Source organism: Eublepharis macularius, chromosome 7 (assembly GCF_028583425.1).
Source record: "Eublepharis macularius isolate TG4126 chromosome 7, MPM_Emac_v1.0, whole genome shotgun sequence".
Taxonomy (NCBI): Eukaryota; Metazoa; Chordata; class Lepidosauria; order Squamata; family Eublepharidae; genus Eublepharis; species Eublepharis macularius.
Window position 1 is genome coordinate 122,066,788 of NC_072796.1, and position 144,179 is coordinate 122,210,966.

The 144,179-nt window shown below is 43.4% G+C and overlaps 4 protein-coding genes across 5 annotated transcripts; 2 read left to right on the forward strand and 2 right to left on the reverse strand.

The window, feature by feature from the left end:
• Nucleotides 1-4,267: 4,267 nt before the first annotated feature.
• On the reverse strand, nt 4,268-79,619 carry EIF3H (eukaryotic translation initiation factor 3 subunit H). The gene is made up of 8 exons (XM_054986066.1): nt 79,465-79,619; nt 61,719-61,875; nt 19,897-20,064; nt 17,375-17,474; nt 14,920-15,069; nt 11,595-11,715; nt 9,928-10,060; nt 4,268-4,545 (listed from the first exon to the last, which is right to left on the reverse strand). Exons 1-8 carry the CDS (start codon nt 79,579-79,581, stop codon nt 4,448-4,450), a joined length of 1,044 nt encoding a protein of 347 aa, XP_054842041.1. The 5' UTR covers nt 79,582-79,619; the 3' UTR covers nt 4,268-4,447.
• Nucleotides 79,620-80,583: 964 nt separating this feature from the next.
• On the forward strand, nt 80,584-86,172 carry UTP23 (UTP23 small subunit processome component). The gene is made up of 3 exons (XM_054985493.1): nt 80,584-80,814; nt 84,299-84,473; nt 85,521-86,172. Exons 1-3 carry the CDS (start codon nt 80,627-80,629, stop codon nt 85,935-85,937), a joined length of 780 nt encoding a protein of 259 aa, XP_054841468.1. The 5' UTR covers nt 80,584-80,626; the 3' UTR covers nt 85,938-86,172.
• A 9,446-nt stretch (nt 86,173-95,618) lies between these two features.
• Nucleotides 95,619-116,357, reverse strand: RAD21 (RAD21 cohesin complex component). Of its 2 annotated transcripts, XM_054985358.1 has the most exons (15): nt 116,221-116,357; nt 112,619-112,731; nt 111,508-111,675; nt 110,294-110,423; nt 109,547-109,646; nt 108,751-108,857; nt 107,775-107,978; nt 106,178-106,303; nt 105,222-105,344; nt 102,606-102,829; nt 102,263-102,410; nt 101,841-101,992; nt 100,640-100,789; nt 98,350-98,433; nt 95,619-97,370 (listed from the first exon to the last, which is right to left on the reverse strand). In XM_054985358.1, exons 3-15 carry the CDS (start codon nt 111,649-111,651, stop codon nt 97,179-97,181), a joined length of 1,884 nt encoding a protein of 627 aa, XP_054841333.1. In that variant the 5' UTR covers nt 111,652-111,675; nt 112,619-112,731; nt 116,221-116,357; the 3' UTR covers nt 95,619-97,178. The 2 variants fall into 2 exon arrangements, with proteins under 2 accessions (XP_054841333.1, XP_054841332.1); XM_054985357.1 differs by lacking the exon at nt 112,619-112,731.
• Nucleotides 116,358-137,000: 20,643 nt separating this feature from the next.
• On the forward strand, nt 137,001-140,094 carry AARD (alanine and arginine rich domain containing protein). The gene is made up of 2 exons (XM_054984471.1): nt 137,001-137,222; nt 139,928-140,094. The coding sequence occupies exons 1-2, from the start codon at nt 137,001-137,003 to the stop codon at nt 140,066-140,068; spliced, it is 363 nt and encodes a 120-aa protein (XP_054840446.1). The 3' UTR covers nt 140,069-140,094.
• The last annotated feature ends 4,085 nt before the right edge of the window (nt 140,095-144,179 follow it).

Consider the following 144,179-nt stretch of genomic DNA (forward strand, 5'->3'; position numbering starts at 1 on the left):
GAGCTGTGTTGCCTGTTCCTTTCCTTGTTTTCTGTAGCTAAATAAAGTCAGGGTAATATGGTTGCTGCCCTGACTTGGATAGGCCAGGCAAGCCCAATCTCATCAGATCTCGGAAACTAAGTCGGGTCTGCCTTGGTTAGTAATCAGATGGGAGACCTCCAATGAAGACCAGAGTTGAAGAGGCAGGCTACAACAAACCACTTCTTGTTAGCCTTCTGCCATGAAAACCCCACTAAGGGTCGCCATAAATCACTATGACTTGATGGCACTCTCCACCACCAATATCAGCGATGGGGCAGCACCACCCTGCATTCATTGGGTACTTCCATATATGGTGGGCACAGAGGGGGTGGGGCAATGTCAGCACGCTTCTTTGTGATTTGTGGGTGAAGGCAGTGTTGCTATGAATCCCAGCGCAGTTGCCATGCTGTCAGCTCCTTGGAGTTGTGCCTTTTCTAGCCTCTTTCTCTGCTGAGCAAAGAAAGCCACTGCCTAGCTATGCTGGTGCCATGCCGGTTTGGGAGCTGTGCTGGCGTCCAGGGCTTATGGCTGAGCTGTTAAGGCCTCCACAGACTGCAGCCACATTCTGACAATGCATTTTCCCCGCTCACATTTGAGATATGCACATTTCTGACACCAGGATGCCTTCTACAAGGAGCAAAGTTTTCTGAATAGAAGCTCTTCCTGCTTGTTGAAAGCTTTAATTTGACCCAAATCAAAAAGAGTCCAGTAGCACCTTTAAGACTAACCAACTTTATTGTAGCATAAGCTTTCGAGAATCACAGTTCTCTTCGCCAGAGTTAGTCTTAAAGGTGCTACTGGACTCTTTTTGATTTTGCTACTAAAGACTAACACGGCTAACTCCTCTGGATCCTCTTAATTTGACCAGAAATTTGTGGAGTTAAAAGTATTTTAAGGGTGTAGTTCGAACCAGTTCCCTCCATTTAAACTTCTTCTTTACATGCGCAATGCTGCTTTGTTTTTATAGTAAGAAATAAATCGATAGGGTATTTTTTTAAATTGCTTTGGAAACTCTTAAAGCTAAAAAGGCAGCGCATAAATCTGGCCAATACAATTAAAAAGCCATTGAAAATGTTGCAGCTATCATGTGTGTCCGATTTTCTTTTGTTTCCTCGCTGCCTAAAGCTGTAATGTTGCAATGAAGGCAAAGAAAAGAATCCAAAGGTTTTAAAATTATTGTAATTAAGGGCCTGCAGGCAAGATGATTTTGAAATAAATATGCTCACCCTGGCTGTCCAGTCCACGGCCCTCTCAAGATCCTTTAACAGATTTACACACATTACAAAACAGATGGGCCATTGCTGTACAAAGCTATGCTCCCCTCCCCTGCTGGGTGGCTTTAGACAAAGGTCTTCTCCAGCTCTGTTGCTGCAGATACTTCAAGTGGAGACAGTAGGAAATGAACTCAAAACGTTGGGGTACTCCATCTCCATGTTCTAAATATTGCAGTCCCTCTGTTCTCTATATCCATTTTCGTGCAAGAGATTCCCCCCTCCCCATCTTTTTGACTTCTGCACTCTCTGGTTCCTAGTCCTGTATGTCCATGAAAACATATTAAATGTCATGCCGGTTGGTAAACACATGGGCTTAGATCCTATGAACGAAAAGGTGTGTGTGCGCGCTCTGTGCCAAAGAGCATGCTGCTGCTTCTACTCAAAACTTTTGCTTGCACAAGATCAATAGTTTTCAGTGGGCTCCTGTGCAAATGTAATCTTCAGCAGCAGAAGTGAAGTCTGAGGCAGAGGCTGCCTCGTGTGCGCAGGACTCACTCATAGAACTCGAGCCTATGTTAGCTTCATGATCCGCAATGCTAAGCAAACTCATCTTCCTCTGCAAGTTGAACTTAAAGAGATTTCGGCTCACTTGCTTGAAACTCCAAGTCAATGAACAGTGCTTCAGGGTTCCATGTCTAAAAGTAGCTTGAAATTCCACATTGTGCTAGACCCAAAAAATATGTTATTAAATATTTTACCAAGTAATATTGCAAAAGAGCACAGTGAATTCTTTAAAATATATGATGGCAGTGAGAGTAGTATATGCAACAAAATAGAAGGCAGAACTTTGTGCAGACGTGACTGAATGGATGACTAAATTGTATGTTTACATGATAATGGCTAAATTAACTTCTTATATGCATAACAGGCCAATTTCAGAATGCCAGGACAAATGGAAAGTCTTTTTGGACTATGGTTGAAATATAAGGTTTTTTTTTAATATGCTGAATATAAAATTCTAACAGTCCAATGCTATTTTCTGTTTTAATAAAATAATTTAAAAAATAGGATTCCAAGTGAGGGTAAGCTCATACCATAAGAAGCAGTGTGGTGTAGTGGTCAGAGGGCCAGACTAGGAGCTGGGAGGCCCAGGTTCAAATCCCCACTCTGCCATGGACGCTCACTGGGTGACCTTGGGCCAGTCGTAGACTCTCAGTGTAATCTACCTCACAGGGTCGTTGTGAGGATAAAATGGAGACGAATGCTGGTGTATTCAATTTGATTCTTCAGAGTAATCAATTCTGCCCCAGCCAACACTGGCTTATATGGATGCTATTGTGAAACAGACCATGCTTAGCCAGCAAAGGCACTGTGGACAGATACCAACTACAATATATTAGAAGATACAAGATCTTGGAAGTAGTCCCATTTCTTTTGGAGAACATTCACAGGCATAGTTTGTATTGCAGTACTGCTACATAACCTGTGCGCCAGCCTTGAATCAATCCGTTTGCCCACAGATTAGATCTGCTTGCTTATCCTTCTGTCCCTTATGACTTTCTACCCGCTTCAGATGTTACTTTGCACTGAGATGGATTGCAAGGTCAAGCCATCATGCACCCAGCCATTCACAATTTCACATTGATTTCCCAAGGCACGTCACAGGCGAGATGCAGGTTTTCTGAAGGAGAGTCTCGGGACTGAAATCGATATACCGTTAAACCATCAAACAGCTCTGATGTAGATCTTGAGGCACAAATCTTTACATTAGGGCTGGATTTTAAGAACTTACATAAAAGCAAATCTCTGGCTCTGTAGGGATGGTGGCCCCCACTCTGCCATTTCCAGCAAACCTATAGACCACTTTCAACACTCTGCCTTCACAAGAGATTTTGTAGTGCATTACACCTCTTGTCTATGTCTTTGGTTTTCTACCATCAAAGCTTTAATTCCTTGCCAAATATGTAATAGTTGAGCTCAAGGCTTCTGGACATGATTTCTGCAGAACGTGGTACTCAGAATAGTGGTGCCTTGTGCAGTGTAACAGGATATTCCGACAGATTCAAGACTTCAGATAAGCATAGCGTAGAAACAATTCACGCAAGAGTACACCGGCCTTGCAAGTACCGGGGCCTGTTTTGAATCTCTGCCAAGTGCCTGAGGTTTGCAAACAATTTGCATACACGTTTACATAATGTGAACAATCTCGGAGGGTTTGGGAGGGGGTACCCTGGCAAGTTTTACGACTAATGGATTTTACACTCTCATCACTTTTCTATGCCTCCAGCCCTACCCCGCTCCCAACCTGTAAAGCTGTTCCATCCAGGAATAGTTGAATGAACCCCCTTCAACCTTTGGGGCTGAGAGTCAAGGCTTTATTAAGCTTCCTGATGTAAAGCAAGTGCATCCTCCTCCAAAATAACTTGGGGGGGGGAATTAACATTGAAGAGCACTGAATAATTCTCTCCCCCCCCCCAGCTTCGTTTTTTCAGGGGCGCTCCTTTGGGGATGACTCTCCCTAACCACATAGCGGGCTCTTAGGCCTCAACAAGTACAGACGATGGCGTCTGCTTAAGTGCTCCGTCATTATTAGCTTAACTATTGATGTCTGAAATCCAAGTGTGAAAAAGCCAGAAAACGGCCAAAGGCATGAGCCTCTGTAGCACCAGAAGGATCCGTTGCTAGTGGTAATCCCACAAGCCAATACTTGGTTCTTCTGATCAAATGTGCATGCTTGTTTCATCATTCTAACGGGTTTTTTTACGGGGGGGGGAGTTTAAATGCAAGGAGGGGAATTAACTTTGGAAGCAGCCTCGGTTGAGCAATCCCCCCTCCCCAATGCTATTTCCCCTGCACTGCACACTGGAAGCTTTTCTTCTTTACCCAGAAAAAACTTTGAAACTGCTGGTTTTAAAATCTTCAAATAAAGTGAGCCGTAAGATCAAGCAGACTTTGGCACGAGCCAAAGTCCGCAATATTTTTTTAAAAAACCCTGAAGATACCAGTCCAAGAGTCAATAAGCACATGCTAAAAAGTTTAAAATTGGTCTTTTATTTTCACCCCTGCCTTCAGAATTCTCCTCAGACATCTGAGAGTCTAGTTCATGGTTCATTTTGCAGCAAGCGATGGAAAAACCTCTTAAGCCCAAATGAGCTGAGATCTCGAACCCCTCCACCTTGGGCAGGAGATGGCAAGCACTTCATTTTCCATCTCTAGTTATTGTGCTCCTGAAGTGCCTGCGCCATGAAGAGTTTGCCCAGGTTCTGCGCGGTGAATTCCTTGATGTTCTGGGCATAAGTATTAATTTGACCTGCAATGGGGAAAGGGGTGGAAGGAGAGAGAGAATGGAAACAAACACTCTGAATTCTTTGTTCTGCAGAACACGGCAAAGCTTTCTGCACAACGCCTATTATTTAGAGATTCGTAAGCCAGTTTCTAACACTGTAGCATTACACTGTAGAGTGACCAAGGACTCAAAGCAGAGTTATGTAGGTCAGTGGATACATCCCAGTGATCTCTATGAAACAAAAGAGCAGAAGTAGAGCCCTGACAGTTCAAGCTGATGGTTCATATAGTTTGCATCCTATTTCATACAGAGGCCAACCAGCTGCTCCGGGCAGACAGGCCAAAACCTCCCCCTGATATGACTTCCTAGCACTGGGACTCTGAGGCATGAACTGAAATATGAACTGGAGTTCGACACGAACTGGGCCAGTTCGTGGTAGCTCATTTCTCACAAACCATGATGAATTTTAGCTTGGTTCGTATTTTGGTTTGTCACTGCAGACGGCCTGGTGCCGATCAATCAGTTTCCTAGGCAGCGGGGGGTGGGGGAGAATGGGCTCTCTGCAGATGATCTGCTGATCCGGAAGTGACCTTTTCACAAACTGAATGAACTGGTTCGAGAACTGGGGCAAGTGTGTGAAAGTTCATGGTTCGTGAAACGCGACAAACCACGAACTGCACAGTTCAGAATTTTCCCGGTTCATGCCCATCTCTAGTTGTCATCGCTAGTAGTCAATGATGGGCTTCTCCGCCAATCTGTCTAATCCCCTTTTAAAACTAATCACCATCACTACAACCAAAAGCAGTGAGTCAGGCAACTGAATTTCTCTCTTTTTGTATGTTCTTCATCTATTTTCAATCAACTTCACTGGTTGCTCCTGAATTCTAAGACAATGGGGAAGGGAGGGAAAGGTCTGCCTACTTTCTCCATCCTGTGCATAATTTTGTAAGCCTCTATGTTCCTTCATAGTAGATTTTGCTCAGTTAGACTCTTTAGCCTTTTTCAATAGGGAATGTGCTCCAACACCTCAATCATCAGGTCACCCTCTAGCTTTCTGGGATACAGCAAAAGGGGCAAAGTCTGCTCCTTAATATATTGTAATCTCTGGGGAAAGGCTCTCCCTCCCTTTTTCCATCAGCTTCTGGTATGAGAGAGGAAGAGGAAGCATTCCTTGAAGCACTGAGCTGGAGCCAAGACTACGTTTGGTGATGGTGGGTGGAGTAGGGGCAAGGAAAAGACCAAGTTCTGTAAGGCTGCCATTTCCCCTTCCATCAGTCTGCTAGAGCCAGTGACTTCAGTGGAGGAGTAGGAGAAACTGCGGAGTAGGATTGGGGAAAGGAGAGGGACTTTCTAATCCTTTTCTACCATATAGGATGAGATCGGAATACATGAAAGAGAACAGGGATGATAGCAATCAGAGGCCAGCCACAACTAGCCTATTGGCTAGAATTTCAGACTAAGACCAAGAAGACCCACTCAAAATCACAGCTGCACAATCACTGACTTGCTGGATAACTTCAGGCCCATTTCAGTTTTCCATCTGAAAATAAGCACCAAGGCTGCTGCAGGTATACATAAAACCCCGAAGTTATTCTGCAATTTCAATGGCTATTAGTAACACACTTTCTTTTAGAGTGTTTTTTAAAGCTAAAACTATACTTAAAAATTGAGGCTATGGATTAAAGTTATCTTGTGATAGAAGAATCCTAATTGAGTTTGTTTCTCTGTCTTTCCTTGCTTGAAATGGGTAGGTATGGGTTAAAGAGCATTCAGGTTTGGGGGAAGATGAATGATGTTTCTGTTAAGAACGTAAGAGCAGCCCTTCCGGATCAAACCAGAGGTACATCCAGTCCGGCATCCTGTCTCACGCAGTGGCAAGTCAGCTACAGTTCCATTATCCCACACCGCCTGGGAATTTGGGGAGGAGGCCCATCCTATAAATGCCTACTGAATTGTAAGCCCCATTGAATTCCACAAGATTTACTTCCTGGTATGCACTCTTAGGACTGAAGCTGTAATGGGTTACCCACCGTTGAAAACTTCTGATAGAAAAAAAAAGGTGACAGGTGCTGTGCAGATCAGACCAGTGATCGATCTAGTCCAGCGCCCTGTTTCACACAGCGACCAACCAGTGGCCCTGAATGGCCAACGAACAAGATACAGAGGCCAACCACCCAGGGTTGCCTCCTGCTATTCAGATGTGTTCTCCCTCTGAACATGAAGGTTCCCTTTAGTCACCATGGCTAGCAGTCACTGGTGGACCTATCCTCCGTGAATTTGTCCAGTTTCCTTTCAATTTAGTGGAATTGGTCTTTTTGTTAGATCCTGGCTTAGCAAATTGCTCAGAATCAATACAAAAACTGTGAGTAAGAATACCAAAGCTATGCCAGACGGAACCTAAAAGAGGGAAAACTGAAGGCCACGCAGTGAGAGACACGACTTTACGGGACGCTAGATTGTATTACCTTTGGAATACTGACATATAGTGTTGGGTACAACCGTAAAATGGCTGCTGCAGGAGGCAGAGTCAACCACAAAATGTCAGGGAGTTAGGCTATGCATAACTCGGGCTGCCTGACCTCCTGCTATGGCGAGTGGTCTTCCACTGGTGGCCCCAGTTGCCTGCGGCTGCTCCAAACAGCGGCAGGAGAACTTTTCAATAAAAAACCTTTGGTATCATCTGCATCGCTATGTCACTTCCAGGAAAACCCCAGATGTGATTTAGCGGAACAGATGTTGTTGCGGCTACCCCCAACCCTCTCAATGGTTGTAAGACCCAGCCTGGCAACCCTATACATAACTAATAGTAACTCCTCAACATTTCAGGCAGAATCTCTGTTTAACAGGATGCCTTCCTAAACAAACATACTGTTTAAAAACATTCTCTTGCATATATATGCAGCTTAACTTCAGTAACATGGTGAAAGGGCAGCTGCTGCTGAAGCAAGTATTTAAACAGCTGCACAGCCAATCAGATCTCCAATGGCCAAACAAGGCCCTGCTGGGCAAAAGAGCCACCTGGCCTTGCTCACTTTCTAAAAACACTTGGTAGGCCCTGGGAAAGGCGCTCTCCAGTGCCATGGCACCAGGGCTGGCTCCAGCGTTGCTGGCGCCTGAGGCAGCTTAAGGCTGCTGCTGTGTGTGTGTGTGTGCACGCGTGACAGACTGCGTGATGACGTCACTGCACGTGACATCATCACGCAGGGCTGGACGCGCGCACAGGGGGCCTTCCAGCCCTCCCATTCAGTTGCTCTGCAGGCCGGGCGCAGCTGGCCACCCTGGCCGCAGAGCAACTGAACGGGAGGCTGCCTGCTCAGCTGCCCTACGCTGCCGCCACCAGCACACGCTCCTGGCCGGGCGCGGCAGCTGCAGGCCAGGGGCAGCAGGCAGCCGCGGTGGCGTGCATCCTCCCAGCCCTCCGGCTCAGACGCTCCGTGTGCCACCCCAGCCGCCTGCCGCGCCTGGCCTGCCCTGCATGGCACCCATGGGCTCCACTCTGGGGATCCCTGTTATATCACGTGTGACAGCAACACATGAAAAGCTGTAAGAGAAGCCTTCGCTCTGCATCTCATCAACTTTGACCCTAGCAACCTTGCGTGCCTCCCCTTGCTGATATTGTATGGATCATGGTTCCGTTTTCTACTTCACATTGTTACCAATTTCTCAAATCAGCAGACTAGGAAACGCTTTTTTCTCATGTACTGCACAAATCAAAAAAGTGTCTCTGTCATCCCAGTTTTGTACACATTCTGTTACTACAAATTTATGTCCCTTGCTAGCCAAGAAGAGCAAAGAAAGACAAAGCCAGATTATCAAAATTAAAACTGCTTAGGCAGACCAATACCCTTTCAATTTAATGCTCTACTTAGGAAAAAAAAATTAATGCCTCAGAGACAAAACCAGCCAAGTTGCAGCTTTGATCGCCAACTCAGTTGTGCATGAATTAAAATCCTGAATGCTTTTCAGTTCTTTTTCCTGACTCTGCTAAAAAGGAAAAAAAAAACATTTTGGCTGAAGGCTGCTGAAGTGTAATCAGTTCTTGCTTCTCCTAATTCTAGTAGGTGGCTGAACTGTAATGTCCAGAACTGAAAAAGTGAAAATGCATCACCAGGGTGCCCCTCCCCAACCACTTTAACAAGGGCTGCATTGCTAGGAAAAAATTCACACCTAGAATTCACACCTGTTCGGCAGTCCAACAAGATAATGATATAATGAGTCAAGTCCCACTGATCAAATTCTACTAGCAGAGGTACTATCCTTGGATAGGAGAACCTTTGCTAGTAGAACAAATCCATGGGATGTGTTTATTTATGAAATGGTTATGGTGCAACGTGTTGGTGCAGACCAAATGAGTAGCAACATTGGCTGTGCAAATTAAATTTCATTTCAAATGTTATTAATTACTAAAACATTAAGCTTCAGCCTCTTCTCTTAAACAAACTTAGGACAAAGCTGCAGAAAACATCCTATGGGGATCCTTTGGGCAGATGATACCATTTACTGGTGACAGCTCACTTCCAAAGGAAACGGTAAGCCAGTCTTAGGGAAGGCTCCCTACACTTGCCTGTCCCATATGTTTATATTGGGATTTTTGTGGTACTTCCATCAGTAAAATATTAAGAAAAAATGTGTACTAAATTTGCCTCTCATTCTTTTGGTTACCTTAGAATTATTTTTCATCTTGAAAGCTTCAAAATCAAATAACTGGCTCGGGAGGAGTGGGAAGGAAGCGGGTAACCCAAAGAACATATATGCAATGGGAATCTATCAAACCGAAAAGCTTCTTGGTTGCGGAAAGAACCAGGTTTGAACAGGGCCGAATTGACGGGGGGTGGGGGTGGGGGGTAGATTGCCCCCGGTGCCACCAAAGAGGTGTCCTGCAGGGCAGGTGAAAGGCAGCGTGGGTGGCTGGGAGGCAAGCTGGCTGCTCCCTGTCCTGCAGGGCAGGCAAATGGCGTGGGTGGCCTCTCAGCCACTCGCACTGCCGCCGCCAGCTCCATGGCGCGCCAGGACAGCCGGCTTGCCACTGGGCGGCATGCACCACCCTGTGTGATGACGTCACAGAAGTGGCCAGTCTTCGGTTGCCCTGGGCACCAGCAACCATAGATCTGGCCCTGGGTTTGAAGGTGGTATGTGGATTCTCCAGTCTGCAATTAACGCGCAAACGCATATTCTGTTAGGGTTCTAAAGAACGGACCCTACAATCAAGAACATTTTCTAATGTTCCATCAGTGGTGAGAATTTTCCTTGAAGTTCATGGAAGAAAAAAAAACCTCACAAAGCTTCCAATGACAAAACCAGAGCAATTATATAAAGTCATTGTGCAAAACTTTCTTCCTTCCAAAATCACATTGGAATAAAGGAGCATAGCCACGAAAAAAGGAAAAGCTTTTTGGCAAAGATTACCTGCAATCAACAACGATTCCATCCTGGGAGGAGGCTGTGGGGGCTTGAACAATTTATTCATGTCCTCTTCAGGGAGAGGTGCCTCTCCTCTACTTTGACGCTGCAAATTCTCTTGTTGACGCCTCTGCTGGTACTGGAAAGTAGAGAAACAAACATCATCTCAGGCTGATCCAAGGGGACTCCTCAGAATTCATTTTTTTTTAAAAAAGTGTTTATGCGGTTTAGATTATTCCATGACATTTGCGTAATCTTCAAAGGCAACTCTACCGTCTTGTTCATCAGGCTTTATATATAAATTACTGTTTAGTTTCAACCTGGGATGTTTATTGTAGCCAGAAATCTTTAATGACCCCCTCCCCAATCAGATGATGACTCTTTGCCACCAAAATCAACAAAGCAGTCCATGAGTCTTCAGTAGTCTAAAGGACAATAAACGGCTTATGATCTAAAAACAACCAACCATCAAGATTTACCCACATTTTAAAGTTAAATCGGTTGCTGCCCTTGGAATTTGCAGCAATTTGGCACAGTTTCCTTGATCTCTAGAACCCCTTATAGGTGGCTGTATGTTTGAAGGAAGACCTAGAATCTCATGAGTTCAAAGGAGATTTTTGATGGTTTAGCAAGCACTTGGAATAAAAATCCAAACTTTTCTGGAATTAAAGTACTTTATGGCCTTCTGGTATTTTTTAAAGTAGTTCAATCACAGCTGCTGACTGGGTAGGAAGTACAAGGCGACAAATTTCCAAGGCTCCCATCACCCTGGGGAATCTAGAGGGAATCTTTGGGGAGGGGAGTGTCTCATGCTAAATCTTAACAGCCCTGGGTTCAATTCAGTCCTTCAAGAGTGTGGGGAGAGGCGAGCTATGCCTCAGAGGATAGTTAGGATCAAAAGGTCAAGATCCACACTGGTATTTAGGAATGACAAAAGAAAGAGACACCAGGAAAAAGCGACCAGTAGCCCTGCTGACAAGTTACTAGGAACACATATACAATCCTTGTCTGCCTTTTTTTTAAAAAAATAGTTTTTTAATGATTTTTGCCAACGGAAGGGGTCGTCCCTGATGTGAGGCACTCTTCCAAGTGCCTCTTGCCGGGGGTGGGGGATAGGCACACTCTGCTGGAGGAAAAAGTCTCCCCTAGCACAAGCCGCAAGATCCAACACAGTGAATAAGAGGCTGAATTTTCACATCATGGACAATGTGAAAGCCAATAGGGAAGTTGGGGGGACGGTGGAGACAGAGGATCAGATTGGGGTGGGGGGCTTGCATACCCAGTGCAAGTAGTGCTCTGGTACACAGCTGTTCAATATCTAAACAATGAACAAGCCAACTGATGCAACGAGCCACTCTGACAGCAATTATAAGGTAAAGCAAGGAACAAAGGCGAAGAGCCCTGGATTTTCCTTCAAATCAGTCTTCCTATCTCTGAAACGACTTATAATAAATTTGCCCTTGCAAATTCAACCCTGGCACGTGCCGTGCCCATCGCTCAGTAGCAAAGACCGAGCTCAGTGTCTCTGATATAGGTATTAGCTTTCTGAGCAGGTTTTTATGTTTAGCTGATCCAATATAAAGACCCTGCAATTTGCATCTGATTATGGAAGCCGCATAACGGGAAGTTTTTACCCCTGAGCTGACCCGATCCAGCCTGCCTCCCAAACCAACCTGATGTTTTTGCTGCTGCTGCTTGCTGGTGTTCCTCAGATAGGTGTTGTACTTCACAATGTCCTGGCTCATCTCGTCCACTCGGTCCATCAAGAGCTGCAGGCTTTTCCCCAGGTGATTACTGAAAAAAGCACAAAGAGCTGATCGGTTGAAAATTCGCCACGGTGGCGGCTGGTGGACATTTCTATTGCGTAAAGACAGTAAGCTTGCATCTAGTAGCCTTAATTTAAACATTCTCTGTGAGTTCACACTAAGTTTAAGCAGACTTAAAGGGTCTTCAAGAGCTTCTTTGTCTAAACAGGAAAGGGTTACGCGTTCTATTTTTATTATATGCGTTACATTTTTCAAAATGTCCCGTTTCAAGTTTACACTGCATAGCTTCTCAGGATCAGGCAGAGAGGCCACCAGAAATGCTAACAGCTCCTTCCTGAGCAGCGTTACACCTTTCTAAGCCAACTGCCTTCAAAGGAAGAGAATAATTCTGTTTAGGATGGCACTATAAATCAGATCCTTTAAGTACGCATGTCACTAATGTTATAGATCCCGACAGCTATCAAACAAACACCACTCTGCATCTACTTCCAAGGTAGCACGGGATCGGGTGGAGCCCTGGACAGCCTGGTGTAATTTATGCCCAATAATGGACCCTATATGCTTGCCCAGTGTTAATTCTGGTGCTTTGAATCATGGCTGATTGCAATGGGGTACGATGTCCCTACTACAACCATCTAAGACCAAAAAAGCAATCCTGCCAGATCATAACAAGGGACCATATAGTCCACCGTCCTGTTTCCCTGGAAGGAAGACGTGCAAAGCTTAAAGGAAATATCCCTCCTTTATTATTTGCATTGGATCCAGCCAGTTTTTTTCTGCTGGTGAAAAAGGTGGATTGTGCCCCTAGGGCTCGCACGCAGCGCTGAGTGGAAAGCTGTGCGCATTCTGAAACGTAGCCAGGTATACGCGGAGAAAGCAGTCAAGAATGTCCGTCACTGTCTCTTACTACTGGATATTTCCATTTAAAAATAATTTCCTGTTCAGCCCCCTGGGAACTGTGACATTACCTAAGCCAACAACTCAATTTCTAGCAAGGCTTTTACTCCCTAGGAGAAAGCCTCAAACAAACAGCAAAACTCCTGAAAAAGATTCTCAAGACTTGGGAGCTTGCAACTCTATTAGAAACTCAGCACCCTGTTGTTTTTTTTACCTCTAATCAACTTTTTTTAAAAATGCAATTCAATGGGTAAGATCTGCTGTTTGTGATCTAATTTACTGCATAACCCCGATGCTGAGGCACTTCATTAATAAAATATTATTAGCAAGAATTGTCTTACGTCACAGGTGCACTTAAGAATTTGCATTACAATGCCAACCTCGTACATGGATGGACTGGAAGGGAACTAACGTCCTTGCAATATATGGGGTGTCTGTTATTTTTGCAGACAGCATCGATTAGAGAGAGGTTTGGGTAAGGAAGATTGCTTTAGGTGCATGTTTCTAGGGACGCTTTGGCAGAGTGGGTTTTTTTCCTATTGTTAGAAGTTGCAGTGCTCCAATGTTGTCCTGGCAAAGAGGGCCCATATCGATTGCGAAAAGACAGCATTAACAATGTCAACAGCGACAGAGCGACACGCATGTGCGCTAACGGCAGGAGCTCTTTTCCACAGTTCTCAGCCCACGGCTGATATTTTCTCCATCCCTCTAACAGAAACAGGATGACAAGAACTGATCTGTGTGTGTGTGTGTGTATACACATGCGCAACTCTCTCTCGTCTTGTGTATGCTATCAACTTTTGGTGTAAGGCATTCTATAATCCCATTTCTAATTTTAAAAAACTGTTTTAAAAAAACCTCCACCATCCCAGAGATTTATATTGGGAAGACCTATGATCTAGCAGACAAGTTCTCCTAACCAGAAGCTGTGAGCAGGAAAGAAGAAAACATAAGATCCCGCTGCCCCCCATTCTGCAGAAAAGTTGGCCAGAGCACCACAATTGAGGGTATGTGGTGCTAACACAATCAGCAAGGCTTTAGAAAACCTAGAAACAAAGAGCGCCAAGGTTAAAAGCTGCATTTTAGCATCCCTGGGCTGTTACAGTAGGAGGAAGTAATCAAAATATGCATTAATGACATTCTGAAGGGGGGGGAAATATATAGTGTGCATGAGAAAAATACACAAGAAACTTTAAGAAATGCAGTTTCATTCTGTATCATTCTCTGCTGCATTTAAAATTTATATGCATTTACTAGATGTGTGCCTGCTCATGATATTTGACCGTAGTTTGCATACTGAATGAGCAGCTCCGCTTAGAGTTGCTATCCTCCAGGTAGGGTCTGAAGGTCTCCTGGAATTATAACTGATCTCTATACTGCAGCCATCAGTTCCCCTGGAGAAAATGGCTCCTTTGGAGGGTGGACTCAATGGCGCTACACGCCACTGAAGTCTCTCTCCTCCCCAAACCCTGCCCTTCCTAGGCTCTAAGCCCAAATCTCCAGGCATTTCCCATTTCCAACCGGGGGCTGACACCCTCGATCTCTGCCTTCTAACAAAATAGTTGCAGTAATACTGGATGAAACAACAGCCTCAGAGATCATCCTTTCCTGGCAAACTGTTAGCAGAACTAGATTAATAAGAAGTGTCAAACCCCGCATTTCTTCCCAGTGGGGACCCAAAGTAGCTTGCATCATTCTCTCCTCCATTGTACTCTCACAACAACCCTGTAAGGTTGTCCCTACCTTTAGTTTCACATGGGTTAGGCCTGCCACAGAGAACCCTAAGCTTCCGATCCAAAAAGCAGGAGGGATAGGGGTATCTGGAAACTACGTGGACAAGGAGGTTCAGTTTTCTTCCAATTTTTGGCGCTTGAACTCCAATGAAGCAAGCGGCAAATTTTGAGGCAACAGCTTTATTTTCTGCAGCAGTTGCCGCCTGCTGTGATAAATGAGCAGACCCTTTCATTATCACAGAGCCAGTTCTTTATACCCTGCTTTTCTTGACAAAGGGGACAGTTCAAAGTTACCCACCAAGCTTCTACGGCAAAGTGTGGGCTAGAACATGGACCTCCCCAGATCCTAGTCCAACACCCTCTCCGCTATCCCACGCTGGCTGTCCAAGCTGCAAAATGCAAGTACCAATGATTAAACTTATTAGCTTCTTTGTTAAGCAAACTCGCCTTTCCCACCTTTCCCCGACCCTCTCCCTTCCCACTTTCCCGTCTCCCATATCCAACAAATGGGTGCAGCTATCTTCAGCGCTTACAGACTTTACATCAAAACTCAACGTGGAGTGCCAGAAGAGATGGCAGCGGACCACCATGTTTTTACTTACTTGCTCGCAAGGCTGAGCAACTCGTGCCTGTCTGCTACTGCCGACTTCTTCTCAAGCTCCCACAGAAGAACGTTGATCAGATAGGAATTCTTGATGATGATGGGTACTTCTTCAAACATGTTTTCAAAGGCAATGGTTGCTTTTTTCAACCTGGCAAAGAGAGGCCTTTATAACCAACTAACACAGAGATATTTCTGTCCTTGCATGGACTTCAACTGAATCTAACAAACTATTCAGTGGGTGCTTCTGGAAAGCCTCGACTGCCGTACTCTTTCAATACGTAACACCTACCCCCTATAATGCTGCGCTGCGACCTCCTCCCTTCGCAGATCGAGAGCTGAGACACAAAACCATACTAAGGCATGTACGGACTGCACATACACTGCAGTGGACACTTGAGTGACATTCACTCCTAACATGAGACTGGATTTACGGCACGCTTGCCCGGAAGGTTGGCCCCTGCTGGTCAAAGAATAAGCACAAGGGGCTCAAGCTATGTGCCACAAGGACAAACATCAAGTTCTAGATCAGTGACCCCCCCAACATGGTACCTGTGGGCACCACAGCACACACACATACACCGGTGTGTTTTCTGGTGCACACTTCCTTCTAGCTCAAAACACCTCTTCCCTAAAGCAGAGACAATCCTGGCTTTTCTCCACCTCAGCGAGGAGAAGGTAATTCAGAAGACTTCAGACAGCATCATCTCTAGATCTGAAGATAGGGACCATTCGGAAACACCCACCCCACGATAGGAGGATAATTGGTTAGGGACCTCCAAACATTTTTACATTGCCCCCAGGGCAGCCGTTTTGTGGTAGTGCTCACTACTCTCCCCCCAAACTCCAGAAGTGCTTGCAGGCCCAACAAGGTCTGGGACTCTTGTTTCAAATTCACCAAACCACATGGCTAGGAGCAGAAGCCCTGCCGAGACAGAAATATACACTGCAGTGCAGCAGACAACTGAGCATGCTCAAATCCCATTGGATTCTATGGGCCTTAAGCACCACTGGTTTGCCTCTGGATTGCAGTCACACCAACCAGTTAAAATATGATTGAATAAATAATGTGTCTTGGTTTGTTTTATCCCAACCTTCCCATAATGAGTGATTCCGCACACGTTGGATAATGCACTTCCAATCCCCTTTATAGATCATTTGGAACTGATTTTTTTTGTGAGCAGAACAAAAAATCCACCTCAAACAATTGATAAAGCGCACTGAAAGTGTATTATCCAACGTGTGCGGAATCAGCCACTATCTCATCTCAAGATGAAACTTGGGCTCAATTTAAAATGGGATCGCAGCAAGGGAAAAGCAGTTCCTCGTGGCCTTTTCACTTGCACAGAGTCTTGTTTAAACTGGACTGCTAGCTGAGCAAAACAGCTACAGCTTAGAAGAGACGCCGTGCAAGTGCAAAGTCTCCTAGAGGAAGAGCTCTTACATCAACCAGCATTATGTTTAAAATTAGGCTTAATATCTTATCCGTATGAGAGAAGACAGAATGGTTTGGGGTGGGGAGAAAGGAAGAAGTCTTTTCTAAGAATTCAAAGCAAACCGCCCTTCCCTCCCACTGAAGTGTTCAGTTTTTTTTTTCTTTTATTATCTTTTAGTTTTAAGGTGTTTTTTTTTTTAAAAAGAAAAAATCCCAGTGGTGGGCAAGGTGCTGTGTAAATATTTGTTTCACATACAGAAGAGCAAAGTGCCGGTACCATCTTTAAGGCTGAAAGAAGCATCACTTTCTCTCTGAACAGGGGAAAAGACGTATTTAGATGCTGAGAAGCAGAAGCAGTAATTACGTTTCCCTAAAAAAATTCTTTTCAGAGTCTGAACTCAAGCTGGCATGTTTGTGTATGCTAGGTGCGCGTGGGTGTGTGGGTGTGTGTGGGGGGTGTCACTTAAAGAGGTTTTTTTTTTAAGGCTCTTCTTTAGTTTAGCCTAACTCTTTCTTTATAAAGCTGGACGGCCAACTACTTTGACCACAATCCAGAGAACTCTATAAACACACCCAAGTCTCTTGTGCCCCCAGCTGGCACTGAACAGCACTCCCAGGCATTTCATGTTTCAAAAAAGGTTTGCCATACAGCACGGGGGGGGGGGGGGGCGGGGGAGCATGTTTAGATGGGAGGACAACTGAAAGAAGCTGGATAGGAGCCAGTCAGCTTTTCCCACTTGCTCTCACCTAATTCCCCTTCTGTATTACAACCACCATATGCCATATACGCTCAACCCTACGCCACGAGCGACAGAGTCCAGCACATTCTTCAAGCGGGAAGGAAATGGAGCTCCCCTCAGCCCGTCAACTGTGAACGAGTCTTGTATTTGCATCTACACAGGCCGGTGGGGGGTGGGGGAACAGGCTTCCCTGTAACCCCAAATCAGACTTATGCAGAGGCTTTTTGAAAGTGCTCCCCTCTTCCTGCCACCCACATTCTGGAAGGTTTCCTCCCACTTACGCTTCTGGAGAGAAATCTTTCTCTTTGCAAACTTCCATCAATTTAGGTGTCAGTCTGTACGCTTTTAGTGAGAGGTATCCTTGGGCAGTTTTTATAGGGTCTGAGAAAGAACAGGAGGAAAGCACAAAAATATATCAATGTTTATAAACATGCTTCTACCCAAGCCCTTCAGACTCTGCAATTTTTTTTTAGCTCTGTAAAATATCATCATTTAGTATAACAAGAGAAGCCCGGTGGTTCTCTGAAAACTAACAACATTTACTCCGGCATGAGCTCATGCTGGAATAACAGAATAAGGGTTTGCCAGTGAACTACTGTTTTGTTTTGCGACAACAGACCGACGCGGCTACCCCTTTGGAACCATCACTTAATGTAACAGCAACTTAGAGAAGTGAAATAATTCAAACTGTGCACGAATATATTACTAAAAAACTGTATAATCTGTTCCCCCCCACCCCCCAAGGCTCAAAGCAGCATAACATACAGAGAAGATAAACACCCGGTCAACAAAACAACAAAGTCACAAAAACAGAACACGAACCCTATCTGCCCAGATAACAAAGGTTTAAAACACTCAGCAACAACTCGTTGGACGCTATTTGAAATGAGATGTGGGACTAGGTGGAGCATTGGCTTGGTACAGCGGCGCTCTTCTTACGTACTTAAAGCTGAAGATTTTGGCTAAAATGAAAAAAAAGTGACTTGGCATTTGAAATTCAGTAAAGATGTTGCCATAGAAGCTTGCCCGGGGCAGAATCCCACTGGAATGTGTCTAACTTCCCCTGGTCCGGGACCTGGATCAAGGTTTAGCTGAAAGATGCTGGGAAACCCATACGAAAGGGAAGAGCCTTGAGATATGCTCGGTCCAGGTCATTCAAGGCTTTAAAAGCATTTAGAATTAGGTTAGGAGCAAACTAGTACCCAAAGCAAGCTAGCCAAAGTTGGTGTAATATGATATTCGTGCCAAATACTGTTGGCAGGAGGGATGCTGAACACCTATTATGTATAGTCAGGGCTGAAGTCAGGGGGAGGGAATTAATTTTTTTATATCCTAGCCAAGACTGTAACAAAGGTAGGCCTAGAAAATGTGTAGGTTTGCATGGTCTGCATGTATGAGCTTCTGGGCTCCTCCATGTGATCAAAAGCAGAAGTTCAAGGTATGACATGATGCCTCATTGTTTTTGACCTAATAGTACAAGAGCCGTATTAAACCATTTTCATGTTTTTCATCATGATCTGTGGTCTTCTGCCACATGCAGTCACAAAAGAGGTACAGCCCACTTATACAGGTTTAGGGCCTTCTTCTTAATAACGCCGCAAGTGGATCATTTTTTGGTGCTGTTCTCTGATTTGCCAAGCTCCCGGTATTTTATTAGAAAAAAATATTTAGGTGAACGTTTCAAGTTACTGCATCGTCGTCGTCATTATCATTATCTATTTTTAAGGGGGGGAAATACAGTTTTCAAACTGGCATGCTATCCTTAACAGAAATTCTTCTGAACAAAAATACCTATTTCACCTCAAAGACAAGGGGGAGTCTCACGTTTGCAGCAAAGATAACCTGCTGAGTAATTAGGCTTGCCAATAGCAAACTTTTTTTTTAAAAAAAAGTTACCATTTGTGTTGTCTGAAACTCAACACAGTAAAACCTTTAGCAATCAGTGATAAAATGAAAACCAAAATAGACTGAAACAAGTGGAAAATTCATCAGGATCAGATGATGCAATGTTTCCAGCCAGTATAAGTATACTTTAACAACTTGTTCTTTACTGTAATCCAATTGTTAACATACTGAAACAATTTTGGGGCAGCTCATAAGATTGATCGTATTCATTAGTATTTTTTCTGACAGATACTCAGGACGTTACATTTACTTCTCAGCTGGAAACTATACGCAAGCCTGCCAGATATGGCAAAACTGTGAGTGTTTGGGGAGGGGGGAGGGCGGGAGGCTATAAAGCTGTTAAATTGCCTACGGTTCTGATACAGCACAGAACATCTGGTCTGGAGAGCTTGAGGAAACGCCATTAAAAATATATATATATATCGGCAGAAAAGAAAAAAATCTTTGTGCTACGAAACAGGCCAGGTTTTGTATGCTTCTGTCAGATGCATAAAGAGTGGGGGGGGGGGGGAGACTTGGCAAGCCGCATGATGATTGGTCAGTCACGTACAGAGCCAGACGCTCTAGCAAGCAGGGTTTGTTAAGACATCTGGTCGAGTTCCACCAGCCCCTTTCCACGAGGGAGGGGAGCCGGAGGAATAAAAATGAAGCAGCTACTCTGGCATTCCAAAACGTACACATCAGGGCTCTGATAGCAAGAAAAATAAACAGAGAGAAGGAAACCCTGTCTAGACTTCGCTGCTGCTGAGGCTGCTGCAGACACAGGATTGGTATTTACTTGGAAAAGGCCTGCCAGGGTTGCTCTTACAGGCGAGAGAGATGGAAGACAAAAATAGCCGTAATAATATTGGGGTGGAGAGGGAGGGAGGAAGAGAAATATAGGAAGCAGTGTACTCACCGTAAATGAGAACGACAGACTCTTCAATGGCGTGTTGGTAACTGAACTGGGAGTCCAGCAGGGCGCGGGTGACAAAAGAGCCGTAGTAGGTAGACTGGTACCAGCCGACATGAAGGTGATCGATGTTGACGTGGCGAAGGCTCCTCATCATCTCCATCTGATATTGAACTGGGAAAGGAAAAGAGGGGGGAAACACACTCTGAGAGGCTAAAACTTGCGGAACAGTCCGGCCACCACTGAACAATGGCCATGGTTAACTATAGGTTGTCTAGTAATGCTTCCCTCTGGATCAAGGGGCTGTCCGTGGATGCAAGACACTCTTGCAGTGGCGCAAGGCTCCTTGGGTTGCAGAAAGATACGACTGATCCTCCTCCCAAACTGGGAATTCAGAAACTGAGTCGCTCGAGGTTGCAGAACTAAGGAAGAAGGAGCCTTTCTTCCAGACACGTTTGGGTTTGCTGTTATTTTTTAACTTTTTTTGGCCTTCTGTACTGAGGGTGAGCGAATCCAACTGGCCTTACTCAACTCTCAAAAGGCAGTCCCTTGAGAAAGAGTCTCGCTCTAAGTGAATAAAGGATAATGGCCTTTTCCCACACAGCTGCTGCTTCTCCCCCCTCCTCCCTGTTTACTGCAGCTGTTGATCCTCTTCTAGTTATGCAGCCGTGTACTCTCAGGCCCCAGCGTGGCTCCATCCAGATTCCCACCTCTTTGCCTGCCCCTTCTACCCCAACCCCGGCAGCCCATTATTTCTCCAGATCTGGCCTAACAATGAGCATTCCCAGGATGACTGTTGACTTTGTCTGGGCAATGAACAGATTCGAGATCGGCTAGGAACAGTCTTTAGGTTGCGTTCAGATTCTCTTTCCTGCCTACTTCTTCTCGATCTCCCTCCCCGCCTTCCTGCTTGCCCATTTGCTACCTGAATTCTCATTTCACCTTACCTACAACTTCCAACCTCAGCTTCTGACGTGTAATTAATTCTGCCCTCAGAATGCCGTTTTGGCAGATCTACCCAAGGGCTCTACTGAACTTTGGCCCTCATCCTGACAAGTCACGCACTTCTGCCCCCTTTGCACTGAGCTGCCTATTGCCTGTTGCTGCTGTCAGACTTGTCCACCACCATTATAAAACCACCTCTGTTTGATTCGGTGGATATCGAACAAGCATCTAACTGCGGAAGTGGTTTTCTTGTCAAGTGCATCACATACACTTTGGGTCTTGAGCAAGTTACACAGCCTAATGTTATTACTGATATACTGCACTGTTCCATTTGAGCAAAGACCTAATGGGCACACTTCTCCTGAAAATAAATATTTTTTTATTTAGAGCTGGGATGAAAGGGCCAGGGTCGATACCCCCCTCCTTCCAATAGCAAACTTAATGGTCCAGGGGGAGGGGCCCAGCTCAGCAACAGAGCATCTTTTTGGGATACAGAAGATTCCCAGGATCAATCTCAGGTTAAAAGGATCAAGTAGTAGGTGATGTGAGAGACCTCAACCTGAGACCCTGGAGAGCTGCTGCCAGTCAGAGTAGACAGTGCCAACCTTGATGGACTAGTGGTATAAAGGTAGCTTCGTATGTTTCTGTGACAAGGGTTTCCACACACTTGAAGTCTGAATTAACAGAATGGTAACAGAGAGGCACCCCTCTCTAACTGGTGAAGTTAAACTTTTTAAAAGTCTGATTTTCTTTTTTTTTTATAATTTTTTTTTATTTTTCATAACTACAAAACACTACACAGCACTACACAAGACTATCACAAGGAAAGGGGAGAGGGAAGGGACAAAGGGGGGTGGAAAAAGAAAAAAAGAAAAAGAAAAAAGGGGGGGAATGAACTACAAACACTAAACACTACACTTCAATGTTTTCCCTTCATACTGTCATAATACAAAAATAGCTCCATAGGATAATGATGGAGTGGTTAATCATACAGAGAATAAACATTTCAAATTCTGATTAAACTTTCCTCCCCCTTCTAGGTCCCGGACGCAGTTCTCTCTGTGCAACCGCTGTTGCGGTGCTCTCCTCCTCCTCCTCCCCCCCCTCCGGCTCCTCCTTTTCTTCGTTCTCGGTGCAGCAGAGTTCTGGGTTTTTATTCTCAAAATCCTTTAGTTGATCTTCTGATAATAACTTATAGGCCTGATCTTTATATCTGAACCATATTCCTTCCGGGAATAACCATTTGTACTTTATTCCATGGTCCCTCAGAAGAGCTGCAAACTTTTTATATTTAAAACGCCGTTTCCGGACTAGAAATGGAACGTCCTTCAAAATCTTGACTTTCAAACCCATAAAGTCCAAATCCACATTGTATGAGTTATATAGGATGGTGTCCCGAATCTTTTTAAATGAAAAGTCAATAATGATCTCACGAGGCAACTGTCGCTTTGTTGCATATTTTGAAGAAGCCCGACGGACCTCCAAAATGGCGCTTTTAACCTCTTCTTTAGTCGTCCTCGCGGGTATCGCCAATAGTTCCGAGACCACCTCCCACAGATCCTCTTTTTCCTCCTCTTTCACGTTTTGGAGACGCAAAATTGTCTGCGTTCGTTCCATCTGTAGCCCGATCAGCTGGTTCTCAACCAGCTTCAGCTCCTTTTTTGTAGCCTTCACAAGTGACGCACTTTCCAGAGCAGACTTCTCTGCCCCCCCCCCCGCTGCTGCCTTAATGGTTTTCACTTCGCTTTCAATTAAGCCCACCCTTTGATCAGTTTCGTTCAGCTTGTCAACAAAGGGTTTTATGGCTTCCACCACCGCCCTGCGCACCAACTCTTCGAGCGACTCCCCCTTCAAGGTAGCCAAGATTGACTTACCGAGAGCGGGACTTTGCTTCTTTGCTGCCATTTGGGGGGGGGGGGGCAACAAAATTCTGGAACTCAGCGAAGGGGAAGAACGAGTCTTCTTCAGATCAACCTCTCCTTCACAAACGCTTGTAGAACAGAAGGGATTCGCTTGTTTACGGGCTTCCGCCTGTTTCTTTTATTTGCCGTTTCTCGTTGCCCGGCGGCACTCGAGACGCCGCGCACGTCTGCCGGCCTCCATAGGGACAAACGGGCAATTCCCCCCCCCGCATTGATTTCGGGGAGTTCTTCCCGCCGCGTCCCGGACCCTGGCTCCCTCCCTGGGAGTCCTGGGGGCTAATCCTTGCGGATCAGCCGCCCGGTCAGGCTGCCCGGTCGTTTCCTCCCGGACCAGCCGAGAGGAGCGTCCAGCATGGCTGAGAAAACGAAACCGAATCTAAAAGTCTGATTTTCAACATGCCCAAAGAATTTCCCAACACATGAGGCAAAACATTCAAGTTAGCAAAACTCATAACGGGTTATCGTTTGAATCACTATCTAGGCACCTGAAAGTGGTAACAAACTGGATGTTTTAACTAACCTTTTAAAATTTCAATAAGATGCTTCCGTTAGCCATTACTAAAAGGTGGAGAGAAGAGAAACGACCTTTAAAAATCTATACAGACAGATGCACACACTATCTTGTTGTTTCTCCGATATATATCCTACCACAGAGCCGTGATAACACATATTTCCTTGGATGCTTTGGGTGAATCTCTGGAAGGACCTTAGCTATAAAGCCAATCAGTAGTTAGATGAGCAAAGCAATTCCTGGCAAGCAGGCCTCTCATTCCAGACAGAGAACTGTATTTTCATAATTTATCATGGACTAAAAACACAATTAAAATATTCTCTGCATTATACACATTTCAACTGCTGCTGTTCTCCCATAACTGCAGAATTGTCAGCACTGTGCAAAAATAGATTGCATTTATGAAGCACTTTGACTACTCGTCCTATGCCTCGCAGAATCATGCAGGTCAATATTATCCTCACATCACAGAAAGGCTGAGGCTGAGAAAGAATGGCTTGCTCTTAAGGTCGTCTCATTTACAGCAGAGGAGAGATGTGATTCTTCTTCGTAGCTCAGAGGGTGAGCTACCAATCCATCTCTGGTTCTCAGAACTGGCGAGAGTCCTACCCACATTGTGTGCAGTATGGCATTGTCTTAGGGCTAAGCTACAAGTGACGAATGACACAGGTTGGACACTTGTCAGCTTCCCTCAAGTTTTGATGGGAAATGTAGGTGTCCTGGTCTTGCAGCTTGGCTCTTCGACTGCTGTCCAACGGACTTTTCAACAGTCACTTGTCCAACATTCTGCCAAGCTGCTTACATTTCCCATCAAAACTTGAGGGAAGCTGACAAGTGTCCAACCTGTGTCACTCATCACTTATAGTTTGGCCCTTAGAACCCTAAAACTTTGATACAGGCCTGCCTTTAGGCTTTATCTGCCCCACCTTAATTTGCCAAACTCCACAATGTTCAAGAACCTAGGAGGATTCTCTTCACGGCAACCACTCTCTGCCAAATACACAGAGCTGGTGTCTTTTCCAGCAAGGATTCTGACTACTGGAGGAGGGGGGGAGCCCTCTTGATGAAATTGAAAAGATTAAAGCAACACCTGGGGCCCAGCAGCAAACAGAACCACCAGTCCATCTTTAGACCAGTGTCCCTTATTCATCTCTCAGAGATCTATCTTGCACTCAACTGGTGGCTGTGGAGGTCTGGGAGACGATGACAGGCATGAGCCACGCCTGTTGCCTTCTCCCATACTCCTGAGTCCTGACCCCAGCAATGTGGCCGTGCTTCAGCTGCATGCTTTGGTTCTGGTTCTCAGTGCCAAGCAAAGTGCTGCTGTCACGGTTTAGCGGTAAAGGCAGGATACCCATAACAAGCCTGAGGAAAGGTTATTAATTTGGGGAGATAGTTGCCACAAGACAGGGTTATATACTAATTTTAGCAGCCTGCACCAACGCATGATCTGAATGATGTCAGGCAAGCACAAACAGTGAGATGGTTCAAAACAGTTAAGTCGGAACAGTAACATGCTGCTCACCTGTGAAGAGCAAAAATTCTTTCCAGGCAACCAAGAATGGAAGCTCAACACAAAGCTTTTATGTTTAAATCACAAAATGACAGACGCCAGGTATCTGAAGGACCGTCTTCTCCCATACATTCTTGCCTACATGTTGAGATCACAGGGAGAGGCCCTCCTGACTATCAACCGAAGAAGCTAGTTGGTGGATACATGGGAGAGGGCCTTTTGGGTGCCAGTCCCACAACTACGGAACAATCTCCCTGGGGGGTGCACCAGGCCCCTCCTTCTCTTGTCCTCAGGAGGCAACAGAAGACTCTATTTATTCAGCATGGCATTTGTTGAGACGCTTTTTAATGTACCGGTAGTTTTTAAATTATGATTTTAAGCTACGTTTTTGTTGTATTTTTATATTTGTATTGTAAGCCACCACCTTGAGTTCCATAAGGTGGAAAGGTGGCTAATAAATGTGTTAAATAAATAAAATAAAAGTCGGGCTAACGGCATTTTTGTATTTACCTACTGAAGAGAAGTACTGTAGAAGAACTGACAATGCTTTTCTCATTTATTTATCCGTATGAGCTTGAGTCGAATCGAGCGGAATTGCAGTAAACCGTCACAGGCTACCACGGGTAAGCAGAGGTGGAACCCACAGTCGGGCCCACGCTGCTCACCAGGTTTTTTTTTTAAAAAAGAAGATTTTGGGTCAAGACTGTTGTCCTTTTTCCAGCAAGCATGTTTATTAGTAATGTGACTACTTTAATACCTTGTAACACGCCCATAAATAAAAGGCGCTAATCTCGTTGTTTCTGAACACCGACAATATGGGACTCTCTTTTCTCCAACAGCTGAATCTTCCCTCAAACTGGAACGTATTATTCAACTCAAACAATGATGTTTACAACAGAAACGACAATGTGTGGTAAAGGCCTACAGTTTCTTGCTTGCATAAACAGCATCCAGACAGAGAATTGGGACAATTAATATGTTTGAATATAATCTTTGAACACACATTTCCAAAAGGCTAATTAAATTACTATTAACTATTTCCAGAGGACAAACGAAGGCAGTGCTTGGGCACTAGACCAGTGTGATCTTTCTATTGTTAAGTAAGTAAAAACTGAGCCACGTTAAATATAGATCTATAATTGAGAAAATGTTTCAAAGCAGCAAAACAGTCTGCAATGTTCAGACCATAGTGCTCATTCATCTTTCATTTTGCTTTCATTAAAAATTCACATTAAAAAGGCACTCAGAAAAGAATGTTTGGGGTTTTTTTATTATTGTTATTACTATTATTGGGCCTTTGATTAAATTTGAAACTGGCCCACCAAGACAAACTAGCCCAGACCACCCTGGATGAGAAAAAACATTCCTTTGATTTTCATAATTTAGAACTATGACAAGCACACAGTGGCATCCAGGACAGCTATAACGAGCGAGCCAGGACCAAGATCTAGTTTTAGGATTATACACACCATTTTTTGTCCTGTGTGTGAATCCCCTCCTGGTTACCCCACACTGGTCTGATATTCGAGGCTTGACTTCAGCTCCCACTCAACTCTATGGTTTACTGAGGAATTAGGGATACCAGTGCATGACTCAGAAAGAGTCAAAATGATTCCAGGTCAGAACCCATTGTAGGTCCTCCTCTGTTACAGAGGTAACAAAAGAAGTTCCCTGCTACCATTGGGCTCACTCCTTGTTGTCCCGGTGGAGTTCTTTTGAGTAGCTTGTTCTGCCATGCAACACAAAGATCCCCCTGCAATAATTAATACTGTGCAACTTGCTTTTCCTGAAGCCTAGTCACTGTGGCTGGAGCTCTTTCAATGTTAGAAGAAACCTTACAACAAAATTACTGAATTGATAAAAAACAGACTGATGGTTGGCCTATACAATGGTTCAAACACTGGAAAGAATCTACAACGTTATTCTTCTACCCAAACATCCAGAGCAAAAAAAGTAGATTGTTGTAGTATTTTATGTACAGGCATAGCTGATTAGGACATGAGACGGAACCAAAGTTCTGTGAGCAGAGCTCAGGAATGAACCTGCTCAAACCATCCACTTTCTGCAGCCTTCTCCCCACCCCAAGCTATACCTGAGCATTTAAATAATGGTGTCAGGTATCCAATGGGAAGCTGCAGCTGAAGAGCAAAATCCACAGCAACCGCCCCACACATAGACCCTATTATTAATGAGAAAGCTTCTTTGGATATGCCGAGCCACGTATCATGTAGACTTAGGTTCAGATAGGTCGGAACATAGTTACCAGTCCAAATGTTAGAATTTTAGCAGAATACCGAATCTGTCAAATGGCTATCTGCAATTTCATATGGGTCTTGTAGGACCTCTCATGAAGGATACAATACAGACGACAAAACCCATGCATGTGTGTGTTAGAAGTTAATTTGAAGTGCATGAAATATCTTGCTGCAAGTAGCATTATTCAACAGGACACCACATTATGAACCCTTATTCACTGGGCTATATTATCAAAAGCACGAAACACCTGCATGCAACTGGGACGGCTGAAGATACCATCTCAAGGATAAATAACCTGAAGAAGAATCTAACAATGGGCAGGATGTGCCCCCTCCCAATTTGAAAATCTACTCACTACTATGTATTGTTCTACATGAGACACACACACTACACAGACAGCAGAATGTACAGAGTGCTACAGTGGAGCCTGAGATCTAGGCTGGAATCCTGGCTAATCCAGGAAGTCTTCAGTCTACTTAAATTAAAGGGCCTGCTGTGAGACTAGAGAACATATTAACCTAATACAGGCCAACCTGACCTTGGAGGAAGGACCGGACACCAATGTGACAAAAATAAAAATAACAGGTGATATTCAACAGGGATGAGAAGGTTCTTGATCATCAGTTGACTGATCACTATTAGTGCCCATGTGCAATTTGGCTAACTAAGAAGCTTAGGAATATTAATAATAACAATAACATTTGATTTATATACCGCCCTTCAGGACAACTTAATGCCCACTCAGAGCGGTTTACAAAGTATGTTATTATTATCCCCACAACAAACACCCTGTGTGGTGGGAGGGGCTGAGAGAGCTCCTGGAAGCTGTGACTAACCCAAGGCCACCCAGCTGGCTTCAAGCGGAGGAGTGGGGAATCAAACCCGGCTCTCCAGATTAGAGTCCCATACTCTTAACCACTACATTAAAATGGCTCTCCTACACCACGCTGGCTCAAACTTGATCAAGAGGTGACAGGGTTAGCTTGGCTTGATATTCTGGAGAGATTGCATCTGTGTGTGGAGGCGGTCTCTGAAAGGATTTGGCAAAGAACATTTTGAACGCAGACATGTGCCAATAGGACAGAGGGAAACGCAGACATTTTAAGATGTTGTGCAAGTAATGGCTGTTTACAAAGTCAATTAGGGGGGGAGGGGAAACACCCTCTAACTGTACTAGAGTAACACAAACAGCTTTTGTTCAAATACTATTTTATTCAACAGATGTTGAAGCATGACAGCAAGGCGGCTCATTGTGCGCGTTTAAGAGATGGCTCTCCACCAGGATGGCAGAAATCCACTATGCTGACTGGTGCAGAAATTATGAAGGACAAGAGAAAATTGTTAAAAGCCATTAATAGTATAACGGCAGACTTGAGTATTGGCACAATGGCCAGAAAGATGCAGATTAAAAAATGATCAAGTTGACCACGGCTGCATGCAAAGCGATGACTAAAGTGGTTTCCTGGAAAGGGAATCGTAAACCATAGTGGAAGTAATTGCATATCACAAACATAAAAAATTTGACAGGTTCTCAAATTTAGCGCCCTTGCCTTGGTTCTACTATGTTGCCCTTCCTAACTAACATCCCTGCCTCCCTTATTGCTGTGCCTCCCTTCCCTCAAACACAATATGGAAACAGAGCATGGTTTCCAGTTCTGAAAAACACCAGGCTAACAAAACACTCTATACTCGACAATAGCCCTGCAGAGAAGATTAGCACATCAAGCACCAATCCATATGCAAAAGAACCTCCTCAGGATACAGTGAAGGCTCCCGCCATTAGCATTCCACACCCTGGGAAACTCTTACAGGATGACTCAGCTCAACCCCACCCCTCCTGAGTAGATACAAATGACCTGCCAACATCTTTTCCACACTGTGACACTGAGAAATCTCTGTCTTTTGGTGCTACACCTCTGAAGATGCCAGCCACAGCTGCTGGCAAAACGTCAGGAACTACAATGCCAAGACCACGGCAATACAGCCCGGAAAACCCACAACAACCATCAATATGGTCCTCTCCTGGTTTTCCTCTGGATGGTCCTCCATACCCACCGCCATTTTGGGTTTTTCTTTGGTTCCCTGCCTTCTTGCCCTTCTCCATTAGGATGCTTTAAGCACCTATTGCTCAGGTTCTTGCTTCTATAGTCAGCATCTGTTCTGTCTCCTTTTCAATTCTTCAGCCTCAAAAGTCTCTTTCCATTCCCTGAGGCACTCATTTCTCTTTTCTTATCATAACCTTCAGCCTCACACCGGGTCTCTTTTCCTGCCATTTCCTAGTCTCTGTTTAAGGCTTTCCCTCCAGCCTAAACTAACCTCTCGCTTTCCTCACACACTTTTGTCAACACTACACCTCCCTCAGAGGTATCACCGGCCGTTCTTCACACAAAGACAGCAACATAACTTAGACAATTGTAAACAGCTCATTGCAGATCTACCACCAGAGACAGAACTTTGGAACACCACATATCAGTTTTCAATGGAGTCCATTCACAGTCAGCGACCAAGTGTAGAAAAATCAAATGACTACTTGTATATGCAAATAACTCCATAAGTATGGCTCCGCAGTACGTTAGAAGGAGGTTCTCCCTCACACATTTCCATGAAATTTCATAGTTTTCCATTTGTCACTTAGTCTGAAAGTCTTTAAGAAATAAAAGGACAACCATTTCGAGGTAGTCATGCAGACGAGTTAAAACATTTAAAAAAGTGATCGTGTTTATTTTGAATATGTCTCAATACTTCTAACCCCCCCTCCTAGTCTTTACAGAAAGAATCTATCAATTTTAGGGCAGCATCACCTCAAAATGGGCAGTTCCTCCAGTATCACAAGACAGTAGACGTCTTCTAAACAGACTTCAAAAACTGCATTCAATGTTTGTGATATTATCACTGCTGAAGAAGAAACCTTTTCAAAGTAAAATTAAAGATTTAAATTTTCAATGTACTTTTTAAGCAGTTAAATTTAGCATACCCCTTTTAAAAAAAGCAGCAACAACTAAACTTGCTTGAATTACAATGTCTCTGAACAAATTTTGCTCTGGGTTTGAGAAACACCAACAGTTTCATTTAATTAAAACATTATAAGCATGGCAAATTTTCAAGATCGTCTTTGATGCTAAAAGGGGCCTTATGCTTTTTTATTTCTATGCAACATTAATATCTACTTTATGTTGAATTCTGATTTTCCTCCCTCAGAAACAAACCAGGATACTACCTAAATAAAATATCTGGTGGAACGGGTTCCACGGCTGCTACTAAATTTAATTTCTTTGTGCTATATCTGCCAGATTTGTGGAAAAACACAAGAAATGAGGAAAACCTCTCACACATCCCTTAATCTAAAGTTCCTCATATCAGATCAAGCAACTGTGCATTCACATATGGAATATAATAAAAAGTCCCTTCTTTATGTTTAGATTTTCTATTTAGTTGTTCAGATTTAAAGAGAAAGGTACCATGTACAAGACTGCATGTTCCACATATACAAATGAATAAATAACCTTATTCTGTATGTTACTTGAGCCTTTTAGAGGTTAATTTTAAAATTAGAGTATTAGGTCCCATACACAAATTTCAAAAATTGGATAAAGAAATAAAACACCTTTCCCATTAACATTATATTTTAAAAAATGCATATTCGAAACAATGTTGTAAACCAAACTGTTGCCAAGTTAACACAAAGTAATCCAAGTTATTACTTAAGGAAGTGTTATATGCTCTTTTGAGAGAACAGTTTCGTTTTTAACAACTCATTGCTGAATTTTTAATTTTCACTGTAAGCTTGTAACAAGGAGCGTACTCCAAGTTTAACAGTGACAGGCTGCTGGGAATTTTGCAATATTAATAAGGCCCTGTAGAGTTATAAGGAGAAGTTAAAAAATATGCAAATAACCCAAGAGGAAGGAAGCAAGCTTGCACTTTCAAACATTGTGAAAGATCACTCCGATGGAATAAAAATCTACTGTAATCAAAACACACACAAACAATACAAAATATTCCTTTGTCTCTGTTCTCAAGCACTTAAGGCAGTACTGATGATGTGGGCGTGAGTTGTTGTTTTTTTAAGTCATTTTTTAGGATATTAACGGAAGGTCGACAAGTTTGATGGACGGGCTTAGAAAAGTGTGGAAAACTATCAAGGAATAAACTTTAGTAGCAAGATTGTAGGTATAAGGGTAAGATGATTGTCTTACAAAGATTAAAATCTGTACTTTCGTACAGTTACGTTTTGAAAATACTAATTGTGTGGTGTTACAAAAATCATCAGTGTTCGTTTGAGAGCTTACAGCATGTTACAGCTTTGTGACTAGCTCTTTCTTAGGAGTATGTCCGTAACAGCTACCTGCTGCAGCAGAACTTGAGCCACGTGGCACCCACTAAACAGTACAGACCCATGTGTCATTATTACCCAAATTTTTACAGCCTGCTTCAGCTATACAGTATTGATCTGGCAATGAAGCACCTCTGCCCCTCTCCCTTGAAACTTAACATGTACTGCAACAGATACAAGCAGGAAAGAGCAAGGACAACACGACAGCTCAAAAACAGGTACAAAAACCTCACAAGATTGCTTACTGGTGGAGCGTAATGGTTGGTGCGTCAGGCAGATTTGAAAGACCCAGGGAAAAACCCCTACTCTGCCACGGAAGGCTGCTGGGTGACCTTGGGCCTGTCACTCTCAACCTAACCTACCTCACAGGGTGGTTTGTTGTGATGATAAAATGGAAGAGGGGAGAACAATGTTACAAGTACATTGGTTTCCCACTGGGGAGAAAAGTGAAGTACAAGTATCTAAATAAATAATACACAAACTCCATCCCCTTCAGCTGCATGAAGGTCTACTGCTCCCTCATGGATTCAGTTCCTCTTTGTATGTTGTAGGCAGAAATGTGGAGGCGGCCATCTATGATTCCGTGTATATGATTTTAAGTGGTGATTTTTTTTGTTTTATTATATTGTATTTTATCCCATTATGGAATTGTATTTTAAGACTGCTGTACCCCATCCTGAGCCCGCTTGCGGGGAGGGCAGGCTAAACACTGAATAACCTAAACTAAACTTGGTGCCCCTCAGGCCTAGAGCTCCCTCCCTGAATATGAACACCATGTATTTTTTTTTCATGTCCCAACACCAAATGCAGTTCCTCTAAGAAGCCTTGGGTTTAATCCAATGATTTTTACGGAGGGGGCATTTAGGCTTTCAGATACCTTCTCCCCTTTTGCAATGGCTTCTGGCAGCCAGAAGAAGAAATTTTTGTGCTGTTTTATACTGCTCACCTGAAATCCCTTCCCCACCCTAGATTCTTTTTTAAAAAATGATATACTGACCACTGTTGTAGCATAGTGGTTAAGAGGCTAGGATGCACATCAGTATTCTACGGGTTCAAATCCCAGTACTGCCATGAGCTCAGTAGTTGGCCTTGGGTAAGCCTGAGCTCCCCAGCTGTATTGTGAGGATAATGATAACATGGACTTTGTTCACTGCTCCGAGTGGAACATTAATCTTTCTAGAAGAGTGGTATATGACTGCAACTGTGATTATTATACAGGAATCAACCAGGAATGTCCACTTGGGGCACAACAACAGCAAAATATTATGGGATGGAACAGGCCAGCATTTTCACCCGCTCTCACTTAATTATTTTCTTCACTACAACCCACACCCCACTTGGTTTTTTCCCCATACAGGTCTCCTGATTTCCAGCACAGCCCTTCTGGTGGTCAAATGGGATTTCCTCTTCCCCCTTTTTACCAGAGGAAAAGGTAGCTGGATCCAGCCTACTGCTCCTCCCCATCCCCAGCATTCAGTATACAAAACTCTGTATATGTGCTGAGCTTCTGGAAAGAAAAAGACCAAGGGAGAAACAAGTTCTCCAAAAAGTGGCAGTCGGATGACTCAAATAAAAATTGGTGTATTCTGGAAAACCTGCGTCTCCTTTGTTTGTACATATCATATCCATACCTGTATCAGTGCAGTTGCTGACTACCTGGTCCTTTTAACTGGAGACACCAGAGACTGAATGTGGAATCTGCTGTGCATAAGGCATGTGCTCTAACATTGTGCCATAGCTCCACCATAAGAACTAGGCAGATTAATTGCCACAATAAAGCAAAAGTCCATTGCCACTTTGAAGACTATTTATTTCAATAGGAGCTTTTGAGAGTCACAGCTCACTTCACCATATAATCGCCACAATGCATACGCACATGACTAGAGACAGCATTTTTTGTGGTGCCATCTCACCTTTGGAATGCCCTCCCCCTTGAGGCACTAGGCTAAAACACCAGAGGACACTCAAATCAGGGGACAAACCGCTGTTGGTGGTCCCTGGCCCCAATGAGGCCCACCTAGCCTCAACTAGAGCCAGGGCCTTTTCGGTCCTGGCTCCCACTTGGTGGAAAGCTCTGTCTTCTGAAATCAGGGCCCGGCAGGACCTACTATCTTTTTGCCGGGCCTGCAAGACAGAGTTGTTCTGCCAGGCATATGGCTGAGGCTGGGCCTTCGCCATCCTGGAAAAAGGGGTGTATAAATCTTAACTCTCTCTGTGAAGGCTGTCCACTATCCTGTTTTAAATTTGTTGTTTTTAACGTACATGAACTTTTAAATTGTATTTTTAATATGTTGTTATCCGCCCCGAGCCAGCTTGCGGGGGGGGGGGGGAAGAATACAAATCTGAAATAAATAAATAAAATAAATAAAATCTTTCAAATCAGGCTTTTAATTAGGGGTTTATCTTATCAGCTTTTTAATGTTCTGCTCTATTTTATGGATATTTTATGCTGCTTGCGTTTTATTTACTGGCTTGTGTTTTATTTATTTATTTATTTCCAATGTATATTCCGCCCTCCCTGCAACAGCAGGCTTTTATACTGCGGTTTTTAATTGTAAACCATCTCAAGCATTTCAAGAAGTGGCACAGAAACATTTTAAGTAAGTAAATAAATATACCAATGAATAAAACACTATGTATGCAGGCAAAACATACCAGGGAAAAAACAAAGTGTTTTTAAAACCTGCACACACTACCGGCACTTAAAACTGCACCAGGAGAAGATGTACGGACAGGCATGCTAGGTGACTACTGCACTTATCACATGCCCTGGCCCTTTAGACGGGAAGGTCTCTGAGACAGGAGTCTTGTCTTTTTGGTTTATTGTAACCTGGATTTTGATGTGGTTATACAGGCAATGAAAAAAAACTACCTAACAGATGAGCTCCACAACAAATCCTTTTACTTAATTTAAAAAATGTAGGCCAACATGATGTTCTTTTACCTTCGGGAATTTTTTCAAAGTGAATTCTTGAGAAAAGTGTATATATGGACCCCATAAACAAAATGGGACATTAGGTTAGTATACCACCTTTCACAATCAGTATGCTGACCATGGGTGTATACAGCTATATGTTTAATTCCCACAGTATTTACCTCTTTTAGTGTGTGTGTGTGTGTGTGTGGCTTGAAAACATACCCATGAAACTGCCTTACACCAAGTCAAGCCATTGGCCTATTGAGAACACTAGTCTACTCTTGACTGGCAAAAGCTCTCCCAGGCAGAAGTCTTTCACCTCAAAACAGAAATGTTCAGGAGTGTATTCTTTTGAAGGGATTAGAGCTGCAGTACAGAGAAACGGCTCAAGAAGTTGCTTTTATAAGGGAACAGGATTGTAGTCCGATTGTATGTGTCACCTTACTTTGATCGCATCATCTTCTACCACCTGCATTATGATATGTCATGCCTTAGACTGGTTTGTTGGTTTGCATTTTTTCTAATTCTGTAAATCCTAGTTCTACTGCATTGTTGATTAGGTGTCTTATGAAGCCTGACGGAATTGTTTTTTTTATGATTTGTAATCTACCTGGAGTCTCAGAGAGAAAGGCAGCCTATCAATGAAGGGAATAATCAAATAAATCACTGGATACTTTTTAGAAAGTAAGATGCCAAGGACTGAATACAGAAACTTCTGCACACAAAGCAGATGTTCTACTAACAAGCTACGGCCCCACCCCTACTGATAGATTTAGGATCTGAGAAAATGGCTCAACTCTCACACAGATATGTAAGCATAGGTCAGGGTCCAGGATCATGCCATCTCTGAGCTGCTGCAAACAAAGGACTATTAGTCTGGAAAGCATATGAGCTTTCAGTGTCCTTCAATCCGTCCACTGATACAGAATTAATGCACGACCTATGGACTCAACATCCCGATCAGTGCTTACAAGCTAAACTATCTTAGCCCATTTAAAGTGTCATAGCTTTCCCCCAAAGAATGCTGGGAAGGTGCTCAGACTTCTGTTAGTGATCATTTGCCCTTCACAAAAGACTACAGTTCCCAGGGAAAGAGAATGGCTAGTAAAGGGATTGACTACTGTGTAGATACACCACTGGAAACAGAATTGAACAAAAATGGGTATTACGGTTTTATTTTTATTCATTAATTTGACTTTTAGCCCACCCTCTCTACAAGCGGAGGGAGGTATGCCTAACAAGCAGAGGAAGAAAAATTCCTCACAGTTGAACAGTTGGACTGTTGTTTTGTTTGATACTGGGACAGTGTGAATACAAGCTTTTCAAGACACCCAATTTAAAAAGAAAAACTAAACATTTTTCCACTTTGTTCTATAGCACTTCACCAAGGGGGAACGCACATTCTTAGCTCCTGCTGGAAAGTGGAACCTAAACAGCTCCCCAATCTGTTTGCTAGTAATGTGGCTGAACTGAGAACTGTAAACCTGGTTTTTTTTAATCGCAGCTTTTTTCAGAACACCCTACAGTTTCCAAATCTCTCTTAAAAACCTCTTACGGGATCTGCAAAAACTGTTTCACCAGTTTGCTCTAGTATGCTTTTTTTACATTAGTCTTTAACATATTTTGGTTTTGTAAAATTATCTGTGTTTTCCCTCAAGTCAAATTAAGGGTTACTGGTCTATTTTTCTTAGCACATTTCTTCTCGGGAGATTACAATACAAGCTACCATTTTTCAGTGCTCTGGCACAGTGGCTCGCTCAGTAATAAATTACACATTGTTCACAATTCAGCTACTTTTACTTCTTTTGTTCCTTATTAACTTGGATCAATGCCACCTGGTTCTCCTGATTTATTGCTAGTTACCTTCATTTCCACCTGTAGGCCTCCTATATCAACCTGTCTGGCAGCTGAGCTTCTGCTTACATTCCTACAAAAACACACACACTAACCACCCAACCTGGGCTTATTACCTAAATCATTACTTTTAAGAGTCTGGGTTTTGCCAGCTGGAACTGGTGCGCCAAACTCACCACAGACCTTTGAACAACAAAGCCTAGGCCCCCCCCCTCAAAAAGATTGCTTAAGATGCAAACACTGGCACAGTGTTCCTAGAAGGTGGATGCAAACTGTCTTATAGTACTTAAAACTTTAGAATAAATCGCTCTCCATCCAGAAAGAGGAGATTTCAATGCGTGAGAACGGAAGGGTTCTGAAACCCTGAAACGGAGAGTCTGGAATGAAAACCAAGAATCTTTTCTAGAAACTATTTCTGGGCAAGATGACCAAAATTCAGACATTAAGGTGTCTCCAGGCCCAGAATAATTCAATATTCAAAGTTCATTTCCAGAAACATGTGTGGGTGCACATGCATACACACACACACACACACAATCATTTTCAGTTCATCCACCTCAATGTTAAAGCCTTCCATGAGAACAGAAGGAGTCTGTTTTGAGCTTCCTTCAGGGCTCATCCACCTTCTCAAAATAGGTGCAGAGTAAATACATTTGACCTTCAAAACTAGTTTTCTAAGCCTATTCGCTGAGCTATCATGAAACGTACAAAGGCTTTGACTGTCATGCGAGTTTTTTTTGGGGGGGGGGGGCGGGTTGATAAGAGCACAAAAGTATGTTAGGTGCTACCACAAGGCAGATAAATAATCTACACACAAGCATTGCAACTCAAAAGCAAAAATATGGAATCTGATACAGAGGCATGCATCTTGAGAATCTTTTGTTTTTTAAACACAGTTTCTTGTCCTCTGAATGGCTGGGAATACAGGGGGCAACATCTGGCTAAGGCTTCAATGAGAGTGTGCATGGGCAGAACTTCAAGTCGGTTGCTTAATTTCCTGAACACTTTCTATGGCAACCAATATACATATAACTATACATTTTACTTACAACCAATCCTTCCAATTAAACTCCCTTTCATTCTAGTCAAAAAAGTTATGAAAACCTTATTAACATCAAAGGCATAATACAGTACAGGTAAATATGACTCTATTTAGTTTTCCTAAAATAGGTAGTCAGCATCCAGAGAGTTTACAGCACTGACGAATCTTCCCTTCTAGATATAATGCCACGTACCTTGCCAGTCTACTGAGCAAAGTCTGAAGCGTTCCAACGGACTAAAGTAGGACAGATGGCATTATCTCATGTTGAGAGTCAGATTCTGATCTAAAAGATCTCCCAATCTTCATTAGCAGTTTTTGGGGAGAGCGGGGATCCATCAAAAGCCTTAGTGTGTGGCTGTCAGCTGTGTTAATTGGCATGCCAAGAGTCCAATCCTTGATAGGGCAGCTCACAAGGAACAGAATAAACAAAAGTACCCTTCTTAACTTCACCGGAGTATACAATCAGTAACCTTGCAACATTCTTCCAGCTTCTCTTGGAAAACTATTACTGAATTTTACCCCTCAAGTGTTAAACACTTAAAAAAAAAAAAGACTGTCCCATCACTCAGCTCTGCGATTCTTGGGGCAGGGCTCTGAACAAAATACAAAGCCATATCAAAACCCCGCCTCCAAACATACAGCAGAAACAATGTTAAAGCAGCACTAAACTAACAATTAAAACTGAAATAAACACAAATCCATCAACCCAACTGAGTGATTAAAAAAAAAAGCATGCAGGGCAGCAGCTAAAATATAAATGAAGTAATTAATTTTAGCTAACAGCTAAAATATAAATGAAGTAACTAATCAATAAAATGAAGCAAATAATGACTAACAATGAATGATGAAACAATAGCTTAACAAAAAGTTCCGACAAACAAATACGCATTTCACCTGACTGTCAGATGCAGTGCCAGTTGGTCACCAAAGGGAAAGGGCAGTCCACAACTGAGATGCCACAGCTAAAAAGGCCATGCTTCTTATTCACAATCTTGCTGACGCATTATGGATTGTATCATCTTTGACGAAGACATTAGCTGACCAGCAGGAATATAAGGAAGCAGGCAGTCCTGTCCCCAGGTCATTCAGGGCTTTCAAGATCAACATCAGCACCTTGATTTGGGCTCAAAAACAAATTGATAGCCAGTGCAATGTCTTAGGATACCTGTTCACAAACTGCCTTCTGCATTCCACACTAACTGCAACCTTGTTCAAAAGACAGACAGCCCCCTTTGTTATCTGTGCAACACATATACACAACCCAACGTTGTTGGCAATTTATATTCTTTATTTTCATAAATTTTGTGTGTGTTTCCCACCACAAAGTTGAAAAAAGTCTTCATTAGCACAGCACCCAGTTCATCTTCAGCAGTGCAGTTAACAGTAACCTTGTAAGCATAGTAACCTTCCTTGTACGTATCCAGTTACACACACACACACACAGACTGATTGAAAAACTTCTATCTATAGCCTTTCCCTCCTAGCCTCACTTGGTGCCTATAGACAGAGGTATACCTAAGGAATCACTAAGGCCGCCCTCCTAGATAAGCATTTAATACATCCGTGGAAATTGGAAACAGCTCACCTTTACTCAGCATAGCATTTGCAGGCATGAAATTCAATAAAATGACCTCAATAAAAGTTAATCAGAAGTCTTTAAATGTATCGGCAATAAAGCAAATTTTATGGCCAGCAGAGTCAGTTATCTTCTGTGACAAATTAACAGAGCACTAAAAATGAGAAGCATCAGTACTATTTTAATAATGAAAAATGAATGCGAGTCAAAACCGGCAGCGAAGGCCCGAGCGCCGTTTCCGAAATGGAAAGCCTCACATGAAAATGAGTTTTCTAATCACAGTACTTTAGATTCCAGGGTAAACCAGTTCTCTTTGCATTCTGTTCTGATAGTGCCATTCTCTGAACCTCAACTGAAAACTCCCCAGTGCTTAGGGGAACATTTCTCTACATTTACCCCATGCTGCTGAACTAGGCAACACACAGAGTGAAATTGGAGACACGGCTTTTATACCTGGAGGGGAACGAAAGATGGAGTTTGTAAGAATTGTTGTCCCCAGAGGATCCCATCTGAGTCTGTGCATTTCCCAAATGGAAGCTGTGGCAAGTACAGAGTGGTGTTTAATGCAAAGGTGAAAACAGGCAGCCTTGCTACTACCCGTATTGGGAATGACTAAATGATCGAATCACAGCTGATGCAGATACTTTAGAGTTATCCCCCCCAACACACACACACAAGGCTAGAGCAACAAGCCATACAGTGACCCACCATGCTTGACAGATGGATAAATGGGCTCACAGAAGACCTTAGCAAGGCTCTCACAGCCCATCAGCTCTTTGGGAATGACCAGCCTAGAAGATGTGTGCGTCTTTCCCAGCATGCGGTATGAACTCTTCAAACGGAAGGAAAGCAGGTCACTAAATCAGACTTCCTTTTTCTGAGGGAGGTAAAGTGGGATCCTGAAAGTGCTACCAGCTAAGGCAGCACACAGCACGACTCCACTGTAAAATACAACACACAGAGCGGAAGGTGTTCTGCCAACAGCAGCCATGATGGTTTTACTCATCTGGTTTTACCAAAGGTCAGACAAAACTACTCGGAGTTTGAACTGACATAATGACAACTTGCCACTGACAGCTAATTTGCCACTTCCATGAAGGTAACATCCTCTATGAAAACTTGAGGATGACGATCATGTTTAACTGAGCTTTTGGCTCTCTGGCATGCTTCTGCTGGTATCACCTGTGTGGTATTACAAGAACTTTCCCCCGGCACACGTTATGAACCTCCCTGCTTCTCTTCCCCCACGGATCTCCGTTCGGACTACTGCTTAGACAAGAAGTAGCAGGTGCACAGCGTGCTTCATTACTGCTTGCGCCTTCCACACTGCATACTCTGATCTGCAGCACACAACTGGGCCGAGTAGCAGCTGCTCTTCCCCCTTTTGGATTATTCCCTGCCCAGGCAATTGGTAGCTATAAGCCCCTACCTTCATCTTCTTGTTGTTCTATTTTGGCTTCTTGCCTCCCATCCATGAGCGACGTTCATTGCATTGTGTAGAATATTCATCTCTGAATGTGGGCATTCTAATATTTGGTACCCTCGTTGTACTTCCAACACATTATTAACCTGAATCCAGCAACGAACAAAACTTAGCGCTTTTGCTTGTGCAAAACCTAGCGCTTTCCTTCCTATATATTATAGTGCCCAGAAATTGTTTGTAGAAGATGTTGTACAAACAAAAACACTAGTGGGGATGCAGTAAGTTTGACTTAGGGCAAGGGGCTACTGCCCTCTTTTTCTTGTGTTTACACAACAGCTCTAGCGCAAGCAAGAATTTTGTGCTGGATCCAGCCCGTTATGATTGCTTGAGGGCATTCATTAGTCCCCTCAATATAACAATCTGATTTCACCATATTTGAGGTCTCAGTTTGCCTTCCAAATTTGTACCTTGTCATTGATCCCTTGTGCTGTTTGTGTTAATCATTGTCCTGCAGATTGCAGGCATTCTCTTAAACAAGGTATACAACTTGTGCCAGCAGTTTCTTTAGCAAAGGAGTGAGAGGCAGTGAAGGAGTTTCTTTTAAACTCAGTCAATAGGGCTGTGCTGTAAGGAAGTGGTGCAAAGAGAAGGTTTGGTAAAGGGTCAGGGACTGTAGATTATACTACTGGAAACTTATACATGGATGCAGTTATGATTTAAGTGGCTAGTTTCTGTGCCGTTAATAGGTCACATCAAATTCTTATGTTTTGTTCCAGTAGTGTTTCATGCTGCATTCCTGTATTTGAACTGTGTACTTTTCATATTTCTGCCATGCATACCCTATTATATCATTTATTGATTGTCCCACCTGTTGAACACATGGACTTAATGCTGTGTAATGTGCCTTTGGTGGACTATAAATATAAACAAACAAACAAAAAGGAGAAGAGATGATTTCAAGAGCAGAACCACCAATAGAAGATTCCACATAAAAGGTGCATAAAATTACAAGAACCTGAGCATTCATGCTTGACAGATACGCTTATTAGTCTGAACCGCAGTACTGCCTATCACGAAATGGGGTGAGTGGGAACCCCCTCTGTTCTGTGAGGAGGCAGCAACAGCCAAACTGAAAGAATAAACTCAGCTATCAGTCTAGTCAATTCAGCAGGATCTTAAGGAAAATTTCCATTCAAGCCCCCCTACCCCACTCCACCCCCACTTTCAACTTATCAAAGCTAAAGTTCAAAAACAGGTTTGGGTTATTTCGCATAGACTACACACTCCCAAGAATCTTTTGGGGAATCCTCTCTTTGCTTGTCTGTTATTAGGAAAAACCCAAAGGCAAGAACTGGCATGCTTAACAGATTTCAAAGACTTTAGAAATTGGAGAGGGTTCATTTATATTCAGATTATACAGTTCATCAAATTAAAAGATACAGCATGTTTAACTCTTTTTTAAAACTTTGGTTATTGGTGCCTAAAATTCTCATAAATGGTAGCCTCTATCAAAATACCACGACCAGTATTAAGCACAAATATTGTCCAAAAATATTGGCTTGGCTTACTAACCAACCTGTGATGACTACCATCAGTTCTGCCTCCCAAATCCTCTGGCCTGCGTCAAGTTCTGGGCGGATGGGAGTGGGTGGAGTAGGGATTTTTCTTTAGTTTGGGCTACAGAGAAAGCAAAACTCAATGGCCAAAAAAAAAAATCCTGCTGTTTCTTACTACTCTAAAAGACAGTTTATGGAAGAAAATGTTAGTTCCAAGCTTTAGTCCTTTCTCACAAAATCCTCCTCCAGGAATCAAGAGGCATCCAAGCTAATGCTAGCAGGAAAGGTGACACTTTAGGAAAGGGTTGGCTCAGTGACTTGTCTGTGATAACCAGAGGTCCAGAAATTTGGCACAGCTTATTAGGCAGCTATTATTTTAGGTATCAACTAATCCTGAGGGGTGAGGGAGAGAAGAGAACTGGCTCTTGTTTAGGGGTTTTGCAGAAGACATGCAAATCTATTAAATAGAGGTGAGGTCTCATTTTGTCTCTTCCAGGCCTTTGAGAAGGCAAGATAGGAAGTATATCTCTTGTTGGCCTTCCTTGACGCCTGTAGAGATCTCCAATTGTAGATGTTAAGGAAGACATGTCTCTGTCCAAGACCTAGAGAGCCACAGTCAGAGTTAACAATACCAAGCTAGAGAGACCAATGGCCTGTCTCAGTCTAAGGTATCATCATGTATATCATCACATCATGTTCCTATGACAGAGCACGGCCTCAGCCAAAGTCATACAAGAATGGGTATGTTCCGCAGAGAGACGACCCTTACGTTATCCTGGTTCTTGGCCAATGACAGCTCTAAAAGGCAGCTCTGGTGCTTTCAACTGGGTCTGGAAACCAATTTCAAAGGCACTCAAGATGGTGCACAGCAGGTCCCTGTTAGGTCTCTCACCACCACATTCTAGTAAATTATTTTTAACCACTGGCCAGATGTAGGCTTGTAGCTTGATATAGATCCCAATCTGCGATGGCAAAGAATAAAAGCCTCATGTATAAACGTATCCTTAGATCTGTAGTTTCACTGCAAACACAAAGCATCCCAGCAAGGTGTCAGTAATCAGCATTCTCTTTTGGATGGAAGACATTTGTTGCTCTCATCAAATCTACTGAGTCAAGTGTTCAGTTAACAAGTACTCTGCTACAGAACAAATTTAAGGGATCCATAAATCAGAGAAAGGGAAGAGTCCCAACAACTACAGTTGGAAAAATTAGAGAATATTAAGTATCGCACCATAAGTACAAATAATCAGCCGATAGGAAAGGTCTGGCCACTGTGGTACATCTAGATTAGATTGCTGCAATGCACTGTATGTGGTGCTGCTTTGGAAACGTGTTTGGAAACTTCAGCTGGTGAGGAATGCGGCAGTCAGGATACTGACCGGAGCAGGTTGCAGGGAACGTATCCCTCTAGTCTTGCCTCATCCACACTAACTTCCAGTCTGTTCTCAGACACAATTCAACATGCTGGTGCTGACATCTGAAGTGGTTTGGAGCCAACATGCCTGAAGGATTGCCTACTCATTTATGAAACCCACCTAAACACCATGGTCCTCTTCAGAGGCCCTGCTTTGCATGCCCTCGCCTTCCAAGACGAGGTGGATGACAACCCAAGAGATGGCCTTGTCAGCAGCGGCACCAAAACTCTGGCACTCATTCCCCAGGGAGAGTCTCCTGTCTCCTTCTGTTGTTGTCTTCTGCCACCGGGTGAAGACTTTTTTGTTTCACTCGGTGTTCCCTCAATGATCCCTCCTCCTTCTCCAATGTTTTAACTGTTGGCTTTAATCTTTTGTACTCATTTTAAGCTCTGGTTTTAATTTGTTTTTATGATGTATTTGTTTGTTGTTTTTGACGGCTTTTAAGTTTGTTATGTTTTAAGTTTGTTAGCCACTTTGGTGGCCCTATGGGGGGAAGAAAGGTAGGGAAGTAATCTTCTTCAACAAATGAACAAAAGGAAGTGCCAGAACTCACAACTCACTCATGACAACCGCATCCATGAGGCACTCCAGGCAAGAGATGAGTGGAGGTGGTTTGCCACTGCCTGCCTCCATGTAGCAACCCTGGCCTTCCTTGTTGGTCTCCCATACAAGTACCCTGCTTGGCTCCCAAGCTCTGATGAGTCCTGACTGTTAAAAGCTGACCTGGGTTTACAGAACTTCATCAAGAAAGCAGAAAAACTGACAACTGCAAACCATGGGACCAGGCCCAGAATTAAGATTCCCAAGAATGTTAGTTTTCTTCCTTTTTTACATCTTTTTTTTAGCCCTTATGGTGATGAAGCCATAAACAAGGACAATATGCGGACTGAAACATCAAAGGAGACAAAAGTTGAGCAAGACTGCCAGTCCTAAGCACCCTGCGTGCTGTCAAGCCACTTCCCTTGACTAGCAAACAAAATTAAACAGGCCAAGAAAACAAGTAAAATTAATGAGCGTGTACAAATGTGTTGAATCCGTATAATTCATAGTGCCATCCTAAGCAGAGATGCACCCTTCTAAGCCTTGGGTGTAACTTCATTTAGGATTGCACTGTTATCAGGAGCATATTAGGGGGAGAATACAAACAGTCCTACTTAAGAGTAACAACATATCAAGACCAGAGTAAGAGAGAAGCATTATGGGGATCTATGCCCAGCACTATGTGTATACTGTAGTCTTAAAAATAAAACCAGGGTTCTGCCTAGAGAAATCAGATTCTGCAACATAGAATCAAAATGTGGGAAATGTGCATTTTGCATAAGTTCTTGTTCTGTTTATCACTGACCAATACCAAGGACTTGTCTCTCAAGAAATCCTACTAAACATGCTTGTGCACATGCACACAAATGCACATACTCACCTCAAGTTGGGACTTCTGGGATTTTTCCAATTCCCAATAGGACTGATACAAGACACCTAAGAGTGGTGGTTGTCCTGACTGGACAAACAGGTGGGATACAAATATTGTAAAATAAATATATATAATATATAATATATAATATATAATATATAATATATAATATATAATATATATGTGGCGGCACGGGTCCTGACTGGTATACCTTACCAGTCACACATCACACCTGTCCTGCGCCAGCTGCACTGGCTTCCGGTTGAATTCCGAATCAGGTTCAAAGTGTTGGTTCTTACCTTTAAAACCCTGAGTGGGTTGGGACCGGCATATCTTCGGGACCGCCTCTCCCTGTACGTTCCCCGGAGATCGCTCCGATCAGCGAATAAATATTTACTTGTGGTCCCCGGCCCTAAGGAAGCCTGCCTCGCTTCAACCAGGGCCAGGGCCTTTTCAGTCCTGGCCCCAGCCTGGTGGAACGCTCTGTCAATGGAAACCCGGGCCCAGCGGGACATATTATCGTTCCGCCGGGCCTGTAAGACAGAGCTGTTCCGCCAGGCGTTTGGTGATTGAAGGGGGCGGTGCCATGTCGGCCTCCCACCTTTGGGGTGGGGAAGGTTCTCCCCACCACTGCACCTTGTTAATTTGTTTTATTATTTGTATATTGATTTTAGTTTTTGTTTTTATCGATTTTAACTGTTCACCACCCAGAGCCCCTGGGGATGGGCGGTATATAAATTGAATAAATAAATAAAATAAATAAAAGCCTTGCTAGATCATTTTAGTTCAGCATCCCATTTCACAACGGCAGCTAAACAGGTGCCTTGAGAAAACCCACAAACAAGGAAAGAAGACAACCTTGGACAGTCAAGAATAAGCAAAACTGAGCTTGACAGACCAATGGTTCATGTAGCCTTGACCCCAAGGCTAATGAGGGAGAGAAGGGCAGGCAGGGAGCCCTAATTCATCCACAGCTTGCATAATTTTTAAACCTCTATCATGCCCCCCTTCTCTGTTTTTCCTTTCTAAACCAAAACCAAAAAGTCTTACAGGAAAAGTGCTCTAACACCTTGATCATTCAGGGTGCCTTCTTTTTTTTTGCACCTTTACAAGAACATTAATATTTCTTTCCTTCTCGAAGGGGCATAAGGCACACAGAGGCAAGGAAGAACAGAAACTAGAAAAGAATGCAGAACTCAGCTAGGTGACTCCACCAGAATGAGCACATGCAAGTTTTCCTGTGCTAGTAAGTTTCTTTGTCCTATGGTTAGGCACACTGTTGAATCTGCGCCTCTTCAGAACGGAACTTTGGAATTTCTTTTTAAAAAATCCATCTTCATTTTCACAAGCCTCCGTTGTATTATATCAAACTGAGGTCTAAATCACGAAGATGACAAGGAATCATAGCGGTTTAACGCAGACAAGTCTTGAAATAATATTGTGATCAAAGTAGAAGGCAGCCTAATAAAACCCAGGTGGCTGTAGCTTATCATACATGGTACTCATTACTTCAATTGCTCTGTTTAATAGATTGCCTGGTGTCAGCAGAAGGAGATTTCTGCTATTAATTCCTCTAGTTATAACCCTACATGTGTTTTCTGGAGCTCTCTGATAAATCGGCTTTGTCCAGGAAAAACTTAAGGGGGAGAAAAATCTATTTTAGAAGTCAGACCTTTTGCCACTGCTGGCAAAACCACAGAAACCACTCTGAATTTGCTTTATTCACTATTAACAAACGTCTAAAACTAGTTTCTCGGGAGGTTCCAGATGATTCAAGCTTGCCAGGAGTTTTGTGTGAGGTGACGTGTCTCTTCCCCTCCCCCTTCCAAAGCCGCACAAAAAATGCTAACTTTGTTGCAAGACCTGTTCTATAAATTCCACATAAAGGTGGTCTGTTATTTCCCTTCCCCCCCACACACACCTTTCGTTGGGCTTGCAGTTTTAGATAGCCACCGGATGATAAAAGAAAAATATAGGAGAGCAGGCCTGGCCTTCAGTTTTCAGCTGTATTTTAAATGAGCTTGCTTGCTCACACTTTTCCTTTAGCCAAACAAATGAAAAAACGACTCAGAAAATCAAACTCGCTCAAACAAACTGTTTACAGACATCAATAATCACAACTTTTGAGTCAATCACAGACGCTTCTGTGTAAAATATGACCATCACACAGGTGAGAGAAATTTTTCAGTGTTAGCGGATGCACAGATAGGAGCATGCCATGTTCAACACTAGGAGATCCATAATGGTCCAGGGATTTTTGAGAAATGCAGTCTTTCCTCCATTCTAGGTGGCAGCATCTCTGCCAGAGGATGTCTACATACACTTTAAAAGGGATTAGACAGATTCACACAGGACAGGTCTCTCAACAGCTACCAGCCATGGTGACCAAAGAGAATCTCCACGTTCGGAGGCAGGTAACCTCCGAGTATCAGTGCCAGAAGGCAACGTCAGGGAATGGCCTCAGTCTCTTTGCCCTGTAGTTGGCCCTTCAGAGTGACAGGCTGGCTACTGTGTAAGACAGGAAGCTGGACCAGATGGACCACTGGTCTGATCCAGTAGGTCTCTCCTTATCTTGAAATCATGGTACGAGAGCATGCACAAGCAGGGTGTGATAGCCATGCAAACAAGCAAGGAGACCAGTGTGACTATGGGCAGACCAGAACAGTCCAGTAGAACACAAATGCCTTGCCCAGCGATGGCTTCTGCACATTGCAACACAGGAAATGAGGGTCCACGGAGGAAAGTAGCTTCATCAAGCTTATTCCTACACAAAAGTCCTTATGACCAGGGCTTCTTTTGACAAGGGAAACTTCAACGGATCAAGCAGCGCTTGAATCTTTGCATAATTTACTCAGCCCTACCCGTATATGATTTCTGAGATACCAGATTTGAAAGGGTGGGTGGACAGAGAGTGTTCAAGTTTCACTGTGGGTTGGGGATTATTTTGTCAACAAGCCCTGTAAGGCAACACCCTTAATTGTATCCTGTTCCTAGCACAGCAGTCTGCAACTTTTGGCTCTAGAGTAAAATCTGGCTCGGTATAGAATCAAATATGGCCTGAGGGAGAAAGGGAGAGAAAATGAGAGAAAGGGAGAGAAATTTGCTGAACTATTTTGGAAGGGTAGGTGGGGGTGTTAGAACAGCCAATAAGTGAAGGGAATGGCAGGAACAATGGGACTAAAGGACTTCTTCGAGATGACTTTACAGAAATGAACAGCTGCCAGTAATCCAAGTGGGAACGGTGCGCAGATTTATGCCAGTACACTGAAACAACCACACAGGGTGCCCCTGTGAAAATGTGTTATTTACTGTGCGACCACATGGGTGCCACTTCCTAATAAAGGACATGCAACCACCAATGGAAGCTTTATCATTAATCAACATGTCAACTATCAACAATGTTAAACTATATAGTTTCCATTTCGCAAATGAACTCTTATACTGGCTGTTTGTTAAATCTCTTGCTCTGAGTGAGGATGTAGTCGGCTCTTTTTTTTATAAAAGATTGCAGAATGCAGACGCCTGTTCTAGCTATTGGAAATTAATTTCTCAACCATCTCCATAATCTGTCACCACCATCACTTTCAGAGATCCAGAGGAGTTAGCCGTGTTAGTCTGTAGTAGCAAAACAGAAAAGAGTCCAGTAGGACCTTTAAGACTAACCAACTTTAATGTAGCATAAGCTTTCGAGAACCACAGTTCTCTTCATCAGATGCATCTGACGAAGAGAACTGTGGTTCTCGAAAGCTTATGCCACAGTAAAGTTGGTTAGTCTTAAAGGTGCTACTGGACTCTTTTCTGTTTTATTACTTTCAGAGAGCTTCCTAAATCCCAAAATAACGTGACATTTAATAATTCCCGTGTTTGTCTGAAGAGTTACACATGCACTGTTGGCATTATATATGTGATCAACAAGTTTTATTTTTTAAGTGTGGAGAACAAGGCAAAAACTGGAAACCAAGAAGAAGAAAAAATGAAAGAAGCAGCCAAGAAATGCCAGGTTTACTGATTCAGCTTCTCCTTGCTGGGATTTTTGTGGTTTATTTTTTTCCTTCAACCAAGCATGGTGCTACACCCAAGGACGAACCATCTTCAAAACTCTACAAATAACAAGACCTCCATTTTCAAGACTGTTTCTTGAGAGGGTAATCTTGAGGCGGTACACAGAGTTTCGGGAGCGGCATCCAGCGTTCAGAAGGAATCTTTATAACTGATTTACTTGACTCCCAACTATTATTTCAGTCAGGTTTAGCACCTCTCACTAACAGCCCCAGCCGGAAAAGATTACACACACACAGGGGGAGGGGGAGCTACAATGTTCATTTACATATATGGTACTCAAATACCATTGAGGGTACCACTGTGTGGGGGGTGTGTGTGTTAAACTCTCTCTCTAGTCTTTTTCTTTTTAAAACTGTGCTTAGTCTTGCAGATTTAAAAAATAACCAAATGGGGAAGGCCGGCATGATGCCATTTGACAGATGAAGAACTAAGGCTGAATAACTTGCAGAACACTGAAGATAATTTTCCCAGTATTTTCCCAAAACTTATACCCTCTTACCAATTTCTTCCAGCGGTTCCTTTAGCAAGAGAGGTGAGGTGAGTACACTCACCCCATTTCCAAGCATTCTACGTAACTGCTCCAGTATTCTAGAAGAAGCTCCCAGTAGAAGTATAGACTGCCCCCTTGGTGGGATAGATCCTACCCGTGACCTACCACTCCACTGACCAAAGTTCCCAAGTCTTTCTCCAATCTAAGGAGAATTCCCTCCAACTTCAGTGGCTCCAATGGAAAAGCCACTTAAATTGGAGGTCTCCTTTGGCTTGAGGAAAGTTGAATTTAGTGAGGGACTGCAAAAATGAGGAAATTTAAATGGCATTTCTCCAGAGTCCTGTTCTGTTTAAGAAAATAGTTGAGGGGGCCCTGAATGTTTCGGCTAGGCTATAACTGCTTGAGATTTTGATGATTTTATTGCCTTGAACCCCCATGGGAAGTGGGAGTTACAGCTATTTTAGTAATAAATGCAAATTTTATTGTTTGGGCTGTATTACAATTTGCCTTCTGAGTATCTTCTGAGAAAGGTGGGTTATCAGTATTTTAAACAAACACACAACTGACCAAGATCAGCCAAGTTTTCATGGTTCATTTCCCTTGAAAGTCGCCTGCATCTTGGGAGGCCACAGATAAGCATCTCAGAATGGACAGTCAGCCCTCTCCCATATCAACCAAATTTACTCTATTTGCAGACGTTAAAACAACAGGAACAACTATTCAGAAAATTTGAAAGCATTAATAATTCTCCTGAAGTGCTTCAAGGCTGGACATCTCAGGCTCGTTTACACAACTGTGTTCCATACTTTTAACACCTTCTGGTGTAAAACTGCTGTCTCGGTAACAGCTGGCATCCGAGTCAAGAGACCAAAATCTTGTGCAGTGAGCGTGGGTCCCATAACGTAATATTCCCAGCTTGAACCGCCATAAACACTAATAAATATTAAAGCCCCAAATAAATCTGTCCTACAAGCAAGCCTCTCGAGTACTTCGAATGAAGCACGATGCTGTGCTGATCCCTCCGATTAAACCTGCTAGAGACCCAAGTGTCAAATGTGGTGGTGGCCTTTACAACAGCATATATTTTAACATCAGCCTTCCTAAAATTTTTTACTTCTGCTACATCTCTAGACTCCAAAGGTTTACTAGTAATTCCTAAAGAGTGTTGGGGGAAGGAAAAGAGATAGAAAATAGCAGCTACAAAGTGCAGGCACCCAATAAAACAGGCAATGTCAAAACACTGTTTTCAGACTGTATGAAAGGACTAGTTTATGCTCCAAATGATACACATGCTGCAATTTAAGGAATTATTATTATTTTTTAGGATGAAAGCATCTTAGTAAACTCTGAAATAGATCCCCTCCTTTTTTTAAAATACGAGCCAGGTGCACCTTTCATCTTCCTATACTATACTGCAATCTCTCACTGCTAGGTATGGTAACATCACCTTGACATAGAAGCCCCTTGCACAATAAGAAATGCGGCAGACGAAAAGGAGGCTCACAGCCCACAAAGCTTTTTAGTTCCTCTTGAAAAACAACATCTTCTGAATTTCATCCCTACAGCTTACTGAGATAAAGTTCACATTTTCAAATTCTGCCAAAATTAAAGTTCTTAAATATATTGTGGATAGGATCTAAAGCATTCCCATGTGTGGCCCGAGAGCATCCACTTCTAATTTTGAGTCCCCGCAAAGTATCAAAAGCAGTTTGTGACGGCCCGCACAACTTTCAAAAGCAGTTTTTTGACGGTGTACAAAGACTGACATCAGAAGTGCCAGTGGGTTTATAAGATTTAGTAGACTGTAAATATGTTTAAATATAATAAAAGCTTCAAATAATGACTCTGTTGTAAATGTTTACTGCCCGAATGTTATTCCTATATCTAACACTTGAAGGCACTTTATGCTAATCATACCACTGGTCTCTCAAGGTCATTTCAGTCTATTCTGACCAGCATTGGCCATCCAGGGTCTGAGGTAGAGGCCTTTCACATCAGCTGTCACTTGCTCTTTTTAACCAGGGATTGAACCTAGGAAGTCACGTATGCAAAGTCAGTGCTTTACTGCTCACGCCACTGCCCTACCCATCTCTAAGCCTCAAGTCTTCACCTTATGGGGCCTTTTCCAAGGTGGCACTGGCCCACAATGGTGATTTAAGGTTGAATAGGTGTTTCAATTCTTATTAAAGCAACAGAATAAGGCGGCAACATCCAGCTACCCATCCATCCATCCATCCATCCATCCATCCATCCATCCATCCATCCATCTAATCTATCTATCTATCTATAGTCCACCTTTCTCACTGAGACTCAAGGTGGATTACCCAGTATGAGATTAGTACAATCAGTATCAAGTACATTTCAATCCAGTATCAAGGACATTTCCACAAACAATGCCATAGGGTAAACAGACACAAGTTTAAAATACATAGCATTAGCAAGAATCCAATATACAGTAGAAAAAATACTGAAACAGAACATAATGAATTCTAGGACTGACATTAGACAACATGGAGCACAGGTGGTACATAGGAGTACATATTTAAAGCAACAGATAATATGTAAGGCAATATAGTGATGAAGTCTATGATCCCTAACTCAATAGTGAAGCATCTGAGACCCCATTCCTACCATACAGCCCTCCCATTTGAGTAAAAAGCCTTTTTGAATAGTTTGGTTTTGCATTGTTTGTGGAAAGGCAGAAGAATGGGGGCTCTCCTGACCTCCTCAGGCAGGTCAGGTCGTTCTACAGGGTAAGGGCCACCACAGAGAAAGCCCATGTATGGGCTGCTGTTGATTTCACCCGTTGATTTAAACAAACATGCATTCTTCTCCTTGCCTTTACTAATAAGCTCCTTTACCCAAAGATCTTGAATAAATTCAATAAACCAACATGTAGCTGGCTGTGCACAGGCAACTAGGAATGTGATAAAAATGGTCAAGAATTAAGAGGATTTTTAAAGCCCTGGTTCAAAGCACTTTAATACCAATGTCATGGCATATAATTATAACATGTATAAATCGTGCTGTGTTGAGCAAAAGGAAAGGAAATTGTTATCTAATATAAACATGGTAACATCAAAAATCGTGCAATGAAAGCCATTAGCAGGCATAAGGGATTTCATAGCCAAGCTGTCCGACTAACCATTTTGCACAATCAAGGCAGACGTCATAAGCTGATGTTTGATTTACCTCTGACATACTGCTAACTATATTAAATGCTGGCATTTACCTGCCTCCATAATCTGATTGTATGAACTATCCAAATATATTCAATTACAATTTAATTCATTCGTTCACAGACATCCATTTGTTGGTCTCAATTTAGTCATAATTATTGACCATTATCGTGGTGGGCATGAGAAGGAGCAGTACAAAATTCTCTCTTCTATACAACAGTTAAAAATGAGGAGGTCTGCCCCTACTGAATGAAGCAACTTCAGGCAAAACAGAGATTTTCTAGGAGGAGAGGGAGCTCACAAATTCCCAGGCACAATTTGTTGCATAGAACTACTTTGTTGATTTACGGCTGTCATCGGGAACACTAAAATGAAGACAATGTCACATGGAAGGCAACCAAATACTCTTGGATAATTCCGTTTCCTAAAAAGAGAGGAAACTACAGAGTTAAAGGATCGCTCCCTTGCTGCTCCCACAAAATGTGTTCCAAAAAAGTTAAAACCCTAGCCTTTTTTAAACAACATCGGAATTCTTTTCCCTAATACACTCTTTGTTCATTAATTTCTCTTTCCAATTCAACTGGGATTTTTCCCTTACCGACAACCTAAAGCGTCGAGCCCTTTACTGAGTAGTTTTATAACTTACATTTCCTTTCACCTATAACTTGTTAGCCAGGCCATAACTATTTACCTCCTATATTTCCTCAAATTATTTTTCCTGGGACCGAGTCCGTTTTGCTCTCTTCTGCACTCAAATCCATTAGCCATCATCATTTAAATCTTTGTTCCTCATAAAGGAAGAGCTGATCTTTACACAAAAGTCTACAACCCTGGCAGCTTCCAAAGAAACCTTGAAGATTTAACTTTAATGGACATGATGCATTTTAAATTATAAGTATATTAATATAATATATTAAACATTAATATTAATTATTAATAATATTAATATGAATGACAACAACAACAATGGGAATGTTTTGCTTTTATAAATTTTAACTTTCTTCTGGGCATAAAGTAATATTGTATTCAAACTCAATAAGCCAAACAAAAGTCAATTGACAACAGGTTCAGCACAATAAGTAAATGGAAAATGTTTAACCCAATATGGAAGCTCTCCGCTCTGCCTAACCCCGCCACCCACACCCCCAACCAGCAAGCCACCCCCCACAGGGTGTAGATTACTTCATTTCAGCAATTAAATCTTCAGTCAAAGCCAACATGTGTATAAAAATGCAAAAGGGGGGGGGACCAGGCTGAGAAGGATGTGAAACAAAAATGGGAAGGCTAACACCCGCAACTTTTATAAACCAGAAATAGAGATTATGGCATGGAAGAAATAAAGAAAACCTGCTCCGCTCCCCACCACCACCATAGCATTAAGCCTAATGAAACTGCCAGCCTTTCCAAATAAATAAAAACTATGAAATAATAAACTGGCAGAAATGAATGGGCACAAGCAAGGAGCGTTTTCAAAAGAAGAAAACTAAGCAGATCATCTAATTTAGGCTCTTTATTTGTTGACCCTAGAGAAATTCATCATTTCAGTTTAGTTCATACTAAACCTAGCATTTTGTAGAGTTAAAAAAGGATCTATATCTTAGGAGTTCAACCTTGAAATTCGCTGATATGCACAGAGGACCTATGATTTCAGAATCATTCTAGAAAGGTATTTCTAGATGCTTTGTTTTTAAATTACCATGAGTTTTAAAGGAGGGATTCTGATGGAACCAAAAGATGGCATACAAAATCAACTAAATGAAATGTCATTGCTCAAGTTGTAAGATCCATATCATCCACTGGGAAGAAAACTAGCATTTCAGAATTTCATCTTTGCATTTTAAACTGTGCATTAGAAATGTTAAATCTGAAAATATGTTAGATCAGCATATTAGCTAAACACTTCATAAATCCCAACTCCTATAAAACAGCTTAAGTTTGAAAAATCAAATACTTTTTAGAATTTCCCTCATGTGGCGATGTATAATATATCAGAGTACACTTCTACTCTGTTTTACTATGAAAGTGATATTTTAATGTTCCTAACTTTTAAATAAATACAACCATATAAAATGTGTGGTTCTTTCCTTTTAACATTTCCACAGTTTAAATAAAAAGGGATGTAAGAGCAAAGTTATTAATATTAGTCTGATACATCATATTTTAATTTTAACCCTCATATTTCAACTTAAAAGCTATCTCAGCTGCCCTAAACGAAAAAAGTTGTATTTTGCTAAAACACTATACATTTTAAATTTTGGGTTAACCAGAGCCAAGTTCTTTTCCACAACTTATCAGAATAAATTATGAATGGAACATTTACCACATTTGTTGCCATAAATGTTCATTAAATCAACATGCCATAATAAGTTAACATTTTCAAAATGCTGATACGCACAGGCAATTCCCATGCAAGACCCAAAATGTTAAAATAAATAATTTCACAACTAGATTATCTCTAGTTACAGGACTGTATAACTTTCCTAAAAAGTGTTAAATTCCCTCGATGGTCTTTTCTCTCTCTCTCCAGAACTTCATTCTATCAATTCAGCAAAGACTTTTTAAAAAACATGTTCAGAAGATTAATCGCACGTTATTTTTTAACGCACACCCACAGCCATCGAAAGGTGTTGATGTTGTGCATTAACATTTTAGGCCACAGGAAATAAAAAAAAGAATCTCAAACAGCTGTTTGTCATGTAAGCTATACAGTGTGTGTTTGCAGAGGGGGGATACTCATGGAATACAACGGCAGGCTCATATGTCATATAATTATAACTAATGGGTAGGAATTTAACTTAGCTGGGACAAGCATGCTACGAAAGGAGGACCTGCAGGCTGTTATTAGATGAAAACGTACATATACTGTGATGGAACCTAACCGCAGACGCAAAAGCTCTAGGAGGTCAGGAGTGAATGGGTTAATTCTACAGGTGTGTGACAATTTACAACTTCTGTTTTCAACAGACGACATCAGGTATGTGAAGAAGGGAGCTTTACTCTTGAAAGCTTATATCCCTGGAAATCTTCTGGGTCTTTAAGATAGAAAAATCTTGTTCTTCTACTGCAGACCAACACAGCTACCCATCTGAAACTCTCTTCAACAGACAAAGGCTCTCCCATTTTTGCTACAAGAATGACAGAACATAACACAGGCTGGAGTGGGTGTCACTTGTCAAAAATGAGTCACAACCCAGGAATTATCTTCCTCTATGCAACTGGCATCAGGGAACAAACCTAGGAAGAGCTGTTTTATGTAACGTATGATGGCTTAGGTAGGTCCAGCTGATCTATAGTGTAATCCCATCACTCTACTGACTTCAATGTACTTACAAGGAGGCTAACTCTGTTTAGAATTGCACTGCAGCCCCTATGCCATCTTACAACCTGCTTGTGTAATCCCCCCTTTTCCCAAGAAACACAAGCGCAACGTTCCACAGAACAAGTGGAGCTAAGTCACTCTCTGTTCTGGATTGTGGTCCCTATCTGGGCCATACTGCGGTCTTCTAGCCGTAGAAACACCACTGCCAACTGTAAACCATCATTTGATACCAAAACCACACAAGAATGGCTCCGAACGATCAGCAGTCAGTTCGTGACATTTCATCTCTCTCTACTGGTACAGTTATTCACTTCCACCACCTGTCATACATACCTACTCTGTAGAACTCATAGGGAAAAGGAAAACTGATGCAACCAGACAGGATTCCCCACTCCGTCTAAAAATAAGAATTAGGTAGCACATCGCAGACTCTAAATGAGAACAATGGTGAAGAAGTATTAGCGGATCACTTTAAGGATATCTCAGAGAGAGGTTCTACAACAAAAAATCATCTCTGACAGAGCCACCTGACAATCCGTACAAGTCAAATGTCTCCATTTTTGTATAATTTAAGTTCTTGGGATAAAGATCTGTCTACTTTTGAATGCTACGTGGCCAACTAATTTGAAATGTAAAAAAAGGGGGGGAGGGGGCACCATCCTTTTACAAAGGGCATGCATCTCCTCCTAGTAAAAATGTAACTTTTGCCAGCACTACAGCACTCTGTTTTCATACACTATGCATTACACTAATTATATGCTAATTGCTTCTATTCTGCCCCCTGCAAGTGGTAGCCAACAAGAGGAGCAAAGACACAGAAAACTCCGAGAGAGCTGATACCACACCCATTTGTAAACGATGCTACCAGACAGCCGCACGGCATTCAGTGACCGTCACGTGTCCCCTGAAAGATCTAGTTTGGCCCTGCAAAAAGTTTACACACCGCTCAGAGATGAGCCGTATTACAAGTTACATTCTTCTCCCTACTCATGAAAAAGGTTCAGTTCAGCTGAAAAGGTGCTGAGTGTAGCAGAGTGGCAGAAATTGTTCACTGGGTTCTGAGCAGAAGATCTTGGAGGTAAAAGTATAAATGGCCTGTACAGGATTCTTCAGCACCTGCAGCTGTAAAGCCAATAAAGAATGTGCTGGAAAAGACAGACAGAGAACTACTGGATCCTATTTAATCAGTGAACTTTATTATATTTACTGAATGTGCTTGTATTAAACAGTATCTGAACTTTTGCTGATGAAAATGTGATCCCCCGCCACCCCGCAACGTGCACACACAAGCCTGGTTACATGGCAAAAAGAAAAGTGATTGTTTTTTAAGCTGGGTAACAGTGCCCTCTAATGGGGATTTTCATAAGTAGCCCATTTTTAAAACCCATCTCAAGTTCCATGATGATGCTCTCACAGCTTCGCTTCCTTGCCCGAAATAGGTTTGTTTTGTGGCTTGAGATTCAGATATGTAGCAGGTAAACCCTATTGGGGGGGGGGGGGCGGCGCACTCTAAAAGGAGCATATGAGACAATAACTTAATTTTTTTTTTTTGAAATCAGCATTTCATTCATGCCCTACAGAGAAATCTCACCTACCTGTATCTTGTTAAAGGATTTGCTATCAATTCAGTCGGAAGAAACTGAGAGCAGATTTTTTAAAATAAATTCCAAGAATTTTAAATCCTTACGCATGAAGGGATCAGTATTACTGTGAGTCTTCTACCACCCGTTTCTGTGTTTTGCACCTGTCCTTCCACCCGATGCTCCAACCCCCAACCTGGCTGGTGGCCATCCTCTCATTACTCGGCCATCACTAGCCACCCCTCTACTCTCCCTGCCTCAAATGCACACAGGAAATAAACTGAGTATATGAGAGAAGGTACTAAGAACATGGCCTACCAACTGCTGCCAACATAGTTCTTGAAGAACATGCCAGCTGTGCATTACAAGGAAATGGAGGATCAGAAAAATCATTCCTGCATAGCACACACACCACGAAATAAATGCCTTGCAGCGGAACCAAACTGGCACGCAGCATTATTTTCCTTTGATAAACACGGTTTTCTTGGTGTGCAATATTTAATAGCTTGCCTTCCCCCCATCCCACAGAAACACAGAGAAAAATGGAAGGAAAAATGGAATAGGCGCCATTATCATAAAAACATCGTTTCCAAAGTGATCAGTCAGAAGCCTCCAGAAGTTCACTATCAGGCACCAAGACAACAGCTGTTCCCTCTCCTGTTATTTCCAGCCCCCAGGTATAACCCCTGAAGGACTGGATCCTTTGGATCTGTGCTGCTAACAGTGGTTCTTTCCTCTGGTTCAAAAAGACTATGACAGTACAACAGGCTCTTCCATCAGCCTTTTGCATCAAGGTAGGTAGCTTGAGCTGGAGGAATCCACCACCACTGGCAGAACAGATCCATGGATCCAGACTGAAAAATACATTCAAGCTACTGAGAGGTCTACCTTCACTAATACAGTCTACTGCAATTTACAAGAACTTGTAGAAGTTGGTGAGCAACCACTTGGGTCACTGAAGACAAAATCCAGGAGCAAGTTTCCTGAATTACTGATCGGAGGTTCTGTCCCACCCATAGGCCCAGCTAAGTAGCGGAAGACCCTCCCCCCCCCCCCCGCCCTCTCTCGTTCACTCACACACACTTTGTTGAGTGGAGTCATGGAACGCAACCCAGCTTCATAAAAAAACATCTCTTAATAATCTGAATGCATGTAACTGAGAGCATCACAAAAGCTTTGAGATCAGGGGAGCAACGGCCTGCTCTAGGTTGCAAATTGACACAGACTACTGTTTAGTGGAGCACTTTCAGTTGTGTCACAACAACAGGATTGCTTTCCTGAGAGGTTCTGCCAGAGTTTTGCCCTTTCTATTTATAGAAATAATTTTAGAGTCTGCTGCAGCAAAAATTAATGAGCGCCTCATGGCACCTTAAGGACAAACAAGACTTTTTTTATCACAGCATAAACTGATGTGGACTGCAGCCTGCTACATTAGATACACAGGCTGTAGTCCACACAAGCTTAAGCTAGGATAAAACATCGTTAGTCTTTAAGATGCTACACATTTCCTGTTTATAGTAAGGTGGTAATGGCCACACTCATTTAGGAACGTTTTCAAAAATGTTGGTACTGGTTGATTCATTTGGAGGAGTCAGTCTGCTATTTTGTCCCATTACACACATGTGGATGTTACAGTAATCTGCTCTGACGTCCATCACACACAGATGCAAAAGCAAGATATAAACACAAGAGCTAATTTTAAATTGCCCTACTGTATACCATTGTCTAATGAACCTCAGGCGACTGTTGCAAAAGAAGAGAAAATCAAAAGGCATTGGTCATGTGACCACCAAGGCTACCGAACCAACTGGGTCAACTCACCTAACCTGACATTTTTCCAACCCGATGCCTTCCCCCTTTGTCCCCCAAATTTCATGTTAGAAGAGGAAAGGGACATATACCTTACCACCAAGGGTCATTTAGCGCCAGAGGAACTCATTAGCATAACTCATTAGCATATGCCATGCCCCTTGACAGCACCAGAAGTGTTTCATTGGCATAACTGATTTGCATATGCCACACCCCCTGACATCACCTATCCTGGCTGTTTTGGACCTAATCTTGGCCATTCAGGGCCAAAATTGGGCCCAAAATGACAAAAAGGGGCTGAAAATGGCTGAAAAGGGGCCCAAAATGGTCAGGATTGGGCCGCTGAGCAGGAGAGTGATCCACCACCTGTCAGAGGCCCGGTCCGGGCCGTTCTGGCCCCAATCCAGGCCGAAACGGACCCAAAATGGCTGAGTCGGGTGGGCGGGGCCACCTGTCATGTGACCTCTTTGGGGAACTGCCAGAAATGAGTTCCTGCACGTTCCCCCTCAAAATGAGCCCTGCTTGCCGCTAAGAATTATAGATAAAGGCCTTCGTGGCCTTCAAACTTTTCCACAAAAACCTAGGTAGTAGAACTGCAAAGTTAGGAGAATTCTCTCATTCCATCTGAAGAGCCCAACAGCTTCTCTGGGCTAGATGCTGCAGCATGTTCCACAGCAAATGCTTCAAGGCTGGAATAACATCTGACGGAGAAAGAACGGCATTCTATTCCAAGACAGTGACGAACTTATTCAGAAAAGCTGACGCTCTGCTCTGTTCATAACGTGCTGTTCATAAACGGGGGGCCCTTTACGACAGCGTGACAGAAAGACGGTGTTAAGCGACTGGCACAACGTGGTAACTGTTGAACAAGAATACACTTAACTTTTTCCATCAGAGAAATGCCATTTACAGGTTGACAGTCCATTGTCTAGTTGACAGTAGCACATCTCATGTAGAATTTGAAGAGAAGATGAACTATTTTCCCTTTGAGTTGTGGCCTCTTGTGCGGGAGGAGGAAAGGGAAGGGCGTGCTTTCAGGCCGACTCGTTTCTACTAGCAATTTTCCAAAGCTTTGAACCTATTAAATATTCCCTTAATAACCAAAAATTGGCTCAGAGACTTGGACTGCGTTGCCCATGTCCTGATTAACCAAGAACTAGTAGCCGATTCATTTCTCACAGATATTAGTTATGACAGTACAGTTCCTTAAAAAAAGTATCAAATTGAACAGAAGGATTTTGTTCCCGTGAACATTAATCTCAATTTATGCCCAAACCTCGCTGCTCACTCTCTCAGAAGGGCAGTACGAATAACATGCACAAAAATTCCATCATAAAAATTGGCATCTTCTTTACAGTTTGTATTCTTGAGCATCCTTGCTTACTTCCCTTACACATACACACACAAGCATTAGGTCGTTGCTGCATTATACACCACCTCTTCCCCTGCCTCTGCAACTGACAAGTGCTGTGAAAGTCTGAAGAAACGTCAGCAATTCAGCTGCTACCTCGTCGGCATAATCCAGTATTGTAAATAACTAGATGACGAAGAATCCAACATCAAGAACCCCGATTGCTTTAAGCCTTTCCTGTGTGGACATCAATTCTGCTATAGCTATGCAAATATCATTATTTTAAGGAGGTAGCCGTGTTGGTCTGGAGTAGAACAGCAGGATTTCAGTCCAGGGGCACCTTACGAGACCGACAAGATTTTCAGGGTATAAGCTACCTGAAAAAGAGAGCTCTGGCTCTCAAAAGCTTACACCCTGAAAATGCTTTTGGTCTCTAAGATGTCCCTGGATGCAAATCCTGCTATGCAAAGATCAGTTTGACAAAGTTACAACTTATCAAGCAGTCTGAACATTACCCAGACCATTTGGATAAAGGCCAGGATACAAAGCAAGGATGTGCATGTACTGGAGAGAGAACCATGCATACAACCAGAGCTTTGCTGGCTGTTTTCCCCCACAGCAGTTCCCTCTTGTTGTCCCATTTCTTTCATCCCTTGCCAGGCACACTGGTCTTCTCAGAGCGTAAGCATGCACACAAACCATCCCCAATGCTAGATGTCATCCTTAACCATTTAGTAATGGGAAGAAGACATAACCCCGAAACCTTTGAACTGTGAAAGAAACGTGGACTTTTCAGAAATTAGACTTCAGAAATCTCAAAATAGTTACTTTCACACAAACTAACTCCCTGCTGTAAATGGGAGCAGCAATGGATGACCCCTTTGGCTCTTTTGTGATTCTTGCATGACCAATTTAGAATCTTCAATACATTCTGAAGCAGTCAAAAACACTTCCAATTGCAGAGGTATGCTTTAGATTTTTACATACGTACTCAATCCAGTAACAATTAAGGCATAATTAAACCTAAGTTCCCAAGTGTGCCTAAGAAGTGTTTTTCTGGGTCCAACCATGGACCACCTCATTCTTTGCCAAAATCCCAAGCACCCGACAGAATAAGTCCAGCAGAAGTGGGCCAGTGGTCCACGGTGGTCTAGCTTTTAGCTATCACCCCTTGCATCACGAGACCCCAGCTCTCAACAGTAAGCTCTAGATAATATACTGGAGTCTCCTCCCAAGGAGAACCTCACCTCCTACTACAGGTTAGTGACATTTCCACATAGACTTTATTTTATGATAGTTTCTACAGACGTGTCCTTTTGAGAAGGATGCAAGAGAGACTTTAGGAAGGGACTGTAACAGATTACCTTCATCAAAGTCAGCGTCGTCCTCCGTATGCTGAGGGAACGGAAAACAGTTGGTGATTTCGAGCCTGTCATCTACCACCAGCCCAAGCAGCACGCCCTGGACCACTTCATTTCCTTGGCCTTCTTCTTGATAATGCTTGATGATCTTCAGCACCACCTAAGAGAGCAGCTCTTGATTAGGACAGCCTCATTTCGCATATAACATTCAGTTACATTCATGGGTGGTTTTCCCCAAGAGTAACATTGCAAACCAAGGCAAATATAACCAACTGAAGCAAAGATGAGGGAATAATCATTATCATTAGCAATGTTCATAACAACAACAACAACAACAGTGTGTTTATAGACCACCCTTTTGGACAGATTATACAGAGCGGTCCGTGTTTAAAGTATCTCACATACAGTATAATGCTGAAAACCTTACGGCAATTCTGAAAGTTAAGTCAGTGCCATCCCCATAGAGTAGACAGGGGACAGAGAGAGGTCAACAGCTACTTGCTTAAGGCCTCCTACTGTGTTTGTAACAAAGGTGAGATTTAAACTAGGAACAATCCAGATCACCTTTCATTCCCCAGATCACCTTTCATTCTCTATGCTATGCCAGTAGGATTCAGTGATCCACAGGCAAAAAGAGGTTGGCTCCAGCAATTTGGCAGCAGAGACTGCTGATGGTCACGGGTCTTCCCTGAATTCCCCTGCCCTTAGCGGTGCCTTCTGGCCCTGGGAAAGTTCCTGGGATCATGCGACTCACATACCCATGAAGGTGCCTTATATTGAATCAGACGACAGGTCCACCCAAACCAGCCTGCTCAGACTGACTGTGGCTCTCCAGACTCTCCGGCAGAGGTCTTTCATATGACCTCCTACTTGAACTTTTTCACCAGAGATGCCAGGGATTGAACCAGAGACCTTTTGTAGGCCAAGCAGATGCTGTACCACTGAGCGACAACCCTGCCCCACATGAACTAACAACCGTGCAAGTTGGAAGACTTCAGTAGAGGGGGGGGGGATTATGAAAACACCCTTCCTGCCTCTGTTTTCAGCAGAGCTCCACTGATGGAAGAAGCAGCAAAGAGGTACATTTTCACTCCCTTCCTCCTCCTCCCCTCTGCAGCCTCCCAACTCATACAATCCATGCCTGGCGCGCCTCTCTGGGAATAAATTTTCCTGGCATCAGAAAAGACTGCTCAGGGAAGTGGAGCATGAGAAAGATCTGGAATTCTTGGGTTGGATCCTGCAGGGAAAAAAACTTGTGGAAGAGAATGGTGGAGCAGATCCCCCGCCCCCCGTCTTCCCAGAAGCCTGTTGCTTGTCCAGAAACCCTTCACTGAGGGCCAAGGGATCATTGTGAGTACAATGCATCAAAGGAGACACAGCGAGGAGCCGTGACTCGGGCCAAACCATCTCCTTCTTCCTCTAATGCTGGCAGTTTGCACTGGTGGACAGTGAGGAGATACCCTTATTTGTTCTCCTCCTTGCAGTTCTGTGTACCATACTGCAGCTGACCAGATCAGCTGAACTTCAAAGAGGATTGTTTGGGACAAGCAGCAGGCTGCCTGGGAAAGGGAAAGGCAGGAAAGATCCACTCTGCCGACTCTTTCCATGAGCTTTTCCCCAGAATCCAGCCATAGGGATGTGATCCAAGAATACAGGTCCATTAAGGGTCTGGAATGAAGCCGATAAATATTTGATAGAACAGTTTCTATTGCATTACTTATCAGATGTCTCGTGCTCTTTCATCGCACCGTTTTACATCAGCTGTAAACAAAGTTATTTCATTAATTACACTCTCTTCCAACTTGCCTACTGCTCTAACTCTCAGCAATGTCCACCGCTCTCTGACTTTCAGCAGATACTAAACGTCCTTAAATCCACTCATGAGATACCCAAGTATGTCCGCTTCTCATCATTTCTGTATCCTTGTCTCTCTCCAACAAACCGGCCCAGCCAAGCTTCTGCTTCCCAATGGCATGGCATTGCCTCTCAAAGACTATATTCCACTCAGCCTCTATCAAAGCCTCTCCCCTCCACCCTGAAAGTGAGTACAAAATGTGTGTGCAGGGGTGGGGAGGCATGATCACCATTTGCTAGTGATTATGTATTAGTGACCCAGAGATAGAATCCAAGCAAAATGGGCCAGCTATGCAGTTATTTCTTATCAACCATGCAAAACACAACTTTGTACTTAGGCTAATCACTCTAGAATATACTAGAGACTCACCCATGGATCCCAGCCCACAATCATTAATATAAAGAAGAACCTGTAAACACACAATGAAATCCATAACCATACAATGGAAAACATGGACTTTTTTTTTTACTTGCCTCATCCTTTCACAAATGTGACTGTGAAAGGGTTTTAAAATTCATGATCTCACACAAGATGGGTCTGCGATGAAGACTGAAGGAGATGTTAAAAGAAAGAAAAGGCTGTTGGTACAGATCCCTAAACAGGATAGGTGGGGAAACAAGCTACAGCTGGGATTCTTACATGTAAGCAAGCTACACTGACCTCAGGGCAACCCGATGCCAAGTCAACACGCATTAAAAAGAAACACCTTGATGGTTGCTGCTAACAAGCTATTATTGATTTTGGTGTCTGCAGGTTAAGCAATGAACAGATTTGGGTTCAACCATCAGGAAACATATGTCACTTAACGAGTACATTTAAACTCAGCAAGCATATGCTTAATAGTCTTCCGAATGGCGGAATACGAACCACTTAGCAGTATACCCTCTCCCAGCCCAACCAACAATCACCGCTCTCAATTACAGGGCGGCCGACAATTCCGAGCGTTCCAAACAGAACTGCAATTTTTTTTCCACAGTCTCCAATTCAGCAATACCACAGCAGAATGGTACATCAAAGCCAAAGGGGGTAAAGACTTGGTTTCAACCCAAAAAGGTAGAAAAAGATGATTTAAAAAAGAATTATAGATTCCTATTATTGCCTGAGAATTAAGAAGTTCCTCCTCCTGATACCTGTCTTCATAGTCTTCTCCCCCATGGTATGAACTGACCTGTACAAGTTCCTGATCCAGATCAGCAAATCATGTAAATGAATAATTCCCCTCCCACACACTGAAAGAAAACTTAGATACCAGGTAAAAGGTTCATAGCCTGTCATCTCCCCAACATTTAAAAAAAAAATTCAAACAGATTATTCAACCATGCCACCCTCATCACCACCTACACGCTAAAATGGCACAGTCCCAGAACAATTTTACCACTTCGCCTACTGTATCCGCAGTCTAAGCCAGCGGTTCTAGGTAGGATTCTGCTCTCCCTCAATCCCAATAATAGTATTACTGCTTATTTTAATTATCGAAGTGCTTTCCAATTACCGTATTAAAATTTACACTCAATAGTATTAAAAATTTCAGCTACCTACGGAATTATTCTTTTTTGTTTGTGTTTTAAAGCCACAGCAATAAAATTTACTGGCAACAATACTACTGCAATTTTTAACGTCCTTAAAGCTTAACCGTAAATGATAAATACAGAAACAGAATGCCTGTAAACATATAAATGCCCTTCTTGAAAAAAGAAAAACGGGCTGTTTGTATCCTGGTGGGACACTGGTACATTGACCGAGCATTTGGTGGGACATCAGATCTGAAAGGGTGAGAGCCACTGATCTAAACCCCTTGATTATGGGGGCGGGGGCGCCTCTCTCGCGTATGAGATCTTCAAGCTGAGCTGCAGAACCCTAGGTCAAGGATGCTCTGGCTTTTGACTTCCTGCTCTAAGAGAAGGGTTGGACATGGAAATCTCTAAGGCTCCTTCCAGTTCGAGAACTTCCAATGAAACAACTTGCCGGCCTTTCAACCCTTTTGCTTAAAAACAATCTTCCGCCACTACCAGCCTGGCCCAAAGCTCAGACGAAATCTCTTTCAATGTGGCTCAAGGGGCTGCTGTTCACAGAAAGCAGAGAAAATCCTTGCACTCACATACGGGGGTTCCTTGGAGGATTGTGGCCCAAGAATGAAAAGAAGCGTTAAGCAACTGGTCTCTGCCAGGGTTAAGAAACCGAGCGAAGGTAATCATAGGCAGAGCTTCCAAAATAATCAAGAGAGCTCAGAGTTAAATGTTCTGCTGAGGCCAAACTCATTGCCAAACAGAAGAGAAGGTTTTGTGAAGATTAACCTTCTGCTCAAATACCTTGGCATTCCTTCTATTAATTTGGATATGCAAGAGATATGTAATGTAACCCTATTATTGGATGCACCCATGTGTTCCTGAAGAAGCAATGCAGGGATTCCACAGACCCTGGCACGGAGTGCTGAAGAGCTCCAGATGCTAGCGTGTCGTATTCTAGTGAACTCAACTGGTAAACAGGACGCAAAACAACTTTTTAAATCTATACTAAAAGTCAGCCTTCAAGCTGCAGTCCCCACTTTTCTTTTAAAAGGGAGAGAAATTAGCTATTACAGCCCCTCCTACCACACATGCTAATGGACCAAGTTAGAATGGGCAGAGAGAAGGACAGGTAGCCAGGAGAGAGAGCAATGCGGGGAAATCCTGAGTTTGCCTAGGGAGCTTATTCCGACACCCACAAAGGGTGAGGGATGCACATGCAAGCTGCCAGTAAACACTGAAAACAGAAAGGGGCAACTCTGTGGTCAGAGGCAGAAGGGAAGCAAGTACCCTGCTGCTTGCCGTCCTCTAGCCAGAGGTCCAAAGGATCCTTTAAATTGTGCATGGGAAGAGTTGCCCTTTTGTTGTTTATAGGACAGGGGTGTGTGGACATCAGAGGATACAAGCCTATCCTCCCCCCATTCAACCACAATAGCACAATTCACCTTGAAGGATTAAGAGGCTGAACAGGAGAGGTAACCCATTTCTCCCTCTCCCCCAGTGCCATTGCTCAATTTCCAGAAATTGCCACATTCATCTCTTAAACCCAAAGCAACACCAACACGATAGCTTTGGGGTCAAAGGGAGAGAACAGAAGAAACTCACACCCTTACTTCATTCAATGAAACCATTCAGGGGATACACAACTAAAAAGTTTGGAGAGAAGGCCAGCATGTGGTCTTCCAAGCACAGGGGTCTGTGAAGCCAGCCGTGTCATTGCTCACACCAGAAAAAAACCAAGGAAGACCCAACATCTCCATTTGACATGAGGCAGATTCTTCCAGGCAGTGTCAAAATATCGATCTACACAGTCAGCTCAAGGAAACTGGCCACAGCCTCTCTGCTCAACTGGGTGTTCCTCATTTTGAGCAGGGGGGAAAGGAAGCAGTGACTATCCCCATACATGAAGTTCAGGGGAGCCACCACAGCCTCTCTCAAGCCAGTGTCTGCACCCAGCTAGCTAGCTGACCAGCTCCAAGGAGCAGAGCCAGGGAAGGTCAACTACAACCTCTCTACTTGAGCTGGGCACTTCCCAACCTTACACGCCAGCCTCAAGAACGGGCTTCTCAGAACCAGGAAGAGCGGAGGTGAAGAAAGGAGAATCACAGTTGAGAAGAAAAAAATCCTCCTTTTTACCCTGCTCTTCTTCTCCCTCCTCCATTAAAGTTTTTATCAGGTCCCCACTTCTTAGATAGCAACATGACAGCAGCAAGACATTTCTACACTCTCACAGCCGCATCGCCATCAATCACTTTTACACGTCCTTTTGTAAGTGACTGGAGTCTACAGGAAATAAAGCCATTCCGCTTGTACCTTTACAACACTTGCTATTAATCTTGTGTAAGCAGCGGTGAAGTCTTATTGATCTGTCAGAGAAACCAGGAACACGGGCAGAAGGCCTGAAGGGATTATTTAAAAAAAAACTAAGAGAGGGCATGCATCCATGCCACACACCGTCTTACTCTCTGGCCCATTAGATCACAATGCGACATACACAGGATATTAGAACTGGAAGGATGGTTAAAGTGAAATCAAGTTTTAAGATTCAGATAAGCGATGCAGAAAAATGAATGATCTAAACATGAGGAAAGTAGGCAGTGTCACAGCACCCATTCCACAAGTCAAGTTTATCTCCATGGAAACTGTGGAATGGCTCTTTTGTAGAAGTGGCTTTTTTGCAACAGAGTCCTGGGATTCCAACTGTTTGATCTGCAGAGAAGCTGGGCACTTAAAGTCACCATCACACTGCTTCTTGGCAACCATCAAGAAGATCATAAAGAAGAGCTTCCTAATTTAGGAGACCTTGGCATACACTCGTCTGGCGGAGGGTTCCCCTTCTACTCCGTTCCTACAAGACGCAGGAATAAGATTAGGCATTGGGAGGGAATCTTATAAAAGAAAAAAGATGGCAAAATGGCAAAAGAAAGAGTCTCTCTTTCATAAGGGCTTCTCAACCCCCTTTGAAACCCTCCATAATCTAAGGCCTTTTAAAATTATTACTACTGTTACGTTTCTGGTACAGTTTTTAGTCTGTTCTAATTATCTGTCAGTACTTAAAGCATTTCCAGCTTTCATAAAAATGGATATACATTTTCTAATTTAAGAGGAAAAAAGATAAATGCTGAGGGAGGTGGAGAGAAACTGTATTACGGTGTAATCCGACACAGAGTTACTCCAGTGTAAACTACAATACTATCTGCTGCTGCTAAGTGTGATCCTACTGGCTAGTTCCTGCATTGTTTAGTATGTTAGATTTAGAATTGCTCATGCTTTGTTTCAGCTGCGCATGGGATTTCTGTTGTTGTTTTCTTCAAATCTCTGCAAATTTACCTTTCTATACCCTGTTTCATTTTCAGTCGAGTGTCTCTGCTGTTGATTATATCGACTTACACTGTGCAATCTGCCTTGAGTCTCAGTGAGAAAGGTGGGCCATAAACAGAGCGAGCAAATAAATACATAAATAAAATCAGCTTGCACAGGCAAGGGTAATTCTGCTTAGAACTGACATTGTTAAATTCCGAGGACAGATGAGACGGCGAAGCTGCTTTGTATCCCACGACTGAGGAAGGCAGGGAGAGAGAAGCCAGAATCAAGAGGAACCCACAAATTGCTTTCATGTCATCTTTTTCTCTCTCTTGGATAGGGCATCCCACTGAACCTTCCAAAATAAGTAGCCTTTATATAGTTGCTTATAGCGGGCAATCAGTTGCATGTGTCCGGCCTCAGGATACATCTGGAAGCTGGTTGGGGGAAGAAATGAAAGGCTGGGGAGGGAGGAACAGTAGAAGCAGAGTCTGATCGAGTGACTGACAGCAACATCTTTCTGCCATAGAATTTAATGTAAATAATGCATGGTTTGTAGAACATATGTATTTCTATAGGTCTTGCTTCATTAGCAAGCATAGCCTGAACGGCTCATTGAATTTGCTTAACAACTCCAAGAAGGATTTCCCCCCCATTCCCACCGTTCTAATGTGCAGTTAGTATCTTTGAAAAGTTTTTTCAGCAAGCATGACCCAGCTCTGATCGCTTCTCATGAACAGCCGCTTCTCCGCCAGCATTAAGTCCCAGCAAACAGAACACTGACACGGCAAGTAGCAACCAAGGCTTAGCCGTCACTTAAACGTATCGCTTGCATACTCAAGAGGAACATCAGGAAGCAGCCAATTCAGCTGGGGGCACAGTTTTCCCTCCACACATGCACTCTACCTAAGCTCTCGGTGCCTTGTATAGAATGTATGAATTTCTCAGTTCTGGATTCAGCAAGGATACCTTTTCTGCATAAGGTTTTGGCAAGAGGTCTCAACTGGGAATTCACATCTTTTACTTATTACTCTACACAATTTCCACTACTCAGTCCCTCTGCAACAGATAGACAGGTCCTTCTGTGGAGAAGCTCAGAGGAGCATATATGATTCTCCAGCTCCTCTGTTTTATCTTCATAATAACCCCGTGAGGCGGGCTAGACTGAGAAAGAATGGCTTGGAGACCACCAAAAATATCCAGTGACAGGAGGATTCCCACTCACCGGAGCACGACTTTCTGGCCACCCTGCTCCTGCCGAAGCCCCAAATGTCCCTGAACAACATGAAAAGGTCTCGTGCAGGTGGGGAGAAATCCAAAACTGCTCCCCCTTTTGTCCATGGAAATCATCTATTGGATCCACCTCAATGACTGACCCAAGTTTATCCACGAGCGAAGATCTGAACCCAGGTCTCTGCCGTTTTAGTTCAATGCTCTAATCACAGTATCACTCTAAAGTATGCAAGACGCTCACACAAGGGGTATGTGTGTGTGCTAACCTGGGAAGTTTTCCAGTCTAGGTTTGTCATCAAGATGACCAAGCCTCCTATTTCAGGTTATCTCATCAAAATGCCCACACCAAATTAAGAAGATGAGGCGCCTCTCTTGACTGCCCCATACTGCTGTATCACGCCTACAGAACTTTAAACCTGCCACTGGGATTTCAGAAAACTGAGCTGCCATTTCACCTTAACGTTCTTCTGCTTGGTAAATATGAATCAAGATTTTTATTTGTCAGCAGCACACTGAAGTGCGTGCTGCTGTGCTATTTGCAATGCGAACTTTCAAGTATCTGCGCAGCTTCCGAACCGCTTCCTGCTGCCGCCTGCGTATCAAACGAAGGCTCTTCTGACTTCATGCCCCAGCGTCTGCATGTGTGAATATTCCGAGAGTGCAGCCAAGAACAGCAGCAGTTAACCATATCATCATGCAACAAGCCACTCCTTTCACATCGATTGGATCTGAATTTTTAGTGACATTCTGAATTTAGAAGGGGAAAGCCACAAAACAGCTTTCCACATCTAGCAGGCCTTCAGAAGAAAACAGACCGAGAAGATTTTTGAAATAGCAAGCAACATCACTTTGTTTGGAGTATCTAAATTGTTGTCGTGTTCTTCATGTTATCCAATTGTCAGGGATCCATCTTCAGCAAGGGTTTTTTGAAAATGGCAGGCAAAAACACTTAAGTTTCTGACTGTGTGAGTCCTTCTTTATGCAATTGCAAGCCTTTCAAAAATCAAGACTGGAAGCAAATTATGCTAGGATGGAAATGCCTTTGTCCTTTTCCGGCTTTGCTGCCAGAAAACAATACAGCCATGTAGCTATCTGAAAAAGTGAGCTGTGACTCACGAAAGCTCATACAACTTTTTTTAGTCTTATAGGTGCTACTGGACTCTGACTCTCTTCTACGCCATATAACTAGACAGAGATCCAGAGAGCAGCATTCTCTTCCCAGAAGTGTTCAAATAATGGCAGGGAGACTGACATTAATTTCACAGACATTCAGTACCTCCTTATACAAATATCAAACACAACACACAACCAAAAGGTCACACTGAAACCAAATCTAAACAAGATGGTCAGCAAACCTAAATGTCGGGCCATTTGTGAGACAGGAAAGATTGACATGACGGCAGAGAAAAAAAACAAGGAGAGGGAAAAGCTGATTTAGGTTGCTCCACCCCCCCCCCAGAAAAAGTCCAACTGCTTTTAACTTCTCAACTGTCAATCTAGAATTACAGAGGTTTTTTTTTTTTTAAAAAAAGTGTTAAACAAAATTTCCCCAAGGCGCTGTGTATCAATGGCACATTCCCATGAAGCAAAATAAGGATTTCTAGTTATCAATCTGCTTTTTCTGACGATAAAGGATTATTTTTTAAAAAATCACATTGACTTGAAAAGCCACATGGTATACTCAAGTAACATGATTACAGTAGTTAAAATGCCACAAATGTGTTTACTTGAAGGTAAATCGCTCCAAAGTTTACTTCCAAGTTAACCATGCTTAGGATCATCAGTTAAGGCAATATTCCCTTGATTTCATTGAGACTTCTCTGGAGTAAATGGCTTGAGGAATGTATTATAAATGATATTCGCAAGACAGAAAGTAATTGTGAATAACACAAGGAAGGAATTGTTACCACAAAGCCTAGCCTGTATGCTTAAAAGGAGATCCGATTAACAATATTCGCAGTGTTCAAAGATAAATTCCAGAAACAAATGGCATTGGTTTACAGAATTTCTATCATGTATTGTGATTTTCCTTCTCCATATAATTTAAACAAGTTTTTAAAATTTTTGTAGCTTGCATGCTGTTGTACTGTTCAAAAATATCTTTATTTTTTTTAAAGCCACATGATCAAAAAGTACATTTTTTAAAAAGGGTTTGATCTATTATCACAAGAAACAGAGAATTTAAGACTAAAGTTTGTTGTTTAGGCTTCTTGGGAACGTGCCTTTTATGTACAGTGCACTGCAAACATGGAAAAGTTAAACGTGGTTTAACATCGTTTAAGAAAATTGCTCAAGGCATAGTTCAGACATGTCCCCCAACAGGGCTTGTTTGTGCATTAAAAGCTTTTTTTTGGGGGGGGGTGTATCTTAAGGCTTGTGCATTCCCTCTACTTCTTCTCCTCCTTTTAACACACAATATAATTAAAGCCTTTTTGAACTACAAGCTACAGTTTGCCCTTTTCCTGAAAAACAGGGATTCCAAACTTTGGTTTAAGCAAACCATATCAATCTCCTTGGTGCTTCTTTCCCTCCACTCTAATTCAAGATTTCTGCTTTCTTGGCAAACCACATTGTAGATGGGGAGGGGGAAGGACTGCATGAGACTCAAGGATCCCCTAAACTCATTCACATAATGAAGAATCTGGAACTTCTGATAAGTTCACGGTTAGCATAAATCTCCCCTTTAATACTCTTCTAATACAAATTAATTTGGCTTTTAACAACATTTGGCAAAGATTTGACTCACCAAGGTGTTCTGACCAATGCAAACCCCAGCGGACTTATTTTAGGCACCAATGCTACAGGCGCAGCATCCCAAGAGCTGCAGCAGGACTGTAATGCAGAGCTGAAGACCACTGTAGCCAAGTTCAGGTGACCCGCAGGTGAGTGCTGGTTGTTGCAGCACTCCAAAGAATTGCCCCTGCACCAACAACACAGCCAAGTGGCTTCTGCAGAGACATTTCTGTACTCTCTCCACACACACCCTTCAAGACATCTGCATTTGCTCAGAGATGCCTCCTCAATGTCACCAAATTTTATTCTTGATCTCCTGCTACAGCCAGAGTAAGAGATCTCCTGAACAGTTAAATTCCTCCTCTTCAGAGGCTCAGCAGCTGCTTTTTCCACCCCCCAAAATGCAATCTAACCAACGCATGGTGCTTCATAGCAGCGACAAGATTAAGATGTCACTATACAGCTATGTAGATATGAGAAGACCGAAGCCTTGAGGTGCCTCTAGCTTCAGATTTAATTGGTATCAGCTACTACTTAGTGTTACACAACTCGCTTACGTCCCATCCTGCCTCTTCCCCTCCTACAGAAAACAGAACATATCTGGTGGTGGCGATGAGAGGATCAGCTACCCAGAAGAACTCTTTTGCCTCTTCCAAAGAACTCTATCACTACCACTGTGCTTTGTGAACGTTAAGTGGAAACACATATTGTTCATTATGCTAGTAAGTAACAGTCGACAAACTGGCACCAAGAGACCATAATCCATCAGACTCCTCGGCTGTGCATTCGTAATCACAACGCAAAAGTCCCGTCTGATGAAAAACGTAATGAGAAGTCCAACTGTTAAACCACAGCGGCATACAGAAGAGGAGAGTTGCCAATTCTCTCTCCAAACAGGAAGAGCCATTGTCAAGCAAAATTTCGTCTACGAGTCTTGAAGTACAACACCGAGGCCAGATGCTAACTATTCAACAGGGCGCAAGTTTAATGGACACCAAATGGTACCAGATGTTTCTCTTTTAAGCTCCTTGAGGCTGTGTGTTTATCAGTGACATAGCCTTTGAAGGGATGCAACGGCTCTGCGTTCCGCCCACACGGATGCAGCAATTGGTGATGCAAAGATATATCCTTTGGGTTGAAGTGGGCAATCCTGGGCTAGCGGGATTTCTCAACAGTTTGTTGTTTTTCTCAAATATAGCAAGACCCCCAATGTGTTATGACAGCCTAAAACTACTCTTTGACATCAACTTACTGAGGTCCTATGACTTCTTCAGTGCATCTCAGAGACCAATCCTATTTATGTATTTGAAACATTTCTGTGCCACTTTTTAGAGTCCTGTTCAAGCCAGTTTACAATTAAAAACCATAGCATAAAAAAAACTAGCCTTAAAAAAAGCCATTGGACATAAGCAGCATAAAAACTATCCTTAAAACAGAAGCAAATCTTTTAAAAGCAAGTATGATTTTAAAAAACTTATTAAAAGCCTGAATAAAAAGATGCGTTTTAGCCTGGCACCTGAAGGAAAGCACTGGAGAGGTGCTAGGCAAGCCTGAAGGGGGAGAGCGAAAGGTGAGCAAAAAAATCCTCTTTCTCCAGCCCTCTGAAACGAGGGGCACAGAGAGCAGAGCATGAGAGGCAGATCTTAACTGGCAGGCTGGACAGTCTGGGAGATGCCCCTTTAGGCACCCTGGCCCCAAGCCATTTAAGGCCTTTAATGTAAGAACCAGCACTTTGAATTGTGCCCAGAAATATACGAGTAACCATTGCTGATCCTTCAGCTCCGGGAAGATACAGTCCCTGTAACCAACCCCTGCCAGCAGCCTGCCTGCTGCATTTTGGATCAACTGAAGTTCCCAAACCCTTTTCAAAGGCAGCCCACACAGAGTGCATTACAGTAATCTAATTTGGATGTCGTCAGAGCATGGATCACCGGGGCCAGAGCACGCTTCTTAAGGAACAGCCATATCCGGTGAACGAGCCAGAGCTGACAAAAGGCACTACATGCCACAGAAGAGACTTGAGCCTCCAAACATAGGCCAGGATCCAGCAGCACCCCCTCCCCAAGCTCCTAACCTGCTCCTTCAGGGGGAGCGCAACCCCCTCCAGGACAGGCTGGCTCTGCAGTCCTCAAGCGGCTTCTCCATTGACCAATACTACCTCAGTCTTGTCTGCTGTGAGCTTCAGTTTATTGGCTCTCATCCCTCCAATTACCTGCTCCAGATACCTATTTAGGATTTCCACAGACCCTGCTAGCCTCCACAGCATAAACGCCACAGGGCCAAGCTGCAGTCCCCCAGCACAACTTTCTGGAACGGGTCAATCAAATAAGAGCAGAACCACTGAAACACGGTGCAGCTAGTCCCAGCCCTGTCAGCCTCTCCAGAAGGACACGTAGTTGATAGTATCGAAAAGCTACTAAGAGGTGCCGGAGAATCAGAGAGACACTCTTAAATAGGTCTACTTAGAAACAAGTCATATTTTATTCAGCAGAACTTACTCAAAGAAAACCATTCCTGGGACTTAAGACTTTTATTTTGGGTACCGTTTATAAAGTATCTGTGTGATTTGATTTCAACTTGAACCATTTGAAAAAAAAGCCTATTGAAAAAACGCACGTCAACAATGGCCCAAAGTTCAGAGGATGTTCTTATTTAAGAAGCCACAGCTAAGCATTCTGAAAGGCAAAAGGTTACAGCGCCTTTTACTAAACCACTTTCTGGGCAGAATACAAAAACCAAGAGAGCTTTGAAACATCCTCAGCAATTCTTCAAACAAAAGCAATCAGAGCAATTGGTGTGTGTTGAGGAAAGAACGGGCCCTAGTTAGAACAGCTAATAGGCTGAGAATCAAAGAAAACTCCTCAGCTCGCCCTCCCCCAGGTCTTTGGAACAAAATGCGCAATAACAATTTCAACAGAATTCTTAACTTCCAGAGTCACCTTAAGAAATTGTAGCCACTTACCCATGAATTTACCGTATATTTATTATTTGGATACTTCTTGTGGCAGAGATAACAGAATCTTTAGAATTTTTCTTCAGCTTAAAAATGGATTTTCCATTACAAAAATGTATGTGATTTTTATACTGTAGATAAGCACTGGTTATCATAATATCTCTTTTTGTCTAGGAAGGAGCTAATGCAGAATTCATTTCAAAGGGTTGAAGCTGGATCAAGAATGAATGAAATATGACGAGAATGATCAGGGGTCTGGAGACTGAGCCCTACAAGGAAAGGCTGAGGGCCTTGGGAATGTTTCGTTTGGAAAAGAGATTGAGGGGGGACATGATTGGTCTCTCTAAATATTTGGTGTCATTTGGAGGAGGGCAAGGAGCTGTTCCAGTTGGCAGCAGAGGATAGGACCCGAAGAAACGGGCTTAAATTACATGAAGGTACCGGCTGGGTATTAGGAAAAACTTTTTCACAGTCAGAGTAGTTCAAAGTTAGAATCAGCTGCCTAGGGACGTGGTGGTGAGCTCCCCTTCACTAGCAGTTTTCAAGAAGAGGCTGTATGAATATTGGTCAGAGATGCTTTAGGCTTATCCTGCATTGGGCAGGGGGTTGGAATAGAAGGTCTGTATGGCCCCTTCCAACTCTGTGATTCTGTGAAATCCCAGGTGCCAGGGCATCTAGAAATTTCAATGCAGTACCCAGTACTTTCAGCAATGATCCTATTGCACTGTCTCTGAACAATCCTCAGCAGACATACAGAGCTTATTTATTATTTGAGATGAACGGAGCAGAGCAGAGTCAGTTTGGTGTAGTGGTTAAGAGCACGGGACTCTAATCTGGAGAACCGGGTTTGATTCCCCACTCCTCTGTTTGAAGCCAGCTGGGTGACCTTGGGTCAGTCACAGCTTCTAGCTTTCTCAGCCCCACCCACCTCACAGGGTGATTGTTGTTGTGGGGATTATAATAACATACTTTGTAAACCAGTCTGAATTGGCGTTAAGTCATTCTGAAGGGTGGTATATAAATTGAATGTTGTTGCTGTTGTTGTTATTTCACTTGATTTTTTTTGTTATATGATTTAAAAATGCATGTGCATGAAGGTTGGGTCACTGCTTGTTTGTATGTTAATTCTACGCCATTCAGGGGTGGTAAATCAATTCATTTCTTAACCAGTTGCTTTCTAGACTGGCTCCAATATTCAGTTATATGGAGGTTTCCAAATGAGTTTATGAGTAACTGCAAAGAAGACAGGCTAGGATTAGAGGTGAGTTTTTTGCTCTGGTGATGACAACCAGAGTTATGTCATAGTTGTATTGTCGAAGGCTTTCACGGCCGGAGAACGGTGGTTGTTGTGGGTTTTTCGGGCTGTATTGCCGTGGTCTTGGCATTGTAGTTCCTGACGTTTCGCCAGCAGCTGTGGCTGGCATCTTCAGAGGTGTAGCACCAAAAGACAGAGATCTCTCAGTGTCACAGTGACACTGAGAGATCTCTGTCTTTTGGTGCTACACCTCTGAAGATGCCAGCCACAGCTGCTGGCGAAACGTCAGGAACTACAATGCCAAGACCACGGCAATACAGCCCGGAAAACCCACAACAACCATATGTCATAGTTATTTATACACTGCAACACTTTTGTTAGAATTTTAATAAAAGTGCGAGAACCTGTTAAAGATTAGGATTTGCAATAGTAATAATTAGAATTTTAGTGCCAGCTCCTAAACCCAAAGAAAATTTGTCAAGGCCTGGTTTATGGTCTTTCTTGTTGCATACTATCAAACATTATCATACTAGAAACCCAGTTTCTAGCATCTCAGGTAAGTATTAGTAACAAGGATTCCCCTGATTGCATAAGTAACATTAATTAGGTTTCCATTTTGCACCTCCAAACCTGTTAGACAAAAACACTGAACTATAAATCTCTCCTGAAACAGGAAGGACGGGCAGGGAATTGTCACAGCACCTTTTTCAGGACACTTCCAAGTCCTACAGGAGGATTTGGTGGAAATCAGCACAATGCTATGAGTACCAGCACCTTTTCCCCTCAAAAAAACACTGTCTGCGACAACATATTTCATCTTTCCAGGCACCTTTTGACTTGCATTATATTTTTACTTGTTATTTACTCTTATTTACTTGTCATTTACTCTTTCAGAAGTAAATACCTTGCTTCAATTTAAACACGATGGAACTTCTCTATGTGCTTGTTCCCATACGGTCCTAAATTCTGTATGTACGATCATCTCTCAAGACCATCGTTGTTTTTTCACATAATACAGGGCTGAAGTACAGCAACCAGAACAAAGCCAAGCCCAAATTAAGCACCAGTAGGAAAGCAAGTGTGTTGTAATATAGTTAGTGTATCGATCTAACTAGGGAGACTCAGGCCCAAATGCTTCATCATTAAGCCCCCTTGGTAACCATGGGCCACTCAATTGTCTTCCTGTCTAACCTACCTTGTAGGTACTGAGATGACCTTGTGTGCTGCTCCCTGAAGGAGGAAAGGAATGGGGGGGAGTGTATGTAATTAAATTAGTAGAAGCCACAGAAATCAAAAAGGGCCTTAACCATTAAACCAAATGCAAAAAGCAATGGCAATTTCCCTGCAAACAACTGAAAAAGGATTGTCTCCAGGATTTAATTTTAATTAATTTAGCAGGATTTAGTCCTCTTGGGGTCAGTACTAAGCCTAGCAACAAGCAAAAGCACAAGCGAAGAGTACCCGTCCTTGTTCACTGAGGGAAGAATCAGTCAACTCACTCAAATGTTTGGAATTAAGAGCACGATCTTTCTGGTTAAGAAGGCAGAGACTTCCACGCAGAATTGAAACCTTGCCCTTCTAAGGTCCACTCCACTTCCATCTACTCACTTCAGTTCCTAGAAGCAGTCTACAGCAGGATTAAGAGATAACCAATCCTGGTTTGATATGCAATCTCCAAGGGAAGACCAGACCGGACCTGTCCACCAGCCAGAGAAGGAGCAGATGCCGGAACAGAACTCTGCAGAACTGCCAGTTACCCCAAGACTTCAAAAGTAAGGAGATGGATCCACTAGCCTCTGCTACCAGCCAGGGGTCCAAAGCCTGCTGAGAAGCACTTTCTAAAAAAATTATCTAACCTAGTGTTTTTCAACATCCATGAAGACCATTTGATTAAAAGGTCAGGCATAAATCTTGAAACTGTTTATTTCATCTATATTCCACCTCTCTTCTTTGGAGGTCTCTCATCCAACTGCTAACCAAGGCTGACCCTATTTAGCTTCTAAGACTGGACGAGATTGGGCTTGGCTGGGCTATCCAAGGCAGGGCCAGCATAGTGTAGTGGCTAGAATGTCACCCTAGGTTCAAGGCAAAATGGTAGTGGTGAAACGTGCCATTAAGTCATAGCTGACTTATGGTGACCCCAGCTGGACTTTTCAAGGGAAGAGACTAGCAGAGGTGGTTTGCCATTGCCTGCCTCTGCAACCCTGGTCTTTCTTGGAGGTCTCTCATTCAATTCCTAACTAAGGCAACCCTGCTTAGTTTCCAAGGTCTGATGAGACTGGGCTTGCCTAAGCTACCCAAGGCAGGGCCAGCATAGCGTAGTGGCTAGAATGGCACCTTAGGGTCTGGTAAGTTTTAGTTCAAACCCCTATCCAGCTGCTGTTATCTTTCACTCAAGGCCATCATCAGGATACAAAAGAGAAGGAGGCCCTGTACAGCATCCTGACAAGAAGGGCTGGGCTGGATAAAGGTATAGCAGACACTCAAGAAGCAGGACCATTGTGAGCATACAAAAGGGAAGGAGGCAGGGTTGCCAACCTTCAGGACCTCCCCCTGAACTACAATCAATCTCCATGCTACAGAGATCTCTTCAAGAGCAAGATTCGGTTCCAGTAGCACCTTACAGACCAACTAGATTCCCAGGGTATGAGCTTTCGAGAATCAAAGCTCAAAAGCTTATAACCCTGGAAATCTACTTGCTCCTTAAGGTGCTACTGGACTTAAATCTGGATCTTCTACTACAGGCCTACACGGCTACCCACTTGATCCTGATCTGATATTCATGTGGGAACCGTGAGGGCCCACCTCGCCCGCCCTCCTTTTTCATCCGCCCTCAGGCCAAGGAGCTCAGCCTAGCCCAGTTGCTCTTTCCCGCCGACTCCTCCAACCCTTTCCCTCGCCCCCAAGCTCACCAGCCCGTCGATCTGCACTTGCTTCACGGCGGAGTCGCCCGGGACCGCTTTGGCTTTCCCTTTACTGCCGCCCAGGGAAGAGGAGCCGGCTGCGGGTGCTTCCTTGCGAGACGCCATGTCTAGGGAAAAGAGCACACCACCCGGAAAGGAAAGAGGACGGCACCAGAAAATTGTTCAACGACAATACTTCCGGGTGGAAACACAGTCCTCGGAAAAAGGTTCCGGGTAGCAAAGCGAAACTCCTCGTTCCGCTGGCGCAAAAGGACGGGAGGCGCAAAGGAAGCCGACCGAAGATTTTAACGCGCGTGCGCAGTAGTGTTTATTCGTTCTTTCGCCCCACCGTCACCCCCATTTTTATTCGGAAAGATCGAATGTTTGCTGCCTGAGCAATCAGTGAGATCCTGTCTAATGCATATTTATTTATGAGTAAGTCCCATCCAATTGAGTGGATTTACTCCCAAGTAAATATGCATAGGGTATGAAACATGGAAATTTGTTTGCACGTGCAAATTGTTTATATTGCAGCTTTGCTCCCCCCCCCCAATCGGTTTCTATTCGACTCCGTTTGATGGAAGGCAGCTTTGACTCTCCAAAGCTCATACACTGAAAATCTTGTTGGTCTCTAAGGTGCCACTGGACTCAAATCCATCTGGAGGTTGGCAGCCTTCAAAACCCAGAAAACCTAACATGACTATAATGATTATTTTTCATTCTTTATTCCGAAGGAGTTGCGCTGTTCGTTTGTGGCAGTAAAAAGTAACAGCAGTCTTGTGATCCCTTGAAGAGTCACACATTTTTCATTCCAGCATAAGGTTTGGTGAATGAAAAATCTGTCAATCTTAAGATACCTTCAGACTTTTTAAATACTCCTGCTCGCAATAATGAAGATCCACTCATTGCATTTCATGCTATGAAATGCGATACAGCAAAAACAAAATGTGCTGGAATAAAACTCGATTTGTCTTTAAGGAGCTGAGCGGCTTCAATGTATTTACTTGCATCCTTTAAAGCACCGCAGGATTCCTTTTGCAACACTTGTAAGGGGTTTTTTTTGTGCTTAAGCACTGCCATTGCGCATGCGTAAAATACTCTTCCGGCACAGCCGTTGCGCTTCCTGGATCAAAAATTAACCGGCGGCAGCTCTTCCGTTGGAGTTGCTGCGATGAAGATCAAGCGGCAGAAGCACGCCAAGAAGCACATGGGCTTCTACAAGTACAACTTCGGCTTCCGGGAGCCTTTCCAGGTGTTGCTGGACGGCACCTTCTGCCAAGCGGCGCTGCGCAACAAGATCCAGATCCGGGAACAGCTGCCCGGTTACCTGGCCGGCACCACGCAGCTCTGCACCACCCGGTAAGCAGGCACTTCGAAACCAGGCGCTGTGCGCATGCGCGGGAGTAAGGAGCGGGCGGGTGTTTACTGTGGTGCGCACGCATGTCCATTTTTTGAATGCTTGCCAACCTTCATGTGGTGGCTGGAGATCTCCCGGAATTCTAACTGATCTCTAGCCCATAGGGATCAGTCCCCCTGGAGAAAATGGCTGCTTTGAAAGGTGGATTCTACGACATTATACCCTGCTGAGATCCCTCCCTTTCCCAAATCCCCCCCCCCAGGATCCACTGCACAAATCTCCAGGAATTTCCCAACCTTGAGCTGGCAACTCTAGCTTTGGGTCTCCATTGTGAAGAAAGGTGGAGAATAAATAAAATAATATCCAGGTTGGGAAAATTCCTGGAGCTTTTGGGAGTGGAGCCTAGAGGGGGGGGGGGGGTTGGGGAGGGGGGTCCTCATTGGGGTATGATGCCATAGAGTTCATTCTTCAAAGCAGTCATTTTCCCCAGGGGAACTGATCTCTATCGCTTGGAGATCAGTTGTAATCTGGGAGATCTCCAGGTACCACCTGGAGGTGGCCACTCAAGGCACAAATGAAGTGATGTAGGGATCCTTTGTAAGCTGCAGAATGTGGTGTAGTGGTTATTTATAAAATAAAAATTAAAAATATATTTATGAAGCTTACTGGGTGATCTTCAACCAATCACTTTTTCTCAGCATATCCTACCTAACAGGGTGGTGGTTGTGAGGATGAAGTGGAAGAAAGAAATGTAAATGTCAAACTTTTCGGGGTGGTGCAGGGGATAAAATGTGACAGAAAGAAATTGTGGTTGGCTGGCCTTCTTGGAAGGGAAAAAGCCACTTATAGCAGAACTGTGCATGAGAGGTATCTGTGTGCATTTTATTTTGTTTAACTTCATTTATATAGCACTTTCCTCCCCGATTGGGACCCAAAGCAAGTTACCTCAGTCTCCTCTCCTCCATTTTTTTCCTCCTCACAGCTCTCTGAGGCTGAGAGTGGGTGACAGCCAAGGTCACTCAGAGAGCTTCTGTGATGGAGGGGAAATAGATCCTGCGTCTCCCATATCCTAGTCCATTACTCCCACCACTACACCAGTTTCTAACCACAGTTATACTTCTGTTTCTAAAAACCTTGCCTGAAGCAATAGATTACTGTATTACCTCCATTTCATAGGTAGTGCATATGGCTTTTCCTCATTTTATCTTCACAACTGCCCTGTGATTTAGGCAAAGAGATGGTGTGCTTGGCCCGAGTGAGCTTCATGGCTGAGCAGGAGTTTAAACTCAGGAGACTCCAGTTACACTAGTTCTGAAGCAGAAATTAAACATGAGAACCATAAAACGAAAGAAAATACTTTTAAAAGAACTCCAGCAGCTCCAACTCGTGCCATTTATTTGGGACTATGTATCTTACATCAAGTGTTGTCTGTCCGGTATGTTAAAGGAAAAGGAATACTAATTTGCAGGTGGCATGCAACCATCTTAAATTTGTATGACCTCTTGTAATAAAAAAAAATGCAGTCCTCGATTATTGAAAATCTCCTTTTAAACAATTGATTAATGATGACAGAGACAGTTAAACGTCAGTGGTCTCGGTCTCTGTGTCAACTTTGACAAGGCATCAGTTACAGTCCTCTCTGGGATGCATCTGAGGCGGCTATACAGGTGTTCTATAATGCTGCATACTTTTGGAAAAGGTTTTTTTTTTAAATGAAGGATCTTGTGACACCTTAAGAATAGAGAGATCCTGCAGATCTGTTCCACTAACAAAGACAACTACCAATAACTGATACAAGATGGCCTTCCTGGTTTAAATCCTGATTTATCTGGATTTCAGTAAAGCTTTTGATAAGGTCCCCCATGACATTCTGATGGGCAAACTGGAAGACTGTGGAGTAGACTATAGGACAGTTCGGTGGATAGGGAACTGGTTGGAGGACCGCACTCAAAGAGTGGTGGTCAACAGCGTTTCATCAGATTGGAGGGAGGTGTCCAGTGGGGTGCCGCAGGGCTCGGTTTTGGGCCCGGTACTTTTCAATATTTTTATCAATGATCTGGATGAAGGAGTGGAAGGGCTGCTCATTAAATTTGCTGATGATACTAAATTGGGAGGGGTAGCAAACACCCAAGAAGATAGAATTAAAATTCAAAAAGACCTGAATACTCTGGAGAAGTGGGCGCTGTGAATAGGATACAATTCAACAAAGACAAGTGCACAGTATTACATCTGGGCCACAAAAATGAAAAGCACAAATACTGGATGGGGGATACACTTCTGGGCAGTAGTCTATGTGAAAGGGATCTTGGGGTAAGAGTGGACTGTAAACTGAATATGAGCAGTCAGTGTGATGCGGTGGCAAAAAAGGCTAATTCAATCCTGGGTTGTATCAAAGGGGCCATAGCATCGAAATCGCAGGAGGTCATAGCCCCTCTCTATATTGCCTTGGTCAGGCCACACCTGGAGTATTGTGTACAGTTCTGGAGGCCTCACTTCAAAAAGGATGTGGACAAAATCGAGAGGGTGCAGAGGAGAGCGACGAGGATGATCAGGGGTCTGGAGACTGAGCCCTACGAGGAAAGGCTGAGGGCCTTGGGAATGTTTGGTTTGGAGAAGAGGAGGTTGAGGGGGGACATGATTGCTCTCTTTAAATATTTGAAAGGCTGTCATTTGGAGGAGGGTAAAGAGCTGTTCCAGTTGGCAGCAGAAGGTAGGACGCAAAGCAATGGGCATGCGCAAAGGTACCGACTGGATATTAGGAAAAACTTTTTCACCATCAGAGTAGTTCAAAAGCGGAATCAGCTGCCTAGGGAGGTGGTGAGCTCCCCCTCACTGGCAGTTTTCAAGATGAGGCTGGATGAATACTTGTCAGAGATGCTTTAGGCTGATCCTGCACTGGGCAGGGGGTTGGACTAGATGGTCTGTATGGCCCCTTCCAACTCTATGATTCTATGATTCCTGTGACGGAAGGTTCTCTGCACCTTAGGAGAGTGCCTCTATCAGTAGAATGGATCTATGAGATACCGCTGTAACAGAATGACTGCAGATTCAAGTCCACCGAACTCTTGATTTAATGGACCTCGAGAAAACAGACTTAGGTTCATGTATAAATAGCATTGTGTGTTAAGTATGTTTGTTGTTTGTTAGAGGGAATGGGTTTTATAAGGATGACTTCCATGGCTCCAAAGCCAGGAGGGTTTGAAAATAAGGATATTAAGCTTGGTGTGGTGTCAGGAGACAACTTGTCTTCCGGCTTATAAATGACAAAAAACAGAACATTTTTCCCGTCTTGTATGGTGGATTGATTGGGTCCTGACAGTGTTGAGGGAAAGGTACAGTGTATAAGAAAATTGGAGGCAAAGGGGTGGTGAATATACAGTTTAATTAAGATATAATCGGGGCGGGGGGGGAGCGTTATTTGAAATGAAAGATGTTTGACATTTCTGACTCTGCATTCTTACTACTATTTATCCCGTTTTACTCTAGATGTGTTCTAAAAGAATTGGCATCCCTAGGAAAGGAATTATATGGTGCAAAGTTAATTGCACAGAGATGCCAAGTGCGCCACTGCTCTCACTTCAAGGAGCCAGTGACTGGTTCGGCTTGCCTGTTGTCCATGGTCGAGGGTGGCAACCCACACCATTACTTCATTGCTACACAGGTACTATTACTATACATTATTATAGTACACTAAAGGAGCAATCCTAAGCAGATCTACTCAGAAGTAAGTCTCATCTTATTCAGTGGGCTTACTCCCAGGGAATGTGTTCAGGATTGCTCTCTAATCCTGGACAAAATGAGGAAATCCAAACACTGGATATATCCTTGAAAATGTTGTGTATGTCTACATAGTACACAGTAGAGCAAGATCTGGGCCCAGTAGCACCTTAAAGACCAACTGGATTTCCAAGGTATGGGCTTTCGAGAGTCAGAGCTCCCTTCATCAAAGAGCTTTGTCTCTCGAATGCTCATACTTTGGAAATCTAGGTAGTCTTTAAGGTGCTATTGGACTGGGATCTTGCTCTTCAACTGCAGACCATTATGGCTACCCACCTGAACCTGTGCACACCGGAATGTCCTGTGTATATTGCCAATCAACTTTATTTGTATTAGGTGCCCCCCTGTTTTTATGGAAGAGGGTGATAAAGCTTCCTCTAGCTCAGGGGTGGCCAAATTTGCTTAATGTAAGAGCCACATAGAATAAACGTCAGATGTTTGGGAGCCACAAGACATGATGCATTGAAGTGACTTCAGATGAAGAGACGAGTTTGGGAGAGTGTCCTGAAAGTGACGTCACAGAAAGAGGTGGGGTTTTGGTCAGTATGCTGGAAGTGATGTCATTGGAAGGGGTGGAGCTTGGGAAGAGCATCACTTGACCTTTAACTTGGAAGTGATATCACAAAAGTGATATCACATCCTTGCTAGGCTTCACCCTCAAAGTCCCCAGGTATTTCAAAAGCTTTATTTTTACCAGTTGTCACTTAACTGCATTGCAGTGGTTCATTTTTTGTAGGGTATTAAAAACAAATTTACTGCTATAACTTTAAGAAATGTAATAGAATATTCAAGGGAAGAAAATTAGTGATGTGTTTGCCTTAATAGTATATTTTTAATCACGTGACCAAACAGCATTTATCCTCTAGTTGTGTGATATGTGTACAAAACCTGGGCAGTTTTGTGTGTATATTTATTTGCTTGCTTTTGATAGGACCAGGTTCTGGGAAGCAAGGTGAAGAAAAGAGCCGGCATTCCTCTTCTCTTCATCATTCAAAACACTATGGTGCTGGACAAACCTTCTGCCAAATCTCTGGCATCGGCACAAGCAATGCAGACCCATCGACTCATCCCAGAGCACCAGAAACTGAGCATTGTGCAACTCAAAGAACAGCAAGGCCTGGGGAAGGCCTCAGAGGCCAGGAAAAGGAAACGGAAAAGAGCCAGTGGTCCTAACCCTCTCAGTTGTTTGAAGAAGAAGAAGAAAACGCAAGACACCCCACAGTCTTCGGCAGCTAAGAAGGGGAATCAGAAACGCAGCAAAAGGAAATTGGGAGCTCTGCCCGAGGCTGTGCAGTCAGTCTCGCAGGAAAGCATAAAAACGTCCACAGCAACTGTGCTGAGTTCATAACTTTGCAAACTGGGTGCAGAGTCAGTGGATTGGATCCAAGGTATCAGGAGAACTTTCCTGCCCTTCTCTCCCACTTCACCCTGCTCCTGGTTGTGATCTGAGGGTTTGTACACGGAAGGGGAAATATGACAAAAATCCTACACACTGATGGAAAAAATAGTACTGTACATACAATTCATCCACTTCTGCTATACTAACAGGAAAATAAATCTTTGTGTTTTCTTTTTCTTAAAAAGATTTGCTTTTATATTGTGTATTATATTCATTGATAAGAGCAAGACTTCTCCTTGCCTGCACATTTTAGAGATATTTTTAAACAAGAGTTTTGAACTGAATAATCAGGCAGCCCTTTTATAAAGAAGCCTGTTTGTCAGAACTGAGATGGAAACTCACGTGACTTATCATCCTAAGGCACCACTCCGGGTTCACATAGTACTAAAAAGCATTTCAAACTAGGTACGTGGTTTGTCTAGAGGCAAGCACGCCAGTTACCTCTTGGTAAACTGGTAAAACTACTGGGCATTTTTTTAAACAGAGAAAGGCCTCAGGTACCTGTTGCAGCTACTTATTGAATTTGGACAGCTTATTTATTTAGATATTTATACCCTGCTTTTTCTCCCTGATGAGGACCCAAAGCAGCTTACATCTTTCTCTGTTTTATCCTCACAGTAATAATCCTGTGAGGTTGATTAGGCTGAGAAGATATACTGGCCAAAGGTCACCCAGCAGCCTTTTATATCACAGTGGGGCTTGACCTGGGTCTACTAGATCCTAGTCCCATATGAATCCCTGATCCAGTCACTTGCGTGTTCTTTCCCATTGGGATCCATGTTTAAATATGAACACAAATCAGACCATTGGTCCATTGTGGTTAGTATTGTCTACTGGCAGTGGCTGTCCAGAGTCTCAGGCTAAAGGTTTTCACATCACCTACTTACTTGATCTTTTTAAGCTGGAGATGCTGGGGCTTGAACTCAGTACTTTCCAATTGCCAGGCAGATAATCTACCACTGAGCCATGTCCCCTCTTTGCTTGGCTCATACCCTGTCTAGTTTGGCCATAGGCTTTTGCTCAAAGGTACGATGCTGAAGTATTGAGTTATTCCTGCCACTTAAAATTAATTTCTAATGCATTCTCGAGTGTGACCTCCAAGGAATGGATCCTGTTTGTACTCCACATCCAATTTATTTAATTATAGGCTCTGAAATGGACAAATCTTTTCAGCAGGAAGCTTCTATCTCTCATTCCCAGTTATCTGATTCCGATTCCATCAGGTTCCTGGCCGCTGGGACTTGAAAACTCCCTGGAAGGCCATTTGTAATGCAGAATGACAAAGCCAGGAGCTGGAGCGATAATCTTGGGGAAATTCTATACATATAATTAGGCGTCTCAGCAGAAAAATAAAGTGATTAATGAGCTCTGAACAGTTAGTGCATGATGCATAGTATTAATTACTGCAAAAGGTTGAAAAAGACAAACACCAAAATGATGGCCAATATTGGCTAAATGCAGAGAGAAGTCCTGTGCAGATGGGCAAAGCATGTTAAGAATCCAATATTTGAGCTTCAGTCCCTCTCAAAAACAGCCTGTCTTCAAGCCAAACTGTTTTGGGCCTACAAGGCTACTAAAAAGCTAAGGAGTTGGATTTTGTGGTTTCCCTGTTGCTAGTGCGGCTGCACATAAAGTTCTGCCTCAAAGCAGGTTTCCCCACCCCAGTCCCCCAGCAGCAACTATCCCATCCTCTGGCCACTGGGGCTTTTACTTAAAAAAAATAAATCAGCATTAGAATACAGTTCTAGCAATATATCATTGTAACTAGAGCTGTAGCAGATCTCTAAATTCACAGCCTTTATTTATTAAAAAGTGTCTAGCCCTACCTGGTGATGTAGTGGTTAAGAGCAGCAGGACTCTAATCTGGAGAACCAGGTTTGATTCCCCACTCCACTTAAAATCAGCTGGGTGACCTTTGGTCAGTCACAGCTCTTTCAGAGCTCTCTCAGCCCCATTCACCTTATAGGGTGATTGTCATAGGGATAATAATAACATTCTTTGTAAACCACTGTGAGTGGGTGTTAAGTTGTCCTGAAGGGAGGTATATAAATTTATTATTATATGTCTTTTTCCTTATATCTCTGCAAGAGAAGGGGCTAAACACTTTTTTAAAAAATAAAAGCTGAGAGTTCAGAGAACCTGCTTATATCTATTATTACAATGGTATATTGATATAACAGTATTTTAGTGCCATTTTTTTTAAAGCCACTGTTAATCGGGAGGGGGAGGAATTGCTGCCATGGGGACAGGATCAGAAAAAATGGCTGCTGTGCGGGCTGGAAAATCCAAATTTTCCTTCCCATGCAGCAGCCATCTTTCCAAAACTTTAGGAGAAAAGCAGGTTTGAGAAAAGTTATGGAAGCATTGAACTCAGGGTAGATAACCTGTGTGGAAACCACCAGTTAATGGACTTAAAAGGATGTAACTCTGTTTAGAATCGCCCTGAGGCAGCTTTTGTGTTCATTTTTGCACCACTGTATGAAGCAAGCCTTTCCTTTCTGTTTCTTTTCCCTTAACGTTCTTTGTCCTTACAGATGGCTGGGCCTGTATCTTTAGTGATATAGACTGCTCTGGAAAGTGGTTGTCAGAAAACAATATAACTACTCATAGAAATCTTGGGCCTGATCCTATCCACATTTCACAGTGTATGGCTGCTGATGGAAGGCAGTTGTACAGCTCATAAAACTGTAGTAGGGAAAGGATGCCTTGCTTTAAAAAAATGTGCAGGATTGTATTTATAATGTGTACAATGGATGCCTACGGTTGTTTACCCCAAGATTCTCCATCTTCTAAACCAGACCAGAACATTATCTCCTCAGAAGATTGCACCGTACTCCATTCAGCCACCACTTATACTTGTGGCTGCAGTCACTCCATATATCTTTAAATTCAATGGCCAGATCGATACACCATTCCTCTGGAATTAAATAAGTGTAAATATGTTCCCTTCTGACTTTCCTTTAATGTAACCAGTGACAGCTCATATGTCTCCACAAGTGCTAACTGGAGAACAAACGACCCCGGCAGCCGCCAAGGGTTTTCTTGACTGGGGGAAACCAGACTACCCAAACTGAAGAATGCTGGGAACAGCTTATTGGCTCGATTCTATATTGGCACTATATTGGAGTTGTGTTCTTCTCAGTGCACTGACTTCAGTAGATTTAGAAGGGTGTAACTTTAGGATTGTGCTGCAAAGCCAAGAAATGTTGGGTCTGTATATCCCATCACTCATTTATAGGGAGACCCACATGGCGTGGAAAAGGAACACCTCCCTGCTCTGAAATAATTTACTTTCTGTAGAGGTTCTCTTCTGTGAATTGATCTGGACTTCCAATCTACCTGCCACTGCTTGTTTAGATCAGGGGCCCCCAACCCCTGGGCCACAGACCAGTACTGGTCCTTGACCTGTTAGCAACCTGTTAGCACAGGAGGTGAGCGGCTGGATTAAAGCCAAGGTGGAATATCCTGAGATTACCACAAAAAAGATACTACCTTTGTGAAGCAGGAAGAATCCACGCAAAAACAACTGCCTCCATCATAGGACGATGCTAGACTTAGAACTTTCCAACATTTTGTGATCAGCCTCAGCACCCCTGCAGCAGCCATTTTGTGGCAACACACACACACCCCAGCCTCAGAATTCCTGAAGCATCTACAATTTCAACAAATTGAACATTTTGTAGCAATATAGTACATTTGTTTCCCTCTTGTCAGATAATTGTCTCCCTAACTGGATTACACCACTCCTGAGCAATCGGGGCTTACAAACTAATACCACGTGACACAAGGAAGGGAAATTTGAGAGAAACGCTGAGGAAGGAGATTAGGTCAGAATTTATGTTTATTTTTTAACATATTTATGCCCTGTTTCCCCCCCCAAGTGTGGAACCCAAAATGGCTTACAACATTGTTTCCCCCCTCCATTTTATCATCATCATAACCGCCCATGTGTGATAGGTTGTGTGTGTGTGTGTGAGAGAGAGAGAGAGAGAGAGAGGCCCAAGATCACCAAGGAGCTGCCACACCAGAATGGGGATTCAAAGCTGAATCTCTCGGATCTTAAGTCGGACACTCTTACTATTACACCACAAATCCACCAGGGCCAAAGCCACTTGCTGGCATTCTTCCGGAGACACAAAGAATACAACTTTATTGTTCTTAAATCTCTGGCCTTGGATTTTCCTGCAGCTTAATATAAACACAGCTTCTGCTTCTGCTTGAAATGCTGAAGAGCAATTATCAGAGTTATGCAAAACATCACTCCCTGACGTTTCTGGCTCTCCCTCCTGCAGCAGTCGTTTTGTGGTTGTGGGCCCACCACCCTATGTCAGACTTCTAAAGGTGCCTGCAGTCGCAGAAAGATTGTGGACCTCTGATTTATTCAATGTTGGCAGCCACATACAAGGAGTACACAGTTGTTTATGTGGGTTGTGTAGAGCAGGGAATCTCCTACAAAGCAGAGTCTTTTATTGATATATTAGCAACAAAGCCCGTTGTGGGGAAAAAATACAATGGGCTCTAGAAAGGGAAGGGCACGCAGGCGGGCATTTCCTCCTCCTCCATCGCTGATCCTCACCAGATGAAGACGGGGGGGGGGGGGGATGGTCACCCCCTCTGCAACTGATCCCGGCCAAGTGAACGGGGGCCGGGCATTGCCACCTGCTCTGCACCTTCTCCCAGCCGGGTGAATGGGGGGGCGGGCATTGCTTCCTGCTCCACACCTGATCCAGGCTGGGTGAAGGGGAGCAGGCATTTCGGCCTGGGCTTCCCACCGTGGCATGCTCTCTGGAGGTCTGGCTGCCTCATCTGGGCGTCCCTCCACAGCAGCACCCTCTGGTGGTGCACCAGGGTAGGAAGTGAGTTGTCCTGAATACGCTTAGCCTTTTATATAGTAGGATAGAGAGTCAACAACTATTACTCAGAACAGGCGGCTGTGGGGAAGCTATCTGTGCCTATCTTTAAAATGACTTCATATTTCAGAAGACTGGGGTCAAGTACTTAAGATATTTTGGTCTGAGCCCCTCACCACAAATTAAAGCTTGTTAAATTAAAGCATCAGAAGAAAATGGCATGGGGTTTTTGCTCCTTCATGTTCAAAGGAAATTACAATGGCAGATAGCTAAATAAGCCTTGCAGTCAACAGGAAATTACACTCTTTTAAATCTTCGTTCCCTGGCATTTTGCCCTTCAAAGCACAACATGTAGCAGGGATTCATATTGTCAGGCTTAACATGGGTCCAGAATCCAGGCATGAAAAAACCCTCTTTGGACAGGAGGATAAGGAGAAAATTATATAACGGTTGTGTCTGTGTTCACATAAATTAAGGCCTGCCAATCTGTACGAAATGTCCCTCAATAGTAGAAGACCAGCACAGACTACACCGTCTAATAAAAACTGTGTCCTGTTTTCGATCAGGCTTTTATGAAAAGCAGAATTGCAGAGCTTTAGCTTCCTTGCTGATTAGGCCTGATCCTTTTTAAATCCGCAGATACTGCATGCATGTTTCCAGCATTGCTGCATTAGTGTTATCTGTCAAGCTATCCAGCCACTCCAAGTAATTACAGATATTGGCGGACCCGGCCTGACAGCAGCTTCTGTCCCTTTCTCATGCTCCGTTTCACACTGGAGTGAGCAGACAGTCTTTACAAGTCAGGATTGCTCCTGACAGATGCTGTAATTTAGGATTCAGAGGTCTTGGATTTCCTTACACCCATTTCAAACTCAGTAAGCCATTGAGACAACATAATCTGCCTTCTGAAACAGCTTTCAGAGCAACATTAAGACATTGGGGTCTCATGCCTGCTTCTGTTCTCTCCCCTGCTGCAATATTTGACAATAAATTGGAAGTGAGATGTCGGAAGCCTGGATGCTTTTAACTTGTTCGGGTAACTCGAGCAGATGCTTCAACTCTTTTTAACCTCGGCACAGTGTGTTTTGTATCCAAAGTTGCTTTGGTAAGATGTAAGAGGCCAGAAATGGGACAACCACATGTGGTAAATGGATATGCGACTGAGGTATTTTTTAAGGCCCATACAAGGCCCAGAATCACTTGACATGTTCAGTCTCAACTGTAGGGTTTGATCATTTTCATGGTTTTAAGGGTGTTAATGGAAATGTTTTGTCTCGTGGTTTTTAAAATGGGTTGAAGTTGCCACAGTTCTGTTTCTCCCTTAGGGTTCATTTTCTAGAGGTAATGTACATTACACAGTTGAGGAGAATGCTTCCCTCTGTTCCCTGCATTTAAGGTAGTACAGACCCTAAATTGGAGAGGGAAGAGTGCACATCCAAGGAAGGGTTTAAACTTGAGAGAACCACTGAAAGAACAAGTGGAAACAAACTATGGAGTGACTGTCACTCAGTGACAGGAAGCAGAAACAGAACAATGCTACACACAAGGAAGGACAGCGAGCAAAAAGAAAAGTGGATATACATGGAACACTAACCATGTAGTAAAGCGAATGCATAAAGTGACTCTAGATGCAGCCTAGAGTACAACAGTTCATAATAATTTGAACTCAGCTTAGAGTTCTGTCACCTTACACAATATTAAGTGGTGGGCATGTGTGATAAATTCCTTCTCCATTAACAGCCAGGCTCCCTTATTTATTTTTATTTATTCATTTACATTATTTATCGTCTGCCTTTCTGAGACTCAAGGAAAGTGTAGGTCAATATGGTCAATAGCTGGAACATTCAATAAACAATATGATAGGGTGAGGACTGCAGAAAAAAACAAGCAGAAATCTGACAGAACCGAAAATGGTGCTGAAACAGAACATAAGCAAATTTATGACATATTTCAAGATGCAGAAACTATCCAGTAGGAGCGTACTTACAGCAACAGACATTAAACAGTAGTAAAAAGTCCCGATCCTTTTCCAATAGATCTCTCTGAACTTTTTCCTTACAGCACAGTCTGGTATAAAAAAGCTCTTCTGAATAATTCAGTTTTGCATAATTTGGAAAAAGGCTAGGAGAGTGGGAGCTTTCCCAACATCTTCAAGCAGGCCATTGCATAAGGTAGAGGCCACCACAGAGCGTGCACACGTGTAGGCAGCTGTTGATTTTGCCCAAGTGCAGGGTGGCACCTGCAAAAGGCCCTGCTCAGATGAGCAAAGCTGCTGTGTCAAGGTTATAGGGAAAGGGTATGAGGGACCTCATAGGTATGAGGGACCAAGGCCAGAAAGAGCTTTGTATATGATTCAGCAGGGGTGTTTACTCCTCAATGTGCATTTCTACTTCTGGCTTGTTCTGTCCCTCACAACCCACAGCATTCCCTCTCAACCCTATTTATTTACTACATATATACCCCAACTTTCCCCCAAACTTTACATCATTTTCTTCTCCATTTTATCCTCACAACAACACTGTGAGGTAGGTTAGGCTGAGTGAGCTGCAAGTTACCATGGTAGAGTAAGGATTGAGACTTGAGTCTTCCAGATCCTAGTTCGCTACTCTAACCACTACACCACACTGGCTCCCTATCCACACTCATATCCTTCCTTTCTCTCCCTCTACATGGACTTGTTTCCTGCACCAACATAGCCTGCAGCCCTGATTCATTCTGAGCCTCTGCAGGCTAGGGACAAGTGTAGGACAGTATGGGGCACTGGGCACCTAGGTGCACATTGGTCACTTGCATTCCTTGAACATGTTCACAGGATTGAGTCTGCTGATTAAGACAAGCAAGGGTCAGGATTTAGATGTCTAGAGTTTGCTAACACAGGAGAGCAACTCTGCCACCCTAACACCTGAGCAGCAGCATTCGTTTTTATTTCTGGCAAAACAGGAATAGGCTTTTAGAATGTTTTGACTGTAGGAGTGGTAATTTAAACATCGGTCTTGGGTCTGTCTGCTCATCCCATGTCTCTCAGAATCACCCCCCTTGTATGGAATGCCTTCCATACAAGGAAAACTGGCAGTTTAACGTAGAATAAAACAACTAAGGGGAGAGCCACGGTGATGTAGTGTTCACTGATGGACTAAGATCTGGGAGACATGGGTGTGATTCCATGCTCTGCTGGTTACCATAGGCAAATCAAACTCTCAGCATAACCCACCTCACAGGATTGTTGCGAGGATAAAATGGAGTATATATGCTGCTTTGAGTCCCCATTGGGAAGGAAAGCAGAGTGTAAATTAAGTAAAAACAAAAAGCAAACCAGATTAAGAGGACTGTAAAGGTGAGCTTTCCATAGGAAAGAAAATGCAGACAATTAAGAGCGGGCATACGTACTAAACCCAGCTATTACCACACATGCCCACCACCCCGATCTGGTTCTGCCTCTTCAGCTGCTTGTTCTTCCCCCTTGTATCCTACCGTTATAAGCAGTGTATGCAGAATAATTTGCCGTTATTTTAATTCTCGCCAGATTTAAAATAGGCACTGTGAAACCTATTTTAAGAACACAGAATATTTTTTAAACTAGACTGCAATAACAAAGTTATCAGAGAGAAACTTTAGGAGAGAAAAAAGGCCTTCACCCAAAGCAAATATTTCAAGTGCCCACAATTAAGGCTTTTCCCTACAATTCAGCTAGATGTTCTACTCACGTGGTATTTTTCATGCATTTCATCTTGCTGGGACAAATCAGCCTCTTTATGCTGAACAGAATCATCAGGCTGTGTAAGTCCAACTGGAAGGAATGCTGCTTTTCTGCTGCATCTCCACTGTGCTTTTGTTTGCGCTTCCTGCTTCAGGTATGTATCTTGGGTGTGGCCAGGACACATGAACCAAAGCATTCACGGCCCTTGGCCTGTGATGTGCCCTGGACAACTGGCCTGTTATGTTCCAGACTAGACTGGCCCCAGGATATATTTACATTGTATATTTGTATTTATTTGTTGTAAGCTGCTTTGTGTCCCATAAGGGAGAAAAGCATTTGGTGATATTCTAACAGAAGGCTGAAAAACACTGAAAATGACACCTGTAAGGTCCCCATGCGATTTGCCAGGCCAAATAGAGCAGTTAGCTACAAGGAATGCAGTGGCTGATGTTAATCACAGGGAGCCTGGCTGGCATGGTAAACATGAAGTGACAAGTGATGTTTCCTTCCACCACGTTTTCTACAAAAAACCTCCCACAAACTCATGGGACAGACAGACTAGTGATAACGGAATTCACGAACATGATCTGGTCCTAACGAAAACCGTACAAGATTTAGTTCAAGAGATACATTCATTCATTATCATACATTAAGAGGAAAAGCGAATAGGTAAGGGTGCTCTGCCATGGTCCACAATATTTGTCCTGTGGACAGAACGTTTTAATTCTGAGATTTTTTTAAAAAGGTGCAAGAATTCTGTGGCATTACCCATTTTAGTCAGGATACAAAGTTATATAACTTGGGTCCAACAACTCACAAGTAAATGAGTCTCCTCTTCCTGCTATACAGTCCCTGAAAAGCCACTGAAGGTCAAGGGACCCTTGAGAACAACACGGGGCTACTGCAAAATCAAAGTAGCAGTGAAAACCACATGTCCCTTCCTGTTAAGAGTGAGCAGAAATGTTGTTCCACTTGAGCTGGAATCCCAAGTAGCCCAGCCTCATGTTCCTTTGTTTGAATTAGTTTGCTTCATTAAGTGATTAAACACGCTTCCGTGTCTCACAAATAAAGTCATAACATTAATTAAGACAGCTTATAACACAACTTTTATTAGAAAAGTTATACATAACAGCAACGATTTTCAAGAATATTAACCTTGAAAAGCAACAAAACCAGACTAAACAAACTTTAACAAGAAACTAATGACCTCCTCTATAATTAAACATTCAAGTTATCTACAATGTCTCTTTGTACAAAAAGGGGGGAAATCATGGTTGTACAGGCACATGTCAAAAATAAAGCTGTGGTAACTATTTTATACAATTAACTTTCTCAAGGACTATTAAAACATGTTGCAAATTTTAAAACATTCACATAATTTTACACTTGGGGAATATACTGAAACCTCAGTCCCAGAATGAAAATCATTTCACAAAAGTGCCAACATTTAAAACCAGAACCTTTATCATTTGTGTAATTTTGCCCTTTAAAAAGCTGAAATTTATCATCAATATATTCACATAATTTCTGGTAACCTGATCCTAACAGTAAAGCTGTTATTTTTTATAGTAAATCCAAACTGGACATGATTTGCAAAGGGCTTCAGGAGTGTGCATTATTGGAAAATAAAGTTACAGAAGCCATAATGTTCATGAGAGATTAATTAATAACACAAGATTATGTCTGATAAATTTAAGTTCACCTATCTCTAAAATATACATCTGTAACTTGCTGTCCTCTCTGGGCCAGTGGTGTTCTGCATAACTTTTACAAATGCAACTTGCTCAAACTCCAACCAAATATCTAGCTTTCTTAGACCAAATTGTTCGCAGTCTAGAAGTATGGCATTTCTACACAGCTCTCCAAAAAGTTTAGAATGCTCAAGAATTCTGGATTCAACCAAAAAAAGTTAGCTGTAATTGGCTGCTTAGTTGTATGCTTACAACTAGTTACATCAGAAATGGACCACAATAAGGAATGTAATATCCAGCATATGGAAAGTTTCATCTTTTGTGCTTAGAGAGGATCCAATTCGTTTTAAAATAATTTTTTTCCCCTACAGCCAGCCATTTAGAGCTGCTTGAACCCTATATTCTCCAGTTACCACCATGGCACAGCAAGGACTCCTGCCAGGCACTAACATTCATAACGGCAGCTCCAAGGGTGCCATCAGAAACCATGTTAAATGATGAAAGGAGTTTAGGGAAGAAAAAAATTCACTACCATGAGGAAGAGACAGCATATTTTAGACACATTTGGCAAAGATTTTAATGAGACAACAGGTTGGCCATTTTTGTCTCTTGGAGTAGATTAAAACAGCTCTCTATGTTACTAGCCAGATAACTGTAAAACCATTTATTAGTCATAGTTACATGCACCAATATTGCACACATCTGTTTTGAATGGTTTTTTTTTAAAAAAAAAAAACTTTATAAGCTCCTCAAGTCACTTAATTGCAACTGGAACTCAAGTAGTCAGAGTTACTAGACATGAAAAAAGTGGTAAAATTTAATAGAAAACCCCAAAACACAAAAGCCATTGACTTTGTACAGACAACAAGATCTAGGTTTCTTCTTTTGCGGGCCCTACACACGGGACGATGTGTAAGCACTAACGAAGCTGACTATACATAAAGCCAAGCCTTCAAATAATATGGAACCTGGGACCAGGAGTGGCAATGATGTCACTGTACGGCTCCTGCTGGGTCAGCTCAATAGCTTGCTGCTTTTTCAGTACCAAGAAACTGTAGAACTTTGCTGCTGCTTGTTTGCGGTTTGTATTCCTGCACAGCTCAAGCAAACTGATGGATTCTGCTCCAGTTTTGGCAAGAGCTCTCTGCGAAACACACACACACACACACACACACACACAAAAAAGGGGGGGTTAAGTTGTCATCACTTTTGAACTGGGTCCGAATGTTCAACTAGTACTGGGATCTACAAGTCACAGTCTGCCCCCCCCCTTTGGCAAGCACATTCACCAAAGAGCCCATATCTTGCTGTTTCCTGACACTTGGCGTATCAAGGACAAGCTGCGGTCACACTGGAACCTGGAGGTGCTTGGAGTGCCTCCAAAGCTCAGCATTAGGGCACAGTCAAGACCACATCTTCTCTCTTGGGGGAAGACAGGGTGGGTGCCAGGACAAATGTGAACTCTCCACCAAAGCCATCACAAATGTGTGCGTCTCTAGCATAGAAGCCGAAACATAATCAAACACACAAAGTTCTAGATGAAGGGCAGAGGATCACAGTATGAGTGGTGGGCAAAGGAAGCATCAACGTCTTTACAAAAAAGTACTTCCTCCTTGCACACATGCATATTCAAAGAAGATAGGATCAAACCATCAGCTCTGTTGCATCACGGAAGATTAGCCACTACACAGAACAGCAATGCTAATTTGCAGGGTGTGTGTGTGGGGGGGGGGGCGGGCGTATCTTTCAGAGGTTTAGATCAGGGCATGGGTATCAAGGCAGAGACTGCACACTATTAGATAATTAAAAATCCCTAACCAAGAAGATTTTAGGCTTTCTGAAAGGAAGTTGCTGGGAGGTGAGGGTGGATGCCCTAATCTTTTTGCAGAGTATGTTGACCGTTAATGTTAACAAAATGACAGCGCAATCCTAAGAAGAGTTACTTCAGTCTAAGCCCATTGATTCCAGTTTCAGCCCACTGAAATCAATGGGCTTAGACTGAAGTAACTCTTCTTAGGACTGCACTGAAAAAACACCCCAAAGAGTCCGGTGTATAATGTCTGGAGACAAACGTTTTAAAAATATATTTCTCATACACTATTTAAGAGAAAATAACTTCATACCTGAAGACCATGAAGCATCTGCTGAGTCCTCTTGTTCCATCGCCTTTCCTCTTGATCCTGATCCCCTCCCGTGCCATCTTCCTCCTGCAACCATTTCAGAAAAGTCTCAGATAAAACCTATTAAATAATCCTCCCCTGCTAATTAAAAAAAAAAAAGCCAGAAAGCCACACAGACTTGGCTTTGATGCTCACAGGGAAAAAAAAAGAAGGACAAGGCACAACAATGAGCCCCTGCATGGCTTCATCTTTCATAGCACTAGAACTCTGTCGGTCCCCAATGAAACCGATGACATCTAGAAGTACAGCTGCAAGAACTGGCAACCGTTTGAAAGAGGGCAATCCCGGTCACCTGCTCTATGGCAGCAGCTGCCCATGACAGAGCATTGCAGCCTGCAGGCTCAGAACACCAGCAGCTGGCGGACAAATGTTGAGGGAGGCAACCACCCTCTTGCCCTGAAAGCACAGGGAGACAGGAGACTAGGGTGGAGGAGCTCTGATCTGATCCAGCAGGGCTCTTCTGATTCTCTTTGGTTATATAATTAGAGTGAAGGAATTTGATATTAGAAGAATGGAGTTACTTTACAGAATATGAATGGCCAATGTGAAGAAATGTTCTGGTATTTATTAGAATTCTAAGTCCACAGTGCAATTCCACAATGATTTCTGTAACTGAACCCTAAAATCATGTTATAGATGTTCCCATTTCATGGAAAAGGAAAAATGCTTTCTGCCAAAGCACAATTTCAGTTAATCAGAAATGTGTAGTAGACTGTACTCACATAAAATCTCTTAAGTTCTCAATTCATGGCAGGGAAAGTGGGGGAAGTCTCTTACGCTGAGTTTTGGAACAAGCAGACCCAAGCTTAGGGGGCTGGGGCCTCTATCCTACATAGAGGAAAGGCTGCAGGTGATTCTCAGTCACACGGAGTACTGGAACAGGGAGAAGCTCAGTTTCTGCCTGCTTCAAACCCCAACAGTATAAGAAAATGGAAGGATAGGTGGATATATGATAGCTAGAGTATAACAGACCCCAGGTGCCAGATTGCCAAGGTGCCTAAAGACTTCACTACGGCACCTAGTCATTTCAACAATGATTTTATTATCGCATCTCTCAGCAATTCTCAGTGGAAGTACAAACTGTACAAGCAGTTTTTCCACTGGTGGAAAAAGAAGGGTTTCCCTTTGACCACTAAAAAGATTGCATCTGGGATCATGGGACCAGCACAGACAAAAGCCATGTGGAACAGAGGGCTGTGATGAGTGGGGGAGGGGGATTGGCTGAATTGAGCAGAAAAAGCTTTGGATCAAACCCAAAACATTTACCATCTCACATAAGAATGTTTTGCTGTGTGACATAAAAACAGAAGTGCATAAAGTATGTAGTATGTAAACTTAACTTTACATCATTAGTCACAGATGAACTCCACTGCATTTCATACTGGCTCCACTATTCAATTAAATGGAAGTTTTTAAAGCAACAATAGAATTATGAGACACTGGGGAGAAGTTCGACTAGGGTTAGAGGTTAGCTTCTCCTTTTCATGACGACAACAAGGATTAACCCCATATTTATTTGTATAGTGCAATGCTAATTCTCATAGCTTTAATAACATTACGAGAAACTGAAGAGGTTGGGATTGGATTTAATAATTAGAAAATATGGTCAATAAAATGCAAAACCCTGAGGGCTGAAAAATGAGATACCCCAAAGAAAATTTGTCAAGATCTGTTCTAAAAGAACTCTTATGCAATGTACAGTCCGTTGTGACTATTATTAGATTTGCTTTCTGCTTACAGTTTCAGTTTAACAACCAGCAAGCACTTGGTCAAATATGGCTCTGCAAGCACAAAGCTTGCAAGCTTGATTGCTGGGCGAGAGAGCATACAGGAGCAAGAGCAGGCCTTATCCCCTAGCTGATTAGAGAGCCCAATGTTTTGCCTTATACTAGTACAGTTAGAAGCAGCAGCATTGTAAGAAACATGTCCTACGCCTAATCATCACTGAGAACTTGGGCTCATTTTACAGGTCTGGGTGCATGTAACAATCTTGAACATTTTATCTGTAGAAACATTAAGGGGGTGGGGGAGAGACAAAGGCATCCAGGTTTAAGTAATCCTCCTCGGGAATATTCACTTGTACAACAAAGATACACTAAGTCAGCCAATACTACTTTTGGAAATGTAGGAAGAAATAAGCTTCCACTGTATTAGTGAAGCAGCCAAACCACCGTCAGCAGATCTGCAACAGAGCCTCTCCGTGTTGCATCACAGTAACAAACTCAGCACCTACCTCTTCTTCCTCCTCTTCCTCCTTCTCTTTGTCTTTTTCCTTCTCTTTTTCAGGCAAGAGCTCCAGCTCTGGAATTAGCTGGCAAATGTTTTGAGGTTCTTCTGGAGGAAGTTCCACTGGAGGCATTTCGATCTGCTGCATTGGTTGAGCCTGAGAGCAGAACAGACATTCAAATTCTAACTGTGAGAACTATATGCTGATACCTACAGAAACTTACCATTTCTAAACTTGTATTATCTTGCTACTTTAAATCCAAGCCTAATAATTCACCCTTTGTTTGTCAAAAACCATATAAATACTTTGCGTCCCCACCCAATTTGTTGTTTAAGGGTTATCAGAAACTCTGAAACATGAATAAGCTGGTGTATTTCTTCAAAGAGGATGGCTTAAAGAAAAATACCACAGATAAAGATGGCAAGTACACATGAAAATCCCATTAAGCAGCTTGATGCATTGCTAGAAAACATGCTGGAACTAGACTAATAGCCATTGCATAGCAGACAGAAGGGACATTTCAATTCATGGTCCCTAGTTTTCCTCTGCTTCAGCTGATATGTTCTGGTCAAGAGGAGTCTTTACTATTTTTAAAAGGGTATTTCAATGCTTGAGAGATATACGTGAATAAAGCAAAAGATGACATCTGTAATGAACATAAAAGTGCAGCACATACTAAAAAGCCACAATCCTGAACATGCACTGGTTTCCCGCAACATTTGACATTCAATTCAAAGTGCAGATTTGTACCTAAAAAATCCTAAGCATCTGGTACTTCTTGCTTCACAAGAAACAATCCTCAATTTGAAAGAACACTTCCTTCACGATAGCTTGGATCATATGGCCCATTTCTGACAAGAAAAGCAGGCAGTTCCAAGGGGAACATGCACTGATACCACTTCCCACAGCAAACCCTTACTTCAAAGCAGCCAGTTTAGTGTAAAGGTTGGCCTACGACGTGGAAGTTCCAGGTTTGAATCCCTACCCAGCCATGGAAGGTTGCGAGGTGACCTTGGGACAGTCATACACTTTCAGCCCAACATACCTCAGAAGATTGTTATGTGATAAAATGGAGGAGTATGATGATCATTAAAGACCCACTTGGCAAGTTCTGCCTAAGTTGTAGATCTGGAAGGATCCAAGCTATCATCATTTACATAGCAAAACTGACTGCTACAAGCATGTAAAGAGATACGGTCTCACTTACAGGTAGCACAGGCTCCGGTTCCACTTGCGCAGCCTTTCGCTTTACACCAGTCTGAGGTGGAGGAGGTGGCATGACCGATTCATCCAAGTTGGTCCTGCTACCTTCCATTATGGATTCCTGGAGGCGGCTTGGCTCTTCCAAGATGGGCTCATCTGTTTCACAGAAGTATCAATGAGCATCTACTACACACAGTTGTAAGACTCTGTGTCCCTTTCCACATTATACAGAAGTTAGTAGGTGCACTGTTTACTTCTACTCCACTTGGAGTATACCCTTTTCACTAGTTAGACCTTTTTTTAAACACACAAAAGATAGCAACAGACACAAAGAAACTGCACTGTATTCGGCACTATGGTGCCTATAATTAAAGCTGTTTAAAATTCAGCAAGGGAGAAAAGAATGCCATAAAAAACCTCATATACCGATAACATTACGCTGAGGCATCTCCTCTCGGGGCACTTCAGGGTTCTCAAAGTCTTTAAGGAACTCATCCAGATTATCAGCCTCTCCGCCTTTCCTTCTCTTTCTGAGATCTTCTGGTACCAGAGGTGTAAGACAGCGGGTGAAGAGCTACAAACAAAGCAAACAGGATTAAGCCAACAGAAGCCCTCTGAAATGGCTATGACAAAGAGCACTAGCAACTTCCTTTCACCAAGGGTGATGTGCAATCGATGCTTAACCGATGATACAAATTTCAGGTAAAAGTATCTGCTATTTGATCAGCTATTTGCTTTTAAAAGAAAATCTCTCAAAAGCTTGGTTCACCTTCAACAATCGGTTATTCCACAGAGGTTGAGCAGGAAGCGAGAAAAGTTTTTCAACTCCGCCAGTTTCTTTCCACATCATTAATTTCTTAGTAGGAGGTGCCAAGTCCAGTGTAGTAACTATATCTGAGTAGTCACTCAGTTGGGCTCTGATAGTCTTGCTGTCCAGTTCTTTTACACTGTCTACAATCAGCTTTCTCTTCCTCTTTGCCTTGGTTTCCTTAACTGTTCAGGGAAAAAAGGCTGTTTAACAGAGGCATTTGATAAGGCAATCTTCTTACACTAAGCTCATTCACAGCAGTATCAGTTTTAGGATTCATTAAATATATTGAGCGCTCAAAAAAAACAAGCTTTGGATCTTATACACTGGATTTATCAGCATTAGAACTGTGTAGGGGGTATAAAAATGTAAAGTATTACACTATTCCTCAAACACGATACCATATTCCCTGAAGAATGAATCAGCAGTATTTTAATTGTGGCCCCTGAAAATGAGAGATCATATCATATTAACATTGCTCAACAAGTATAAGCAGAACCCAAATGTACAAGCTAACCAATAGTTTAATACAGACCTGTACAACATAAATCCCAAGTAGTCCTCTCCTTGACAAATTATGGATCCTGGGGGAAAGCCTAACAGTCATTGTGCATTTCTATTTTCTTTGTGGGAGCAGGTAAGACTAACACAAGCTTAATGAAATAGAGGTGAGAATGGGGGAATGCCTGTGTGTACACTGTATGTCCACAGCTGCTGTGCTTTGCCCTGGATACAGCTGTGATGGCGCCACCATTCCTAAACTCTTAGCATTTTCTACTATGACAGACCGGTCCAGTTCTGCCTTTTCTAGAGGCAACCAACGGGAGCTGATGGAATGCAGGGATGAGGCTGACTGCTGAAAACAGTTAAGGGCAGCAGTCAGAAGAAGAAGAGAAGTCAAGAGAAGGATTGTGAGCTTCTGAAGGAAGCCGCCTGAGTTACAGCTGACTTCCGAGAACTGATTCTTTGAAACTGACTGCTGGAATGATCCAGGATCAAAAGTTCAAATACTGGGAGAACAATGCATCTTTGTTTGAGCCACCCAAATTTTGTTAATTTTATAACTTCAACTCCTTTTCACGTACAAACACACACTCTCACTCTAATCTTTCCAGCCACAGCCAACAGATCCAATTAACTACATGGTGGCAGTGCATAAGGGAAAAAATACTGAGTTCCCATAACTCCAACAGCCTTCTGCAGTAGCTGGGTAAGGGGGTGCTAATAAAGGGAATTGGTCTGCTCTATCTGGTGATATATCTGGGAAAGAGGGGACCCAGACTTTGTAAAAGGGTCAGGGCTGTCTACCTATTAAGGAGAGATGGGATGGGTGGTGACTGCCTTACTTGCCTGTATCCCTAAACTTGGGAAGAGGTTTATGTATGGGTGGCAGTGTGTAAAGAGTCACATCTACCTATATCAGAGATCCTCTTGGTGTGCATGCTTCTGCATGAGTAGAAGCCTTCTGTGCTGTTTTGCACAACTCACACAGGAGAAGGGGAGTGGCAGGGGTAAAGGAAACCAAGCACAGAGAAACAGTAAAGGAAGCAAAAGGGGAAGTAATTGACAGGGGAGAGAGGAAACAAGAGGAAAGGACTGGGGATACTGCCGGAAGACACTTATGATACTGCGGCAAAAAAGGCTGCGTTATACAAATGTAAAGCGAGAGGATTAAAAGTCAAATAGTTGAAAATAACTAAAAATAAAAATTAAAAAAACCAATATAAAGTTTAATATGAATACACAGATCAGATTCAAAGTATAATATGGTCATACGTATACGTATTAAAACATTGTATGTACATACAAATAAAAATTAATATACAGGTATAATAGTACAACTAACAGCCATATGTGCAAAACCAATAAAACCAGATGCATTTTGGCCCAAATACCTTCCTCATTGGTAGACAAATACCAAAGAAAGCACCCCATCAATAAAATGCATAAATAAAACACATGACCTAGCACATACTGAATGCTGAGTTGAAATTAAAATAACATGGAGTGAATTCCTTAGATTTCTACCCCAGAACAGCATGAAAAGAAGTCAGGGCACTGATACATAATAGGAGTTGCGCTTCCATAAACCTTACAGCCAGATCAAGAATATAAAATTCAAGAGGGAGTGCTGCATGGACTTTCAAGAAGACCGGGGGGGGGGGGGGGAGATAAGCAGTAAAGCAGATCTTTGTGACCTTATACAAGTTTTTTTTTTTGTAAGTGAAAATACTGAACTTTAAAGCCATCTTGGGTCTAAGGAGATAAGTGGGGGGATATAAATATTTAAATTAAATAAATTGTAACAAAACAGCATTTCATGTTATGTTATATTAGAGCTCCAATGTTCTTAACAAGAATCTGCAGCGGTGAGGTAGGGAATGATACCAAGTCTCAACTGTTTGCGTCATCATTTGTCTGCATAGCCACTGCAGTATTACATGATGCTGGTATAGTTGTTTATATAACCATCAACTCCAGATTTTGGGTTACGTTTTAAATCTACATGACCAATTGTTTTCTCCTTTTCACTCTCAGCAAAGTCAAGGTCTCAAATACAACAGTTATATTACTTACCGGTTATATCAATGGGCTCCAAAGCAAACGCTTCTTCTTCATTCGGAACCAGAGTGGTCTGATCAGTCATAGTTGGCAACGGTTCAACTGGATCTACTGAATCTGGACTGTCTGGTCCACCCACTGTGAATCAAGATTAAAATTAAATCACCACTTTCATATCAAACGTGCAGCCAAAATATGGACATTACAAGCAACACGAACATTTGCACATAGCTTTGTTCCATGCAGGCTTATCTGTACCCATTTTCCTTTCCCACCCCCATGATGTCCTTCACCACCTGCCATTTGTACACACCATAATCTTCATTTTCTTCCACATGCAAAAGGTGCATATGTGGACTCGCGCAGCGAACAAAAAACTTTGCTGCATTTTATTTTCTTCCCCTCAACAGTCCTTTCTAAGCCCAGGAATCAACTTTCCCAGGAGGGACCTCGAAGGGTCTGGTGAGAAGAATGTAACGTGGCTAAGACCTGCAAGCACCAATCCCTTCTGCTGATGGAACACTGAATCCAATCAAAATAACTGGGATATGTGGAAAGTTGAGGGCGAATGCAGAGATGAAGACGGGTGTGGAATGAAGGAGGAGGCAGTACAGCCAAAGCAATGACACAGATTTTTAAGTTGCCTTGTATTCCAGATTGTGCTCTTTTCCAATTTTCCACCAACAGAAAATAGGACTTGCTCAGGGGTGCTTGAAATGCAAGATGTGGTTATGTCACAGTGCTGGCAAGCTTGTTTTGTGGATAATGCAGAGGAAGAGGAGGATTTTTTTTTCTTTGAAAATTTGTCTCCAGATTTTAAGCACTGTATCCCTTACTCAGAAGAAGTATTATCTGCAGTTGCTGCTGATATATTAGTACAAAGGTATGCACTCTTACAAAAGCAGAACAGTTATGTACTTCCACAGCATCTCTGACTTTAGTATCTTCAAAGCAAGTAACTAAGTACTCACTCGAGACATTGTCGTCGTCGTCTAAATCATCATGGGGAGGCTGCTCAGGCATCATTACCCCTCCTTCCGAAAGAGCAGGTGGGTCATCAAATATACCTCCTTCATTGTTGCTTAGAAGCTTGTCATCTGAAATGCCCACTCAAAATATTAGGTCTGGAGGCACATGAGTTGTGTCATAAGATGCAGAAATACTGTAATACCGTAACTACTACTCTATTAAAAGAACAGAACTTTTTGCTGTAAGTGAACATCATCCAACCAGGGTTCGGCAAGGCCAAGGAACTCATGGACTCGACTCTAGGAAATCAACCAAGACACTGGTCATATGGGTGAAGCTCCATTGTTAGAATACCATGGGTGTCAACAGCAAGATATTGAATGCTTCAACCTTTCTAACCCATGAAGGTAAATATTAAGTTAGCAATTACAAATGGACATGGAAATGATGCAATCAGTTAAATTATTGTGTCTTTAGACCAATGGCGTGTCTTTTTAGAAATCCAGTCATACTAAATGCTGAACAGGCTCCAAAAACATCAAAATCTGAAACAGGGCTCCAGGCTGGAAGCCGTGAAGATTTAGTATGCAACTAATGGGGGGGGGGAGTTCTTTCAGTACTTAACTTACCTTTGATTAAGCAATTGATTAAATGTTGTGGGAGAAGAGGAATATTTAAAGTGTGATATAATGTCAATAAAATTTTTAAGCAAGGTTAGCAGCTTAGATTTCCAATCCAGTTTTCCTCATCTAGCAATTAGAGTTACTACTACTGATTCCTGCATTATCAGCACACAACTTCAAAGAGTTGGCTTCTATAGAGGATTTTTGCAGACAAAACAGATTTCCGCCCACAAAATGCAATTTCTTGCCTCCCTATTTCAATCCAAAGTGCCCCATGAAAAACTGCTCCTGAGGGACACGGGACCCCCAGGACTTGTATGAAGGGAGTATCTGAGGTCTAAAGGCAGAGCAGTGTGAACTGGTAAAACTCTCACACGCACACACTGCCAGTGGAAATCTTCACTCTATCCAAGTCAAATAGAACTACTCCAAATTATTAATAGAGCTGATCAGGAACAAGAAGGGTGCCATCTTTTGCCATCCAAGTTTCCCCCCTAAAAAATTCAAAGTTGTTTCAATTTTGTTCTTCAAAAACTTCTTATGATGTATGCAGCTGTGGACTGGAGACTGCCTTTCAGAAACCACATATAAAACCAGAATGTGCTGCCCTCAAGATTATTGTTCACTAAAACTTTATCTAGGTAAGGACTGGGGGTGGGGACGCAAAGAAAAGGTTTTGCACATTAAGCTGGAAAAATACATCTAAAGGAGATGCAAGACGACTCATCACCCCAGGAACAAACACTCATGTTGGTTGCTAGTGCCCAACACTACCACTTAGCAGTTAACCTGCCCAACACTATTTCTACAACATTGCTTAGATCATACCCCACCAATTTAACATTTCAAGTAGACAGTTATTCCTAGACAGCTAAGTATCACTGCAAAGAATGCAAAGATACCAAGATCCATATTCCTCAGGCAAGTAGTTACATGCCAGAAATTGTACAGGACAAAATATGAGTAGCCCACATACCCAGGATTCCACCATCATTTCCCTCTCCAAAATTGTCATCCTTGTACTGTTCGTCATATTCCAAGTGATTAGGTTTCTCGTTAAGATGACTGGTGCTCTGTTCAGGCTCCAGGAGAAGGTTAGAAGCACTAGTGCTATCCAGCATGTCATCAGGAAATGCACTATCTTCTCTCATCATTTCACGATCATCCATTCCAAAGTCACCTTGCAGAAGATTAGAATCACAGAAGCAAAGATTAAAATTAACCTTCAATGAAATATTTCCACAATAGTTGTAAATCACTCAATTACATGAGTCCAGTAATTTATTTAGTCTTATTATTACTGACCTTACATTCAGGCTCTGGAAATGGTCAACAGACAACCCTTCCTTCAGTACTAGGGGGAAGCAATACGCTGCCAAGCTCAGGGAATGGATTTCTGCTGATTCTCCTACACACACCCAACCTCAAACCACTTCAAAAATGACATGGGATGTGGCACAGGAAGCTGCACTGGTAAGAGGGAAATCCATAGTACCTCCCCTCCATTTGGGCTCTTGTTCCATTTGTACAAATGGGGGAAGGATTTCTGCTTATCCTTCCTTCCACTGCAGCCCCACACATTGTTTCCTACACTATTTCTGTCTACTTCTGTTTACAAAGTTTGTCTTTTCTGAGAGATCAAGCTCATTATCATCTTTGATCTAGAATTTTTCTCAAACACTACAAAACCACCTGTTCAGTTGTTCGATTTTACCATTTCAAATTAGTGTACTGTGTACCCTGAAGTAAGAGATCTAGGTCAAGCTTATTTATATTCAGAATACTTATATACAAACACCATCTATAACCCATTACTTTACAGTTTAGTAGTTTAACAGCTAATGTTCAAACCAGGTCATCTATAAACACGTCACAAATTTCAACTGCTCATATTTTAATGTTAGTAGACTTCAGTTACTGTATTAGTTAACAAATTTACAATTGTATTTTACCAAAGTCATTTTCCTGAAGGATACTGATGTTGCCCACTTCTTCTCGCATTGTGATTTCTTCCACTCTGCTTTGGTTCAAACTGAACTGCTGAGCCACATCAATATCGCTTTGAAAGAACACAAGCACAGTTTAAGACCATTTAAAAGCATTCCAAATGTTACTTGTGCTTGATTCTTGTCTATCAAGCCAGCGCACCTGAGTCCAACTTCCTCAACTCAATGGATATCGCTATTCATTTGCAGATACAACCATCTTATTTTTCTGAAGTGTTTAAGTTCAAATTTAAACTGCATCCTCAGAGTAAGATGCAAAAGAATGCTGCGACAAATATATTTTGAAATTAGCAAATGGAATAAACACAACTGCGTATTTCACAGCATCTCATATTTAGAAAGGTGGCAGCTATTCAGGTCTGAAATACAGGATCAAATTAAGCTCATGAATTATATATACATCCCAATGCGTTAAATCCCACAGATCCATTCCACTGGTGGTGATGCCTTCCTTAGCACAAGCATCCTTCCCCAGGGGAAAGACCTCTGTGAGATTCAACCCAATATTAAGAATGTGGCCATTATGACCAGCCATCTTCAAAGCAACATGCTCTGGGCCCTTGTGACATGGGCTTCAAGGGCAGAAATGGGCATTCTTAAGAGCTTTCTACCCAATGCAGGACCCATTCGTTTGCTGGGGTATCTCACAGAACAGAAATTGGTGGGTAACAGCAAATATTTACTAATGTGAATTCTCAAGAGTAACATTCTTAATAAGCGATTAAGAGAGAAAGCAGCTTACTCTAAGTCTGGTAACGGCTGGTCAAAATCATGAAACTCTTCAGGTAAGGTGATAGCATTGTATGCAGCTTCTCTGTTTTCCTCAGGCAAATCAACCACACCTGAAGAGAGAAGGTGTTAGTCAGAACACAACATTTCTGAAGGAAAAGTTACAAATTATCTCATGACCCTGTGAAGATGAACAGCCATTATGGCATGAGCATTTATATCCAAGAGATTAATCTAATATATGCATGAATCTGAGTTTTGCCTGATAATCTTATATTTACAGTCCCTTCCTACACATGGCTCCCTGATGTTTCCCACCCAAGAGATCACTCAGGTTTATACCTGCTCAACTTCAGCAGAAATGCAGCACTGAATGCTTGCAGATCTTTTACTGGGCTCATGAACCTTATTTTGTGTTGAAATGTCAACTGGGCAAAACCTCAAACCGTCTCTGAATAATTTCTGTATCTACTTAGCTTTGCACCTCACCCTCACCCAATAACTGACGAAGATAAGAAAGTCACTATTCAAAGCAGTATTGTAAGTTAATTTTTAATGGGAAAGTAGTTTGCAGTTGATCCTGTAAATTTTTATTTATATTTTAAGTCCCTCTTCATTCAGTGTTGCGTACTCTTAACTAAGTTCCAATATTTCTTGTAAGCTGTCTTGAGCAGATTTCTGGAGGGGCAGCATATACATTTTCTAAATATAAAGGAACTGTGGAGCATGCTAATACAATGACATTAAATGTGTAAAGTACCTGGACGGAAAGCCATCTTGATCTTAATGAACGCCTCATTACAATCCGCAAGGAGGTATTTGGCTTTCCTGTGGTAAATTCTAACAACTCCCAATAAAAGGTGTCCTGAAGTTCGAAGAGCCATCTTCACCTGAAAATGTATTTATAATTAAGGTACAATTGCCATCAAGCCTGTAACACTTACAGTGCAATCTTATGGTGAGTTACTCCAGTCTAAGCCCATTGAAGTCAACAGGCTGGAGTAACTCTCCATAGGATTGCATGGTTTGAAACCATTTCTTTAGATGGATTGTAATCCAGCTATACAAATCAGAAGTCATTTTATACAGCCACCACTTTGGTACTTCAGTACTGCACAAACAGCGGAATGTTATTATAGTTAGTTTAAAAATTGTCCCATATTGCTGGTTTGTAATATAGTCCAAATTTCTTCACCAATATTCACTACAAACTTGTAAACAGTAATTTTCATGTAGCAACTAAGAATTATTTCCAGGAAAACTAGTTGGAAACTTGGGCTCAAATGGATGAGAATGTGTTCTCCAACCCCTGCCACTATCATTTCTGTTTATGTGGATGAGCAGGTGATAGGAGAGGTAGCCTTTGCTTCCCATAAATTAATACTACTTTTAGCGTGAAGTAAGAATCGGTACTCAAATTAGAACAGAATAATGAAAATTTTGTGTTTAAGAATGCCAGTTTCTTTTTCTAGACATATTAGAGTTAAACCCCCATTTTGTAAAGCACAATATTTTAATACTCAAGTTTAAAAATGCACTTTTTCACACTGTTGCACTGCTTTACATTAACTAACATAAGCAAAAAGTCAAAAAGCATATATGAACTAAAGGTCTGTTCACAGAATGGGTTCAGTTGCTCAATTCAGCACAGAGGAAGTCTAAAAGAGCTACCAGTCATGAAAGTTAAACAGAAAGTCTATATGCTGAGGCACCATGCCTCTGAATATAGCAACAGGAGGTAACCATCCCTTTAATTTCCCAGTTGGAAGACCCCAAAAGCACATGGCTGACCAAGTCTGGAAACAACAGGTTAAGTTAGATGGGCATTAGTCTCATCTGGCAAAGCAATTCTTATGATATGAACAATGATGCAGCAACTGCATGTATATCTGCTTTTAGATTAACATTTTCCCACATCACAAAAATGCAGAAGCATATAATCTTTAAACACAAAAGCAATTATAAATATATTACCTTAGGTGAGATGATGCTCTCCACACTGCTTTCCAAATTGCACTCAAACACATGGGCTTTGGTTAGCTTCTTATCCCAATGGGCCGCCAGCCAGATTTTGGCCAGCGGCCCTCGCTTGCTCAGGACAAAGTGAGCGTAGAACATTGTGCCAACTGTCTATGGAAAAACCTATAAAAACACAATTATGTTGTATACTGAGTAATAAGCAGACTGAAGTAGTACTTCTTGTGAATTATTTTCTATAGATACTTTTTTTCCTACCAGTAAGAGAATGCTTCAAGTTTTCCAATATAAGGACAAATTCACATACAGTAAGATTTTCAAAAATGACACCTCTAATAATCTGTGTGCACACTGATGTGAAGAGGAGTGTCAGGCAACAGACTGAATGAAGGAGCTATTCCTATTGTAGCAAGTCAAATATTTCAAATCCGCACTCTACCATGGAAGCTCAGTGAGTGACCTTGGTCCATTCACTATCTCGTCTCAGAGATTCTTGCAAGGATAAAAAAGGAGAGGAGGAAGCCACCTACAACTTCCTCAATAAAGACCCATCATACATAAATTAGTTCTGAGATGCATGGTAAGACTAAACATGTAGATCCTCTCACTTGTATGAGAAAAAGAAGATTGCAGATTTTTGTGCTGCTTTACCAATTGCATTTTTCTTTCTCCCCTATTTTTCAAGAGTGCCCTAGGCCTAATTTAATTGCAGCACTGGCGCGGTAGAAACATTCCCCAACTCAACTTCACACTGACCCAGCACCTCATATAAACAGGACTGTGAGAACAAAGACTGGGTGATAATGATTGTGACATGTTAACTAATCACATGTAGTATTTGACTTTAAACAAGAGGCTGCGCTGATATAATACAAAAATGAATTACAAAAATGTCCTCTGGAAACAACGTGCTTTCTGAAAAGCCATAGGATAAAATGGGAGCCAGGAATGCTAACTGACTTGATCTGATTCCACTGAAATACACCAAAATACTGCAAAGGTGGAAATAAAACAAGAACAGATTAAGAGAACGAATAGAAAGACTTAAATGCATTCCTGGGGAATAGAACGATGATCTCAGCAATCAGAACCAGCAATTGGAACTTACAGCCCAGAGAATGATGGACCTGGGAGTAGAATGAGTGCTCTAGATCTGGAATGGCAATCTTGGAAACAGAATGAGAATCCCTGGGTGTGGAATGTACACTCTAGATCTTCATTCTATAAAATAAATAAAAAAGTGAAATGATGGTCCCAGGATTGGAATGACTGTCCCCAGACTCTAGACTGACAGCCCAGGAGTGGAACGATGGGCCACAGTAGTAGAATTAGTGCTCTGCACCTAGAATGGCAGTCACTAGGACTGGAATGAGAGTGCCAAGAGTTGTTTCAGGTAGGTAGCCATATAGGTCTGTGGTAGAGCGGCAGTATTTGAATTCAGGGGCACCTTAGAGATGAACAAGATTTTAAGTGTGTAAGCTTTCAAGAATCAAAGCTCCCTTCTGTGCTGTGTTTGAAGAAGGGAGCTTTGACTCCTGAAAGCTTATACTCTCAAGATGGGTAGCCGTGTTAGTCTGTCTGTAGCAGTAGAAAAGAACAAGAGTCCAGTAGCACCTATAAGACTAACAAAATTTTGTTAATCTTATAGGTGCTACTGGACTCTTGCTCTTTTCTACTTGAAAATCTTGTTGGTCTCTGAAGTGCCACTGAACTCATATCTTGCAGTGTCAAGAGTAGAACTTTACCCTTACAGGAAGGACTAAAAAATGAAACTTTACCCATGCAATACTGTTAAACAAAACAGGTCTGAAACTGTTGCTAATGCACATATTTTTTGCAGATGAAACAAGTTGGCAGCTTTATGATGGCTGATAGCGGGCAAGCTGCATGATACCGATGTTCTGCAGCTGCAACAGAGCACCATACAGTCTTGTAATGTGAAGTTGCCCTGGCATGACTCTTCTGGGCATGCTGACCAGGTGCTGCTAGTATCTTTGTCAATGCCAAAAGGTACCTGTAACTGCCATAGTGAACAACAGATGATAATCTTTGTCAGAAGGAAATCAAGGGATTCAGCGACAGAAAAGAAGAAAGAAGCAAACTCAGAATCACCATCAGAAGGAGAGAAGCAGAGAAATGCTAACTTAAAGCCAGAATCTGGAGAGCTTTTGGCAGTTAATGGCTTCTAGCCTACCAATTCATAAATGGAATGCAGAGTTTTCCTACAATGCTTTCCATTCCTGTAGCCTCTTTCTACCCCAGACAGATAAGTCCCAGGGTCACAGGAAGAAAAGCTGTGGGGGTGAGAAGCTGGAGTGAGAAAGGGTAAGGAGGCAAAATCTCTCCTTTTCTGTTACCAGAGCTCCACTGAGGAGAGGGGGCAATGTTATCTCCTTGACCATCCTTACTGACCCACACGGCTGTTCCTTTGTAGAGATCCTGTAACCCCCAGAAATGGTCTTTTCAGGGTTTAGAAGCGGCTGCAGGAATGAAGAGGAATGAAAGAAAACTCTCACACGCTGATGATTGGATACCCATCACTGGGTTGGTCAGGATGGACCAATGGCCATGAAAGTAGACATCATCTAGCTAAAGAGCTACAATGTTTCCACAAAGAAGAAGGGGCTGAGTTTCTAAGGTCACTACAGAAAAGTGCAGAGGGGGTATAGGCAGAGGATAAGAGACAACAGAAATACAAAAGAGAAGGAGGCTGGCCTGCCAGAGTAAAAGAGGGGGATTAAACTTAACTGTGCAAAAGGAGGATTGAAACAAATACTAAGACCCTCACAGCAATCAGAATGAGAGAAAACCAGGGTCTCAAAGGATGTGAAGTATGCAGGGATGATTCCAGGACCACTGCATAACTTCTGCGAACACTAATTCCATACAGTACTTTTCATTTCTCAGAGGCCCAGGGACCATTATTCCAGTTCTAGAGCACTCCTTCCACTTCCATAGACTGTCATTCTACTCCTGGGGCTGCCATTCCAGATCTAGAGCAGTAGTTTCAAGGAACATATTTATTTCTCTTAATCCATTCCCTGTTCTCTCTCTATAACTTTGCAATATTTCAATGTAGCCCGATCAACAAGCATCCCTGGCTCCAATGGGCCTTCAGAGAGTTCCCACTGTTAGCCACGTATTAACGCTATTTCACACTGACTAGGCAACAAGGTAGTATCTGACGTTATAGCTTGTTTCTAACACATCTCAGAAGGTACATTAGCTTACTGTAGTGCAGTTCGGCCATATGCTACTACCTGAATAACTTAAAGTTGAGCTGGTGGTCAAGAGAGGAAAAGAACAAAGAGACCAAGGACCTACAGTGAGAGGGAAAACAATCAGACCTTCTATAATCCCCTAAAAACTTCCTCAAGCATCTAGCAAGCATAAAACACTAAGAAATGTTGCTGCAGAAAGTCTGAATGAAATGAACTTCGCAATTGTTTAATTTACTTCACCAATGACAAAAGCAAAGACAATTGCAGAAGCCATTCCTCTTTAAGAAAGAAAAATCAGGTTTTTACTTTCTTGTGAATCTACAAGCTAGAATTCCTCTCTGAAATTATAAATATGACAGAACACTCCCACCATAAGAGGCCAACATAAATCACAACTCAACTGTCCTGCTGGTAGCATGGAAACACACATGAGATCCTACTGGCCTTTGTCCGCCTGCCAGACTATTCCACACAAACCAAACGTTCCAGGAAGTTGAGAGGGCCAATGGTAGAAACTGCAGCTGCCAGGCTCATTCTTCTGACATATCAGAGGCTAATATTTGGAGTTCCTAAGCACCAATGACTGGCGTAAACGGGGGAAATTTTTTGCATTCCTTATTAAGAGCAAGCTTTTCAAAATGAGAGGTATTTTTTTAACAAAGGAGACCGTGTCAAAACACACACACCCTAAAGTCTATTCCATTCCACATATCAAACAGCATAAAAAGGAAAAACAAGCATTCTTTCTAAAGGAACAACGGACCTGTTACTTTCTTATCCTGCCTTTCCTCCAAGCAGGCAGGGGCGCACACCTGGGTCTCCTCTTCCCGTTTTACCGTCACAATCATCCCAATAAGCTAGCCTGAGAGACTATGCCCCAAGGTCACCCTCTCCACGTGGCTGAATGGGAATTTGAATCCACCACCCGCTAGCCTAACCTTGCAAACGGAGAGGGATCCGAAAAGCCACTTTAAAAGCAGGATTTGAGCCCAGTAACGCCCGAGAGACCAACAAGATTTCCAGAGTGTAAGCCTTCGAGACTCAAAGCTCCCATCTTCAGCTACACCCTGAAACTCTTGTTGGCCTCTCGGGTGCCCTGGACTCCAACCCTGCTGTTCTCCTGCAGACCACCGCGGCTCCCTACCTGAAGGCATTTCAAACTGTTCCCCTCCAACAGAAATGGGAGGCTTGGTTGGTCTGGAGCACGGTTCTGGGGCAGTGGCCATGTTGCAGGGCAGCCCGTCAGCGGCCTCAGGGAAGGAAAGCGAGGCGCGGGCAGAGAAGGAGCGGCCCGTCTCTTCTACCCCGAAGGCAGCGCTGCATCACCAGAGAGGAGCAAAAGGGAAGCCGTCCGCCTACGAGGCAGCTGCTAAACCGGTTCCCATCAGCAGCCCCTCGCACACGGATCAGGGCCTAGGCCTACACGGCCACCGGCCTCGCTGGCGCTCCCCTGAGGCCGCTCCGGCCCTCCGCCGGCTCTGATCCTTACCTCGAGTCCCGCGCGGGCTCCGCCGGCTGGGGTGGGCGCTGGGGGGGACCGCCGCTCCCCGTCCCTGGTTCTCCCCCCGCCCCCCTCTCCGAGCCACTCAAACAAACAAGATGGCGACCGCTCCTCTTCCTGCCGCCCAAACCAACCGTTCAAAAATCAGCAGGATGTTTACCGTTAAAAAAAAAAAAAACAGGAGGAGGAGAAAGGCCGGGAGTAGGAGCTCAGAGCGCTTGCGCAAACGCGTTTCCACTCGTATAGGCCCCACCGGGTAGCCTTGACGGCGCATGCGCACGTAGCAGGCATGACGTTAACGAATGAAAGAGGACTTGCAGAATATTGGCTAAGGAATGTGCCATAGAGAGGCAGGGTGAGGGAATAGCGCCTGCGCAGCTTCCACTCAATTTTTTTCCGGAGCTTAAGTGTGTTGTGGAACGTTTCGCTCTTGGAAATTGTTCTTAGGCGACAAGTTACGTGTTGTTGCCAGTTTTTAAAAAACCCACATTGTTCTGAATTTCATGTTCTCTTCATTTGACATGGTGAAGCGGCCTATAGGGCATAGGGTTACCAACTTCCAGGTGCTGGCTAGAGATCTATCTCCCTTGGAGAAAATGGCTGCTTTGGGATGGCCCTACACCCTGCTGAAGCCCCTCCCGTCACCAAACCCCACCCTCTCCAGGCTCCATACCCAAAATCTCCAGGGATTTCCCAACTGGGGCAGCACCCACTGGCAGAAATGGCTTTGTGGATTAGGAAAGGGTGTCTCTGGTGGGCTGCTGTTTCTCCTTCCCAGTGGCTTGAGATGGAGAATTCCCTCTTCTGATTTACTGCATCTGTTTTGGAGTATTAATGTTTGGTTCATGTGGTCATTCTTCCAAGGTTCTGATGAGGTTTCAAAACTGCATCATTCATCATTCATTTCTTGTTCATATTGGACAATAAATGATGCTTCAGTAAAGAGATGGGGACTGTAGACTATACTGGCATGTATAGTCTGTTACTGTTGCTTATTATGTTTTGTTTCAACATTGTTTCAGCTCTGTATTAGATGTCTACTTTTCAAATTTCTGCAATCTGTACTCTGTTTTATTGTTTACTGAATGCTCCAGCTGATGATTGTGTTGAATTACACTGTGTAATCCACCTTGAGTCTTAGTGAGAAAGGTGGACTGTAAAATAAATTTAAAAATTTCTTGTTAATGGAAATATCCAAACTGGGAGGGGTGGCTTTCTTGAAAGCTACTGGTGATTCCCATAAAGTTCCTTCTTATAACCATTGCTCATGTTTTCACATTGTTTACACCTTTGTTTTTCCCTTGCCTCTATATTTCTAGGGCCAGACTTGAGATAGCCTTGCAGGCTGTAAGCTTTGATTCTCAAAAGCTTATGCCCTGAAAACTCTTCGTTGGTCTTTAAGGTTCTACTGGACTCGAACCTATCAAGCCTAAATATGTTTATCTAGGAGTAAAGGACACTGAAATTAGTGAAATTTATAGGAGTATGGCTTTGTGTTATATCCCTTTGCCACGTATTCATATTTGATATTAAAGATCAGTGTGATCCTCTGTCTTGGATAGCCTCAGTCCTGTGACCTGAACCCAGTAATTTCTAGTTAAGGTTGTTAGGAAGGCCTCCTGGATGTTTTAAGTCTGGAGTCCCTATCAAACATGCAAGTTCTACTGTCTGTTACTCAGTGAAATCCTAAGCACAGTTACACCCTTGTAAGTCCAGAAATCAGTGGATTTAGAAGGCTGTGTATCAGTTTAGGATTGTGCTGACAAACAATGTTTACTTATGCTGAAGGTTGCTTGGAGAAGGCAAGATCTAATGTTCATGTGACTGTCTGTGAAAGGGAGATAATATCAAGTATTATAGCAGAAATTGTGAGAAATTGGGATATTTCCTGAAAAGCCACTGAACTTTGGCATTGCTATTGATAGGTTTAATTTAGGCTGTTAGGAAAGATGCTTTTCAACTTTTGAACTGTGTTTTAATTTACCTATGGCTTGGTTAACAATATGTTTTCATCTTGCTCAATCATGTATTTTAATATGGAATGTAGAAGCTGACTCATGTATTACAACCTAGTAATACATATTCCAAGCTAGGAGATATGCTTGTGCCAAAAGCATACGAATGTGTGCATTGTCTCCTAAATCAAACCAAACCAACATTAGATGTATCATTTGAAGCCTCCAATGTCAGGATGCCCATATGTATTTCCCATAAGAAGAGACCCTTCTAGCTGTAAGTTACGCAACCTGCCATAAATGAACTTTTAAAATTTTATTTATGTCATTTATAGTCCGCCTTTCTCACTGACACTCAAGGCGGATTACACAGTATGGGATTAGTACAATCAGTATCAAGTACATTTCAATACAGTATCAAGGACATTTCATAAACAATACCATAGGGTAAATAGAAGTTTAAAAGACATAGCGTTAGCAAGAATCCAATACAGAGTAGAAAAAATACTGAAGCAGAACATAATTCTAGGATTAATATTAGACAACATGGAGCACTGGTGGTACATATTTAAAGCAGCAGATAATATGTAAGGCAATATAGTGATGAAGTCTATGGTCCCTAACTCATTAGCGAAGCATCTTCCCTACAATACAGCCCTCCGATTTGAGTAAAAAGCCTTTTTGAATAGTTTGGTTTTACATCCAGCTGGAGAACTATTTTTAAGTCATAGTTGTTGTGGATTTTCCGGGCTGTATAGCCGTGGTCTTGGCGTTGTAGTTCCTGATGTTTCGCCAGCAACTGTGGCTGGCATCTTCAGAGGTGTAGCACCAAAAGAGATCTCTCAGCGTCACAATGTGGAAAAGAAGTTGGCAGGTAATTTATATCTACTCAGGAAGGTAGGGTTGGACTGAGTCATCCTGTAGGAATTTCCCAGGGTGTGAAATGCTAATGGAGGGAGGCTTCACTGTATCCTGAGGAGGTTCTTTTGCATATGGATTGGTGCTTGATATGCTAATCTTCTCTGCAGGGCTATTGTCAGGTATAGAGTATTTTGTTAGTATTTTGTTATTTTTAAGTCAATTAGGATCTAAATATCAGATCTCAAGGGGCACCCACAGAATTTGATGAACAATAGATTTTTGATGGACAGAAGGAAGTGTGTCTTTACTTAATATGTAATTAACCTGTGAAATGCAATGCCAGTGGATGTAGTAAGGGCCAAAAGCATAGATTTAAAAGGGGGTGAGACAGATGCATGGAAGAGAGGTCCATCAGTGCCTACTAGCTAGGATATGCTGCCATTTTGTCATTTTATCCTTTAAATGCTGTACTAGTTTCATATCTTCTACCACTTTTGAATTAGATGCAGAGGAGTTAACCGTGTTAGTCTGTGGTAGCAAAATCAAAAAGAGTCCAGTAGCACCTTTAAGACTAACCAATTTTATTGTAGCATAAGCTTTTGAGAATCAAGTTCTCTTCGTCAGATGCCTGATACAGAGACTGGTCAAATACAGAAGAGGAGGAGAGAGAAGAGGCAATTAGGGGGAGGAAGGGGGAGGGTGCAATCAAAACATTACTTTGCTAGTATATCTAAACATCTCCTTTTAGTGTGTGTATCAGTTGGCTTCAAAGGAGTTTGCCCTGTTAGTTTGTAGCAGCCAAACAGCTAGACCATCCAATTCCAATGCAGTATGAGCCTTCGATAACCACAGCTCTCCCTGCCAGATGCATCTGACAAAGAGATCTGTGGTTCCCGAAAGCCCACGCCAGGTGCCACTGAGCTCCCCCAGACCCCACCTCTGTAAAGGAAATCTGTTACCTGTGGTAATGTGATAACCATTCATAGTCCCTATTCAGTCCCAGCTTGACAGAGTCAAATTTGCATATGAATTCCAGTTCAGCAGCCTCCCGTTGGATTTTGTTTTTGAAAGGTTTCTGATGAACTACAGCGACCTTTAAGTCTTTGATGGAATGTCCTGGTAGATTGAAGTGTTCTCCCACTGGTTTCTGGACGTTTCCATTTCTAATGTCAGATTTGTGTCCATTTATTCTTTTGCGTAGAGGTTGGCTGGTTTGTCCAATGTACAGAGCAGATGGAGATTGTTGGCACATGAGGACATATATCAGATTGGAGGATGAGCAGCTGTAAGAGCCAGAGACAGTGTAGTTGATGCCATTGGGTCCTGTAATTGTATTCCCTGGGTAGATACAGGGGCAGAGCTGGCATCTGGGTCTGTTGCAGGGCCTGGTACCTGTGCTGGTGACTGTGCTGGCCAATTCATGGTTGTGAGTGAGAAGTCGTTTAAGGTTGGGGGGCTGCCTGTAGGCAAGGAAAGGTCTTCCACTCAGGGCTTTTGAGAGAGAGGTATCATTTTCCAGGATGGGTTGTAGCTCACTGATGATACGTTGGATGGGTTTGAGCTGGGAGCTATAGGTGACAACCAGTGGTGTTCTGTTGTTAGTTCCTTTAGGTTTGTCCTGGAGTAGACCGTTTCTGGGAACTAGTCTGGCCCTGTTGATTTGTTTCTACTTTTTGAATGATTTTTAAAAATTGAAAGTGTGTTGGGTGACCTTGGGCCAGTAACACACAGTAACCTACCTCACAGAGTTGCTGTGAGGATGAATGGAGGAGAGGAGAAGGTGCTTCAGATTCACACTAGGGAGACAGGTGAGGCATAAGTGAAGAGAATAAAAATAAATAAAGAGAACCTGGACACCCAGAGGCAATCAGCTGCTGAACGCCAGTGCTTTGAGGCAACATCAGGGGAAGGCCTTGGTCTCTGTGGTCTATTGTTGGCCCTCCAAGGCCTGGTTAGCCTCTGTGTGAAACAGGATACCATACTAAATGGATCACTGTGCTGATCTGGCAAGGCACCTTTTCTGTTCTTATGATTCTCATATCTATGCAACTCACGAATCATTTTACGATGACAGAAATTATATTTCCCCTCCCTCTGGCTTTAATTTGTATTTCTTTTTGGTGGCAAAAAAAAAAATCTGCTAAGCTCCAGTTCTAGCATTCTCCAATAGACAACCTCATCTGCTTGCCTTTCTGCAGCGGGAGGTATGCATCTGGTTCAACTGATCACTCTTGCACAAAAGTTTCCTATCCACTGGGTAGGCAGGCACTAGGCACTCTTTGCTGAAGAAGAAAGTGCTTCTGTGATAGCTGATGCGTGAGGACACTATCACAAGCCAGCTAACAAAAATAGTACTAGTTATGGAAGGGAAAATATGGTTACTCGAATCCGCCATCTGTGATTAGTCTATGTTTGAGCTAGGAGGCAAGAAGATTCAATAGGAATGTGAGAAAAAAGTTCCAAGAACAACGGCTGCCTAGTACCTTTTATTAGGTGCGGCCAAATTACCATAAAATAGCAACCTTTTTGAGTTCTTCAGAACTCTTAATCTAAAGACAGAGTGGCCTAGTGGGTGTAGCAAAAGCCTTCATGTGTCTGTGCAAGCTGAGGAACAAATATTCACAAAGAGCTTGGCTTTATCTTGAACAAAGAAATAGGAGTCCTTGGTTTAAGGAACACTCAAGATAGGAAGGGAGCCGAGACAGCATTCTGTTCTATCTAGACTAGGATGCCAAGAGATGCAGCAAGCGTGTCCAGCACTCCTGGCTGGGAGACTGAGTGAGGAGAGGGAAAGTGAAGACAGAAGCAAGGAAGTCCCTAAGAGTATCAATCTGCACTTCAAAGGGATAATATCAGGACGGTAGAAAGGGAAAGATGCATACGCCTTGACCCTTCTATCCCTCTGACACTATGTAGTCCCCCTCTTTAACCTGAGACTAGGGTGCAGCGTAAAGTCCTGCACTTCCAACATAATCCAGCTATCCATTTAATAGGAAATATAAGGTGTGAGGGGTAAATGTTGCTATGGATGCCAGCTCTGGATTGGGAAATTCCTGGAGATTTGGGGGTGGAGCTTGGAGAGGGTGGAGTTTGTGGAAGGGAGGGACCTCATCAGGGTATAATGCCTTAGAGTTCACCCTCTAAAACAGCCATTTTCTCCAGGGGAACTAATCTCTGTAGTCTGGAAATTAATGGTAATTCTCCAGGCCCCATTTGGGGGTTGGCAAGCCTAGATGTTTCAGACATGAGGTAGAAGCCCCAAAGTTGCAACCTGTAATGATCTTGGAGAACTGGAAATGTGGATTTAATTAGATGGTTGCAGATGCAAAATACTTCATGCAAAGAGGCTGGGCAGTGTGGCGGACTGGGATCCAGGAGATGGCTTCACATCCCCACTTATCTATGGATCTCCAACCACCTTCTTGTGATTTAACCTACTTCGCAGATTCTTTGTGAAGTTACCTTTGCAATACAGAGAGGAGAGCCTGGTATACTGTCCTGAGTTCCAAAGGAATAATGATATAAAAATGTGATGAACAGGAGACATCAAGAGCAAGATCTGAGCCTAGAAGCACCTTAAAGACCAATAAGATTTTCAGGGTATAAGCTTTTGAAAGCCAAAGCTCCCTTCATCAGATACAAAGGGAGCTTTGGCTCTCAAAGGCTTATACCCGTGAAATCTTGTTGGTCTTCAAAGGAGCTACAGGAGGCATAAAGTTGCACCAAAAGCTACTGAAGGAGAGATGCAAAACAATCGCTACGTCTATCTGAAAATATAAAAGTCTTGTGAGAGTAGAAATAAAGGAAACCGTAGTGGTCTATGTTTACAAGGTAATTCTGTCCTTTGATCTGCAGCATGGAGGACTTAAATGACTTTTGATATTCATAAAATAAACAGCTTATTGTAGTATAGATTTGGCCAGTGTTTGATTTCCTATATTTTTGAGTTAAGCTGCTAGAGCAGTGGCCCCCAACATGGAGCCCATGGGCACCATTATGCCTGCTGACATCTTTCCTGGTGCCCACCAAGTGCTTTGAGAAAATGGGTGGGGCCAGGTTGGGCTTTTGCCAAGCATGGCTTCTGATGGGTCATTCGGGATTTGATTGACTGTGCAGATTTTTAAAAACACGGCTTTGGTGGAAGCTGTTTCGACAACACAAGGACCTTCGCTATAGCAGCCATTTTGTTGTTGCGCCCACCACACTGTGTCACAATTCCAAATGCGCCCACAAGCTCAAAAAGGTTGGGGACCCCTGTGGTAGAGACTGCAGGATTTTGTGTTTTCCATTCCCACCTACCTTCTCCAACAGTTCTAGTTTGCTCCTATATTAATCATTTCAGAAAATGCTTTATTTCTGAAGACATAACCCATTTACAAGTATTTGTTGTTGGGGTTTGGTGGGGGATTAGAAAATACGTTCAGTTTCTGATCGTTATAAAACCATGATGATTTGGAAATTCGCTCAGCCCCCTTCCCAACAGAAAAAATGGCTGGACTCATTCAATTGAACACCCAAGTTTAGTTTATCCAAGAATGCTGTGCTGGAGACGTTCTGCACTTTATTTACTTGCGGCTGCCATCCAGTCATCACCTTTGGGAGAGCGGTCCCTCAGTATATTGAAACGGTATAAAAGTCAGTGATGTGATTGAACATTCAAATGTGTATGCTAGGATAGATTTATCAACACCACGGATCCTTTCCCAAAAAACAAAAACATTAGATTTGAAGTGGAAAATTCTGAGGCACGTGCTCAGCCACATCCAAAAATCTGGATTTGTAGTTTTTTAAAAGCCGCATACCAGAAAAGTGGTAGAGCAGAATATTTTTTTCAGAATATGGTCCCTCTCTCTGGAACGTATGGACATAGTTTTATTCCACCCTTTTATCATTGTTATTGTTAGATCTTGGCCGATTCCAGACGGCCCTCCCCATCGTGAAACGTCGCACAGAAAACGCGAAATAGCGTGTTTTCTTGCACGAGTTTTGCGCGACGTTGCGTAAAACTCGCGCGAGAAAACGCGATATTTTGCGTTTTCTGCGCGACGACGCGTGACGTTTCGCAATGGGGAGGGCCGTCTGGAATCGGGCACTGTGTCTCCTTGGAGTGTTGAGGATTTGGAGTCTTTGCAAGTATTGGATCATAAACGATTGAGCCCACAAACCATAATATTTGTCTGTTATTAAACTCTGTTATTAAAATCTTCCCAGTAGAGACAGAAACGATGTTGAAGTTCGTACTGAAATGAATTGGGAGATACTTATTAAAACAGATTAAAATGCAAAATACAAGAACTGTGTTTCATACAACCGAAAATGGTGCCAAGAGTCTTTTAACATGCATGCACTTTTATCTAATTAGACAAGAAGAAACACAGAAGGCTCGGGAGGTTGATTTACAAGGTCTGGAGTTGTGGGCAGCAGTCGAGCTAATTATTTGTACTTTTGATGGTTGCCTTTGATTGTAGAGTTTGTAAAGTGATGTATTACATTATTCTTTTCACCTCTGTTTCTCTTGGATTATGCAAGAAGCTAACTGGGCAACCCTAATTTAGCAGAGTTACACTCTTCTAATCTATTACAGTAGAATTAGAGGGATGTAAGTCTTTAGGATCATTGCACTCCTTTTAAAAAAATCATAATAGCCCTTTTTAAACATCTAATTTGAATGGAGATAGATCAAGTTGAGTAGCTGTGTTAGTCTGTGTGTAGCAGTAGAAAAGAGCAAAAGTCCAGTAGCACTTATAAGACTTAACAAAATTTGTGGAAAGGTATGAGCTTTAGTGAGCCACAGGTCACTTGGTGAGGCTCACAAAAGCTCATACCCTTCCACAAATTTTGTTAATCTTATAGGTGCTACTGGACTCTTGCTCTTTTCTCCTGCTAATTTGAACGTTGTAACTTAATTGGTGGTAGTTGGGAATGCTTGAATATCCACTGGTTTGGTTTGCAGCTTGCTCACAGGTTGCAATTACTGTGGTCAAAAACTGTTCAGTTGTATCCAAACACTTCTGTGATGGATATCCTGAAGAGCAAACTCTCACCCCACATGGCTGAATCCACACTGACTTACCTTTTGCTTTTCCAACGCAATGATTGCGGTCGTCTCTATCCCACAATCTCCCAGCTGCCGTTCACATTCCCGCCCAAATTGTGTCTGCGTTGCGCTATCCTCTGTTCACATTCCTCTGAGAATCGTGAGATATGGGGCAGGGCTTGACCTGCCGTCACCAATGATAAAAGAACGGCGTTTTAAAAAAAATCAGATTTGCACTATATCGATTTTGCGCTAGTCTGAAATGGCAGAATGACTGCCCTAATGATGTCTGTGATTGGTTAATTTTCAGCCTGGCCATTTTACTTGATAGACATTGGTTCATTTTCCTGGTGGGCAAATTGGAAGTGATATTAAAGGGAGAAAACCCGAAAAATTCTCTTTGTCAGAGGAGGTTGTTTGCTCCTCAGACTCACCACCATGGCAGCTGAGGAAGCTATCTTGCTTCTGATGGCGCAAGTGGTGGTGGTCTTACTGTGTTGTACTTCGAATTTGTACCTGGCGTACCAGCGTTATATTGCCAGAAAGAGAAGCGTTGCTGCCCAAATGCTGTTCTTTCAACGTGGGAGATCTGCGGATCCATGCCACCCACCAAAACAGGATGTACCAGTGGTACGCGCTGGCAGAGATGGAGGAGCCCCAACAGCACTGGGTACATCCAAGCAGCAGGGAGTGGTGGGACAAGATTGTCTTGCTACGGTGGGATAATCGCTGGTGGATGCGGCAGTTTTGGATGTCCAAGGAGACCTTCTGGGAGCTGGTGGAGGCACTTCATGCTGCGTCTGCAGCGGCAGACAACCACAGTGCGCGCTCCTGTATCGGTGGAAAGGTGAGTGGCGGTGGCGGTCTGGCACACCTGACAAACAGAACTGTTGTTCTCGTAAGCTTGTTAAACCACACGATATGGTTGGTATGTCCTGTGCAACTGTGCTACGTGATGTCTCTTAATCAAAGACTTTAGAAGACAACTCCTCTGAGGTTATGTATTGTTTCGTTTTTTTTCTTTCTGTAGATCATGGACGGATTTCTCCGGCTGGGCTTTCTGCACTGCATAGGCGCTGTCCTTGGGACACATATTCCCATTAGTGCTCCAGGTGGCAGACTGGACCAATATGGGAATAGAAAAAACTTTTCCTCGATCCTGCTCCAGGGTACTGTGGACCACACAGGAAGCTTCATAGACGCAGAAGTGGGATGGAGGCATGTGATGGGTGATGACATTTCACACTTCAGAATCACCACAAGGCCTTCTAGGATCTAGTCACAGCTTGCTGCAATGGTGAACTCCAGCGTGTTCTCACCTTTGAGAAAGCAGGCCTTGCCCTTTTCTTTTGGGTTTTTTTAATTTTGGGGCAAGTGTTCAGGAGAGGTCACATTTCTGTCACATGAACCCAGAGGAGTTAGCAGTGTAAGTCTGCCGCCACAAAACAGTGTGGATTCATAATGCATCTTTAAGACTGAATAACTCTACGGTAGAAGACACTTTCAAGAGCCAATGCTCTTGAAGTTCAGTGGCTCTCTGAAGCTTGTGCTGAAATAGAGTTGGTTAGTGTTGCAACCAATTATCTGTTCCAGCTGTCCTGCATGGAAGAGCGCAGCAGCGACTGGGCAGTACATGTAGGTTCCCATTTTCCTATTCCTATAAGTTTCCAAGAACCTGGCCTAAACAGCACTTTTCCCTTGCAGTGAGCAGCCTACAGGCAGGGCCGGCGCCAGAGGTTTCAGCACCTGCGGCGGCGGGCGCGCACGCGCCCCACGGGAGGCGTGATGACGTCATCGCAGACGTCATCACGCACCACAGGGAGGCTGGGCTGCGCGCGGACCGCCGAGCGCAGAAGCTGCGGGCTGCTGCTGGAGCAGCGCATGGAGGCTGATCCGTGCGCTGCCCCAGCAGCAGCTCACAGCTTCTGCGTTCGGCTGGGGCGGAGGAGCGCGCAGCTGAGCTGGCGTGGCTGGCTGCAGCAGTAGCTGTAGCCAGCCAGGCAGCCCCGTGCCGCCGCCGCCACATGCCCCAGCTGAGTGCAGAAGCTGCGGGCTGCTGCTGTAGCGGCACGCGGAGGCTGCTCACGGCTTCTGCGCCCGGCTGGGGCGGAGGAGCGCGCAGCTGAGCTGGCGTGGCTGGCTACAGCTGCTGCTGCAGCCAGCCAGCCAGCTCCGTGCTGCCGCCGCCGCGCACCCCAGCTGGGCGCAGAAGCCGCGAGCCGCTGCTTGAGCGGCGCACAGAGGCTGCGCCCGGCTGACGTGTGTGGCGGCGGCGGCGGCGGCAGCAAGGGGCTGGCTGACTGGCTGGCTGCAGCAGTAGCTACAGGCAGCCCTGTCATGCCAGCTTCGCTGCGCGCGCCTCTGCCCCCAACACCCCCTCCAGCGCCCCTCCAGTGCCCGCGCGCCCGAGGCCACCGCCTACCTGGCCTCCATGGGCGCGCCGGCCCTGCCTACAGGTAGGAATGACCTCCATGGAGGGGAGGATCACCCACACTCGTAAGGAGGGAGCGTCTGCAGTTTTCCCCAGAGGAACTGATCTTTGTAGTCTCAAGATCAGTCATTGTTCCTGGAGAACTCCGGCCCCCTACCTTGAGGTTGGCAGCCCTATACCCCACCTCACTTCTCTCTGTCAGCTCCTAATCTCATCAGTACAGCTCCTGTTGGTCTATTCAGAGCACTGCTCTCATTGGTTGCTTTGTTTCTGAGGTGCTTTTCAAAGCTCTGCCTGTCACAAGCGCAATACTTTTGATAGTGAAAAGAAATTGTGGACATACAGTCACATACTACATAGCTGCAACTGTCTTACCTTGAACCAACCTAGGAAATTCTCTCCACAGACATGGGTTCCTGTGCACAACCTCTCAGGCTGAAGATCTGCTCTTAACATCTATATGGACCCTCTTAAACATGTTGGATGTGCCTGTTAAAGGATGTGGAGGGCACATACTTCCATCCGGTGCCCTGGTGTGAAATACCTCTTGCGCAAGCTAGAATTGGATAGAGACCTTTTGGGTTTAAGTTAAGAGAATGTGTTAAATCCTCTTAGGTTATAAGAACTGGAAAATTGGAGGAGGGTCACATGGCAGCTTTCATGCTCTATAGCAGCTTCTTGGGTCATCCTTAATACTTTGGACCTCAGGGAGAGGAAAAGATCAAAGACACAACAAGCAAGACTGGGAGTGTGCTCTGTCCATTAACTTTATGGTACCTTGACCCTTTTGCTTTGTACAGATCGGCATGGCTGAGCATCAGGGCCGGCGCGCCCATGGAGGCCAGGTAGGCGGTGGCCTCGGGCGTGCGGCCACTGGAGGGGCGCTGGGGGCGGAGGCACGCACAGCAAAGCTGGCATGACTGGGCTGCAGCTACTGCTGCAGCCAGCCCGTTGCTGCCGCCGCCACCACCACTCACCTCAGCTGGGCGCAGCCTCCGTGCGCCGCTCGAGCAGCGGCTCGCGGCTTCTGCGCCCAGCTGGGGCGCACGGCGGCAGTGGTGGCATGGAGCTGGCTGGATGGCTGCAGCAGCAGCTGCAGCCAGCCACGGCAGCTCTGCAGCGCGCTCCTCTGCCCCCACACGCCCCAGCCAGTCGCAGAAGCCGCGAGCCGCTGCTGGGGCATCGCGCCAAGCAGACTCCGTGCGGCACCCGCCCCAGCAGCAGCTCGGGGCTTCTGCACAGGGCCGGCGCGCTGCCGCCACCACACGCCCCAGCCGGGCGCAGCCTCTGCGCACCGCCCCAGCAGCGGCTCGCAGCTTGTGCGCCCGGCTGGGGTGCGCGGTGGTGGCGGTGGCGGCGGTGGCGGCGGAAGGACGGGGCTGGCTGGCTGCAGCAGCAGCTGCAGCCAGCCATGCCAGCTCCGCTGCGCGCTCCTCCGCCCCAGCCGAGCGCAGAAGCCGTGAGCTGCTGCTGGGGCGGCGCACAGAGCAGCCTCCGCGCGCTGCTCCACCAGCAGCTCGCAGCTTCTGCACTCGGCAGTCCTCCGTGCGCTGCCCAGCCCCGCTGCGGCATGTGATGACGTCTGCGATGACGTCATCACGCAGGCCGTGGCGGGCGCGCACATGCACGCTGCCGCGGGCGCCAAAACCTCTGGCACCGGCCCTGCTGAGCATGCACTGGCTAGCTTACAGTGCTGTCGTATTATATATCTGTATATATCTAGCCAAACCTGGAAAGAGAGCCAGCATGGAGTAGTTGTTAGGGTGCTATACTAAGATGGATCTAGAAGACCCAATTCTGACATGAAGCTTGCTGGGTGACTTTGGGCCAGTCTCTCTCCCTCTCTCTCTCTCCCACCCCTCTTGCTCAGCCTAACTTACCTCATAGAGATTTGAGGATCAAATAGAAGAGGTGGAAAGCAATGTATCCTACTCTGTGCTTCTTGAAGGACAGGATAAAAATGTACTGCATAAATAATTAATCAATGAATGACCAGCTTCTGCCCAAAGCCAGACTCTCAGATGGCTTACCTTTGGCTTTCTACTGCTTCTGACTGATTTCTTTCCAGGTATTCCTCTTTCCAGGGCAGGCCTGTTCTGTGGAACTGAAGAGTTCACAGGGAAATGTGGAATCATTATCTAAATAATTTCTTCTGATATTTTCATTTCTGTGTTAATGGTAACAGTTTTGACTGATTTTATGTTATTTTGTCTAGATATTCTATTCCCATCCTGAACAGGCTGGTGGCCTTCTATCTCTGTTCATCCGTTATCTCTCCTACTGGAAGCAAGGACAGGCAGAGTTTCTCCATTTAATAAATGATATGTGTCCTAATTCTCCTGTACTTTGCATGGATTTGAGAGGCCAGATCGTCTCTGGATGTCAAAAGGCACTAAAACCATACAGGCCACCTGAGGAGTCTGTCCTTGTGCACTTTCTTACACTTGTTGCATTTATCTCCATTTTTACAAATAAACAAATGTGGTGGAGGAGTGAATTTGTTTGGAAATAGCATCTCTTGCCCACTGTTCTTGCATGCCAGCTAGTACTACAACTTTCCAGCAGCATATCTGTAATTGGGGAAAAATTGTTTGAATATACCACGTCTATTGGCAATTTCTGGGTTCAGCGTGACCCTCCCAACTCCCCCTCCAAGACGAATTCCTAGGAGGCAGCTCACACACCAACCCTACCTGTATGTTTCTATCCTATGTGTTGTTTTTATTTAGCTGGTGGTGTGTTTGCAACTTGAGTCTAAGGAAATAAGGGGGGAGATAAACATTACAAATAAATACATTAAGACTAGTGATCAAAGTGTTTTATGCACATTGTCTGATTGAAGTCTGTGGAGAAGCGCCTGCTGCTTCGGGCTACAACACACTGCAGGGAATTTGGGGGCTGTAACTCCACATTCACTCCAAAAAGTTCCTCTTTCAGTAACAGGACAAGAAACAGGAGAGATGTGAATTGTTCTCAAGCATCTCCCATCATGGCAATAGCTCTGTCAAAGCACCCAGTGCTTAAGATTCGGAGATCAAATGCTTACAGGCAGCGGAGAACAATCAAAGGGCCATTTCACTCTCTGGCAGGAATGGTCCATGTAGGAGGGGACAGAGACATGAAGATGCAAAATGCTGGCTTGTGTCTTTTCCTGGGACTAATAGGAAAGGAAGGACTGACCCAAGAGGGGTGGGCAAATAGGGGAAATAAATTCCCTTGACAAGAGGTTCATTTTGCCTGATTTCATCTGGGCAGGGCTTTTTTTCTGGGAAAAGAGTTGATTTAACTCAGTGGGTTGCCCTTGGAGAAAATGGCCACATGGCTGGTGGCCCCGCCCCCTGATCTCCAGACAGAGGGGAGTTGCCCTCCGCACCACGCACAGAGGGCAATCTAAACTCCCCTCTGTCTGGAGATCAGAGCCATGTGACCATTTTCAAGAGGTTCCGGAACTCAGTTTGACCACGTTCCAGCTGAAAAAAAGCCCTGCATCTGGGGATAACTTTCAGGAAAGAGATTTCACACAAGGGTCCATTTTGATGTTCACCATTATACATGGAGCCAACAAAGGGGTGGCAGCCTGGATAAAGACTCAAAGTAATGGATGATGAATAAAACCTTGTAAAATTAAATGTAAACAGTCTACCCTAGAATAAAAACAGTCAGAGGGACTGTATGCACTTTTCCTTTGTCTCCTTGCTCAGTCCATTGCTGTGCAGAGTATAGGTGGACCTTCTCTTTTTCATAAATTTCTAATTACTTTAAATGTTGGAAGTTCATTCACTGCAACCATGTTAAGCCACGCTTGTGTGTGTTACTAAAGAGGCATGGGGGACAGGGAGGTGGTTGGTCAATAGATTGCTAGATCCCCAGAGTGTGCAAGTGAGGTAAGCCATCCCTATGGTAGCGAAGCAGGGTGAGTAGGAGACACAGGCACTAAGTGGAGTAAATGATGATGTGGATGGACTGCTAGGAGCACTGGCCCTTACTGCAAAACAATCCAAATGACCAGCTGGTGGCAGTGTAGCTACCCAGAGAGAAGCATAGAACCCCTCGGGAAGATGTATGGGCTTGGGAAAGCGGTGCAGACCCAGAAAGCCGCTGAAGGTCTTGATCTCGTGGAGGACCCAAAGCATAATAGTGTTCATGGGCCAACAGGGCCATTCTGTAATCTAGGCCTTAAAATACTTGGCCTGTATTATTATTCCCCCATATATTATACATGGGGGGAGGGATCTTGTTTGTCAGTTCATGGCCCCTATCTCCAGTTTTAACTGTCTACAGATGGGGCAACATTGAGAGTTTGATGCATTTGATATTATTAATGCTGAACAATAAATATTTGCAGCTGAATGTCCTGTCTGCAGGGCTACGTTCTGCTGTGTATATTCCAAAATGTAAATTTCCATGCTCAAAGGCAGCATGCTTCTGATTACCAGATGTTGAAAGGAAGCTGTGGCAAAGACTATCTATTGGGTTGTTTCTGACCTTAGAGGCATCTGACTGGCAATATCTGGAGCTAAATGGGCTCTCAGCTTCCCTCAAGTTTTGATGGGAAATGTAGGCATCCTGGTCTTGCAGCTGTAATGGAGAGCCAAGCTGTAAAACCAGGACGCCTACATTTCCCATCAAAACTTGAGGGAAGCTGACAAGTGTCCAACCTGTGTCAGGCGTCACTTGTAGCTTGGCTCTCATTGGAATGCCATATGTCAGTCTGGTGTAGTGGTCAGACTGTTGGACTAGAAACTGAGAGAACCAGGTTTATCACACTCTATCAGCCAAACATGTCTCATAGGATTGTTGTGAGGATAAAACAGAGGAGACGAGAATGATGTAAGTTGGGGTCTTCACTGGGTGGGGAGAAGGTGAAATATAAATGGTTAAATAGATACACAAGAGCAAAAGCTAAATATCCCCCCCCATACACACACACACACCAAATTCAGATTTTCTAAAAACTTGTATAAAAACTTCTTAGCAGCAAGGAGTTAATGTTAGGGAAAGTTTAATCAAACATTTCCCTTTGTATTCTCTAATCTTATTGCTGAGGTCCATTCACCAGGAACAATACTCTCACACATTTTTCAGCATTTCACATACACTCACACAGACACCCACCCTCCATCCCTCCTCATGAGGGGGAAAAAATCTGCTGACATTGGTAAAGAATTTGAAAGCAGTTCCTACAGTTTGTGCCATTCCTTTCTCCCAGTTTATATGACGGGCAACTTCATTTACACAACAAAAACTGTGAAATTCTTCCCTTAAAAGACTGGACAGCTCATGCTGTCCTTGGTGTTTTGCATCATAATTGCATTTGTGGTGACAGCTTTTTTATTAGCTCTGGATAGATTATCTGAGGTGCCAAATGAAAAGGCTAAAACTGTGTGATAAGTGACTAGAGTTTCTTTTGTGGTTTTGTAATTTGCAGATCACAGTGATAAAGAATAAAAATATGGTTTGGCCTACTCTGAATTATAGCAAAGTGACCCTACTCTGTTTTTCTCTACTTTGAAAATCGTGATCTGAGTTCGATCCCGCCAGCTTTTTCACTCAATCACTTTCCCGTATGGCTTTTTCCCATGCAGGTCCCATGATCCCCAGTGTAGCATTTTTTTTTTGCATTCAAAGAGGACACCTCATTTCTTTATCAGCAGCTGAAAAGCTGGCTGGATCTAACCCTCTGTATGGCTACAATTTCTGGACTCCAGCTGGCAGCAGCTCATCCCAGTCTCCGGTAGAGGTCTTTCATATCACCATTTTAACTGGAGGTGCCAAGGATTGAACCTTGGAACCTCTGTGAGACCTAGGTTTGAATCCCCACTCTGCCTTGGAAGCTTGCTGGATGACCTTGGGCCAGTTACACCCTTTTACCATACGTTATCTCACAGTTATTGTGAGGTTGAAATGATGAGTTGAGGATAATATAAGTAGAATTGAGTCCCAACTGGCATGTATTTGCATTTATTTATTTATATCCTGCTTTTTTTCTCAGCAGAGAACACAAAGTGGTTTTGAACATCATTCTCCCCTCTTCTATTTTCTCACAACAACCCTGTGAGCTAGGCTGGGCTGAGAGATTGTGATGAGCCCAAGGTCACCCAGTGAGCTTCCATGGTAAATGTGGGGATTCAAATCCAGGTCTCCTAGGATCCTAATCTGACACTCTATCCAATATGCCACACTGGCATAGTAGAGAAAGGCAGGGTATAAATTGTTAAGTAAATATATACAAATTAACCTGTCACTTCATGTATATAAAGCAAATGCTCTACCATTGAGCCATAGTCCCCGGGGACTATGAGGAGGAGGATGAACCCAAATTGCTGGCTGATCTAGGATGACTGCTTTTACATGTTGTACAGAACACTGAGCTAGGGTAGGTGAAATACTTTGCCTACTCAGAAAACACTCTGGAAATGCTATTATTCTTAAATTTGCTTTGAAGTTAATTCCTATTTGTTCAATGGGATTAGTCCTTAGTCAATGGCATTTAGGATTGTAGCCATGTGAAGCCCATAAAAATTGGCTGGTAGAGACCCATTATAACTCACTCTGGATTGGCATGCTAGATCCCACGCAGATGTTACGGCAGCTGGCTTTCCTTCACAGAGCCGCTCATGCCAGTGGTCTCCCTCACACAGAACGCTGGAAGCAATGAACATTTCTCTGAACACATATTCCAGCGTAGCTCATTAGTGCAGTTAGCATCTAATGAATTTATAACTTTTCCATATTAAACGTAATGTGTTGCAATATGTCCCTTGCACGGCGTCAGCTGCTCCACATGAAATGTGGGAGATTCATGTTGAGCATCATCATCTCAGATTGTTTTTTCTGCCCTGAAATATAGTTGGGGGGGGGAGAAGCAGCTTCAGCAAAACTTTGATCAGAAACAGCCCAGAGGGAAAGGGTTAAGCACTAGAGATGGGCAATGAACCGTGTGTTCGTGGTTTGTCATATTTCACGAACCACGAACTTTCACGAACCTGCCCCGGTTCATGAACCGGTTTGTTTGGCTCATGAAAACAGCACATCCAGGTCAGCAAATTGTCACTTCTGGGCCAGCAGAAGGTCTGCAGGAAGTCCATCCCCTGTTGCCTAGGAACACCGCCCTGAGCCCGTCTGACGGGGAGGGCGGTCTAGAAATGCAATAAATAAATAAATAAACATTGATCAGCGCCAGGCTGTCTGCAGTGACGAACCAGAAAATGAACCAGCCTAAAGTTCATGGCAGTTCGTCAGAAATGGGCTCTGATGAACTGCTGGTTCGTGAACCATGAACCAGCCCGGTTCATCACGAACTTTGGTTCGCATTTCAGTTTGTGCCCATCTCTATTAAGCACCTCTCCTTCCTACTTCCTCAACAAGCCCTCCATCCTGCTGCAGTTCAGATTAAAAGAAGAAGTTGCAATATACTTCATTTATCCATAAGGCAGTGCCAGCTACTGCTTGGGAAATTCCTGGAGATTTGAGGATGGTGCCTAGGGAGGCTTGGGACATGGGCATATTTGAGCTCATTTCTCCAGGCTGCCTCCTGGCCTACCTCCTCCCATCGATCAACTGGTGATCATTAGGCAGAGGCAGAAATCAGGAGGGATGTGATGCCATAGAGTCTGCCCTCCAACACAGCCATTTTCTCCAGAGGAACTGGTCTCTCTGTCTGGAGATCAGTTGTATTTCTGGGAGTATCCCAGGCCCAGTGGCCAGAAGCACCACACAGAGTTTTCCCAGGAATAGGCTGCCAGGGGGAGGGAGGGAAAGCTGGGGGAAGCAGATAATGGTAAGATGGCTAATGGGTGGGAAGAAGAGAAGGGAGCAAGAAAGGGGGAGAGGCTAAGAGGGCTTTCAGGGAAGGAAAAGCAGAAATAGTGGGTGGGATGAGATGTCCCTCACAAGTCCTTGTGAGTCTGCCACTTGTATTTATATACATTGTCTTACTGTATGTACTGTAGGACTGCTAGGTTCCCAGGAGCCCAATCAGGTGGGGTGGCGGAGCACATGAGAAGGAGGACTTACCTCACATCCACGCTTTGTGCATGCATGCTCCGGGGCTCTTCCTTGTCAGGCCAGGAATTACGTCATTCCCAGAGCAAAAAGGAAGGGAATGCCCCTGCAGGGGGCTGATTTAACAAAAATCAAACCAAATTTCATTATTCCTGGTTTGTGCTCTGGAGTTCCTGGGCCCATTCCCTGCACTTCTCCTCACCCCCACCGGACAGGTGAGTGTTGGGGAGGTGATGCCTAGGAGCAGGGAATCACTAGACTGTGCTGTCATATACCTCATATCTTTTAGAGTCAAGTTTTCACATAACAAAGAGGAAAATCTACCTCATTTCCTTTGCCCAGTATGGGTTGCTACATAAAAAAATATTTTCAGGGTTTCATTTATTACCAGGGCCTTTCTTTGAGAACCATTTTCAGTGCCAAGGAGGAACCCTAAAACATGGAGTACTCTTGTGCATATGCAGAGTGACTTTCTGTCCTCATTTAGGTAAACACAACTAGCCCTCATACAGGACCACACAGAGGGAGGAGGAAAGATACAAAATTCTGGAGGCCTGGTCTCCCCAGGAGCCTATGAGTGGGCAAGTGATTTTCCTTCTTATAATATTGGGGGGGAGGCAGAGGAAATCTTTGTTTAGGCCCCTGTGGTGGCCTAACCTTTACAATCCTGCCCTTATATACCTGGAGTTGGCTCTCCAAGAAACATGGCATGACCTCTAGGCAAGTAAGAGTACTACCTTTGAGTGAACAATTTAAAAGGAATCAGTGTTTGTGCTCCTATTTAAGGCAGTGAGTGGTACCCTTTTAATGAAATTTCTTCCCAAGGAAACATCCCATATCTGATCTGTTTGATAGTAACCTCCTTTTTCACCAGGCCTTCAACTAGGCTGTTGAGTTCCTTTAGGTGTTGACACCTGCTTTCTGTGCTGTACATTTTTCTGAAAGTTGTATGGTTCTCTTGTGTGTTTTAATGTATTTGGGTGTGGCATTTTATTGCTTGTTTGTGAACCATTCTGTGAGCCTTGAATGACTGGTGAAAGCGAGAGGCAGAAATTAAAGTAATAAATATTTAAGGAACAAATAGAATCACTCTGAGTAACAAATACAGCGAAGAGGCAGGACTGAAAGACTCCCAATAAATAAAAGTTGCCTCAGTGCCCTTAAATGTGAACTTTCCTCAGTTGTAGATTATCTTCAAGAAGGGGGGGGGGTGAGCCAAGTAGATCCCCTCCTTTTCCGCTCTTACTTTCCATTGAACTCCCACTTTCTTTGGAATGAGGGGATGGGTGAGGGGTGGAGATTTGCTTTGCAAGGGAGCTGGAAACAGTTCCAGGGCTGGAAAACAAAAGGCATGGTGAGGAGGGGTGCATGTGTGTAGACTGTCAGAGATTCTCTCGGGGACTTTGCATTCCCCGTCCTTTTCTTCATTCATACCCCCCACCCCCAGTCCAGTCTTGCCTGACTAGGCCTGGCTGGAAGGATGAGCGTGGAGAATCCTTGCGAAGAGGCTCTCTCCAGCTTGCTTCTGGAGGATGTCAAGCAGAGGCTGCAGAAAGCATTTCGGGAACAGAGGACAGCCTCGTCCCCTCAAGCACTGAGACCGGCAGCAAGTAAGGACAGAGGAAAGAGGACCCTGGCTGCCCAGGAGGAGCTGCGCAGGGCACGCATAGAGGGGGCCATTGCCTGGCTACGGGTAGAACTGGTGAGTGAAGCAGGCAGGTCCCTGTCTTTTGGGGTAGTTGAAACTGTACTGCAATTCCAGTCATTGAAAAGACAGATCTGTGTTCTGGAAGGGATCGGGCCGGGTGTATAATGCCTTCTGTCAGAAGGGCAGCACAGGCTGAGAAGTCCTCAATTCAAACCTCACCTCAGCCAGGAATTCACTGACTGCTCTTTGCCTCAGCAAGGTGGGGGTTTATTTATTTATTACCTTTTTATTATCCTGCTGTTCTTCCAAAGGACCTATGAGGTAAGTTAAGCTAGGGGTGAATGGCCAAAGGTTATCTCATGAATTTAATGGTATTTGTGGATTTGAAACTGGGTCTTCCTGAATGTAATTCAGCTTTCTGTTACACCGTGCCAACTCTTTAGGACAGCATTTATCATTATAATGCCAACCTGCCTTGCCGGGTTGTTATTAAGGACTTTGAATACTTGAAGTGTGCTCCATAAAAATGCTGACTCTTGATAATAATAGTAATTCATAGTATTATTGATAGTAATAATAATAGTATTGATAATTTATTAATAGGGAAACACTTTTGTCAACTGGTGATGAGGTTTCTGAGGAACGTCCTGTGGGGCACTGTATGGTGTTGAAGAATATTCGCTGATAGGATGTTTGGTTTGCTAGGGGTTCCGTTTTTTTTAAATGTTCTTTTGATTGATTGATTTGATTAGATTAGATGTTTAGTCCACCCTCCCCACCAGGCGGGCTCAGGGCGGAGTACAACATTTCAAATTACATACAGTTAAAACAGATAAAACAGTATACAAATAACATTAAAACAACTTTATACAATACAGCTTCTCTTCTTTTATTATGTTAACACATATAAGTGTTTGTAAAATGTGAACATCATGCTTTGTCTGACAGAGATGAGATTTAAAAATTCCTCAACTAGTTGCCAAGAAGTCTTATGAATTTTAAAATCTCTGCTACCAGTCCTGTACATATTCTGTTACTTGTGCTGCTGTACCAATCAATATTTATTAAACCGTGTCTCAGAGCAGAACCACAAGTGACAAAAGGCACAGGTTGGACACTAGTCAGCTTCCCTCAAGTTTTGATGGGAAATGTAGGCATCCTGCTCTTGCAGCTTGGCTCTCTGACTGCTGTCCAACGGACTTTTCAACTGTCACTTGTCCAACATTCCGCCAAGCTGCCTACATTTCCCATCAAAACTTGAGGGAAGCTGACAAGTGTCCAATCTGTGCCTTTTGTCACTTGTGGTTCTGCTCTCAGTGATATCTATTGACATGAACAGCATAGCATATTCATTAGAATGATGAAGTAGGATCTGGGAGACATGGGTTCAAATCTCCACTCTGCCATGGCAACCTACTGGGTGACCCTGGATTAATCTCTCTGTTTCTCAAGCTTTATCCACCACACAGGTTTATGATGAGGCTAAAATGAGGACGGACAAATCATGCTGTTCTCAATTCTATGCCCTTGTTTGAGGGGCATCAAATAAAGTATCCTTTATTACTATATTTGTACAAGAAAGCTCGCGTGGTGTAGCAGTTAGAATGCTGCACTACGATCTAGAAGACCCAAGGGTTGCCACCTCCAAGTTGGAAAATTCCTGGAGATTTTGGGGGTGGAACCTGGGGAAGGGCAGGATTTTGGAAAGGGATGGACATTAATGGGGTATAATTCCATAGAAAGCAGCCATTTTCTCCAGGAGAACAGATCTCTGCGGCCTAGAGATTAGTTGAAATACTGGGAGATTTCCAGCCACCACTTGGAGGTTGGCAATCATAATATCTCTTCCATAGAAGTTTGCTGGGTGATCTTGGATCAGTCTCTCTCTCTCAGCCTAATCTACATCACAGGGTTATTGTCAAGATAAAATGGAGAAGGGGAGAAACGTTTACTCTGCCCTGAGCTCCGTGGAGGAAGGGTGAAGGATAAAAAAGTGTTACAAAAATATGGGATTTATTCCAAGGATCTTTTTGCAAGCTCTGTGGCACAGCACTTGCTTTGTGTACAGGTTCAAGTCACTGGCATCTCCAGTGGAGGATCTTTGGTGGCAACTGTTGAAGACCTTTCTTTGCCTAAGACCCAGGTCAGCAGCCACCGGTCAGAGCAGTTGATGTCGTCCAATGATGTGATGCTAAAAGCACAGCTTCATGTGCTTGTAAGACAGGGGTTGTGGTTCAGCAATTTGTGGCCTGCAGAAAGTCCCACGTTCAGTATTTGGCTACTCCGCTACATGACATTAAGGAGCAGATTTCTTCTTGGTGATTAAAATGCAACGATGGTCTGACTTGGTTTAATGAAACTTCACGAGAGTAACTTCATCAGGAGATTTGTTACCCATCCTCAAACAGGGCAAAGGAAAAAGCTGAGGTTCAGAACTTTTCTGTTTGACGTTACGTGGTAACTTAATACAGCATTGCATTTGGTTCTATACTAAAGAAGTGTCCTTAGATAGAATGTAGACCATAACTTGTTCTTCATCCTGATGTATGGAATTATCCGTTTCTTATCGGTAAGGAAAATACTCTGTGTACCAGACTGGGCATTTTGATGTATTCATGGCATACACATCCTGGGATTGTTCTGTGATAGTGAAAATATTCCAAGGCTGAGGTCTGGTGAGCCCTGCCACTAATTAAGCCATGCTGGGTTGTTATCATCTGCTCAAACCAATTATGTTCTCCTTTTTATGTTCTTTGCAGCTGGAGATGAAGTCTCAGAACCGCCAGCTTGCCAAAACTCTGCTAGATTTAAGCACAGACATACAGAGACTGAGAAATGAAACAGAGATAATGGCATCTGTAGAGTCAAAGACCTTGAGCATTGCTGCAAGCCCAGAATAATAATGATAATAATAATAATAACTCGGGGAAAGTATGTAGCCCATTTAGATACAGTTTGGTTGCAAGATGTGACTCGAATACCACCCTTAAAGACAACTTCTAGTGACCCTGAGGGGGATATTTGTAAATAATATTTTGATGCCAACCTTAAAGTCTTCACCAAAGTAGAGAAAAGAACAGGAGAGAAGAACTGAAGACCTTTTGAACAACCAATACGAACGTTACTGCTTTAACAGTCAAAATTCATCTCCATTCTCTTTGATCGCTCATCACTTGCAACTCTCATGTGTTTCAGTGTTTTATGCTGCATAGTGAAAAATGTTAACAATCTTGTGGAATATTTCAAGTTCTTTCTTTTTTAGATTTCCAGTAGTATTTTAGATTTTTGTGCTAGATTCAATTATATGAAAAGAATGAAGTCAAAGAATGAATTCATAGCATGCTGAGGGTAGGTTCATACAAATTCAAGGGATAGAAAATGTGCCTGTGGGGAGGTAACTGGTGGGTGGAGTTGGAAAGTTTCATCTTTGCATTTCTTCAGACCTGGGCTTAAAAGCACAGGACTTCTATCATCATGTGTATTTTGAACTGGACGGTCAATCGTGTTGCTACTTGGAATAACATTCTGGACTGACTAGTGTAGGTTGCCCTGTATGAGGCTTCCATTGAAGAATATTTGGAAGTAGAGATGGGCACAAACAGCAACACGAACTAAAAAAAGCCACAAACAGCCCAAACAGCTGTTCATGAACAAGCTGTTCGTGAGGCCCCATTCTAAACGATCAGGTGGTCGTTGCAAGCTTCGTTGCTGTTCGTCAAGCCAAACAGTCTGTCACCTGCAATCAATTCCCTTAGCAACCGAAGGCAGGGACTGCCTGAACTCTGTCTGAACTCCTGCTGTTGCCCTGGAAACCCCAATCTAAGCCCGATTTAGCTTGATAGGCAGGTCTTCCTTTCAAGTGTGGAGCTCCAAATTTGTTACAAGGAAGCAAAGAGCAGGGGGGGAGAAGGGCTCCCAGCTCTGGTTTTGCAGACAGTGAGGGAGAGACAGTTGGTGTTGGCAATTTGAGAGAGAGACAGGGAGAGTGCATTGGAGCTTGAATTTTCTTTGTGTGTGGTGTGATAGGGATCTACCTCTTCAAGTTCCAGGGCTGCTGCCAGGCTCTGGCCATCTATTAATTACTGGTACCTTTCCTGCTGCCAGCTCAGGTAAGGTTTTTGGGAATGGTGCGATAGGGATCTACCCCTTCAGGTTCCAGGGTTGCTGCCAGCCTCTGGGGCCAAGCTATTATTTATTATTGGTACATTTCCTGCTGTCTGCTCAAGTAGGGTTTCTGTGAGTGGTGTGGTAGGGATCTCAATGGCTGGAGGAGAGCCTGCTGGCCCCCACGAACAACGAACATGTTCGTGAACAGGTCATGTTTGTCAATGTCCGTTGTTCATTGATGGCAACGAACAATAAACATCATGTTCATTCCCCCCCCCCGTTCATGCCCTATTTGGAAGCCCCAGATGGTGCAAAATGACATTGTCATGGTATATTACCCAAATATCCATGATATTTGTAAAAGAGGAAGGTGATGGGTGCTTCACTTGTCCAGTGTTCCCTCAGCCCGTTCAATCCCTGCCTCACAACCATTTTTTTTCCTTCAGCAAGGCCTATTTCATATTTTGAAGCACAGTTGTAGAACAAATAACCAAAAAAGGACTATAAGAGCAGATCATCTGCTTTGTATTCAAACTAACCAGTTAGAATGATCAGGTAGAAGGTGAAGTGAAAGATCTATTCCTGAAACCCTGGAGAGTCACTGACAATCAGAGGAAACCTGGAAAGAACAATAGCCTAACCTGGGAGAAGAAAGCTTCATGTGTTCATGGATGGCAAGAGAAAGATGAAGCATGCCTTCCTGCTCTCCAGTTCTATCCTGTAAGCATGCAAAACATTTGACTTATGAGAAAAACATAGGTATGGGACCCCTGTTTCCCAGGTTATACTGATCAAGTGAAGGTACTAAGTCTGGGAGCAGGTTACTGAACTTGTATGAAATGTAATGTATAGTTTGGCCCTGTGTGTTTCTGCCCCTGGAGAGATTTTCAGGAAAAGCAATAAATGTAACAGGAAAGCAAGGAAGAGAGTCCTTTAATAAGATGATCAGGCCAGTGGCCACTCCCCATTTCCTCATTAATTTATTTTAAGAATGTCTACCTTATTTTCTGTTCAAATAACCTTCCAGGTAACTTACCAGCAAAAACTACAAAGCATGGTTTTTGTTGGTAAGTTGCCTAGGAGGTTAAAAACAGAGGAACAAATAGATTTTGAGATGATAAACAAAAGCATACACAAAACAGGATGTGTTGCCGTGTTAGTCTGTCTGTAGCAGTAGAAAAGAACAACAGTCCAGTAGCACCTATAAGACTAACAAAATTTGTGGTAGGGTATGACCTTTTGTTAGTCACAGCTCACTTCTTCTGATACTTCAGATATGCAAAGGGTGATTAACACATGGAATTCACTGCCTCAGGAGGTGGTGGCAGCTTCAAGTATAGACAGCTTCAAGAGGGCCTTGGATAAACATATGGAGCAGAGGTCCATCAGGTATAGATGGAACTCTCTGTCTAGGGCAGTGATGCTCTGTATTCTTGGTGTTTGGGGGGGGGGAAGTGGGAGGGCTTCTAGTGTCCCTTCCCCACTGGTAGACCTCCTGAAGACACCTGGTGTTTGGTCACTGTGTGACACAGAGTGTTGGACTGGATGGGCCATTGGCCTGATTCCAACGATGGGCCATTTCCAACGTGGCTTCTCTTATGTTCTCTTATGTTCTTATGCACTTCTTCAGGTACCTGAAGAAGTGAGCTCTGACTCACGAAAACTCATATCCTACCACAAATTTTGTTAGTCTTACAGGTGCTACTGGACTCTTGCTCTTTTCTACTCATACATAAAACAGAATAGGATCATCAAATTCTGATCCTCACAAAATGTTAAAATTGCAAGTCAGCAGAGCTGTAAGCAGTCGGCCCGGCCTCTGCCATCTTTAATAAGCCATTTAACATGGCTACCTGTGATATAAAATCACAAGGCCCCTGGATTTAAAATGGCATTTTGGATTGCAGCCAGGGGAATTCCAGCTAATAGTTGCTGAGTCCCACCCGGGAGATCCAGACATGAATGGAATGCCACATAGGAATGCGGGGTGATCAGTGGTGATTGGATTTGCAGTCTCTCCAGCTCCAGGAGGAGTCCAGTGTAACAAAGGTCTCACAGAGTCATCTCCACTTAACACATTCATTTCCCTCCTTCCATGATGAGATCTCCTGTCCTTGATTGAGGAGCTAATCAAATGGCATTCATAATTATTTATAATTCATTCCTGGGAAGGTACATTTCCCAACTAAATTCATCAACTCAGCTCCAGTGGACTACATTAGCAAACTGCCCTTTTGTGCAGAGCCCGGGCAAGATTTGCATTCTCTTTCACATGTCCCAGCAGCTACTAATCAAGGTAATCAAACCTTTTGTTACTCCCAGGAACTGGCCATTGGAGTCTTTGTCCTAGTAGCTAGGTGGGCTATCCTAATTCAGGGCACGTTTTACCTTATAAAAGTAGTGCCCTGGCCCCATTCAAATTGTACATACTTATTGGATCCAAAGCCCTGTTCCCTTGAGGTTTGCTCTAAGCCTCAGATCCCAGCTGGGTGAAGGCGTGGGATGGGTGAACAAGTATATCTACCTATCCTGAAGAGTAGTCCAGTCTGCGGGAGAAGAGAGTAGCTTCAAATTCCAGCATCCTAGCTAGGTGAAGGGGGGGGTGCGAGCATTGCCACTACTCCACTCCTGATCCCCACCAGGTGAAGGGGAAGCTGGCATTGCCTCCTGCTCTGCAGCTGATTCCAGCAGGGTGAAGAGGGGCAGGCATTGCCGCCTGCTCTGTGCCTGATCCCAGTTGGGGGAAAGCCAGGGGTAGGCATTGCTACCTGCTCCACTCCTGATCCCAGCTGGATGAAAGTGGGGCCACCTGCTCCACGCCTGATTGTGGTAGGTTGAAGGGGTGTCTGCATTGCCACCTGCTCTGCACCTAATCCTGCCTGGGTGGAGGGGGCATTGCCACCT

Excerpts from the sequence above, each read along its gene's own strand:
- UTP23 (XM_054985493.1), top strand. The coding sequence starts at position 80,627 with ATGAAGATCAAGCGGCAGAAGCACGCCAAGAAGCACATGGGCTTCTAC. Across the intron at positions 80,815-84,298 it reads ACGCAGCTCTGCACCACCCG|ATGTGTTCTAAAAGAATTGG; the intron begins GTAAGCAGGCAC and ends GTTTTACTCTAG. Across the intron at positions 84,474-85,520 it reads ATTACTTCATTGCTACACAG|GACCAGGTTCTGGGAAGCAA; the intron begins GTACTATTACTA and ends TGCTTTTGATAG.
- EIF3H (XM_054986066.1), bottom strand. The coding sequence starts at position 79,581 with ATGGCGTCTCGCAAGGAAGCACCCGCAGCCGGCTCCTCTTCCCTGGGC. Across the intron at positions 17,475-19,896 it reads GTCTGTCGTTCTCATTTACG|ACCCTATAAAAACTGCCCAA; the intron begins GTGAGTACACTG and ends GTTCTTTCTCAG. Across the intron at positions 11,716-14,919 it reads TTGCTCAGCCTTGCGAGCAA|TAATCACCTGGGGAAAAGCC; the intron begins GTAAGTAAAAAC and ends TGCTTTTTTCAG.
- RAD21 (XM_054985357.1), bottom strand. The coding sequence starts at position 111,651 with ATGTTCTACGCTCACTTTGTCCTGAGCAAGCGAGGGCCGCTGGCCAAA. Across the intron at positions 110,424-111,507 it reads AGAGCATCATCTCACCTAAG|GTGAAGATGGCTCTTCGAAC; the intron begins GTAATATATTTA and ends ATACATTTTCAG. Across the intron at positions 108,858-109,546 it reads CAGCCGTTACCAGACTTAGA|CGATATTGATGTGGCTCAGC; the intron begins GTAAGCTGCTTT and ends GTTCTTTCAAAG.
- AARD (XM_054984471.1), top strand. The coding sequence starts at position 137,001 with ATGAGCGTGGAGAATCCTTGCGAAGAGGCTCTCTCCAGCTTGCTTCTG. Across the intron at positions 137,223-139,927 it reads CCTGGCTACGGGTAGAACTG|CTGGAGATGAAGTCTCAGAA; the intron begins GTGAGTGAAGCA and ends TGTTCTTTGCAG.